At 40.7% G+C, this 144,179-nt stretch overlaps 2 protein-coding genes across 6 annotated transcripts; both read left to right on the top strand.

The window, feature by feature from the left end:
* The first annotated feature begins 2,984 nt into the window (after nucleotides 1-2,984).
* Nucleotides 2,985-63,361, top strand: LOC145791857 (protein MAINTENANCE OF MERISTEMS-like). Its single transcript, XM_082872312.1, has 5 exons — nucleotides 2,985-3,212; nucleotides 4,801-5,457; nucleotides 5,586-5,747; nucleotides 5,841-6,264; nucleotides 63,267-63,361. Exons 1-5 carry the CDS (start codon nucleotides 2,985-2,987, stop codon nucleotides 63,359-63,361), a joined length of 1,566 nt encoding a protein of 521 aa, XP_082728438.1.
* A 3,152-nt stretch (nucleotides 63,362-66,513) lies between these two features.
* Nucleotides 66,514-76,613, top strand: LOC114282054 (putative plastidic glucose transporter 2). 5 transcript variants are annotated; one of them, XM_028224686.2, is made up of 15 exons: nucleotides 66,514-67,065; nucleotides 67,687-67,795; nucleotides 68,748-68,859; nucleotides 68,995-69,062; nucleotides 69,219-69,351; nucleotides 69,628-69,727; nucleotides 69,869-69,981; nucleotides 70,126-70,219; nucleotides 71,049-71,202; nucleotides 71,373-71,516; nucleotides 71,793-71,866; nucleotides 74,415-74,503; nucleotides 75,207-75,321; nucleotides 75,849-76,033; nucleotides 76,263-76,613. In XM_028224686.2, the coding sequence occupies exons 2-14, from the start codon at nucleotides 67,720-67,722 to the stop codon at nucleotides 76,029-76,031; spliced, it is 1,455 nt and encodes a 484-aa protein (XP_028080487.1). In that variant the 5' UTR covers nucleotides 66,514-67,065; nucleotides 67,687-67,719; the 3' UTR covers nucleotides 76,032-76,033; nucleotides 76,263-76,613. The 5 variants fall into 5 exon arrangements, with proteins under 5 accessions (XP_028080487.1, XP_028080492.1, XP_082726503.1 ...); XM_082870377.1 differs by having other exon boundaries at nucleotides 66,835-67,065; nucleotides 67,687-67,776; XM_028224687.2 differs by having other exon boundaries at nucleotides 66,856-67,065; nucleotides 67,696-67,795.
* The last annotated feature ends 67,566 nt before the right edge of the window (nucleotides 76,614-144,179 follow it).

A 144,179-nucleotide genomic window follows, 5' to 3' on the forward strand; every position in this document is an offset into this window, starting at 1 on the left:
CTTGAAACCAAAAAGAAATGAGGCTTAGAAATGGAACAAGATAAAGGGTCAAAAGGGTAAAAGTGTAACTTACCCTTGAAGATTCGAGATTTTGTTGCTTCTTGGGTTGATTTGCAGCTTCTTTAGCCTTCAAGAATCCTCCCTTGCTGCTGGAAATGAGATGGTGGTGGTAGAGCTTGGTGGTGTAGAAGGAATGAAGGTTAAGAAGTTAGGGTTTTTTGGAGAATTGAGAAGGATGACAATGGAGTTTAGGGTTTGTGCTTGGAGAGGAATTTTTCTAACCCTCAAGAAGAAGACCCTCAGCTGGCTATATGGTCAAGAAAGGGGTGTAAAAGGGGGGTGAATTGGAGAGCATAACTCTCTCCCAAAATATCCCCCGGATACAGAAAATATCTGGGGGATATTGCCCCACAGCTGGAAAGGGTACAGTGAGGAGAACACGGCCGGCCTCTCACTTTGGCTGGAGGTGGCCGGCCGGCCACACCCCCTAGCCGGCCGGCTAGGGGTCAAAAGGGTCAACAAGCTTTTCTGGCTGGCCAGATATTGGGGAGGTAGCCCTATGTGTGTACAACACAACCATGTAATTGAAGTTCCAAGAAAGTGGGCCCAAGGGGTTCAACAATGGCTCGGAAAGAGGGGGTCAAAAGGGTCAAGTTGACTTACTGGCCGGCCATGAACTTTTAGGGGCCTCTCAGGTGTGTACATCACAGATATGTGGTTCAAAGTTCAAGAAAAAAGGTCCAAGGGGTTCAACATTAGCCCGGAAGAAAGGGGTCAAAAGGGTCAGGTGACCTTAATGGCCGGCCACCAACTTTTAGTGGCCTCCCAGATGTGTAGATCACAGATATGTGGTTGAAAGTTGGCAACACTACCCCTAAGGTATTCAACATTAGCCCGGAAGTTGCAAAAACGGGCGCCGGGAGGCTCCGGAGGAGAGATAACTGGTTGCTGCAACAATTGCTGGTCTCCCATCCTTCAGTGACCTTCCTTGTGATAAAACAGAGGTACCTGCCAAAAATGAACGAAAACCGTTGCAAAACGAACGTTCCGGGGCCAAAACACGCAGTTCGGGGTCCCGAAAATGGGCTGTTAAGCACCGAAAATGGTATTCGACCTCGAAGTGGGTTTCTCAGCCCCCAGTGTCCCTCAAAAGGGAGAAAATAAGATGTATGCCAAAAAACAGAGCAATAGGAGATGGTTAAGCGGTCCCGAACCGAGGCACACGGCCTGACGGCTCCGAAAACCGGGAACCGGACTCCGAAATGGGCAAAATGGCCTACGGCCACCAAATGTAGCCTACGGACATTGAGAAATGGTCTACGAGACCTCTCCCTCCCTTCAGGAAAAGAAACAGAGAAAACCGAGTCTAGTTCGTAAACCGAGACAAGGCACAGAAAAGGGTTCGGAAGTCCGGAGGCAGGGCTTACGGCCGCGACTCTGAAACTTCTGAACGAGCACATTATGCAACATCATCAAGCGCTCAAACAGTAACGTCTGAGTCTTAAGGCCGGTCAAAAATGGGGTGTCTACAGTTGCCCCTCTTTGACAGAACTCGGAAGTCACAAGTGACGGGAGTGAATGTCAAAGCCCCGAGACGACCTATTTTTGACAAGGCCGAAGACTCAGACAAACATACAAGATAGACAGAGATGTGCCCGCAGGCATGCCCGCAGGCAGGGGGCAAAATGCAAATGATATGAAAGAAGCCGAAGGTAGCCCAATGATTATGCAAATGCAGCAAGCTGTAATGAAGCAAGTATTCGCAAATAGATGCAACAGTTTTAAGCAAGAATGCAAAGCAACAACTACATTTCATGCAGTTAAGAATGCGGAGGATTATTCAATCTCCGCCATGTTTCACACGGAGAAGATACGATACCTGCGCGATTCGTCTGGTCGCGCCAGTCTCAATTGAACCGTACATACAATATCGTGCCTGCAAAAGAGAGAAATTGCAACAAGTACAATATGCTAACAACAAATATTTAACGCGATTCCGAAAGTTTCGACACACGCGGCGTCGGTGAGTGTATGCATCGCAATGCAAGAGTGGAACATGCGCGACAACGCATGCTCAAACACAGAGGTATACAAATAACAAGAAATGTACATGACAATGTGAGTATGCCCATGAGAATGCAAGATATGTGTATGAAAGTACAAAATGAGTATGAATCAGGGTGTTCATTCGTCGTGAAACAACGAGTACGGAAACGCGTGTTTCGGCGAAGGTAACTCGACCACGGCCTCCGATCTGCTTCTTTGAAAGGTTACAACTCATTCAAAAAGGATACACTTTGATTTTGATGAATGATGATGAGACATATGTCAGAACTTGAGACCGAAGTCCCGACGGAGCAATTTCGCGACCGGAAGTGTACTTTTCTTGAACTTTTTCAGGTCCCGGGAACTCCGATCTTCCTCAAAATTTGCAGAGAGCTAGGTGAGCATGTGGGGAGCATGGCCGGCCACTTATCTTCCCAAGGGGGGGTGTCCAACCGGTTTCCACAAAAGCTAATGGCTGGCCGGCCATTTCTGCAAAAAGCAGATGGCTGGCCAGCTAGAAATAGGGGCCGGCCGGCCATGCCCTTTTCCCGGGGTCATTTTGGTCTTTTTGCCTCCTTTTTGATGCTCTTTCAAACCAAGGCTTGAGGCCTATAAATGGCAGCCGAACCTCACTTCATTTCTCGCCTCTTTCAACACTTTTCTCTCCAGTTTTGAGTTTTACGCGCGTTTTCCAACGCCTCGCGCAAATTGTTTTCGTAATAACACTTAGTTTTAAACACTTTGGAGCGATTAAATTCCGGCTTCGGAGCTTCTTTTTGCATTTTCACCACTTGAGGTAAGTTCATCTTAATATTTAGAATATTTTCTCGGGAGTTGACTTTTGTTGACTTTTTGTTTCCCGAGAGTTGACTTTTGTTGACTTTTTCCAATTTTGCTCATTTTGCTCATTTTTGCTCCCCTTTTGCAGATTCCTGAAAATGGTGGGTACTTCTTCTCATGGTGGAGGTTTTTCAGGTGCCGGTGATGACTTCGATCCCATGACCTTACCCCCGAGGACTCGCCCTTTCATTCCCGGGAGGTACCGTCCGGCAGCGCACGTCCTCCCTCGTGCCGTTTTCCGTCATTTTACCAGTTTTGACGAGAGAGCACCCACGGATCTGCTTCTCAGAGAGCCGGAGCAGCATCTCTCTCATGAGGCTCGAGAGGTATTTACCTCATCTTCTGTATTTTACATTTCGCACCCTTGCCATGCTAGCTTGTGACATAGTACTTTCCTTACATCTTGAACATGTAGTTCCCACACTTGAATTTCTGAACACTCGGCTCATTGATTAATTGCGAACACACAGCTCTCATTAGAATACACGGTTCAAACACTGATTTGTTGAACACATAGCCCGAATTCGAAAGTGAACACACAGCCCACACTTTAAATTTTCTGAACACGCAGCCCAGATAGATAGTGAACACGCAGCCCACAATAGTTGGAAGTTGAACACGCAGCCCAAACTTCAAAATTTCTGAACACGCAGCCTAGGTAGATAGTGAACGCGCGGCCCACAATTATACTGAAAGTTGAACACGCAGCCCAAAATTCAAATTCTCTGAACACGCAGCCCAGATAGATAGTGAACACGCAGCCCACAATTTAACTGAAAGTTGAACACGCAGCCCAAAATTCAAATCATCTGAACACGCAGCCCAGGTAGATAGTGAACACGCAGCCCACAATTAAACTGAAAGTTGAACACGCAGCCCAAAATTCAAATTTTCTGAACACGCAGCCCAGGTAGATAGTGAACACGCAGCCCACAATTTAACTGAAAGTTGAACACGCAGCCCAAAATTCAAATCATCTGAACACGCAGCCCAAGTAGATAGTGAACACGCAGCCCACAATTAAACTGAAAGTTGAACACGCAGCCCAAAATTCAAATCATCTGAACACGCAGCCCAGGTAGATAGTGAACACGCAGCCCACAATTATACTGAAAGTTGAACACGCAGCCCAAATTCCAAATTTTCTGAACACGCAGCCCAGGTAGATAGTGAACGCGCAGCCCACAATTTAACTGAAAGTTGAACACGCAGCCCAAAATTCAAATCATCTGAACACGCAGCCCAGGTAGATAGTGAACACGCAGCCCACAATTAAACTGAAAGTTGAACACGCAGCCCAAAATTCAAATCATCTGAACACGCAGCCCAGGTAGATAGTGAACACGCAGCCCACAATTATACTGAAAGTTGAACACGCAGCCCAAAATTCAAATCATCTGAACACGCAGCCCAGGTAGATAGTGAACACGCAGCCCACAATTATACTGAAAGTTGAACACGCAGCCCAAATTCCAAATTTTCTGAACACGCAGACCAGGTAGATAGTGAACACGCAGCCCACAAATTAACTGAAAGTTGAACACGCAGCCCAAAATTCAAATTTTCTGAACACGCAGCCCAGGTAGATAGTGAACACGCAGCCCACAATTATACTGAAAGTTGAACACGCAGCCCAAATTCCAAATTTTCTGAACACGCAGCCCGGGTAGATAGTGAACACGCAGCCCACAAGTTAACTGAAAGTTGAACACGCAGCCCAAAATTCAAATTTTCTGAACACGCAGCCCAGGTAGATAGTATTTGCACGTAGCTTATTTCACTTCATCGGTACACAGCCCATTTCATCTCTTTGGCACACAGCCCATTCATTTCATTGGCACACAGCCCATTCATTTCATTGGCACACAGCCCATTTCATCTCATTATTGACACATGTATTCATTCTGAATGTAGGGTGGTTCCCGCAGTGTGCGAGGGTATGGCTCCACCATGGCACGGGATTGGTATGCTGAGCTGCCGGAGGGCGTCCGGGATTTGATAGATGCGGCAGGGTTCGGGCCCTTTTGCGTCGGGTTGTCACGCTGTCCTGCCAGGAGGACATTGATGGCAGCTTTGGTAGAGAGATGGTGGGACACCACCAATTCCTTTCATTTCTCTGCTACCGGGGACATGACCATGACCCCTTTTGACTTTGCTGTATTGACCGGCCTTGATGTCGGAGGTTGGCCCATCCCCTATGATGAGGATATGGGCGAGTGGGAGGCTGCCTGGATGTATCTACTGGGGGCTCGCCCACCTGTTGACAGGGTCTCTGGGAGAGTCCGATATACTTGGTTCTCTTCCCATTTTCGGCGGGCAGAGATGGTGCCCGAGACTCCCGAGGAGACGGAGCAGTACGCCCGTGGTTTCCTTATGTTCCTCTTCGGGACTACCCTGTTCGCCGACAGAGGGAACACCATTGGGCTATACCTGCTGAGCGCTCTAGTCGACCTATCACAGGTCCAGAGATATGATTGGGGTGGCGCTGGCCTGGCTACCCTTTATTTTTATATGAGCGCGACCTCCCGTGGGCGGGGCGACTTACTTGGAGGCTATTGGAGAGCCTGGGAGGTACTTTCTGTCCCCTTTGATTTACATTTCTGCTCTTCAATACTTGTACATTGCACACACAGCGCACTTTTACATTCTGCATTTTGCTCTCAGCATTTTGTACTTACATTCTGCACTGCTTTTCTCAGCTATGGGCTTATGTATACTTCCCATCGTTAGCCCCAGAGCTGGAGGTGGTGGGGATTCCCGTGACCCCATATTCATTGATATTTGAGGGCCCGCACCGGGCGAGGCCTCGAGAGACCCTGGTTCGCCTGCGGCAGTACTTCGACACCGTGCGACATTCAGAGGTACTTCAGAACTTTCAGTTCTTTTCATTTTCATCTTTGACTTGCTCTGTACATTCTCGTTTTCTGATTGGTTTATACATTTATCATCCGCAGATTACTTGGCAGCCTTGGGCACCTCTGGGTGATGATCTCCTACTTCAGTATACCGGAGCGTCAGGCATCTCCCGGTATAGGGTCCTGCTCGAAGGGCCAGTTGGCAGAGTCTGGTTCCTGGGGGAGCGCTTTCTGCGCCAGGTACGGGGGTATCTTTCTCAGGATGTTCCCGCGGTACCTCCAGCTAGTATGCGGACTGCTGACAGGCTCTCTTACTCAGAGGTAGTCGGCGCCATGCTGGGCAGCGATGCTTTGCTATATGTTGCGGAGGGGGACTACGCCACCTATCGTCACATATATTTGATGCCTCCATTGACCGAAGCTCGTATTCCGATGATGAGACCTGCCGGTATGTCATCCTCGGATCAGGCTCAGGCTCGAGCTACAGACATCCCTCCTTCTAGCAGGGCTGGCACATCTAGAGGTGGGAGTAGACCGTTTCCTCCGACCCCGTCGATTCATCCTCATCTGGGATGGCCAGACATGCCTACTGAGTTGATGGCGTGGCAGTATGGGACTAGCTCTCCGATTCCGATTCCACTAGAGCCTCCGATGCCCAGCGATCGATACGCCATTGATCCGGACTCACCGCCGGTATGCTCCACTTTTGTCATCATTCAGATGTTTAGACACTCTTCTGTTTACTGATGATTATGAGCTCATTTTTGCAGCCATCGCGAGGGTACATAGAGGAGGTGGTTGGGCTGGTGGCCACACTCGAGGGCATGGTCCTGCGCAGGGAGGCACAGTTGTCCGTCGCAGGCATTCAGGTACCCTTCAGTTTTCTGGCATTTATCATACTTCTGATGACATGCTGATTTCCACTGCATCGATTGACTACTTGTGTAGAACACATTTGCCACACACCTCACTTGTACACTGTATTTACATGCACCCACTTCATGTAGCTTTTGCTTGTATCTGCGTCTGATGTACATATTTGGACTGATGTATTTGAATTGAACTCTTTGTTTTCAGATGCCTTCATGGTCCGGTCAGCCGCAGACTAGGCCACCTGGGCCTCATTGGGGAGCTGGGCCATCCGAGCCTTTTCAGGGGGCGGGGTCATCTCGGCCTTCCCGAGGAGTCGGGCCATCTAGGCCTTATCGAGGAGCTCGAGGAGGGCCTGTCCGCAGACGCAGGGCTCATGTTGTGGAGGTGGAGCCTGATGAGGAGGAGGAGGAGGAGGAGGAGGCTACCGACCGTCAGTTCGAGACATCTGTTGAGGAGGGAGGCTCCGGTTTTGGCTCGGGGAACAGAGGCGAGGCTGAGGAGGATCCTGAGGATGACAGCTCCGACTCTGATGGTGGTGTGGAGGTTGTCCCACAAAAGAGGACCAGGCGTGCTTCTCGTTCCTGTTCCCGAGGATTTTGATGCTGCTATTTCCTGCTTTATTTTTCTTTTTGCTAGTAGTTTGTAGCACTTTGCACATCGTTAGGCAGTTTCATTTTTTGTAAAACTTGTACCTTTGTTTATTGTAAAGCGTGATGAAATGAAATAGCTTTTGAAAAGGTATTTGTATTTTAAACTTTTAGCATCATATCGCATCAATTTATTTCGCATGAGAATGAAATTGAATAGTAATGCGCATTGTGTAATCACCAAGTCAGGTAGTGAACCGACGTAACAAACTAAACAAACTCAACTTACTAAGATATAACAGGACCTTAGAAAGTTTTACAACTCGATAAGCAAAATGCAACACTGTAAATAAAACAAGACTGTAACAAAGATTGCTTAAACAGAGAGCAATGACCCAAAAACACGAAACACGTCCGCTCGACAAACAACTCGATAAGCAAAAACAACAACTCGATAAACAAGACTCAACAACAACAAAGTGTATTTTTGACGATCTGGGCATCGGAACGCGTCTGAAATGAAGGCCTTCGACTCTCCCGTTGCATGGAAATGCTTGGAGTTCTCCTTCGAAGAGTAAAACAGGGCCGAGGAGACACACTGCAGCATTGCCAGCCATCCCTGGGAGCTGGCCGGCCATTTTTGCAAAAAGTGAATGGCTGGCCAGCCATTTCTGCAGAAAGTAAATAGCTGGCCAGCCAGAAAAAGTAGCTGGCCGGCCATTCAGTCCTGTAGCCACCAGGCTTTTGACACGTGTTCCCGTGAATAGTGTTTTTCCTTCTATAAAAGCCTCAACTTCGGGAACATTCATTTCATCTTAGTTTTAGCCAAAGATGGAGGCGTTTCTCGCAGAAAATGTCACATCTTGGATTTCTTCTTTAGATGGCTCGGAAAAGCTAAATTTCCGGGGTTTCGGCTTGAATGCACTATTCACGTTGAGCCGTACTCCGCTACAACTTCCTTTTCTCCATGCTGTGGCAAGGTTCTGGAATCCAGTGACGCATGTTTTTAGCTTTGGCGGTCAAGAGATGTGTCCCACTTTCGAAGATTTTCAGGTTTTAATGGAGTCCGAGTGCTCTGAAGTGATCTTGCCTCAGCTCCGTTTTGGTCACGCCCAGGCTTTAGGGCGGATGTGTGGGCTTACAGCGCGCGACGCTCGATCTCTGATTTGCAGTGGGGAACTGGACATCCTCGGCTTGATCCACCGTTTTTCCGACGCTGGTGACCGCAGCAACCATTATTGGCAGGGTTTCCGGCAACACGCCCTCTGCTTATGCCTGTTGTCTCACTTTCTGCTTTCCTCGGGCTTCGGCGGGGCTAGCATTCGCCTGATTGAAGTCGCCCAAGGTTTGAGAGAAGGAAAGAGCTGTATTGCCATGACCTTGGCCGAGACATTGATGGGTTTAGATGCTTTCCATTGCCGGGAAACAACCAGATTTGCTGGGAGTCCACTATTACTGCAGGTAATGTTTCCCACCCAACCTTACATATATATTTGCTCACGTCACTCGGCTCTCAGGCTCGGTTTTTCTCACAAAACCCTTGTCTTACTTTTCTCTCATCGTACATCTCTCTATTCTTTAATCTCTCATTTTCCATCCCTCCCCTAGGTATGGTTAATGGATAAGTTGCAGGTTGTGGACTCTTGCCCGGCTTATTCAGCTCGAGGCTACTTCTTTCGGCAGAGCCTTGTCAATGCTCTTGACGAAAGGTGGTGGTTCGATTGGATGTGCAATTTGTCCGCAGACGGCATTGCTTGGCGTTGTCCTTGGCTCAACCTCCCGGCAATGAGCTATAGTATGTCTCGGCAGATTGGGATCCAACTGATTGGTCTAACCCACTGCGTATTCTATTTTCCGTTCCGGTTCCTGCGTCAGTTTGGCCATGATCAGACCTGTCCACCGGAGGGGATTGAGTACCCAGCCGCTTTCCCGATCCGGGGTGCACAGCTTGCCCGATATGCCACGGCATGGAGGACTAGAGAGCTTCTGGCCCCTGCTTCGACTTTCAGTTGCACTTTGTCCGATGAGTGCTTGGATTGGCTTAATGAGGAGGCACAGGTTGGGCCTAGCTTGGCAACAGATGCTCCGTCCAGCTCCAGGAGGGGACGCGGAGATACTTGATTCAATTATGCCTCAAATTTATTGCTTATTTAGCATTTTCAAGTTTTCTTTATGAATGTACTAAGATAAGCAACCTCGATTGCAATGCAAGAGCAGGAGAACTCTATTTTGAAATCAATGAAATTGAAAGTTATGGTACTGAAAATTTTTCGCTTTTGGTCCAAAAATGGTCTTAGTCGTAAAAAGATTGATTTGAACAAAGTCAACTTTCATTAAAACTTTTCAAAACTATTTTTGATGTGGATCAGAATTGGACACACCGGAAATCTGTCACTGAGATGCACAACCCCAGATTCCTGCAACTGGAAAGTTGCCCCTAGTCTGAAGAACAATGCGGCACTTCACAGCAACGGAAAGTTGCCCCTAGTCTGAGTAACTTTGCACCGTCGTGGCAACGGAAAGTTGCCCCTAGTTTGAACAGCACTGTACCGGAGATCACGATAAATGCTGATGGATAAAGATGACTGAGATGGTCGAAATGGACAGAGTTGATCGGGGAAAAAGGTTTATGACTGAACTTCAAGGTGAAGTTGCCTACGTATCCCAAAGATGGGAATCAAGCCTTACGTAGTTCAGGCTAAGGTTCACTCGAGTATTTTCACTCTCCTTTTGCGCTCTAACTTTTGCCAAGGTCGCCCTTTGCGGGTTTTCAACCTTGCGAGCTCAGTTTTTATATTTTCTAATTTTTTGTGCTCTGAATTCTGCCTAGGTCGCCCTTTCGGGTTTTCGGCCTAGCGAGCCTCTCAAGGATAGTATTTCTTCAACTTGTCCATATTGATCGGTTGTGAGAACTCCAAGCCATCTAGATCCATCAGAACCACAGCTCCACCTGACCAGATAGCTTTGATGATGTAAGGACCAGTCCAATTGGGTTTGAACTTGCCCCTTGGGTCGTGGATGGGAGCTCGGTTGTCTTTGAGTACCAAATCTCCTTCTTTCAGATTCCTAGACTTAACCTTCTTGTTGAAAGCCCGGGCAATTCTGCGTTGATAGCCTTGGATGTGGTACAGTGCTTTCAGTCTTCTTTCATCAAAGAGCATGAGTTCTTCGAATCTGCTTTGCTGCCAATCTGTTTCGGCTATCTGGCATTCAGCCAATACTCGTAATGATGGGACCTCAATCTCAATGGGTAGAACAGCCTCCATTCCATAGACCAACGAATATGGAGTTGCTCCAGTAGAAGTTCTGATTGAAGTCCTGTAGCCCCACAAAGCAAATGGCAGCTTGTCTGGCCAATCTCGATAGGTTTCCACCATCTTCTGTAGTATATGCTTGATATTCTTGTTGGCGGCCTCAACCGCTCCGTTGGTCTGTGGCCTGTATGTAGATGACTTATGAAAAGCCACATTGTATTTCTCCAACAAGTCTATCACTTCTTTCTTGAAGTGGGAACCATTATCTGAAATTATTTCGTTTGGCACCCCGTAGCGACAGATGATGTTGTTCCTGATGAACTTTGCGACATGCGCCGCCTTCAACACTGCGTATGATTGGGCCTCGACCCACTTTGTAAAATAATCTATCGCTACTAGGATAAACTCATGCCCGTTTGACCCCTTCGGGGTAACAGCTCCGATCACATCAATTCCCCAGACTGAAAAAGGCCATGGCGAAGTCATGTTGTACAGCTTTGACGGCGGGATGTTCATGCGATTTGCATGGATTTGACATTTGTGGCATCGCCGAACAAAACCAATGCAATCCTCCTCCATGGTTGACCAGTAGTAGCCCTGTCTGAGGATCTTTCTGGCCAGCATTACTCCATTCATGTGTGCACCGCACTCCCCCCCATGGATGGCTTCCATCAGGCGTTTTGACTCTTCAGCTTCTACACAGAGCTTATGCATTCCCAGATGACCCCTTTTGTACAGTTTTCCTCCGCAGATATTGAACTGAGCAGCCATTCTTCTGACAGCCCTCTTATCTTTGGCATTTGCCCCTAGTGGATATGTCTCCTTTTCCAAGAAGTTCCAGATGTCGTAATACCAGGGGTTGCCATCTTGAACCTCATCTATGGCGGAAATCGACTCGTATGCTGGTGTAAACTTTTGATCAATAATGACTGGACGCATCCGGACTCCGGACGGGATGTCTATCATAGAAGATAGAGTTGCTAATGAATCTGCAAACCTGTTGTTTTCTCTTACGAGGTGGGTGAAATTTAGCTTCTCAAACCGAGGAATTAACAAATCCAAGGTTTGGTGGTAGGTTATCATCCTTTCCTCCTTAACCTTCCAATCTCCTTTTGCTTGAGACACAACAAGGTTCGAGTCCCCAATGACGTCCAACCGTTTTGCCCCTAGTTCCAGGGCTGCTTCCAGGCCAGCAATATATGCCTCATACTCTGCTTCATTGTTGGAAACCTTGAACCGGAGCTTGAATGCTAAAGGGATACGGGAATCATCAGGCGCTATCAGCAACACCCCTATCCCATACCCATACTGGTTTGACGCTCCGTCAAAATACATTGTCCAAGTTTCATTTTCGACGTGCAGAATGGCTTCATCTGGGAATAGATACTCAACCGCTTCATCCCCCTCAACCGGGTGGTCGGCAAGGAACTCCGCTACCGCTCTGCCTTTTATTGACTTGCGCGTTACATACTTCAAATCAAATTCGGAGAGCAACAGCAACCAACGAGCTAGCCTACCCGTAAGTGCTGGTTTCTCGAAGAGATATTTGATGGGATCCAAACGCGAAACCAACATTACAGAGTGGGCTAACAGGTAGTGCCGCAGCTTCCTGGTTGCCCATACCAAGGCCAAACAGGCCTTCTCCAGCGGTGTATAGCGGGTCTCGTAATCCAACATCTTTTTGCTCAGATAGTATATGGCCCTTTCCACTTTGTCTTCTGACTCCTGCGCGAGCATGCAGCCCATGGTAGTCTCAGTTACCGAAAGGTACAGTATCAACGGTCTCCCTGGTTCTGGCGGTGACAACACAGGTGGGTTCTGTAGATATTCTTTGATCTGCTCAAAAGCTGCTTGACATCGGCCATCCCATTGGAATTTCTTTCCTTTCTTCAGGAGACCAAAAAGTGGTTCACAAGTCAAGGTTAATTTAGAAATAAACCGTCTTATGAATTGCACTTTACCCAGAAAGCCTCGCACCTCCTTTTCAGTCCTTGGTGGTGGCATTTCTAAGATGGCCTTGATTTTGGAAGGGTCGACCTCGATGCCCCTTTGTGTGATCAGAAACCCTAACATCTTCCCTGCTGTAACACCAAACGTGCATTTCTGGGGATTCAGTCGCAGCCGAAACTCTTTGATCCTTTGAAAGAATTTTTGTAAGGCGGTGTAGTGGCCCTCTCTATCTTTGGACTTGACAATCATGTCGTCCACATACACCTCGACCTCCTTATGGATCATATCATGCAATATTGTAGTCGCTGCCCGTTGATACGTAGCTCCAGCATTTTTCAACCCGAATGGCATCACTCTATAACAATATGTCCCCCACGGGGTAGTGAACGCAGTCTTCTCCCGGTCTTCGGGTGCCATCACTATCTGATTATAGCCTGAGAAACCATCCATAAACGAAAGCAGGGCGTGTCCTGCCGTGAAATCCACCAATTCGTCGATGTGCGGCAAGGGGAAGTCGTCCTTCGGACTGGCCCTGTTCAAATCTCTGAAGTCTACACAGACCCGAATCCTGCCGTCCTTCTTTGGCACCGGAACTATGTTGGCCAACCAAGTTGGATATTCAGATACTAGCAGGAATCCTGCGTCAATTTGCTTGGTGACCTCTTCCTTAATCTTGAGGGCCCAGTCCGGGCGAATCCTTCTGAGCTTCTGTTTGACAGGGCGGGCCTCTGGATCAAGAGGGATCCGGTGCTGTACAATCTCAGGATCGATTCCAGGCATGTCTTCATAGGACCACGCAAAAACATCTTTGAAATCTTTTAATAAAGCGACTAAGCGCTCGCGCTCCTCTGAAGACAACGTGGACCCGATCTGGACCAGCCGCGGGTCCTTCTCAGTACCAACATTCACAGTAGTGATTTCATCCATTAAAGGTTTAACAAATCTTTCCTGCTCTTGCTCAATTAATCGTTGCAAAACTGGGGGAATTTCTTCCTCGCTGTTTTCATCAAAATTTTGAAAATCCTGATTTAAGCAATAAATCAAAGGCACAGAAAAATACTCAGAAAACACATCCGTATCATTCTCATTAAATACTTCCAAGCCGTCAGATTCCTCTGTTACAACAGACTCAAAAGAAAATGAAAAAGACGACCTAGACAGGACTGTGGTATCTGGGTTATCACCCCCAAGAATACCGGACTCAGACTCAGTCGAGCTGGAATCTGATTCTGACGCAAAAGATTCGGTAGAATCAGATTCCGGCTCACTACCTGACCCGGAACTGCTAGATAAAAAGCCTTCTTCATACTGCCAGATGAGAGAAGGTGCGATAGATGCATCCAAGATCGGCGCTGGAAAGCCCGCAGCTATTTCATCTCCAATCACAGAAACCGAAGAGTTATCCCCCAAGCACTCTTGGCCGATCGGAGGATCTGATAGTAGACTCGCCAGTGCTACCCCCATTTCCAGCTCTGTACTCTCAGGATCCACTGTTTCACATTGCTCAACCTCAGTTGGTGGGTCTGTCTGCGCTTCGGCAACGTCATCCCCAGATAATTGTATGTCGAAGAAGATTTCAAAACCAGGTACGCGCTTCCCCTCCGCGTTTTGCCATGGCTCCGGGAAGCCGCAGAATGGAAAATCTTCCCCCTCCCGGACGAAACGTCCGTTTAGGGTACCCCAGATGGGCCTGTGTATTAAGTCAAATGGCTTCCCAGCCCTCTTTGCCTTGGCTCTTCCGGCCATTTCTTTTCCTTTCCTCAACCAGTCCTCTTTGGTGGGCAGATAACCCAGTCCAAAGGTGTGAGGGTTGTGTGGCACTTCGGCCAACACTGAGACGCCTTTCCGGCCACTTCTCCCTAATCCCATCCCAGGGGTATGTTTTAGCTTGTTCATGAGGTAGATGGATTGTGCGCTGACATACATGCCCTCATTCGCAGCCATGACATTCTGCACCACTTGAGCCTCGGCCAAAGTGAACCCTGACAAAAACACATCCTCCGTGCCGTGCTCGATCTCCAAGACAGGTGTAGACACTTCCGGCGGCGGATGGATTGATGAATTCCCAAAAACGATCGCTACCCCTTTCCTGTGAGGGTATTTCAGCATTTGATGTAGGGTGGAAGAGACTGCTTTGACCTGGTGCAACCACGGTCGCCCCAATAGTAAGTTAAAGGTTGCGGGAACGTCCAGGATATGAAATTCGATGCTGTGTTGTCCTGGACCAACCTTAGTTTGAATTTTAACAGTCCCCATCACGTCTCTGCTGGTATTGTCATATGCCCTGATCACTTGGGTGGTTGGGATGAAGTCCGCGGGTTTTAACCCGATTGCATATGCCGTTCTGGTTGGGCAGACATTAATCGCAGACCCGGTATCAACAAGTACCACCGGTATCCACTTATCTCTACATTCCACAGAGATGTAGAGAGGCTTGTTATGATTTGTGCCTTCAGGCGGTAGCTCCTTGTCCGAAAAAGTTAATGCCGGGGAACCTCCTCCCGGAAAAACCAGCCCAACCAGCTGTTCAGGCGTGGTGTCTATGGAAATTTTCGACTTGTCCATGGCAGATAGGACAGCTTCTCTGTGCACTCGTGATGCCATTAGCAGTCTCCAGATGGAGATGTCTGCTTGTATCTTTTTTAACTGTTTCAGCACAGCTTCATCCTCAATCTGCTTCTCCTTCTGTCTCTCCGCTTCTCTGTCTTTCCCGGATACCTCGGGTTGGTCCAGGTGTGGGGGTTTGAAGTACCGCCCACTTCTTGTCATATGGTCCACTTCATCAAGATACCAAGTATCATCTGGCTGGCCATTTCCCCAGTCTTCATCGGTGTGGGCAAGACACAAATCGTCATCTTCCCACCACATTCCGCTGGCAGCCAACAGACATCTGTCCGGCTCCAGTCTACTCGCACTCTCAGTGCTCCCTGTCCAAATACTCGCAGCATTGTCTGTCTTTGTGCACACAGCACTTTCGGTCCCCTCAGGGCCCTTCGCCTTTCTGGCTCTCTCAGCTTCCTCAAACTTTCCTTGTTCCAACTGCGTCAGTACAGTTGTTTGTTCAACAGTTCCCACATCCGTAACGCCCATGTCCTGAGCGGAATTCTTAACACCGGCGCTTTCCGGCGATACAACTTGATTTTCGGCCGTTCCGGCCACAAGTGATGTTTCTGCCCCTGCCGGGCTCTGTTCTGGTTGGGCTTCCCCCACTGCATCCGGTTGATCTTCAAGCCATCCAGTGGCCTCCTCTGATCCCTCATAATCATTCCAGTTAATGGATGCATCCTCCAGCTCCTGATCATCGAGAAATTGCAAGTTAGCAAAGTCCTCTTCTACGGTTGTCGACTCATCTGCCCATAACCCAGATCCATCCCCTCGGATCATGCACAGTTCTCCTGTCTCGGGAAATTCTACACTTAGCCCACTTCGGCTCGTTGATAGGATGTACCTGCTCGGATCATAAGCTCCCTCAGCAAAATTCTGCCCAGTCCCAGATTTAACAGACTCATTCTCTCCTAAAATCTGCCCTGCCTTGTCTTCGACGGTCACCACCACCGGCTCCGGTTGGGTTTTGGAGACGTCCACCATGCACAAAAGGTCAGTGCAAGTGGGGAGGAGCACCTCCGGCTTAGGTAGGTGGGTGGGCGTAATATAGATGCTAGGATCGTAAGACACGACCCCAGTCTGGATGAAATTAATTCTGTTGGGAGGGGGAGGTTGGTTATGTGGTGGAAGAGGGTTAGTTGTGACATTAGGTTTATCAGGAGGCGCAATTACCTGTTTGTCAATAAGATCTTGGACCTCATGACGTAATCTGTAACAACGGTCGGTATCATGACCGTGTTGTTGGTGGTATGCGCAGTACTTTGACGGGTCATAAGAGGGGGGGAGTGGATTTGGTAATGGCTTTGGTTCCAGGGGTTTCAAATGATTTTTCCTGATCAATATTCCCAGAACCTTGGACAGGGGCATGTATAGTTGGGTGAAGGTTCTTTGGCCCCGAGGTTGGAATCGGTTGTTTTGTGAGTTGCTTCCGGACGCGTCGGAGAATGGTGTGGCAGTCATGGGCCTTGGAGGGGGAGGGGGAGTGGTGGTGACCATGCCAACTTCCGAGGTTCTTGTATTAGCAGCGCCGCTCGGGCCTGCATTGTTGTTACGGTTAAAGGTCCTCCTCGGTTGTTCTCTGTCCTGGTCAAACAGGCCTTGCCTCATAGCATCTTCTATTTGCACCCCCATATCATGTAAATCTGCGAAAGTAGGGAAGGGGACCACAATCATTCTTTGTATTAACTTGGGGTGGAGATTGCGCACAATCATCCGGATTTGATCTCTGTCAGTGGGCCTTAAAGTCATCGTCGACGCCTTTGCCCTCCATCGGATCACAAAGTCCGAGAAAGATTCCTTAGGCTCTTGCCTTGTTGTTTCAAGATCACGGGTTGTGATCTCGATCTGAGTGTTATACGAATATTGTGTGACAAAGGCCTCAGCCATCTTGTCCCAATTCTTCTTCACCTCATCCGATAATCTTGCGTACCAATGGGAGGCCACACCCGACAGGGTTCGGCCGAATAGTGAGAGCTTCTGTTGTCGTGTTAGGCCCATTGGCCGCAAGACATCCGCAAACAGTCGGATATGGACCATGGGGTCACCAGTCCCGTCAAAACGGTCTATTTGTGGCATTTTGAACCTATCGGGGAGTGTTACGGCCTCCTCGGTATATCCATCTCCGATATCCGGCATAGCCTTAGCCCCTTGGGATTTTTTGAAAAGCTTCTCCAGTTTGCTCAATTTCAGAGCTGTTTGATCAACCTCGACCTCGGATGGAGAGTCCGGGTGATTGGATGTGTGGACCTTGGACAGTTGTGGTGGAATCGGGGGCGGGACAGGCCCCGTTGGAAGACTCGTGTCCTCTTGCAGAATTTGGACAGCCGGTACGGTATTCTGGGTGTTAGGAGGGACGTCCTGAATAACAGGAGCCTTCTCAGGTAATGGGGCTCCTGCTGGAGGAGGAATCTGGTGTGAAGCAGATGCTGTACTCTGTTGTTGCAGTCTAGTAATCAGTTCGGCCTGCTGAGTCATAATTTCAGCTTGCTGCTTAGCGAGTTCATCTCGGCGGACGGCATCTTGTTGCATAGCCCGCATGGTTTCCTGCATCTGGCGTATCATATCCTCAACCCCTGTCGGTGTCGTCATATTGTTTCGATTTGTCTGAACTACCGGTAGATCTGTCTCAATGGGGACCTCAATCCAACTATCCACTGATGGGGCATACCACTGTTCTGGTGCTCTCTGTTCAGATGCACTGCGCTTTCTCTGTTTCCTTCTTGTAACAGGGGGTAGAGAATGGAACACTGGCTGTCCGTCGATTAGATCCTCAGATCGGTGGAGTCGACGACCTCGTGTCCAAGGTGCTTGGGGAATGCCTGTTGGGTTGGAAGCAATCGTGCTAAAACTGACCTAGCAAAAGATAAATAAAGCGAAAAGGAAATATATAAACAGATAAACGGACAGCACAACAGCTTAAAATAAAATGCAAGACACACAGTCGGGCACACAGTCAAAAAGCTGAATAACATACTGTCCTCAAACACTGGTTATTATCCCTGTATCACTGTCCCCTAACACAGAATCTGATATCCGCAGATAACTAATCCTCAAATACTGGCTGATGCCCGCAGGCCTAATACCGTCAATACTGAACTGATGCCCGCAGGCTTGATACTCAAACTTGTATACTGATCTGATGCCCGCAGGCCTGATACTGTCAATACTGAACTGATGCCCGCAGGCTTGATACTCAAACTCATATGCTGATACATGCATTCCTGTAGAGACGCACTCTAAAGCACATAACAGATAAGTGAGAGCCAAAACACCCCTATGTTGGGGTAGGGTTTCCCTGTCCTATTTTGTCAGGAGCTAGGGTTTCACTATGCACACAGCGGTTTCAAACAACCTATAAACGGGTAAGCAACCTGTCCTAATTTAGAATGGTCACTATGGATCTGAATATGCACTAGGTCGAATGGTCAAAAAGGGTGCCCCGGTAAAACCGGGGTTTGTGTTCCCATACTGGCAGAGCCCACAACCGGTCAGCCTTATGGTCATGCCTTGACAAGACAAGCCTCTGGCAAACCGTTCAGGAATAGCAGATGGCAAACACGGTGTCCTAGGCGCACCAATGCAAATGCAATGCAAAGAAACACACAAGTGTAGTAAAAAATAGATATCATGAGTTCGAGTCAAGTTCTCTAAATCCCCAGCAGAGTCGCCAGAAACTGTAACAAGCCCGCGGGGGACCTCGCTACAGCTCGGACTCTCAATGTGGTCACGGTTCCTAATCTGAACCAAAGAGTCCAAATCTGGCAAATCGTTTTGAGAAAACTGATTTTTGAAAAAGTAGTGCCAAACATGGACTGCTTTGCCAGATACAGAGTCGCCACCTAAATATTTTATTTTGGGAAATTTAGGAAACCCTGACTCGGTGCCAAAAGGCCACGTGTCCGTCATCACCAAAGTTGCCTCGGCTCGGGAACTTGGGTACGATTGGGGAAGGTCACTTCGTGAGCACCCCCGCTCGCCCGGTCATAGACCGGCCTCTACTAACCATGATATCAATTTTTGAAAACATTGTGAGTTCTTATTCCGGTTATTAGCCTAGGTTACTATGTGATGCTCACAGCATATAAGTATAGACCGGGTCGCCCGAATTGGAACAAAACATTTTATGTTTGTTTTTGAAAATGGTTTGCTAACCGCAGGTAGGTTTGAAACATTTTGATGATTCATTCCAATTCAGATAACTCAACCTTCACCCACAGGCATTCAGGCAGGTATATCAGATAAGCACATAGCCTCATGGTAAGCATGTTATTCATGGCAGCATTCACACGCATGCAAGGATGCTAAAGCATAAAGCTTACCGAGTACTCCAAGCCAAAATAGAAACTCATTAGAAATCATGCATGATCCTAATTATACAGAAATTCCTAATGCAACACATGCAAAATGCATTATAGCAGGCTCAGCTATTCTAAAATGGCATATGAAATGCTACAGCTAACATGTATTCAATTTGGAATTGAAAGTACAATGCAGTTAGTATGATGCGCCGAGCCCGGTGCATGCAATACAGATGAATGAATGCAAACATGCTGTCATACTGTATGCTAATTTAAATATGCCCTAATCTAACCATCGTAAGCGGATAAATAAAAGGGAGAAAGACGTGGGGTTGGAAGACATACATCACACTCACGCACACTTATTACAGTTGTGCCCTCACTCGGAGGGTCCGAATAAATAATACAGTCCCGAATAAAAGAATATTACAGTCCAAAATATTACAAAATCCTAATTAATTAAAGAATTAATTAAGAAAGCAAATAAAACTGGCGTGCAGGCCAGGGACTGCCTTGCTTCTGATGGATGATGCATGTCCGGATTGTCTTGCGCGGAAATCCACCGGAATGCCCCAATTAGCCTCTGTTTACATCTGTTCTTGAAATGCGTGCCAAGCCCCAAAAAGTTACTGATTCCTGGTTTTGCTGTAACAGAGAGCAGGAAAGGGGCATAGCAATGTATTTGCACAGATATATGCATGTCTCGATCCCCGTGCCACCAATCACGCATACCGAGGCATGATGGCCGATGAGTCGAAATGCACAACTCAATATAGGATGAATGCACATGAAACTACAGCTAAAACCTAACTCCATCATGGATAATCCGGAGTGTCGGTGACTGGGGAATTGAGACACATTCCGTCACTCGGAGTACGAAATGTACCTCGTTTCCCGTGCCCGGGCTAACTCCTATTCCGAACATGATGCAATATGCATGATATGCATGAAATGCAACTAAGATATAATCCTAACATACACAATGCTATGGAATGACATGCCTCGAAGTGCGTGCACACGGGCACGCAAACTGAGAAAATGGCAGAATGATATGAAGATGAGGTGCCTCGAAGTGTGTGCGTACGGACACGCAAACTGAGGCGATGGCAGAAACGATGCGAATGAGGTGCCTCGAAGTGCGTGCACACGGGCACGCAAACCGAGGTGATGGCAAATGCAATGAAAATGAGATGCCTCGAAGTACGTGCACACGGGCACGCAAATCGAGGCGATGATAGATGCAGTAAAAATGAGATGCCTCGAAGTGCGTGCACACGGGCACGCAAACCGAGGCGATAATAAATGCAGTGAAAATGAGATGCCTCGAAGTGCGTGCACACGGGCACGCAAACCGAGACGATAATAAATGCAGTGAAAATGAGATGCCTCGAAGTGCGTGCACACGGGCACGCAAACAGAGGCGATAATAAATGCAGTGAAAATGAGATGCCTCAAAATGCGTGCACCCGGGCACGCAAACCGAGGCGATGCTAAAATGACATGGAAATGACAAATGGGCTTATACCAACATGAGTGAGCCTCAGCCACACTCACATCGGATGCCGTCGGATAAAAATGGAGTGCCTCGAAATGCGTGCACCCGGGCACGCAAACCGAGGCGATGCTAAAATGACATAGAAATGACAAATGGGCTTATACGAACATGAGTGAGCCTCAGCCACACTCACATCGGAGGCCATCGGATAAAAATGAAGTGCCTCAAAATGCGTGCACCCGGGCACGCAAACCGAGGCGATGCTAAAATGACATGGAAATGACAAATGGGCTTATACCAACATGAGTGAGCCTCAGCCACACTCACATCGGAGGCCATCGGATAAAAATGGAGTGCCTCGAAATGCGTGCACCCGGGCACGCAAACCGAGGCGATGCTAAAATGACATGGAAATGACAAATGGGCTTATACCAACATGAGTGAGCCTCAGCCACACTCACATCGGAGGCCATCGGATAAAAATGGAGTGCCTCGAAATGCGTGCACCCGGGCACGCAAACCGAGGCGATGATGGAATGCGATGAAACATGGCAGAAATGATATGCAAGCATGCTAATGGAATTTCAGCAACAAAATATGGGGAAAACAGTCCCGAAATGAAGCGAAATGATATGAAATGCAAGGAAATGTCCCGAAATGCAACATCAGGCACCCGAAATGGCCTATAGCCATGCTAAATATGCACAACATGGACATGCAATGCAAAGACAGAAGCTAGACAGCCCCAAGATAAGCACTTTTCCAGTTATAAACATGGCCAAACAGCAAATATAGGTATGGCAAAAATAGCATACAAGAATAGGGGCCAAAATAGGGGTAATGAAGCAAGTGGTATAAGCTAAACCCAAACTGAAAAATTTTCCTTCTACAACACTGAAGATGGACCAAAAATATGAACATTTACAGTATATGGCAGCCTCAAAATCAGTATACAAATATGCTAAAAATGGGATGCAAAACAAGGCCCAAAAGGTGCTATAATATGAAGTATATAAAATAATCACCAAACAGAAAAAAAGTGTGAATGAAACATGAAGTATAGGCCAAAACAAGGCCACTTTCAGTTCAGACCAAGGTCCAAAAACAGAAGCCAAGAGGGCTATCAACTCATGCAAAAATGGGGCCAAATAAGGGATTGAACTACAAGTGACACATGGAGACACCAAACAATGTTGAGCCCTTCTCTAATGTTGAAGAGGGGCTCAAAATAAGCCCTATGTCAGTTTACAATATGCTCGAAAATAAATTGCTCATGGGTCAAAAATAGCATGCAAAACTATGACATACAAGATGGTCAATGAAGCAAGTGTATTATGGAGGGCTCAAACGGGGTTGAGCCCTTAATGAGAAGTGAAGATGAGCTCAAAATATGGCCCTTTTCAGTTAGGGCCGAAGCTTGAAACCAAAAATAAATGAGGCTTAGAAATGGAACAAGATAAAGGGTCAAAAGGGTAAAAGTGTAACTTACCCTTGAAGATTCGAGATTTTGTTGCTTCTTGGGTTGATTTGCAGCTTCTTTAGCCTTCAAGAATCCTCCCTTGCTGCTGGAAATGAGATGGTGGTGGTAGAGCTTGGTGGTGTAGAAGGAATGAAGGTTAAGAAGTTAGGGTTTTTTTGGAGAATTGAGAAGGATGACAATGGAGTTTAGGGTTTGTGCTTGGAGAGGAATTTTTCTAACCCTCAAGAAGAAGACCCTCAGCTGGCTATATGGTCAAGAAAGGGGTGTAAAAGGGGGGTGAATTGGAGAGCATAACTCTCTCCCAAAATATCCCCCGGATACAGAAAATATCTGGGGGATATTGCCCCACAGCTGGAAAGGGTACAGTGAGGAGAACACGGCCGGCCTCTCACTTTGGCTGGAGGTGGCCGGCCGGCCACACCCCCTAGCTGGCCGGCTAGGGGTCAAAAGGGTCAACAAGCTTTTCTGGCCGGCCAGATATTGGGGAGGTAGCCCTATGTGTGTACAACACAACCATGTAATTGAAGTTCCAAGAAAGTGGGCCCAAGGGGTTCAACAATGGCTCGGAAAGAGGGGGTCAAAAGGGTCAAGTTGACTTACTGGCCGGCCATGAACTTTTAGGGGCCTCTCAGGTGTGTACATCACAGATATGTGGTTCAAAGTTCAAGAAAAAAGGTCCAAGGGGTTCAACATTAGCCCGGAAGAAAGGGGTCAAAAGGGTCAGGTGACCTTAATGGCCGGCCACCAACTTTTAGTGGCCTCCCAGATGTGTAGATCACAGATATGTGGTTGAAAGTTGGCAACACTACCCCTAAGGTATTCAACATTAGCCCGAAAGTTGCAAAAACGGGCGCCGGGAGGCTCCGGAGGAGAGATAACTGGTTGCTGCAACAATTGCTGGTCTCCCACCCTTCAGTGACCTTCCTTGTGATAAAACAGAGGTACCTGCCAAAAATGAACGAAAACCGTTGCAAAACGAACGTTCCGGGGCCAAAACACGCAGTTCGGGGTCCCGAAAATGGGCTGTTAAGCACCGAAAATGGTATTCGACCTCGAAGTGGGTTTCTCAGCCCCCAGTGTCCCTCAAAAGGGAGAAAATAAGATGTATGCCAAAAAACAGAGCAATAGGAGATGGTTAAGCGGTCCCGAACCGAGGCACACGACCTGACGGCTCCGAAAACCGGGAACCGGACTCCGAAATGGGCAAAATGGCCTACGGCCACCAAATGTAGCCTACGGACATTGAGAAATGGTCTACGAGACCTCTCCCTCCCTTCAGGAAAAGAAACAGAGAAAACCGAGTCTGGTTCGCAAACCGAGACAAGGCACAGAAAAGGGTTCGGAAGTCCGGAGGCAGGGCTTACGGCCGCGACTCTGAAACTTCTGAACGAGCACATTATGCAACATCATCAAGCGCTCAAACAGTAACGTCTGAGTCTTAAGGCCGGTCAAAAATGGGGTGTCTACAGTAGGCAACTTCATTGTGAAGTCCAGCCGTAAAACACTTCGAATTCGACTATGTCCATGTAATGGTTTTGACCATCATTGACTTCTTTGCATCCGAGAATTTGGTTGTGTTCGTTACTTTGAGTACTGACTACAATGCGCTGTGGTGCCATTCAAACAAGGGGCAACTTTCCATTGCCATTCAATGCGCTGCGGTGCCGTCCAAACAAGGGCAACTTTCCGTTGCCATGCGGTGTCCTCCAAGCAAGGGGTAATTTTCCTTCAGATCTGAGGTTGTGCATCTCAAGAGTAGGTTCCGTGGTCATTGAGCAGTGGTTGTTTGCGAAAATAGTTTTTGAGAATTTTTACTGAGGTTGACTAATTCTCTCGAAAATTATTCCATTTTTCTAAAACTGAACCATTTTTTTGGACCTAAAGCAGGAAAATTTTCAGTGCTCACAGCTTGACTTGCATGATTTTAAATCAGAAAATCGAACAAGCATGTTAATCTAACTCTCATATTGGTCAAAGTTGTTTTAGTAGAAAGCCAAAAACAAAAATGATCAAAATGATGAACTAGGGGTACAGTTGAGTCAAGCTTCCTGCCTTTCCCCCATTTTCAACATACTTGCCAAGAAGGGCACTCTACCTGCTAGAAGATGGCACAACAGAAACTAACAGCAAAATGTTGAAAGTTCTCTCATCCTCCAAGAAGTGAGGTATCAAGCTAAGTGCGAAGCATGAACTGGAATGGAGCAAGATATTCCATTCCCTTATCTGGACAAATCTAATCACGTCCAAACTCCCCAGTAGATCATCGTCAACCAATGTTAATTGCAGATCTGCTGCACATCCAGCCGCATCACAACCCCTCTGTGGGGGAAGTTCACTGTTGTGAGCAGAAGAAGAAGAATCTAGCTGAGTGCTAGGGGCAAGAGCCCGCAACTTCCTGTTTATCCATCGACCACCCAGGGGAGGGATTAAAAATGAGAGATTGAAGAATAGAGAGATGTGCGTTGAGAGAAAAAATGAGGAAAAGGGCTTTTTCAGAAAAACAGAGCCTGAGGGCCGAGTGATGTGAGAATCACAAATGAGAAAGGGTGGGAAACAATACCCAGAGAAACAGGCTCCCTGTGCGCGTCTGAGTGTCGTGTCTTTTTGTTTTACATCGATTCTTGTCTTGAGTCGTTTTTTTTGAGTTTCTGTATTTGTGTTTAGGTTGTTTACCTTTTGTTTTCTGTTGTTGAGTCGTAGTGCGCTGTGTTCAGTCGTAGGCTCAATACCCGGTCGAGAACTCATTTATCAATTTCAAAATAAAATCGTTTTGCGCTCCGAGTGCCGTGTCGTTCTCTAGATCTGTACAAAACAAGATTCGTTCTTTCATAAAACCGCAGGGTTCAACCCAGGTCATGTCAGAACAGTAAAACTAGGACCTATTTGAAGCTATATGGGTTCCAGACTACAAAGCAAAAGAAAAGAGGAAATGTCGGGTATCTGAGTTTGTTTCAACTTCAGTAAGTTCTGAGACTACATTCCGTATGTACCTCTTCGGGTCTTGCCATTGCTCTGAAGTACGAGTATGCCTCTACCTCAAGCTCAAGATCAGGTCTGCTTCAAGCCATAATGGCGATCAAAAGTGCTCTCCCTGAGTACCATTCCCTGCCAGAGGCATCTTGGCTGTGTTCGCAATGAGTTCCTAAGAGACCAACTGCGAAGGTGGAAACTAGAGTTCGAATGGCTGATGCCTAGAACGTAAAGGTTCGGGATTTCTGGGACTAAAGTCTGGTTTAAATACCCAGAGGCGTGTCCTTGGCTTGAATCTGTATGGAAGCCCCATAGGTTGAGATAGCATGTATGCACCTCAATTCTGGATACTGAACCAACCTAGTCTGTCACCCCGTTAGAGAATAGGGAAAGTTGTGAATATGATCAGGAAGAAAGACAACATCCAAAGTGTTCTATGTGAAGAACCCTTGTCAATATTTCAGAGCCTTTGTACTGTAAGATTGAAGGTAAGTGTTCGAAGAGCACAAGGGGAGATCTCTGTCGGAGAAGAGCGGTTGACCGCCACTCACCTCATGAGGTGCTTTCTAAAGCGCCGCTACGCTTGTTTATTGCGTTCATTAAACATCATGCATTGTATTGCATTGTACCTATCAAGTTTCTTTCTCATTCATGCATGATATTGTATGTACGGTTCATTCAAAGAAGTTCTGTTTGAGATCCTTTATTTAGTGTATCAATCACATTTCATTCAGTTAGTGTATCAATCACACTTCATTTCTTTAGTGTATCAATCACACCTCATTCACCCTTAGTGTATTTATCACACTTTCTTCATTCATTTAGTGTATCAATCACACTTCATTCATTTCGTGTATCAATCACACTTCTTTCATTTTGTGTATCTATCACATACATTCTCGTTTTGTGTATCAATCACACTTCAATTCATTCACTTAGTGTATCAATCACACTTCATTCACTTTCACTTTTGTGTATTTATCACACATATTCTCATTTTGTGTATCTACCATGCACATATTCACTTTAGCGTATCTATCACATACATTCTTGTTTAGTGTATCAATCACACTTCATTCATTTAGTGTATCAATCACACTTCATTCATTTAGTATATCAATCATACTCTGTTCACATAGTGCATCTATCACACTTTGTGTTCATTTTCAGTATATCAATCATACTTTGTTCACTAAGTGCATTTATCACACTTTGTGTTCATTTAGTGTATCTATCACACTCGTTCACTAAGTGCATCTATCACACTTCGTGTTCACATTTAGTATATCAATCATACTCTGTTCACATAGTGCATCTATCACACTTTGTGTTCACATTCAATCATACTCTGTTCACTAAGTGCATCTATCACACTTTGTGTTCATTTAGTGTATCCATCACACTCGTTCACTAAGTGCATCTATCACACTTCGTGTTCACATTTAGTATATCAATCATACTCTGTTCACATAGTGCATCTATCACACTTTGTGTTCACATTCAGTATATCAATCATACTCTGTTCACTAAGTGCATCTATCACACTTTGTGTTCATTTAGTGTATCCATCACACTCGTTCACCAAGTGCATCTATCACACTTCGTGTTCACATTTAGTATATCAATCATACTCTGTTCACATAGTGCATCTATCACACTTTGTGTTCATTTTCAGTATATCTATCATACTTTGTTCACTAAGTGCATCTATCACACTTCGTGTTCACATTTAGTGTATCAATCACACTTCATTTATTTAGTATATCAATCATACTCTGTTCACATAGTGCATCTATCACACTTTGTGTTCACCTTTAGTGTATCCATCACACTCGTTCGCATAGTACATCTATCACACTTTGTGTTATCCTTTTGTGTATCCATCACACTTGTTCACTAAGTGCATCTATCACACTTCGTGTTCACCTTTTGTGTATCCATCACACTTGTTCACTAAGTGCATCTATCACACTTTGTGTTCACCTTTTGTGTATCCATCACACTTGTTCACTAAGTGCATCTATCACACTTTGTGTTAACCTTTTGTGTATCCATCACACTTTGTTCACTAAGTGCATCTATCACACTTCGTGTTCACCTTTTGTGTATTCATCACACTTGTTCACTAAGTGCATCTATCACACTTTGTGTTCACCTTTTGTGTATCCATCACACTTGTTCACTAAGTGCATCTATCACACTTTATGTTCGCTTTTTGGTGTATCAACCACACTCTGTTCACTTAGTGCATCTATCACACTTTGTGTTCGCTTTTAGTGTATCCATCACACCCGTTCACATAGTGCATCTATCACACTTTGTGTTCGCTTTTAGTGTATCTATCATACTCTGTTCACATAGTGCATCTATCACACTTTGTGTTCACTTTTAGTGTATCAATCACACTTTGTTCACATAGTGCATCTATCACACTTTGTGTTCACCTTCAGTGTATCAATCACACTCTGTTCACTTAGAGCATCTATCACACTTTGCGTATATCCATCATGCTTTACTTCACATAGTGCATTTATCACACTTTGTATTCACTTTGTGTATCTATCACACTTTGCTTCACTTAGTGTATCAATCACACTTTATTCATATAGTGTATCCAGCACACTCTCTTCACTTTTGTGTATCTATCACACATACTCGCTAAGATTGCATCATAACTGCATGAAATGTAGTTTGATTTGCCTTCCCGCTTAAAACTGTCGCATTTATTATGAATATTTCCTTCGTTACAGCTTTATTTACATTATCCTTACTGCATGAAATGTAGTTAGATTTGTATATGCTTGCTGCTTTGCATAATCATGAGTTACGTTCGGCTTTGTGCATATCATTTTACATCTTGCCCCCTGCCTGCGGGTATGCCTGCGGGCACATCTTTGTTATCTTGCCTGTTTGTCTAAGTTTTCGGCCTTGTCAAAAATGGGTCGTCTCTAGGCTTTGACATTCACTCCCGTCACTTCTTGACTTTCGAGTTCTGTCAAAGAGGGGCAACTGTAGACACCCCATTTTCGACCGACCTTAAGAATCAGACGTCACCAATTGAGCGCTTGGTGATGTTGCATATTGTGCTCGTTCTGAGGTTGCGGAGTCTCGGCTGCGAGCCTTACCTCCAGACTTCGGGGCTCTTTTGTGCTTTGCCTCGATTTGTGAACCTGGTCCTGTTTTCTTTGTTTTCTTTTCCTGAAGGGAGAGAGAGGTCTCGTAGATCATCTCTCAGTGGCCGTAGGCTACGTTTCGTGGTTGTAGGCCATTTTTCCAGTTTGGAGCCCGATTTCCAATTTTTCGGAGCCGTCAGCCGTGTGCCTCAGTTCGAGACCGCTTAACCACCTCCGTTTGCTCCGGTTTTTGGCATACACCTTATTTCCTCCCTTTTGAGGGACACTGTGGTCTGAAAGACCAACTTCGTGGTCGAACGCCACTTCTGGTGCCTAACAGCCTGTTTTCGGGGCCCCGAACTGCGAGTTTCGGCCCCTGAACCTCCGTTTTGCATCCATCTTGGTTCATTTTTGGTGGAGACCTTATTTTCACTATTAGAAAGGTTGTAGGAGAGTGGGAGGCCAGCAATTTTTCTGAAAAGCCAGCTTTTTTTTGGTCAAAAGTGATTCAACATGAATCCGGGAAGGAGGAAAACATCTGTGCGGCTTCACCGAAACGGGCTTAACTCTTTGCACAGGAGGAATTAAGATATAAGGCCACCACCGTTGGAAATCTTACTTCTGGGGCTTCATTTTTCACTCAAGAATATCCTAAGGACAAGTTCGGGTGGGGGAGATATGGTTGGTTGAAGTCCGTTTGGACTGAATCTGCACGGCTTCACGAAAACTGGCATAACGTTTTGCACAAGAGGAATTTTGATGCAAGGTTTGCGGCATTGGAAAGCTAACTTCTGGGGCTTCATCCTAGTGGGTGGCCGGCCACTTTGAGCCATTTGACCTGGTCGGCCGGCCACTTGCCTGGTCGGTTGACCACTTTGGCCCTTTTGAGTTGGCCGGCCATTCTTGCCCCTGTGAGTATATTCCAGCTGTGCCAGCTATTTTCCACTGGATCTACTGTCCGAGATTTTGCCTCTTGTTTTGGTCCATTCAAATTGGTTTTTCCCCCCCTTTTTGATTTCAAAATAAGCTTAGCCCCTCTCCCTCTATATAACACACACTTCACCTCCATTGTTAAGGGTTAGAAGCTTTTGGGCTGGAATTATACATACATCTCCATATATCTCTCTCTTTTGGTGCTAAAAGTCCATATTTCTTGCATATTTGCACTACAACCCATAACACAACACCTCCACTACTCATTCCAGCACCTTGGAGGCCATTTGCAAAGGTTAAACGCTCAGAAATTTAGACCAAAAGCTACTGGAAAGCTTCTCTTCAAGGGTGAGTCCCTATTTCCCCTTTTCTTGCCTTATTTTGCATGATTGGTTAGCCTTATTTTCAAGTATTTTTGGGCTCAGACCTGAACTTTAAATAGTCATATTTTGAGCTCCTCTTCATGTTTGATCAAGGGTCTTTCTCTGTTTGAGGTCTCCTCCTCCCGCTTTGTGTTTAAACTCTCTTTTAGGCCTATTTTTGCATGATATTTTAGGCTTATTTGTGAGCTGTTTTGGACTTAGTCATAAACTGTGAAATGTCTTGTTTTGATCCCCTCTTCAACTTTGCTGAAGGGATCTCCTCTGTTTGAGATCAACTGCTACCACTTGCCTCTTTATCCCTCTTTTAAGCCTTTTTCTTGCATGTTGTTTTAGCCTCACTTGTATTTATTTTCGAGACTTGATGTAAACTGTAAAGTACTTCATTTTGAGCCCCCTTTCGACTTTGTTGAAGGGCTCTTCACTGTTCAGGGCCAGATGTTGTCCCTTGTCTCTATTCTCTCTTTTAGGGCCATTTTTGCATGATAGATTAGCCCTATTTGTGTTCATTTTTTAGATTTGTTATAAACTGGAAAAAGGCTTTTCTTGACATCATATTCATGTTTTATTAAGGGAATTTTCTTATTTGAGGTCTCATGCTTCCTTTTATGCTTGATTGTCCCTTGTTTTGAGCCTTACAACTAAGCTCTTGTTGCATGCTTTGTTTGGCCTTCTAGCCACCGAAATCCCGATTTTTAGTGGCTAGAACACTGTTTTGAGCCTCCAAATCAGAGGGGGGTGACCCCCTCTCTCCTTGACTTGTTTGGTGGTCATTTTGGCCTTCCAAAGAGACCCTATCTTGCATGCTTTAAAGCCATTTTCCAGGGTCAATTTGGTGAGTTTTAGGACTATCATATTTGATTTTCATGGTTTTTTATGCCATGCTAAATGTCTACCTTGCATGTGCTTAATAACTCCTTGCATGGCCCTCCAAAGTAACTCATTATTTTTGCATACCATGGTTGCATATCAGTGGTTATTTAGGCCTATTTTCATATGATTTATTCACTGATTTTTTCTGGTTTGGTGAGATTACATTTGCTTCATATGCTTTCCATGTAAACCATGATTGCTAGTCCAGATTGCATGCTATTTTGTCCACCATGCTAGCATCTTTTGGCCATGCTTTGAACTGGAAATGTTCATGTTTTGGGACTGCCTTGGCTCTGTCTTCATGCTTCATGATCAAATAATGCATGCTTTGTATAGCTATAAGTCATTCCATGTGCCTAGTTTCGAGTTTCGTGTTTCATCTCATGCATCGGGTGCCATTTTTCCATGTTTTGGGGCTGTTTAGCATCATATTTCAGTGCTGAAATTTGTGAGTTTGCATGCCATCTTGCATCCCTTGCCATGCCTTGTTAGAGTTACATGTTATGCCTTAGGTTCGGTCCTCGGTTTGCGTGCATGCGTGCACGCATTTCGAGAGTCTCATTTTCACCTAATGGCTACTGATGTGAGTGTGGCTGAGGTCCACTCATGTTAGTGTAAGTCCATTATGCATGGTGTATGCCATTTCATTTCATAGCATTGTGTATGCTAGGTTGTATGTTAGAGCATTGTGTATGCGTCGTTACATCGTGCATTGTGTATGCCATTTCATAGCATTGCGTATGCTAGGTTGCATGTTAGGATTGCATTCATGCATGTCATGCATATTGCATTGTGCTTGGGATAGGAGTTAGCCCAAGCACGGGAAACGAGGGACGTTTCGTATCCCGAGTGACAGAACGTGTCTCAATTCCTGGTCGCCGACACTCCGGATTATCCATGATGGAGTCTAGGCCTTGTTGTGTCCATATGTGCATTCATTTTATATTGAGTCATGCAATTCGACTTCTCGGCCATCATGCATCGAGATGCGTGATTGGTGGCACGAGGATCGAGGACTACACTCCCTGAAGGGTAGTCATGCATACGTATGTGAAAATACTTTGCCATGCCCCTTTGTTGCACCCTGTTGCAGCAAATCAGAAATCGGCAACCTTCCGGAGCCTGGCATGCATCCCAAGAATAATTGTAAACAGAGGCAAACCGGGGCATCGCAAGGGATTCTCCGCACAAGGCAACCCGAGTATGCATCATTCATCATTTGGAACAGAGCTGAGGCGGTCCATGGATTTGCGTGCCAATTTACTGTTTTTCTAAATTAATTTGTTAATTAATTAGGGTTCTGTATTTATTCGGGACTGTATTATTTATTCATTTGGGACTGTATTATTTATTCGGACCCTCTGCGCGAGGGCAATGTTGTAATAAGTGTGCGTGTGTGTGATGTATGTCTTCCAACCCCACGTCTTTCTCCCTTTTTATTTATCAGCTTATGATGGTTAGATTAGGGCATGTTTCGATTAGCATACAGTATGATAGCATGTTTGCATTCATTCATCTATCTTGCATGCACCGGGCTCGGCGCATCATACTAACTGCATTTGTATCTCAATTCCAAGTTGAATACATGTTAGTTGTAGCATTTCACATGCCATCTTTAGAATAGCCGAGCCTATTTTAGTTGCATTTTGCATGTGTTGCATTAGGCATTTCTGTATAGTTAGGATCATGCATGGATTTCTAACATAGCTTTTGTTTTGGCTTAGAGTACTTGGTAAGTGTTTATGCTTTAGCATCCTTGCATGTGTGTGAGTGACTGCCATGATAGCATGCTTACCATAAGGCTATATGCTTATGTGATATAACTGCCTGAATGCCTGTGGGTGAAGGTTGGATTATTTGAATTGGAATAAATGCATTGACTGTGAGTTTTAAGCCCACTAGATAGTGGCAAAATCATGTTTTTCTAAGCCCACCCGAGGGTGGCAAATCCACGTCTTAGCCTACTTGCGGGTAGCACCATCAAACCACTTTAAAAAATAAACATGAAATGTTTTGTTCCAATTCAGACGACCCAGTCTATACTTGTATGCTGTGCGCATCACATAGTAAATCTAGGCTAATAACCGGAATAAGAACGCTTAAAGTTTTCAAAACTAGATATCATGGTTAGTAGAGGTCGATCTTTGATCGGGTGAGCGGGGGTGCTCACGAAGTGACCTTCCCCAATCGTACCCAAGTTGCCGAGCCCAGACAACTTTGGTGATGACGGACACGTGGCCTTAGGCAACGAGTCAGGGTTTCCTAAATTTCTCAAAAATAAAATATTTAGGTGGCGACTCTATATCTGGCAAAGCAGTCCATGTTTGGCACTTCTTTCAAAAAAACTATTTTCTCAAAATGATTTGCTGGATTTGGACTCTTTGGTTCAGATTAAGAACCGTGACAATTTGAGTCCGAACTGTAGTGAACCCCAAATGAACGGAATGGGAACCATCCTCCCAGGGCGTTCGGGGACGTTTACAATAGTCCTGCTAACAAAAGGCCTCGCTTAGAAGAGTCGGACGCGGTTGTTCCTTTCATTGTTCAGCCAAAGATCAGAGACACGTCGATTTCCTCTGACGCATCCATTATTACCGACCCAACGGTAGCTTTGAGCCTGGCGGCTTTAGTCTCCCTACCAGCTGATAAGGCATCCTTTCATGCCGTGCTGGATTTGGTGGCCGTAGCCTTATCTGCGCAGTCGGCCATTTTGGTAGGTGAACTTGACTTGTTTTGATTTTGGTTGCCTATAGCATCTAACGATCCCAACTCGTTTTGCAGACGGTCGGCAGGATCGTCGACTTGGGCCGTCGCCTACACGATGCCCTTGAAAGGATTGACCGTTTGCAGTTAGAAGTGGGCGATCAAAAGAGCAGGGCCGAGTTTGAGATGATGAGAGCTGCAATGGAGACTGCGCGAGCCGAAGCCGAATTAGAAAGGGCTCGGACTGCTAATCATCTCCGTTCTGATGCCGAAGATAGGGTGAACGCGAGCAAAGAATCACTTAGGCTAGCTAAGGAGGCGCTTAACAAGGTGGAGACTAAGTTAGCAGAGTTGAAGGTGGCCAAGGAAAAGGCAGAATCTGAGGATTCTGCCGCATTCGAAGCAGGAAAAGGCGCCGTCTTCGAGGAATATGTAGATGAAGTCCCCAAGTTTGAGAATCGGAGATTCAAACATAGGTGGCTTAAGGCCCTTGATGCCGCTGGGGTTACATTGGCCTTGCCAATTCCTCATGAGCAGGTGGACGTTGAGCCACTTGAGTCTGACCTAGAGGATTGATCTGGGAGTCATTCGAATTTTATGAAATGCTTTTCCTTTGGATGTATGTTTTTGTTTAAGTACTTTTGTTGATTCCGAGTAGTTTTCATGTATAAATTGGTTACTGACTGCGCTCAATTTATTAATGAAAATTACCTTGTCGTTTCACTACTATTTATGCGCTGTTTGTGATGTTATGTTGGTGAAGAATTTTTGCCTTTCACTACTTTAGATAAAATGATTACTCTATTGAGCTTTCTACGATTAAATATCTTGGCAATATTGACTTATCATTCGTATGCCAAATAGTTCGTGGGTATTACACTGGTGAACCGATTAATGGGCCAGCTGGGGCACTTAATCCGAATAGATTGATTAATTTGCCCTTGCCCCAGGCGGTGCATGATCATTCGGGCGCCAGATGAGACGAACTCAGAAGTTTTGAAGTCGATTCATGGGCCGGCTGGATCACTTAAGCCGAATATATTCGATCACTTAAGCCGAATATATTGATAAATCTATCTACCCTTGCCCCAGGCGGTGCATGATCACTCAGGAGTTTTGAAGTCGATTCATGGACCGGTTGGATCACTTAAGCCGAATATATTCGATTACTTAAGCCGAATATATTAATAAATCTATCTGCCCTTGCCCCAGGCGGTGCATGATCACTCAGGAGTTTTGAAGTCGATTCATGGGCCGACTGGAGCACTTGAGCCGAATATAGTGATAAATCTATCTGCCTTTGCCCCAGGCGGGTCGATCCAGTCAGCGCCAGGCGATTGAGGTTTTCACAATTAATGAGATTGCCTCGAGGGTGCTGCTTCTATAAAGAATAAATTATTAAAGGTACAACTTTTATGAGCACAGTAAGCAACTGACTCCAGCTTTTGAAGGTATCGTGTGAATGTCGAACAGACACTTCTTTAACAGCAGAGGGGAAGCGAGGACGCTAGCTGAGCTGGGTGGAGACATGAATCGAGGTGGTGACCTTTCGCGCATAGGGAGTAGGAGTTCCAGGGATCGAGAGAGGCGTTAGTCTCCTCGACGTCGAAGCAGGTCGCCCAGGCGGGACAAGCAGTCGCAGAGCAGATCTCCTCAACCTCGAGTCGAGAAGGGATCTGACTCGAATTCGTGCCCATTAAGCTTTGCGGTATTTGTGGAGAATAGACCCATGACAGAGGCGGACTTGATCGTTCGAGACCCAAATGTGGCGGTCGAGTTTGCTTGACAAATTTTTCCTCCTGAGGTTCAGCAATCGATGGTAGGTTGACGAGACTACGAAATATTTCGTGAAGGCATTCATGGGGCGGTGAAGGGGCTTTACACTGCCTATGAAATCAGCGTGCGGTTGCGCGCTGCCCGCCGAGAAATGGAGAAGAAGGAGGAACGTATTCGAAGTTTGGAGGCTCGCGCGGAGGCGGCTGAGTGCAAGTTAAGGAAGACCAAGGCGGCTCAGGCACAACCCGTCGGGCAGGGAAACCCAATCGTGGAAGAAAGGGTTACCAGTCGGCTCATCAGTACTGCGCTCGTCGATCGTGAGATGGCGAGTATGTTCGCAATGGAGACGGCGAAGGGGGGGCCTATGAAAAAGGTTTTCATGAAGGCCGAAAAGTTAGAATCGAAAAGACCAAGGAGAAACTTGCCGAAGAAGTTTGCCGATTTGAAAATCGTGGATTTAGGCACGGTTGGATCAAGGCATCTCAAGCCGCGGAAGCTCTTCGAGCGTCGGGCATTGATTCGGCATTGCCACTCTACTACAGTAAACATTTCCGTTTTCCGCTTTTGAAGTCGAGAAGAGTGAAGATGAGGGTGACGCCGTATAAATATACCTATTGTAAGGTTGAAACGTAGATCATGTTCAAAACTATGTAATTTATTGTTTGTTTGATTGAATAGAAACGTTCTATTATAAATATTTCGTTGTAGTTTGTATTCAGCATGTACGTGTTTCGTTTTATTGTATACATGTTTGAATGAATGTATAAACGTTGATCGGTCCGAGTATCTGTTAAGTGTCCAGTGATACGCTGGTTTATTCCTGAATGAGGCCATTGTAACTTGAGGAAGCCGAAAACCAGAGAGTAGAGTGGCTACAGCAAATTTGACTCAGCTCGAGGCCTAGATTTTTGGCCAGTGCCGAATGGATAACTAGGCCGTGGCGAATGTCAACCGACGTTTGTCTTATGGAGTTTAGCGTTAATGAAATCACCTCGGGATTGGGGCCTTGAGATCGCTGCCAGTATTGAAAATAAAAGGAGTGGGTGCTTCGCGCAGATAAACAATCACTTATTATATGAGGTGAGATAAGTGGGGATGTTAGTTAGAGAGGCTCGGAGTTCAGCCGAGCTTGGTGTTGCAATGGAGCGCGGCAGAGGACCCATCCGTATGGGAGGTAGGGCGTCCAAAAGTTGGCATGAGTTTTCAAGTCGTCGAAGAAGATCACCCCGAAAGGAAAGGCAACGACCGTTGGGTTTATCCTTCTTTGTCCTGGATCTTTGCCTTGACATTGTCAATGGTATCAGGGGAAGTTTGGCAATATGCAAGTCATGGGCTTAGGCACAGTTGGCTCAAGGCATTGCAAACCGTGGAGGACTTCTGGGTGACGAGAGTTGATTTGGCGCTGCCGCTTTACCAATGCGTCTTTTCCCCTTTTTAGCTTTTGAGGTTAAAAATGGGTATTGTAATGCTCAAATGCGGGTTGCGTTTATGTAACAACTGTTTGATCAAATAAAAAGTTTTATTTTAAACATTTGCGTCTTATTCTGAATTTTTTATATGCTTAGTTAAGCACCTTATTTCGGATGTTGGCGTGTTATGTTTTGTTCGTGCCGAAGGGTACTCCGAATACGGAGACTTAATCGGCCCTAAGGTGTCATGCACCAAAAGGGGCTCCGAATCCGAAGACTTAATGTGGCCAATCGTGATATCCACGAAGGGTGCTCCGAATTCGAAGTCTTAATCGGCCCTAAGGTGTCATGCACCAAAGGGGGCTCCGAATCTGGAGACTTAATGTGGCCAATCGTGATATCCACGAAGGGCGCTCCGAATTCGAAGTCTTAATCAGCCCTAAGGTTTCATGCACCGAAGGGGGCTTTGAATCCGGAGACTTAATGTGGCCAATCGTGATATCCATGAAGGGCCCTCCGAATCCGAAGTCTTAATCGGCCCTAAGGTGTCATGTACCAAAGGGGGCTCCGAATCCGAAGACTTAATCGGCCATAAGGTGTCACCTACCAAAAAAGACTCCAAATCCGGAGACTTAATGTGGCCAATCGTGATATCCACGAAGGGTGCTCCGAATCCGGAGTCTTAATCGGCCCTAAGGTGTCATGCACCAAAGGGGGCTCTGAATCCGGAGACATAATGTGGCCAATCGTGATATCCACGAAGGGCGCTCCGAATCCGAAGTCTTAATCGGCCCTAAGGTGTCATGTACCAAAGGGGGCTCCGAATCCGGAGACTTAATCGGCCCTAAGGTGTCATGCACCAAAAGGGGCTCCGAATCCGGAGACTTAATGTGGCCAATTGTGATAACCATGACGGGCGCTTCGAATCCAGAGTCTTAATCGGCCCTAAAGTGTCATGCACCAAAGGGGGCTCCGAATCCAGAGACTTAATGTGGCCAATCGTGATATCCACGAAGGGCGCTCCGAATCTGGAGTCTTAATCGGCCGTAAGGTGTCATGTATCGAAGGGGGCTCCGAATCCGGAGACTTAATGTGGCCAATCGTGATATCCATGAAGGGCGCTCCGAATTTGGAGTCTTAATCGGTCCTAAGGTGTCATGCACCAAAGGGGGCTCCGAATCTGGAGACTTAATCGGCCCTAAGGTGTCATGCACCAAAGGGGGCTCCGAATCCGAAGTCTTAAACGGCCCTAAGGTGTCATGCACCAAAGGGGCTCCAAATCGGGAGACTTAATTGGCCCTAAGGTGTCATGCACCAAAAGGGGCTCCGAATCCGGAGACTTAATGTGGCCAATCGTGATATCCACGAAGGGCGCTCCGAATCCGGAGTCGTAATCGGCCCTAAGGTGTCATGCACCAAAGGCGGCTCCGAATCCGGAGACTTAATGTAGCCAATCGTGATATCCACGAAGGGCGCTCCGAATCCAGAGTCTTAATCGGCCCTAAGGTGTCATGCACCAAAGGGGGCTCCGAATCCGGAGACTTAATTGGCCCTAAGGTGTCATGCACCAAAAGGGGCTCCGAATCCGGAGACTTAATGTGGCCAATCGTGATATCCATGAAGGGCACTCCGAATCCGGAGTCTTAATCGGCCTTAAGGTGTCATGCACCAAAAGGGGCTCTAAATCCGTAGACTTAATGTGGCCAGTCGTGATATCCACGAAGGGCGCTCCGAATCCAGAGCCTTAATCGGCCCTAAGGTGTCATGCACCAAAGGGGGCTCCAAATCCGGAGAGTTAATTGGCCCTAAGGTGTCATGCACCAAAGGAGGCTTCGAATCCGGAGACTTAATCGGCCCTAAGGTGTCATGAACCAAAGGGGGCTCCGAATCCGGAGACTTGATGTGGTGAATCGTGATATCCACGAAGGGCGCTATGAATCCAGAGTCTTAATCGGCCCTAAGGTGTCATGCACCAAAGGGGGCTCCGAATCCGAAGACTTAATGTGGCCAATCGTGATATCCACGAAGGGCACTCCGAATCCGGAGTCTTAATCGGTCCTAAGGTGTCATGCACCAAAGGGCGCTCCGAATCCGAAGTCTTAATTGGCCCTAAGGTGTCATGCACTAAAAGGGGCTCCGAATCCGGAGACTTAATCGGCCTTAATGTGTCATGCACCAAAGGGGGCTCCGAATCCGGAGACTTAATGTGGCCAATCGTGATATCCACGAAGGGCGCTCCGAATCCGGAGTCTTAATCGGCCCTAAGGTGTCATGCACCAAAGGGGGCTCCGAATCCAGAGACTTAATCAGCCTTATGGTGTTATACACCAAATGGGGCTCTGAATTCGGAGATTTAATCGGCCCTAAGGTGTCATGCACCAAAGGGGGCTCAAAATTCGGAGACTTAACGTGGCCAATTGTGATATCCACGAGGGGCGCTTCGAATCCGAAGTCCTAATCGGCCCTAAGGTGTCATGCACCAAAGGGGGCTCCAAATCCGAGGACTTAATGTGGCCAAACGTGATATCCACGAAGGGCGCTCTGAATCTGGAGTCTTAATCGACCCTAAGGTGTCATGCACCAAAGGGGGCTCCGAATCCAGAGACTTAATCAACCCTAAGGTGTTATGCACCAAAGGGGGCTCCGAATCGTGAGACTTAATCGGCCCTAAGGTGTCATTCACCAAAAGGGGCTTTGAATCCGAAGACTTAATGTGGCCAATCGTGATATCCACGAAGGACGCTCTGAATTCGGGGTCTTAATCGGTTCTAAGGTGTCATGCACCAAAGGGGGCTCTGAATCTGGATACTTAATGTGGCCAATCGCGATATCCGCGAAGGGCGCTCCGAATCTGGAGTCTTAATCGGCCCTAAGGTGTCATGCACCAAAGGGGGCTCCGAATCCGGAGACTTAATCGGCCCTAAGGTGTCATGCACCAAAGGGGGCTCTGAATCCGGACACTTAATCGGCCCTAAGGTGTCATGCACTAAAGGGGGCTCCGAATCCGAAGACTTAATGTGGCTAATCGTGATATCCACGAAGGGCGCTCCGAATCCGGAGTCTTAATCGGCCCTAAGGTGTCATGCACCAAATGAGGCTCCTAATCCGGAGACCTAATATGGTCAATCATGATATCCACGAAGGGCGCTCCGAATCCGAACTCTTAATCGGCCCTAAGGTGTCATGCACCAAAGGGGGCTCCGAATCCGGAGACTTAATCGGCCATAAGGTGTCACGCACCAAAAAGGGCTCCGAATCCGAAGACTTAATGTGGCCAATTGTGATATCCACGAAGGGTGCTCCGAATCCGGAGTCTTAATCGGCCCTAAGGTGTCATGCACCAAAGGGGGACTCCGAATCTAGAGACTTAATCGGCCCTAAGGTGTCATGCACCAAAGGGGGCTCCGAATCTGGAGACTTAATCGGCCCTAAGGTGTCATGCACCAAAGGGGGCTCCAAATGCGGAGACTTAACTTGGGCGATCGTGATATCCACGAGGGGCGCTCCGAATCCGGAGTCCTAATCGGCCCTAAGGGGTCATGCACCAAAGGGGGCTCCTAATCCGGAGACTTAATGTGGCCAATCGTGATATCCACGAAGGGCACTCCGAATCTGGAGTCTTAATCCGCCCTAAGGTGTCATGCACCAAAGGGGGCTCCGAATCCAGAGACTTAATCGGCCCTAAGGTGTTATGCACGAAAGGGGGCTCCGAATCCTGAGACTTAATCGGCCCAAAGGTGTCATGCACCAAAAGGGGCTCCGAATCTGGAGACTTAATGTGGTCAATCGCGATATCCACGAAGGGCGCTCTGAATTCGGAGTCTTAATCGGCCCTAAGTTGTCATGCACCAAAGAGGGCTCTGAATTCGGAGACTTAATGTGGCCAATCGTGATATCTGCGAAGGGCGCTCTGAATCTGGAGTCTTAATCAGCCCTGAGGTGTCATGCACCAAAGGGGGCTCCGAATCCGGAGACTGAATCGGCCCTAAAGTGTCATGCACCAAAGGGGGCTCCGAATCCGGACACTTAATCGGCCAAGGTGTCATGCACCAAAGGGGGCTTCGAATCCGAAGACTTAATGTGGCCAATCGTGATATCCACGAAGGGCACTCCGAATCCGGAGTCTTAATCGGCCCTAAGGTGTCATGCACCAAAGGCGGCTCCTAATCCGGAGACCTAATGTGGCCAATCGTGATATCCACGAAGGGTGCTCCAAATCCGGAGTCTTAATCGGCCCTAAAGTGTCATGCACCAAAGGGGGCTCCGAATCCGGAGACTTAATCGGCCCTAAGGTGTCGTGCACCAAAGGGGGCTCCGAATCTAGAGACTTAATGTGGCCAATCGTGATATGCACGAAGGGCGCTCCGAATCCGGAGTCTTAATCGGCCCTAAGGTGTCATGCACCAAAGGGGGCTCCGAATCAGAAGACTTAATGTGGCCAATCGTGATATCCACGAAGGGCGCTCCGAATCTAGAGTCTTAATCGGCCCTAAGGTGTCATGCACCAAAGGGGGCTCCAAATCCGGAGGCTTAATCGGCCCTAAGGTATCATGCACCAAAGGGGGGCTTTGAGAAATGAATTGAGCGACGAAGAAAATTGGTTAGCATTGCAGAAGTGATATATATACAAGTATCAAAGCCCACAGATCGGGTCAGTGATAGGATTTTCATAAAATCTCTGCTTGTGCCCATTGCGGGGAGCCACAGATTTCTTCAATGCCATGGGCTGTCGGGAAGCGCACAAGCTGATGATAAGTGGTTGGAACGACCTTCATAATATGTAACCAGGTTCACCCCATGATGACATTATACGGCGAAGGGAGCTTTACGACCAGGAATTCTACTTCGATCGTTCTGGAGCCCGCTCAAACAGGTAGTATGATTTTCCCTAACGGGTACTTAGGATTTGTATTAAAGCCGAACAATAGGTGAGGCGCCGGAGACAGATCTAACTCGTTGAAGCCGAGTTTGATGAAAGTTTTGTAATACATAACCTCTGAAGTACTCCCTAGGTCTATGAGAATGCATTCAATGGTGAACCGATTTACGCGTAATTTGATGACCAACGAATCGATGTGGGAGGCTGTTGTGCCGCTAAGATCGGAGTCATTGAAAGTAATTTTCGGAGCTTCTTTGGGCCATTCGGTCAAAATACGTTGTTTTTGGGGGATTGGATGCGGTTGAATTGTGTGCACGGTTGGGGATGCAGGCAGGCTGTAGATTATATGGATCACGCCAAATGGAGGTGAGTCCTGCCTCAAGGCTATTGCCTTAATTGGCTTTTCCTTTCTCACGTACTATTGCAGTCGGCCGTCTTGTACCAGTTCTTCCAGGTGATCCTTTAATGCGTAACAACTCTCGATTTCGTGGCCGTGATCTTTGTGATACTCGCACCGCCTATCCCTTCTTCGCATGTCGGGTGGCCCCACCATATTTGACGGCCATTTGAAGAATGAAAGGTGTTGGACTTTGGTCATTATTGTAGTGATTGGTTCTGACAACTCTATGTACTTCTTGTCGGCATGCCTCGAGCGCCTGCTGTCGACTTGCAGTTGTTCATTCGTCCGGTGGGAGCATTGATCGCTTGATCGGCAAGAGTCCCGCCTTTTGTCTCGTTTAGCGCGTTGCCGTGGCTCAGGGCTCGGAGGTGGCACGGAACTTATTGGTTGAGCAATTTCAAGGGGGGCTGTTTTGTTGGACATTTGTCCGGCTTTTATTCTCAAGGCATCATCTTCCACTTTGTAATACTCTGTAACTTTCTTCATCAACGGCCAGACTGTTTTGGAGGGTCTTCTGGTCAGGGAACTACGAAGTGCACTGTCAGGATGTAGTCCCATTGTGAAGGCGGTGATGGCCATAGAGTTGTTGCAAGCGTCGTCGACGAGGTTGAAGCACTCCCAATAGCGCGCCGAATACGCTTTGAGCGTTTCTCCTGACTGGATCTGCATAGCCCAGAGAGAGTCGGCCTATTTTGGCTATACCTCGTTGGTGATGAACTTGGCCCTGAAGGATTTCTGTAATTGATGGAAGCTTTTGATCGAAGCTGGCTCCAGCTTGTAATACCACCCGACAGCTAATGGCCCTAGGCTGCTGGGGAATATTCGGCACATGAGGGTTTCGTTGTCTGCATGCAATGTCATGGCCTGCTTGTAGTGACGGATATGATCAGTGGGGTCTGATTTTTCGTCGTAAAGAGTGAATGATGGAGCTTTGACCTTCTTGGGCAGGGCCGCCCTTGCAATCCGTCGGACAAAAGGATCGTGCTGGTCCTCTTCGTCTGAACTACTTCTTCTGCGCTTGTTCTTTGTATGTAGACTCTTTTCGGAGGAGCTGGAAGTTTCGGATCGTCCCTTCTTGTTGAGCTCCGTGGGTAATGAGTTGAAGTCGCTATCGGTATCCTTTGGTTGGGCTTGAAGTTGTTGTCCACCTGCCCTCGGAGGTCGTTCGGGATCTTGGCGCACGGCTTCTTTGGATTTTGCTACTTCTAGGGCCAAATTTTGACAGAGACGTTCATTTTCAGCGATCATGTTCTCCAGCCTTTATTCATTCTGCTTTGCTTGTTCCATGATCACTTGCGTTGTCTCTTGCGCTGAAGTCGTTGGTGAGTCGAAGTTCAAGGCGCGTCTTGTAGCGATGGTTTCCTTTCCGAGCATATTTGCTGGAGTGAGGTCGTGTCTCTGTGCGGTCTTGTCAGTGGCTATCGGAGGATCTTCAGTCACGCCTGCCATGGATGTATTTGAGTATTCCCATAGACGGCGCCAATTGTGGAGAAGTAGTTTGGAAATACTCTTCAGATCTTGGGAGACGCTAGTGATCCTCAGCTAGTCACCTGAAAAGATACAAACACTCCGGTCGGGGGTGCGGGAATTAGCACTCCGACGGACAAGTCAGTTCAGACACTCAGGATAGCTTGTTTACTAAGTTAAGTGAAGTGATTCTTACATACCTTTCTTAATCCATTGTTTCTGTATTTATACCTGTTCCTTTTGATCCTCGGAGCCAGGGCTTACTTTTTAATCATTGTCCTTTCTCTTATTCGGCTCTAAGGATCTACACTTATTCGGCACATATATTATATTTGCTTTCCCATTCTCGTAGGATACAACAGATTAATATCAGTCTTCTAAGGTACGCACCTTCTGATTTGCCATTATTCGGCTCCCACATGGTACAACCCATAGAACACATCACAGAACGTCTTCCGACTAGAGTAATCGATTCCGGATACCGATTAAACACATATCACCATAATGAAGTTGCTAACGAGATCTCGTAATTATTTGTATGTCATGGACCACATTTTCATGCCGTCCCCCATGACTTGGGACTATCTATGGATGCCATAATAGATTTCAAACTTTGGATGTTCGTTCACGTAAACAGATATCATTTCAGAAATCATAGCTTATCACATTTCATTTGGAACATAATTCGTATCAACATATCTTTACATAAATGTTACTCACAGTGGTTCTAGTAAGCGGTTAATCAGTCCTCGAGTCTTAACCTACCACCACAAAATACATAACACAAGCACATCTTATCATTACACATTTAAGTGGCCATTAAGGCTTAGCTTTCATTACATTGGTCCTTATTCTTTCTTACCACATTGTCTAACACACACACACTTGCAATTCCTTGACTTAGTACATTCATTCCTTAGTGTGTTTTTAATCCATAACCTCATTAATATGGCTTAATTAAGGCTTAGGAATGCCTAAGATGCAATGAGGATGCCAAAACATACCTTGGAACACTTGGTAAAATTTTCTGAAAATAAGGTCCCCGCTCGAGCGGACATGCAAAATGAGTGGGGCCGCTCGAGCGTGACTTCCCCCGCTTGAGCGACCTGCAAACTTGAAAAAAGTACTGGTTGGTCGAAATCCACGCTCGAGCTACAACTCCCACGCTTGAGCGTATCGACAACATGCAAAGGGTTCGCTCGAGCGGAGAGCTCATATCTGAAAAAAAAAAAAATACTGAGAGCTCGCATTCTCCGCTTGAGCGCAGGTTTCCTCACTATAGCGGACTGTAAAATTCTGGGTTTTTCAAAACAGGGTTTGAGCTTCAAAATGTGATTTTAATGGCTATACTCATGCAAAGCTTGATCAAAACACTTGGAAGGCCTTTCTAAAACACAATTACATGATCACTCTCAAACACTTAGCTCAAAACTCATGGATTTAGCAAATTTGAACTCCAAAGCTCATGCATGGAAGATTTTCGAACTCCTTTCTTTTGTTTTACAAAACATGCAATGAAAACCATAGGCTCATGAAATTTTGAAACATGAAACATGATAATTTCTTGAAGATGATGAGTAAAACTTACATGCATGCAAAGATTTCAAGAGCAAAACCCAAGACATGAATGAACAAGGTATAATCCTCCAAAAACATGTATACAAGCCATTAGCTTGCTCAAAAACCCAACTTCACTTCAAATTCTAGGAATAGATTCACCAATTTCTAAGTACAAGATGCATGAAAAGTTGTCTACAAAAGAATAGGCTCTAGACTCTTACCTAGCTTCTTGATTTCGAGCAATGAGAGATGGTCCTCCTAATTTCCTTCTTCTTCTTCAACCTCAAGAGTTCACTCTCTCACTCTCACAAGGGACCAAAGAGGCAACCTACCACACCCCCTCACTCAGCTGAATATACACAACACACACCTCACTTTGAGTACCATACACGTGCACACACATGCGCACTTCCAACACACACACACACTGGGTTTTAATCCCCTGCACTCAACACCACAAAATGCCTCAACACATAATACACTCAATCACATCTTGGATCATTAATAGGATTAGATTAGGTACCAATCATGCATTATTTAAATCAAACATAAGTAACCTTAATTTATTCAGGTTAGCGCGAAATTCAATTAATCCAAATTAGTTCCCATCAAGGTTCAATTTAATCACATGTGATTTTTACCGAATCGAATCAATTCTTAATAAAATTTGCCATGGTGTTCTAAAATTTCCAAATAACACGTTGATGTAATCAATTTCGATTTCGGATGTCGATAAGGCTTTCGATTTACATCTTAAAGCGGAATCCAAACAGATATTTCTACACGCAACAGATAGGAGGCCAAAATCATGTAAAATTCCATAATAATCCCATAATTTATTTTATCCACTTAATTAACATCCTTGATTACTGACTAATGGCTAATTGCGAGTCGGGGTTATTACAGGCCAGTTGTGAAAAATTTGGCCATTTTGAGTGGATTGGCCAACCAAGTGTCCCTACTAGTGGTCGGCCGACCAGAAGAAGTGTACAGCCCCTTTAGTGGCCTACCGACCACTTGTGTCAAAAATCCAGATCTTTTTGCTAACTGTGCCAGTTGTCTCCACAGATGCATGCACTGCACCAGCTGTCTCCATACTGATATTTCTGACTAAGTAACTTGTTTTTCTATATATAGGTGACCACCCCTCTCGAAATTAGTTTAGAAAAAATTCCAAGGACTCCAAAACTTGCATATCACACTCTTTCTCTATCTTGTAACCTACACACTCTCTCTCTCTACATTTCCTAAACAAAAAATTTAGCTTTTCTTGCTGAGATTCTTGAGCTCAAATCTTAGCTATTGAGAGTGAGAACTTGTGAGTTTGTTAATAAAAAGAGTTACCTTGCTTCAAAAGGTATAACTTTTATTATCTTTACACTACTTCTCTTCCATCTTTACTTGCTATTTTTGGAATATTTTTCAACTATTTTTATGGGCTGGAACTTGTGGTTTAAGGCTACTAAAGATAGAAGGGTTAATCACTATTCTTTGTACCTTATCTCTTAAGCCTTTTCTTTTGTGTTTCCCATCTCTTCCTCAACTTTTTTCCAACTTTTTACCACTGATTTTCAGAGTTTTTTAGAGGCTAAAAATGTGGTTTTGAAGTCTCAAAAATGGAGGGGTTAGCTACCCCTCTTTTGGCTTGTTTGCAAGCTTAATTGCTCCATTATTTTAGCTTATTCTTTTAGTTGTTCTTACCTAAATTTCAGTACTGTTTTAGCATATTTTAGGACTATTTTTTGGTGTTTAGTTCATTTATGCTTTACATAGTTGGCTTGTAGTGTAATAGTCCTCATAGGTTTGGTGTTTTATGCCTTAGACATCAACCTATTTGAGTTGATAGCATTTATTTCTTACTTTCTATATTTGTGTTCACATGTAATCACCTCTGCAACCTCCATTCTTTCTTGGCTTTTTCTTTGCTTTGAGAGTCGTTTTAACCGATTGTTGTTTAAGCTTGAGCTAAAGATCCTTGTGCTTAATGGTTTAATCTCTTCGGAGGTTCATTACCAAAGGCATGACATCTCTTTCATGTCCAAAACAACCCTTTGTTTAACACTTCTCTCCATTAGTCGACTTATTAATGCTCATTCTTGGACTAAAATGACTAATGAATGGAAATGTAATTAAAAGAGGCAATAAAACTTGGACTAAAATGGAACAAGATAATAAAATTTGTTTGGGATTCAATCGGACGTTAATTGAACCCATTGAGTCTTGAAGCATTTTATACTCTTTAGTGATGTAAATGGCTTAAGATTCACGGTCAACCACTTGCCTTGATCAATTCCATAATAGGGAGGAGGTTTTGTTGGTCTTTCATTATCATTTATTAAAATTGTATCCCTTGATTCATAAGCCATCATGCAATGAGTTTGTATCAATTGACAACTTGCGAATCGAGCCTATCTCTCATTTGACCTGTTTGAGGATAAGGAGAGGCATGGTGGACAAACATCTCCTGAAGATACTCTGTTTATGCTCTGTTTCTTGTTTGTTGCAGCAGGGCAGTACCAAACATTAGTGGCTGGCCGGCCACTTTACTGTATGGTCGTCCACTTCTTCTGGCCGGCTGGCCATTTTTTTCAGCCAGGCAGTATTATGTTTCCTGTAGAACCGAGCAGAAGCTGAGGCAAAATAGTCCAATTTTTTTGGCTGCAAAACAGAAGCACTTTGATAGCCAAACAGAGGGCCTTTTCGGGTGGGATATTCGTATTCATGCATGAGCTATTCCTCACTCCTTGGGGCTCGTTACAATTATATTTAATAGTAGTTTGTTGTACCTGAAGTAGTGAATTTGTAATAATTATTTCTTAGTTCAAATTCTCATTTGTAATAATTAACAGGTATAGTTAATTTATTTCATTTGGTTTGTAATAGTTAGATAATTAACTTAATTAGCTAGGACATTTTTTCGGACCTTTCTGCGCAAGGGCAAATATGTAGTAACGTGTGGGTATGTCTTCCAACCCCCATTTCTTTCTCCCTTTTATTTACTTGCTTATGATGGATAATATATTACATCATGTTTCATTTAGCATTTTCTATGATTTGCATTTATTTGTCTTGCATGCATAGAGTTCGGCTCATCATTCTAACAAGCATTGTCGTTTATTACTTCTTTGAAAATGTGCTCAAAACCACATGCTATTAAATTGATTCACATGCCATATTAGTAGCCAAGTCGATTTAAATTGCATATCGCATGTGTTGCATTAGTCATGTTGCATTAGTTAAGATCATACATTTTTTCTAACTCTTTGGTTTCTTTTAGCTTGTCTTGCAATACGAGGTGAGCACTTACTGCTTTAGCATATCGCATGCGTGTGATTGTTGCCATGTCAAGCATGATTACCATGAGGCTAAGTGCTTAATTGATATACCTCTTGAATGCCTGTAGATGAAAGCTAATTGCTTGAATTGGAATAATTTGAGTACTGTACATATAAGGGTAGACATCCCATTTTTTACCGACCTTAAGACCCAGACGTCATCGATTGAGCGTTCGGTGATAGTGCGTGTTGTGCTCGTTTTGAGCTCCGGAGTTTTGGCTGAGAGCCTTGCCTCCGGGTCTCCGAACTCTTTGTGATTTGGCTCGGTTTGCGGACCAAAGCCTTGTTTCCCTTCCCGGAGGGAGGGAGAGGTCTTGTAGACCATCTCTCTGTGGTCGTAGACTACTTTTCGTGGTCGTAGGCCACTTTTCCCATTTGGAGACTAGTTTCTGGTTTTTGGAGCCTTCGGCCGTGGGCCTTGTCTCGGGACCGCATAACGTTTTCTGTTTGGCTTGGTTTTTGAACCACACCTTGCTTTCTCTCCCTAGAGGGACACTATGGTCCGAGAGACCACTTTTGTGGTTGTGTACCACTTTTGGTGCTCGACAGCTAGTTTTCGAGGCTCCTGGCTGCGTGCTTTGCCTCCCAAACTCTTGTTTTGTATCCATGTTGGTTTGTTTTTAGTACAAACCTTGTTTTCCTTGCTTGGAAGGTGGTACGAGGATGGGAGACCAGTTTTTCCCCTTTGGAGACCACTTTCCTTCCCGCCAGCCGATTTTCTGGTCGGGAAACTGATTTTCTTGGTCTTTCGGCCACCTTTTCTGGTCTCCCCCTCACCATTGGCTTGCTTTCAGTGTGGAGACCACCAATTCCCCCTGCCGACCACTTTTTTTTTTTTTTTTTTTTTTTTTTTTTTTTTTTTTCTGGGAGACCACTTGAAGTGGTCGGCCGACCACTGCAAGTAGCAGACTGATCACTTTAAGTGGTCGGCACCTCTCCCCCTATTTTGGCAGACTGTGTGGATGCCAGCTGTGCCAGCTAGAGGGCACAGTATCCTCCATACACGTCTATGGAGGGATTGCATCCAAGTTTTAGCTTCTCTATGAAGCTTTAACTTTGGTTTTTCTATAAGAGAGGGGCCCTCTCTCCATGGCAAGGGTTCTGATTTTAGGTGGAGAGCATAGGCTTACATTCTTTCTATATTCCTCTATTTCTCTCTATATATTGGTGCATTGAGTCACATTTGTGCACATAACCTCCTAGCCAAACACTCCTACCTTGTTGCTGAGTTGATGGAGGGTTTTGTGGGATCTCAAAAGTTGGTTTTGGCTCAAGAAATCTGCTGGTTTTGCAGTGCTTCAAGGGTAACCCTTTTTTCCTCCTTTTAAGCTCTATTTTGATCACTCTTTTAGCCATATTTGCATGCTTCTCTTGGCTTAACATTAAACTACAAAAAGCTTTGTTTTTCAGTCCTTAACATGTTTGTTTGAGGTATTGTTGGAATTAGGGGTAGTCTACCCCCTCTTATGCCTTGTTTTGTCTTATTTTGAGCTTTCTTTTAAAGCCTTTGGGACCACCTTGCTTTGGTCTTCTCACCACTAAGTGGTGTTTTAAGGTCCCAAAGAGGAGAGGGTTATCCCCTCTCCTTATGTCTTCAATACTTGCTTTGATTTGCCTCATGTGTGAGCATGTTTCTTAAGCTTATGTTGGCCATATCTTAGCTTGTATTTGGGCTTATTTTGCTGAGGCATATCACTATTTTTGCTTGGTCTTGTCACTCCTTGCATGCCTAATACACTTGTAGTGTAAATCCTCTTCGCTAGCCTTATATGCTTGATGTTGTAGCCTATTATTCTAGCATGTCTTGGCTTCACTCCAGCACTTTTTTGGCTTTGATTTAACATGCTTGAGATCTAATTTAAGTGATTTTGGTCATGCATGTTTGGTTTTGTATAGCTATGGTGTATTTGGCTTTGCTAGCCTTGCACTTTGAGCCCCCTAGCATGTCATACTTGAGCTATTTGCATGATATGGAATCATTTGGTAGGTAATTTCAGACCATAAAATTCTGCCATGCTCTCATGATTATCACTCTTTCATTGTGTTTAAGAGTTGTGCCCGTATGCCTTGTTTGCGAGCTAATTATGGGGGCTATCTTTCTTGCCATCTTTGCTGCAAGTTTAGCTTGTTTTTGCTACCATTTTAACCTACCTTAGGTCCGTTTTGAGTGCTTTAGGTCATTTGAGCATTGCTTGGTATGGTTGTAGTGTAAAGCCCTTGACTAGCTTTGTATTTCGGGTCTCTTGGCATGCTTTATTTGAGCTATTTGCATGATATGACATCACTTGGCAGATGATTTCAGTGCTTGTACCTATGCCATACTCTCATATTCATCACTTCTTCATTTTGTTTGAGAGTTGACCTTTATGCCTTGTTGATGAGCCATTGCATGAGCACAAGTTCTTTGCCTTTTTGTGCCTAAGTTTTGGTGTGAAATGGCCTCTGTTTGGGCATGGCTGAGGTCTGTTCATTTTAGTCTAAGTCCATTAAGCATGATTGATTGCATGTTGTTTGCATGCTATGTTGTCCGTTGCATTGTGTATGCCTTATCCTTTGCATTGTGTATGCTTAGGTCACATTACATTGAGTATACGATCATTGCATTGTGCATGCTAATTGGTACCCGCATTGTGTATGCCATGACATGTTATTTGTTGCATTGTGTTTAGAATAGGAGTTAGTCCAAACACGGGAAACGAGGGGCGTTTCATACTCGAAGTGATGAAACGTGCCTCGATTCTCGGTCGCCGACGCTCTTGACTATACATGATGGAGTTTTAGGCTTTATGTATTCATGTGTGCATTCATTTCATATTGAGTTGTACAACTTGGGCTCCTCGGCCATCATGCATCGAGATGCGTGGTTGGTGGCCCGAGGGTCGAGAACCATACTCCCTTGAGCTTACGTAATGATAAGGAGGGTGGTTGTGCATACATGTGTTGCAAATACTTTGCCATGCCCCTTTCTTGCTCTCTGTTGCAGCAAACCAGAAACCAGTAGCAAAAACTGGTCGGCCGACCAGATAAAGTGGCTGGCCGACCACTTTTCCTGGTTTTCAACATAAAAAGTGGTCGGCATGTGGTCTCCAATGCCAACAACTGGTCGGCATCCCTCCTACAGATTCCCATGATGGAGTTTCAGCTTTCTGGAGCTTTTTGCAGTGTTCTGAGACCAGTTGCAAACAGAGGCAAATCGGGGTATCGCAATGGATTTTTGCATGAGGAGACCGGGCACGCATCCTTCGTCATCCATGGCAGATTGGAGGCAGCCTATTCCATATAGTTTACATGTTTATTCAATTGCTAATTTAGTTAATTTGTTAATTAGTTAAAGTTATGTAATAATTAGCTGTAGCTTGTTATTCATTCTGTTGTGTAATAACTAGTTTAATTAGATAAGCTTAGATTAGCTAGTTGGTTCTATATTATTCATTCGGACCCTCCGTTGAAAGGGCACAACTGTTGTAAATAAGTGTGCGTGTGTGTGATGTATGTCTTCCAACCCCCATGTCTTTCTCTCTTTTATTTACCAGCTTACGATGGTTAGTTTTAGGGCATGTTTCAATTAGCATCCTTATGCTCGCATGTTTGCATCCGTTCATCTGTCTTGCATGCACCGGGCTCGGCACATCATACTAACTACATTGTATTTCAATTCCTGTTTGAATACATATATCAAATTGCATTTCACATGACATTTTAGAATAGCCGAGCCTATCTTAGTTGCATTTTGTATGTGTTGCATTAGGCATTCTTGACATAGCTAGGATCATGCATTGATTTCTAACATAGCTTTTGTTTTGGCTTGGAGTACTCGATAAGTGTTTATGCTTTAGCATCCTTGCATGTGTGTGAGTGACTGCCATGATAGCATGCTTGCCATGAGGCTAATTGCTTATGTGATATAACTGCCTGAGTGCCTGTGGGTGAATGTTGGATTACTTGAATTGGAACAATTCATTGATTGCGAGTTTTAAGCCCACTTGAGAGTGGCAAATTACCATGTTTTCTAAAGCCCACTTGAGGGTGGCAAAATCCATATTTTAGGCTACTTGCGAGTAGCAAACCGCTTTCAAAAACAAACATGAGATGTTTTGTTCTAATTTAGGCGATCCAGTCTATACTTGTATGCTGTGCGCGTCACATAGTAATTCTAGGTTAATAACTGGAATAAGAGCACATGTGTTTTCAAAAACAAGATATCATGATTAGTAAAGGCGGATCTTTGATTAGGCGAGCGGGGGTGCTCATTGCACGACCTTCCCCTCTCGTACCCAAGTTCTCAAGCCGAGGCAACTTTGGTGATGACGGACACGTGGCCTTAGGCACGAGTCAGGGTTTCCTAAATTTCTCAAAAATAAAATATTTAGGTGGCGACTCTGTATTTGGCAAAGCAGTCTATGTTTGGCATTTCTTTCTAAAAATCAATTTTTCAAAACGATTTGCCGAATTTGGACTCTTTGGTGATTTATCAATCTCGCATTGCACTTTGCAAGATCAGATTAAGAACCGTGATATTTGAGTCTGAACTGTAGCGAGCCCAATGAACAAAATGGGATTTTCCTAGGACGTTCGGGCGCGTCTACAATAAGATCACTTTTTCAAGTGGTACATATACAAATAATTTTCAAACAAATATAAATAAAAAATGTTCCAAATTTTGCAAATTAGTCTATACTTATGTGCAACACACAGTAAAATAGCCTCATAATCGGAACAAGAGCATATAATGTAAATAAGAATCACATCATGATTAGTAGAGATAGATCTTTGATCGGGCAAGTGGGGTGTTCAATTCATGACCTTCTCCTCTCGTACCTAAGTTCCCGAGTCGAGACAGTTTGGTAATGACAGATAAGTCACCTTTGGAATGAGTCTCAGGTTTTCTAAATTTCCCAAAAATATTTAGGTGGCAACTCTGAAATCTGGCAAAGTAGTCCATTTTTGGCATTTTGATTCAAAATCGATTTTTCAAAAGAATTGTCAGATTTGGACTCATTTGTGTTTATCTATTTTACATTGCACTTGTGAAATTAGATTCAGAACCATGGGAGTCTGAACGGTAGGAGTAATCGCATCCGAAAGGAGCACGAAAAGAAAGCTACACATCGTCAAAAAACTAGTTCGATAAAAAAGAAGGAGCAAAAATAAAAACATGAAATCCTTCAATGGCAAGATTGCCTTGATTTGCTAGAATGTCCGCACACTTGTTGGCTTCCCGATAGATATGATCAACCATCATGATCTCGAGCTCCCTCATGAGGTATCTGCAATCATATATGAGATTACTGAAATGGTGACATGTAGAAGGTTCTTGCAAAATTAGGTTAATCAGTGCTTCGACATTCGACTCAACACAAATTCCCAATAAACCTAAGTCCGCTGCCAACTTCAAACCATCTTTAAGAGCCCAAAATTCTACCTCCATAGCCGAGGCTATGCCTATGTTACGAGCAAAACCTGTAACCCAACGGCCCATCTAATCTCGAATAATCCTACCTCCACTAGCTAAACCAGGAAAACCCTTAGCTCCACCATCAATGTTGAGCTTGAAAGTCCTGTGGAGAGGGGGTTTCCATCCTATAGAGAGATTGTTAGAGTCTTTAATGAGCTTGCCTCTATCGGTAATGTGTTGCCATGCTAAAGTTTTGGCTAATGCTAAAGAAGCCCTAAAAGGGGTCGGGTTGGTTTGAAAGCAAATAGAATTTTGGTTCAACCAAATGGCCCAACACGCAACAGGAAATAAGACAGCCTAACTGAGAGTGGATGAGTGGGAAATATGAGATTGATAGTTCGACCTGAATTAGGAATGAAGATCAAATGAGAAGGAGGGGATGATTTCAGAGGGAATGCCTGTCACACCTCAAACCTGGGTATGACCGGCCGTGGCCCATAGGGCCTTAGCCCAAGGCACACGTAAGCTTAAACACGAATCCATAATCACATTGAACAACTATACAAAAGTCCAGTAATAAATAACCAAACTCAATCTAGTGACAAGCTACAAGTATGAATGACAAAACCAACCGTAATCAATACCATCCAAAGTTATGGGATATAAACAGCTTACATATCAAAATAATCCTAAATGAACCTCAATAAAAAAAAAAAAAAATATGCATAAACTTGACATAACAATCTAAAACAAAATAAATGAATGTCCTAGAGGTCCATGCAATTGAGTCCTCGTTACGCCATGAGTCCACTCTAAGTCCTTCTAACACCTAGAAATGATAACCAACTAAGTCAGTTGATAGCTCAATGAGTAGTAACATGGATAGTAAATACAGTTTTGAAGATAGGGTTCGATTCCAAAATAAGATATATATATCATATAAACTAGATTGAATACAGTTTGGTAAAGACAATTTGTTTAAAAAACAAGGTTCCATAGTTCAACAGTTAAAATACTCATGTCTCTCAAGAACATGATAAATGACATTTTTCACTTAAAACAGATTATAATGTGAACACCAATAATTTTCTGGGTACCAAGAAATAACAAATAACATGCCACACAGTTCTCAAGGCTATAAGCTCCGTTGGATCTAATACCGAAGTAAGAGTCATCCTCAGGGTGGCAACCTGGGCCTTTTCTCTAAGACGATCCGATTGAAGGTCACCTAGCCTAACCTAGGTCTTTTCCTTACAATCATTGAGCACTAGAGTCATCACGGCCCAACTCAGATCTGTTCCTTAGTTGCTAGAGTCACCACACACAGTGGAATAATTTTCCTGGACTAAAATATACAGATGGTCCCAATAATCAATACACATCAGTTTCGCAAAACATGGTAGTTCACCATTATAAACATGAGACCAAAACAAATAGTTTATAGTATGCCAAGTTCACACATGTTTCAGAAATAATTTGATTCCATTAATAATATAATAATTTATCAAAACAGTTTAGTCTTGAAACAACAATTTAATTTTCCAACAGTTCAGGGTAGTGTATCTCCCGAGTGAGACGTATTGAGAATTGCATAATTCTCTTACATCCTTTCTGCATTGTAGTGTAGTTCGGTGTATGCTAGCTTAAAACTGTCCCATGTATGCTTCGTTACAGCTTTCTTTGCATGGTCATAAGTTATGCTCGGCTTCGTGCATTGTCTTGCATTTTGCCCCTGCCTTCGGGCGCATATCTTGTTTGTCTTGCATGTTTGTCTAAGTCTTCGGCCTTGTCAAAAATGGGTCGTCTCTGGGCTTTGACATTCACTCCCGTCATTGTTATGACTTTCGAGTTCTGTCAAAGAGAGGCAACTGTAGACACCCCATTTTTGACCGTCCTCAAGACTTGGACGTCACCGTTTGAACACTCGGTGATTATCCATGTTTGTGTTCGTTTGGAGTTCCCGAAGGCCTCGGCTTGCGTGCCTTGCCTCAGGATCTCCGAACTCGACCGTTTAGTGTCTGGTTTTGCACCAAACACTTGTGTTTTGCCTTGGAAGGGCAGGGTAGGGCTTGTGAACCATCCCCACCCATCACCGGCAGTGGCTAGAGGCCACCGGCTGGTTTTTGCTGCCACCGGCAATGTATATTGCCGGCCGACACTATTTGTTGCCGGTCAGCACTTTTTAGTACCGGCCGGCACTCTTTTTGGCCAATATGGCATTTTTGGCCGGTCGATTACTGTGCATCTGCTTTTGCAGATATTTTAAGACAGCTGTCTTGCTTTTGCTCCCCTCCATACACGTGTATGGAGGGATCTCCCTCTTATGAAGCTTGTCTTGTAAGCTTTACAAGACAAGGAGTGCCATATAGAGAGAGAGAGGTCTCTTGGCTGGAGAGGTTAGACATTTTGAGATATTTTGAGAGCTTAGACAGCCATTGTTAGGGTTTGAGATCTAGAGTTAGGGTTTGTTACACCTTATCTCTCTCTTTTTCCCTCTTGTGTGTGTTTTAGTGTGTTTAGTCCATACTATTGCACACAAACACATAGTGTTTCACCTTCCTTTGGCTCTTGAGATTCTAAGGGACTGGTTTTGAAGTTTTTGTGTTGGATTCAAGCTAAGGAAGGCCATTGGAGCACCATTTGTGAAGGGATCATCAAGGGTAAGAAACTTACACCTTTATTCCCCATTTTTGCATTGATTTTCTACCTATCTTAGAGCTATTTTTGTGCTTATTGTATAACATAAAAAAGTTCTGTTTTAGGACCCTCTTTATTGTTTATTAAGAGTGTTTTGTTGTTTGAGGGTGGTTGACCCCCCTTAGGCCTTGAAAGGCCTCATTTTGAGCCATTTTGTGCTAGCTCCGGGATTTTGGTGTTGGGGTCTCTTCACCACTGAAATCTTGAGGGATTTAAGTGGTGAAGATGATGCCTTGAAGTCCCAAGAAGGAGAGGGCCACCCCCTCTCCTTGTTGTCCTTGAAAAGGGCATGTTTTGGCCTCTTGAGAGAGCACTATGCTTGAGTGTGTGTTGAGCATGTTTAGGCTGTTTTTCATGCTTATATATCCATAATATAACATGATTTTAAGTTGGTTTTGGTACTCCATGCATGCTTAGCATAGTTGCCTTGTAATGCCTTGTTATGCCTTAACATGTCTTAGGTTGTTAGCCTTTGTTGGAGCATGTTTTAGGCTTGGTCTTGTGAAGATTTTGTGCATGTTTTGCCATGTTCTAGGTCTGTCCTAGGTTGTTTGGGTTGAACTTTGCATGCATCACGTAGCCCCTTTGCATTCGGGCTTGTTGGCCTCAAGTATGTGGATGTGTAGCATGCGTTGCTTGTATTGTTTTGGTGATTTGGGGCCACCCTATAAGCTATTTCAGTCCCATTTTCATGCTTGCTTGATTGCCTTGCATGCCCCTTTGATGCTTTGGAAGCATGTGTTGCATGCTCCTTGTTTTGACCATTTGTGCATGCCTTTGTTTTGAGCCATTTAGATGCCATCTAAGTGGTCTTTTGGGCCTTATGTTATGTGCTAAAACTCTGTTTTTAGTCATTTAGTCCATGCCATGTTTGGTCTTACTAAGTGTAGTTCAATGCCCCATTGGTTTGCTTTGAACACTTGGACTATTTGTTGCATGTTTGGCTTGATTTTGTTGCTTGGTTTGGCACCATCCTAACATGCAATTTTAGAGCTCATGTTGCATGCTAATTAGTCCATGTTCCCCCTTTTCAAATGTGTTTGAGGGTTGTTCAACTTGTGCCCAAGTGTTGGCCTTTCAACATGTGTATGTGTGCATGTGTATTTGGCCCCTCATTTTAGCATTATGGCTATTGTTTTAGGCCTATTTAGAGTTGCCTAATTCATGTTTAAGTCCATCTTTGCACCCATTTGCATTGCCATATGTATGCTTGTATGCTTGCATAAGTTAGTTGCCATGCCATGTTACATCCTTAGCTTGTATGCTTAGGTTGCATTGCATTTTGCATGCATTCCTTGCCCCTTGATTTGGTGATAGGGATTAGGACTTTGGTTTGATTTGGTTTGCATTTCATTTGCAATCAAAGTTGCATACTTGGTTCTTTGGGCCATCATGCATGGAAATGCGTGATTGGTGGTCCGAGAATCGAGGCACATGCCCCTTTGAGTCATTATCATGATAAGGGACATGGTTGGTGCATATATGCCTTGAATTGTGCTGTCATGCTTTGCCTTGCCCTCTGTTGCTGTCATTTGCAGATTCTGCAGGAACACTCTGCCGACCGGCAGTGTAAAGTGCCGACCGGCAACAATTCCTCTGCCGATAGCTTCATTTTGTGCCGATGGCCACACACCACTGCCGGTGGTAATTCCACTCAGCCGGTGGCACTCCCCAGTGTCCAGGGATGCAGTCCTGAGGTTTTGACAGCCTCTAGAGGAGTGAAGGAAGGAAAACAGAGGCAGCCTATGCATGGCGGCGCGTTTCCCGAGGCGATTTATCTGTTTTCTTAGATTAATTTAATTTGTTAATTAAATTAATTAATTTGTAATATTTAATTAGCTTGCGTAGTTAATTAATTTGTAATATTTATTTGGTCCCTCCGAGTAAGGGCAAATATGTAATAAGCGTGCGTGAGTGTGTGTATGTCTTCCAACCTCACGTCTTTCTTCCCTTTTATTTACCTGCTTACGATGGTAGATTAGGGCACGCTTAATTTAGCATACCTTATGCTATGCATGTGTGCATCCATTTGTATTGCATGCATTAGGCTCGGTACATCACGCTAACTGCATTTATACTTCAATTCAAAAATTGACTATGTGATAGTTGATTGCATTTCATATGCCATGCTTAGGTTAGCCGAGCTTGCCTAGATTGCATTTTTGCATGTGATGCATTAGCCATTTTTAACATGAACTAGGACATGCATGTTTGCTAACTAGTTTACTGTTTTGGCACGGAGTACGATGTAAGTATTTATGCTTTAGCATCCTGCATGCGTGTAAGTGTTGCCATGATAGTATGTTTGCCATGCGGCTAAATGCTTATATGATAAACTGTTTGAAATGCCTGTGGGTGAAGGTTGGATTGTTTGAGTTGGAAAAACTCATTGAAATCCGTGTTTTAGCCTACTTGCGAGTAGCAAAATTTAAAGCATTTTCAAAACAAACGGATATGCAATGTTTCTTTCCAAATTAGGCAATCTAGTCTATACTTGTTTGCTGCGCGCATAACATAGTAATTCTAGGCTAATAATTGGAATAAGAACGCATAACGTTTTCAAAATCGGATATCATGGTTAGTAGAGGCTGGTCTTCGGACCGGGCGAAAGGGGGTGCTCATAGCTGACCTTCCCCGATCGTACCCAAGCTCCCGAGCCGAGACAACTCTGGTGATGACGGACATGTGGCCTTCGGCACCGAGTCAGGGTTTCCTATATTTCCCCATTTTAAAAATATTTAGGTGGCGACTCTGTATCTGACAAAGCAGTCCATGTTTGGCACTACTTTTTCAAAAATCTATTTCTCAAAACGATTTGCCAGATTTGGACTCTTTGGTTCAGATTAAGAACCGCGACAACAAAAATCGCGAGTCCGAACTGTAGCAGCGAGGTCCCTCCCCCGCGGACTTGTTACAAGTGAGAATTAAGGTTATTGTGGATTAATTTATTCATGAGGTATTTAATTTGAGTATATAATTTATTACTGGAGACCTTGAGCTGATCTGAAATTGAGGGCCTTACTGATGTGAGAAATCACAATTGATGATGAGAATAAGCTTAATTTGATATTTAGAGTCTTTTGGGAGTTTGATTACAAATCTGATTCGGATGGATATATTTAAATATAATTAATTGGACTCTAATGGAAGTCAAATTAGGTTAATTAAATTATGTGGGACTTGCGATTAATCATGACTTTATAGTATTGATATGGAATTGCATGTTTAAGGATGTGAATTATAAGGATTTGAAGTTGTATCTGTCGGTTATAAGAAAATCTGTTGAAATTACGACGTTTGGACTGAAAATTGAAAGCCTTAGAGGCGCGATAAACCGGAACCGACCACATATTTGTGATCAGCATGATTTTTAGAGCCATTTGGGAAGTTTAATTGAAAATTGATGTCGTTTGATTCGTAAGGGTGCGTTTGGCTCTCCCTAATTGTGACAAGTTTATATATAGATATAGTTATATATATATAATGATATACGAGTTGAACTCATCACTTTTGAGCCCAAAAATATCTGAGGGAGATGGGGAGAGAGAGAGAGAGAGTTCTAGAGAGAACTCAATGAGAAGAAGGGAGAAAGTGTAAGAATGAAAGAGGAAATCAAAGATTTAGCTTGAATTCACCATGATTATGCAAGAACAAGTGGTGTTAAAGGCTTAAGGTAAGATTTCCCCTCTCAATACTTGAAGTTCATAAGCTAAAGAATGAGTTTCATGGGTTATATATGATTATATGTATGTGTTTTGTTTTATCAAGCAAGAAGATGTTGAATCTTTGTGCACAGCATGAATTTATATTCACAACTTGATTTCTTGTAGGAGTTTTATTGCTCTTATAGAGGCTAAAGAGGATTTCACCATGTAAGTGAGCTTGGAACTCCTAACCATGTATACTTTATGATTTTGTGTTTTGATTCTCAACCTTGTTCTTGTAAATGGGAAATTGACTGTTGTTTTGGAGTTATGATTTTTGATGGAAGCTAAGGATATGAAATTTAATATGTGTTAAAGAGTTTTGGGCTTTGATTTACATGAAATTGAAGTTTAATTTTGAAAATGAGGGGTTCCAAGTCAAGAAGCCATTTTTGGACTGATTAGTGTCCCCCACAAAGTTACATTCTGAAATAAAAGCATGTGCTCCCGCACATGCCCTGGATTTCCCGTACGTGCGGATTTGGTCCCACACGTGCGGCACTCCCCTGTTTCTGCTCAATTTTAAATAAGCATATCTCTCTCATCCGGACTCCGTTTTAAGTGATTCATGAGCCTAAATTCAAGCCCCGGAAGTCTAGTTTCCAATGGTGGTGGTCTCACATCCAAATTCTAAGTACACAAATAAATATGCTCAAATTAGTGAATGCTATTCACTTTCTGTCTGCCGATTTCATGCTAATTCTTCATTTAACCCAGTTTCCTTTCGTTTCCTCTTATTTTTCTAGACACGAATTATGATCTATTGAGGACTAATGAGTTTAGAACCAACATAACTAATTGATTAAAGAGCAAAGAAAGGGATAGGTTATATTCATATGTTGTGTTACGTAATTGTGGTTGTAGGTCAAGACGAGGACATCGTCCAACTGCTATCAGAAACCCATCACTGTGAGTAATAGTATAGTAAAGATATGTTTCTCATTATCTATCTTGATTTATGTATAACATGATTCTTTAAATGTTACATTTTATCTAAATGCACAAGGTTCCATGAAATGTGAAATAAGTTATGAACAAGGAATGCGAATTATTTATAATATGATATGGTGGGCCTAAGGTTGTTTTGCTTATTCATTTCATTTATGCTATGGCATGATTGTTTGGTCTTTAAGACCTATTGATTTTTGGTATGGAACAAAGTGCTATACGGAACTAAGTGCTACACGGAACTAAGTGCTACAGTAGGAGTCGCCTCTAAAATTCGTGCAAGTCACCTCTTGAGTCCATACATACATGAATTGGGGCCAAGGAGAGGTGGAGACATGTCGATGTTCCATCTACTCCATTATTAGATACAGTGATACAGTATGATACATTTGGACCTAAGGTCGTTTTGATTTATGATTGAGCCCAACGCCGTTTTGATATATGTGTACCTGAGGTCGTTCAGAACACATGATTTGAATACAAATGTTTTTACATCGCTATATGACTCATGTTACGAAATGTTATTTTATATGAATGAATGAATGTCCTACTTTGAAAGATGATTTTGAACATTTGTATAAGTGGGTGTACCACGCAAAATGTTTTGTAAAGGTTGCAGATATGTATCCCATTTACAAAATCATGGATTTTGATATGATAAATGTTTGTTTTAACATGATTTAAGATACATTTCAGATTTGTGACATATGTTTCTTAATGTTAAGGACATCATTCATTAACCTCTTTACTTTAATATTACTCATTGGGCGTTAGCTCACCATTTTATTTTATATATATGTAGGTGAGCCATCAGGGATCAACACTAGAGTTGTATCGAGGTTTGTCTCTCTGTCAAGCCACCCAGGAAGTGTCTTCGTGTAGAGACGTAGTATAATTTGCCCAACTTAGTTTTGTTCAGGCTATGATGGCTTTTGTGGCGCATTAGGTGCATATGTAATTTTGGGTTGTGAACTTTTGCTTATACCTATATGTCTTGGACTGTATATACATGAACTGCGTATGTGATATTTGTATATATGATATAATGTTTAAGATCCTGGCATTTAAGCACTGCTCAATGGACGTTCTGTTATTATTTTTGGTATCTACTTCCGCTTAAGGCCCTGTATTTGAATAAATATTTTTTTGAAATTTTGGTTTGAGGCCTAAGTACAGGCCAGTCATGGACCAAACTTTTAGGGGTGGATTTTGGTCGTGACAATAATAAACTAAGTACCCCACATTAAAGCGTACTAACACAGCTCAACCCCGCTCACTGTTACTCTTAAATAATACTTAAGTTCATATTCTTCAAGGTCTAAAATTACCCAAGACATGGGTTCTGATCGAAACTTAACTAAAAGTAACTTTAAGATAAAACAGTGTTTTAAACAAATTTTCCTAATCTATTCGCTAACTTTGAAAATTAAAAACCTACTCCATGCTGTTCAAAAAATTCCAAAATGCTTCAGATAACAACTAATATATCCTAAGTTTCAAACCCAACTGGTTTTACTTGATTTGCTTATCAAAATAATTATTTACAATTAATTACACCCAAATAGGTTGTTTTCTGCAGCACTTTAAAGAAATTGACGGTTCTCTTAGTATACACGAGCAAGGCCAAAAATTTAAGAAACTAGACTCGTAATTGGTTCTAATGATGTTGATTTGATAATTTTAGGATTTATACTCAAAGAGAAAGACACTTTCGAAATTACTGTTTAACACTAGTTTTTTGGACAGATTTGAACGCACCAGTTAATATAGATTTTGACTCCAAAAAATTATGAGAAAATTCTGGTATGCAATTCAATATGTAATTAATCTATTATAAAAATTTCAATTCAAAATTCATCCGTTTGATATGATTCCTTGATTTTTAAAATTTATGACTCTGTGTAGAATTTTTGAACTAAGAATTACACCCATTCTTTATACATGAATTTAACTCCTCAGATTTCTTAACAGGATATCTATATACAAAATACATAAACCTACAACATTTCCATCAATGAACTAAATAATAATAGAGTAAGGATAAAGAACAAAGAAAGAAAAGAAGAAAACCAAGGAGGGCTAACCTTTGATGATCACACACAACATAACACACCCAATTCCTTCCTTAGTTGCAACCTTTTGTTTCTCTTCTCTCTCATGGCGGCTGCTGGTAGGGAAATTGTTAGAAGAGCTAGGGTTTTGTTTTTATATATATATATAATTAACAACCCCTATTATTATTATTATTATTATTATTATTATTATTATTATTATTATTATCATCTTTTAAAATTGTGAACATCCATAACAAATTTATTTTAGGTTTAAAATTAATTAAAAGACCCTCCAAATATTTAATTTGCACTTAAAAGATTCACAATAAAATATTTGAGGTTTGTAAAATTATTATTACTTAATTATTTATTTGATTTGTATATTCAGGTTCTCACATTGCCAATACAAGACCAACAGTGAGTAGTAGAGTATCATTCCATAAGGACGTGGTCGATGGTTTCGGGAAAGCATTTACAGACTAGGCAGAGGTTATCCTCAACAATCTGCCTCTGGGACAGCTGGGTTTTAGTGTTAAGCTTTTGATGAAGAATACGCTAAACAAGTGGAGGAAACATGGGTTAGCACGAATAGCCCACACCTAACTCCAATTGGGAATGTAAGGAGAGCTTTGAAAATCCTTAGGCAGGAGGTAAACAGAATTAATTTTGAAATTTCCATCGGTGAAATGCTTCCAGACACGGATATCATCACCAGAATTGAACCAAGATGGAGAGGTGCTTCTAATACTAGCAAGGATTTTGGGGGGAATGATGAAGGAGATAAAGGAAAAGTCCCAATCGTTATCCACCTAACAGTCACACATACGTAGTGAAGAATCATTAGGGGTCAAAGGACCTTCAATACAGCCTCGTAAATGACCACACTTAGCCTAATCATCTACCCAAAAATATATAGTTCTACCATTTTTAAGAAGCATTTTCAACCATTTTTCAAGGATGTCAATACTCTTAAGCATATTCCTCCATATTGGAGATGCTTTATTACAAGATCTCACCGTTTCTCTATACTTTGACTTAAGAGTTTTTGCCCACAGAGAAGTACTCCCACTCGACAATCTCCAATTTAACTTAGCCATTGAGACTTTATTGACCAAATACGTTTGTCTAATGCCTAGCCTACCAACGTTTTTAGGTTTGGTAACCGTGTCCTATGCCACACCATGAATTTTCCTATGCTCCGAGGAAGATCTCCACAAGAATCCTTATTGAGTTTATCAATGGTATTAGCCACCGACTTGGGGATGAAATTACACTGCATAACGTGAGTAGGAATGGCCGCATTCACCGCTTTAATCAGAGTAGCACAGCCAGCAAAGGATAACATCTTGCGCTTCCACCCAACAAGTTTACCTTGAATCTTATCAACTAAACATTGGAACGACTCTTTACTAGGCCTGGAATGGTGGATAGGGTAACCTAAATACTTCCCTAAATTCCTAGTGAAGGGGATCCTTAAAATAAATGTAAGAAGTTGTTGCTTGTTATCTTGAACATTCAAGGAGAAAAGAACTTTGCATTTACCAAAACTAATTTTTTGACCAAATAACGAGCAAAACTCCTGAAGGATGAGAGAGATACAATGGCAATTGGCCTTGGAGGCCTCTCCAAACAGAATGAGATCATCCGCAAAAAATAGATGAGACAAAAGGGGACCATTTCTCGAAACACGGATAGGAGTCCAGTTATTATTGTCATAAGCTTCGGAGATCATAGAGGATAGATACTCTAAGCAAAGAATAAAGATGTAGAGAGAGATATGATCCCCTTGTCTGATTGCCTTAGAAGGGGTAAACTCCTCAATTTTTTCCCCATTGAACAACACAGTTAGAAAGCTAGAAGTCACAAAAGACATGATGAGGTCAACCTAAACAAGTGGAAAATTAAAGGACCTAAGCACAATAAGAATGAAAACTCGATTGTAACCTATTATAAGCTTTATCCAAATCAAGCTTGATCAACATGTTACCTTTCCTGCCTTTTTTCTCATTAAAACTATGCACTACCTTTTGCACAATAACAACATTATCCACTCTACTTCTGCCTGGGATAAAACTAGATTGTAGTGAGCTGATGAGATCATCTAGAAAGGGCCTAAGCCTAGCAACAAGAATTTTTGTAATGAGTTTGTAAATAGTGTTGCAAAGACCAATAAGACAAAACCGAGTGATCACTTCAGGATTGAGGACCTTAGGAATAAGACAAATCAAAGTCTTATTTATTTAGGATACTTATGTGTAGGTCCTAATAAGTGGACTTATTGTCTAATAGGTCTTATGGGAAAAATTTGTTATAAAAAAATGTCACTAATTGTAAGTTTTAGTAACAATTTATAAAAATCATGACAAAAAAAGTCACTAATTGTCAATTTTTAGCGACATATATAAAAAATTGTCACAAAAAAATTATTTTTAGTTACAATTTTACCAAGACTTATTTTTTCAATAGGACTTGATGAGAATTAAATTTAACTATTAAGACTTATTGGTAGTTTACCCTTTGGGATCAATATGACCAGATTCAAAAGCATCAGACACCACTTTAACAACTGAGGGGGCAAGAGGAGTCCAAAACTTGTGGAAAAAAATGAGGTGGAGACCATCAGGTCTGGGAGCTTTCCAAGGTTTGAAGAACCATAACGACCTCTTGATTTCGGCTAGAGAAGGTGTAGCCGCAATAGTAGTGTGATACACCGAATCAATGGAAGATAGCAACTGGAAAGTCGATTCGACACGATGAGACTAAATGAGGGAGTCGGTGAACAAATCCTCGAAATTGGTAAGAATATTAGCCTTAATTACTAATTTAGATTATAGAGATAATAAGGTTAATTAATTGAGATTAATAACTTATTATAATTATTAATATCATTATATATTTTAAATACAATATATGTTGAAATAGTCAATTTCGGTTTAATTCAGTGCATAAGGTGTTTGAATCAATATCTAATCGAAAATTGAAAAAAATCAAATTAACAAATGTACAATCTTATTTTTTTTTTTTAAAATAAACAAAATATAACTATTTCGATCCAATTCAATTAATTTTTTAATTGATTTTTTTGATTTATCTTACCTCCCTGATTGAAGGTATAATTAATTGTATAAATTACAGACCTACGAACGAGGAGTATGTGCAAATAAAAAAACACGAAAATTTAAGTTATGTTTGGTTTTAATTTTTTAGCTAAAAAATCATAAAAGATAAAATTGATTACATAAATTAATAAAATAAAATATCATATCTAAATGATAATCATTATATTTTTTCTCTCATAAAAATTAAAAAATTCAAAAACAAAAATTAAATGAGACTAAAAAAATCAAACTAAAATAATAAAAAAATTAAAAATTTAATTTATTTTACCTCTTCCTAAACGAAGCGTTAGACGGAAGAAACACCTGGCGCTTTCTATGATCTTAAGTAGGTCGGTAAGATATGCTTCCCCACAACATACCTACCAACACTTCTTACAATCGGACACCTGTCTAAAACCAAGTAGCTTGCATTTATTAATGAGACACTAGTTTGACCATAATACCCTCTATTTCCCCCAAAATAACCAACCAAACCACTCTTTTTGAATGACGTGTGGTACACTACAAGAGTCTTTTGCCTCAGACTCCACTTCCTAGGACGACCACTAAGGTCACCTGGAATCTCAAAGAAAGCTCATTTATTTATTTTTTATAAAAAAAAGTTATTTATTTTTTATAAAAAAAAAGTTATTAATTTTATTTTTAATAAGAAAGCTCATTTATTTATTTTTTAATTTTATTTTTTATAAAAATAAAAAAAAGTTTATTAATTTTATTTTTTATAACAAAGCTCATTTATTTATTTTTTATAAAAAAAATTAAGTTGGCTTGTCCTGTCTCTCTCTCTCCACGTGTAAAGAAAGGACAGCTTGTCTTTCACTGAAGTGAAGATACCACAAGTTACACCCTAGGCGCATAATAGCACCGATCCCTTCATTCTTGTACCTATGTGTATGTGTATGTATGTATATATAGATATTTACGAAAGAATTCATAGTTTCAGGAAAGCTTAGCGAGGTTTCATCTGGTTCGGAGTCTGAGCAGGGGAGGACTTGACTGTAAGAGAGCGATTTCGCTTGTAATCTCTGTAATTTGCGATCTTGATCGTCGATCGTTGGATGATCTAAGGTAATGAGCTTCGAATCGTTACATACAAGCTCAATTTCTCTGTAAATTTCATTGAATTGAGCTGTTTTGTGTTTGTTAATCTTGATTTCTTTTAGGTGAATATAGCTCAGCTAGCATATTTATTTGTATATAATTAAGCATATATATGTGTTTTTTGTGCATGTATATATTTATGTATTTATATGCTTGCATGAACGTGTTAACGGAGTTGTGTTTATGAGATCTAGGATTTTGCCTTGTATAGCTGAATTTTGTGAGGCCAGGGCAAAATTGAGATTCAATTGACTAGTTTCTCTGAATAAACTGTTTGGTTTCTGAGAAAGCAGAGGAGAAACAAATTCAAGATGTATTGAAATACAATTTAGTGTCTATAACTTCCCAGGAAAAGAAAGCTGAAAAACTTTCCTCAGCTAACGCAAACTGTTGTGTGAAGGATTCATAAGGCTTGTGTGTGGAACTTTTGTTATTTTTTGTCTTTTGGACATGACCGATGATGGATCATGAAAGAATCAATGCTTCAACATATTTTATGTTCATACACTTCCTTAGCAACCAAACGGGTGATTGATCATGCGCAATGAATAGACTTTTATGAAATTTTGATTGGTCTGCACTTTTTAGGTGATCTAGTGTGGGGGTTGATCGAGTTGTGGCATGTGGATACGTCTTCGCGATTCCTCCAAGCGAATGCCAAGGGATTATGATAACACGGTAGATAAAGAAAATTCGGGTAACCCTATTCATTACCGAGGCAATTGAATGTTGTCCTGTGCCATACGTTATTTTATCTACTCATATTTTTGCAAGCTTATTATTTGTGGAGCTGAGAGGCTTAGTAAATTACTATACTTTAACATGGGCGTAGACAAGGCCTTGTTTCTTCTGATTGGAAAAATATTTTTGGAGTTTCAATATAATATTGGAGTTCGATTAGATTTTGCACTTCTAAAAGCAAACATTTATTGTTTGTTTCTCTGTTTCTGTTTGTGTGTGTCATTGAAATGTATAATAGAAAGAATAATTGAAAAGAAATTAAAGAAAGACGTACTTTGAGTCGTTTTATGTTGTACCGTATGTTACCTAGAATGCGGATCGTTTTGGTTCGAGGAATGGGTATAGGAATGTGCTACTCCCCATGCTTTAAAATGTGATTCGATAAATGTGATTCGATAAGAGTAGACTTCTTAATTTGACATCTAATATATTATAGTGTATTTTTCTTCATATTAGTCGTTCGACAACATAGTTCTATAATCATTATCAGCCATTGTTATACATTTTGTCAATCCAAATCTCCACCCCATCTATATTTTAGTTTATTATATTTGACTTTTTCCCTTTTAAGGAGAACTTTTAATTAAAAACATAATAAAAATTATGGGATTGCTTTAGATTGCTAAATTCACTATTTTGGAATGAAAGTATACCATGTTTCAAACATAAGTTCCAAAACGAAAGTCGCTAGGGTGTAAGTGTTTTCTAGTAACACTGGTTGTACCTCAAATAAATTCGAAATAGAGTGTTATTACAATGACTGTAGTTTATGCACTATTTACATTTAACTATGCACTTGCTTGTAATTTTTAAGTTTATTGAGTGCTTTGTTTTCTGGGGCATAATTTTATGAACGATTTTGAGCAGTATGGTATGGTACCTGGACTGAATTATTGTTTGTCTTTTAGCCCTTTTACAGAACAGTATGGGGCAAGAGACCATGAATCCCTCTTGGAAGCTCTCTCTTCCGCATGTGCTCGTGGCAACTACAGCTTCATTCTTATTTGGCTACCATCTTGGGTTTGCTCTCGATCTTGGACTTTCTTCTTTTGCAGTTTCTTATTGTCTTTTCTTTCTTTCTTTATCCTTTTCACCCGACTGATAAGCAAGAATTAAAAAATTTTGATTGTGGCATTTTCTCTTTTGTCTAAACAGCGTAGTTAATGAACCACTTGAAAGCATTTCAATTGATCTTGGTTTCAGTGGGAATACCTTGGCAGAAGGTAGCATACAAACTGGACGTTTCATGTTGTTTCTTTTTTGTTTTTTTCGCCTGAACTAATTTTTTTATGTGCATATGAAAATAAAAGAAACTAATATACTTTCTGTTTCTGCATTTGGTTTCTGGTGTTTTGGTTGTCTTGTTATGCCAAATGAAGGTCTAGTGGTCAGTACATGTCTGGCTGGTGCCTTCATTGGATGTCTACTCAGTGGTTGGATTGCTGACGGGGTTGGGCGCCGAAGAGCTTTTCAGTTGTGTGCTTTGCCTATGATTATTGGTGCTTCTATTAGGTAATATGTCTGCACATATAGTTAATGCTTTGCCTTGTATGATGTTTGCATGGACTCTTTTAAGTTTGTGAAGTACCCTTGTTGGACATTCGACACTTGAGTAAGGATATGGGATAAGTGTCCAATATGCCTCGTTGGACATGCACCCAACAAGTATTCATAGTAGTGAAGTTTGGAAAATACTATGCTTACCAATTATTGGTATTGTTTGCATCATCCCTTTTCTCTAGTTTTCTCCATTTTTAGTTTGGAAAATACTAATTCATGCACTTTCAGTGCAATGACAAAAAGTTTGGAAGGTATGCTTCTTGGGAGGTTTTTGGTTGGGACTGGATTGGGTGTGGGCCCCGCTGTTGCATCTCTCTATATCACAGAGGTAAAACAACCATATTTTGTTGCATTTATAGCGCAAAATGTATAGGTGTCTAATTTATTTGTTTGTATTTTTTGGTAACTTAGAGATCCATATTCTAGGAGTGCTTCTGTCTTATCTGGTTTTACTTGTATGTATGAACAGGTTTCTCCTTCTTTTGTTCGGGGTACTTATGGAAGCTTCATTCAGATTGCAACATGTCTTGGACTAATCGGAGCTCTGTTCATTGGAATCCCTGCCAAGAGTATTGCTGGTTGGTAAGCAAAAAGGAATGAATGCTACAGTATTTTTAACTTTATCAGGGACTAAACTGGTTGAACCTTTTTATTGTTATTTTTTATTAATTTATTTATGTCTAGGAAGAAGTGGTTGGTAAAAAATTTATTATACTTTCTGCTCAGGTGGCGTTTATGTTTTTGGGTGTCTGCAATTCCAGCTGCAATACTTGCTCTTGCCATGGCATTCTGTGCGGAGAGTCCACATTGGCTACATAAGGTTTGCTGGCATTTGTATCTGTTATTTTCCTGAGATTGATTTTTAGATTATTTTTTGTGTGTTATCACTAGCTATTGTCTTAAATGGCTGAAGTGCTTACGAAGATCATATTTTTTGATGTATAAAAGAGAGATTTGAAATGAATGGAAGTTATTGTTGATATTACTCAAGGAAGCAGATACCCTACTTATTCTTATAATTGCTATTGTTTTCTTCCCTTTGCACAATCTGCTTGCAATTGGTCTTTGCTGTCCTTTATCAACTATTTTCAATATTCTCCATGAGTTAACTCTCTCTCTCTCTCTCTCTAGTAATCCTCGTGATGTTAAGCAAATGACTAAAATAAATTTTGAGTTTTGCATATATTTGAAGCATCATTTTCTCGGAGTTCAAGTTGACTTCAATTTGTAAGCATGTTGTCATTTATATCATTGTATTCTAGGTGGTTTTTTTCTTGCTACCTTTCAGTATATATTCTTGAACTTGAGAAGAATATTTTTCAATCTGTTAACTTCTGAATAAACACCTCTCTGTCTCTCTGTCTCTCGCAAAATGGTATATGCTGCCCATTGCTTGGCAATGGAAACTTTTCTTGATTAATAGAAAGTCGCAATTTATTTTATACATTATTTTTATCCTCATTTGATTTTCCTTCCATCAAAAACACCTTATTTCCTATGTTCCTTCTTGTTAAAAAATTCTGATGGTTCAACTTGATGTGGTGTAAGATCAAATTTTACAACAAATTGATTAAATTAACCAATTGCTGTTGCATTATGTACTTATGCTATGTGGAAAGTAAATGCTGAGTTTCTTATTTGTGTAATAGCAAGGTAGAATTGCTGATGCGGAAGCTGAATTTGAGAAGCTTTTAGGAGGATCACATGTCAAATCTGCAATGGCAGAATTGTCTAAGTTTGACCGAGGGGATGAGACTGATACTATAAAGTTCTCAGAATTGCTTTACGGTCGCCACTTCAGAGGTAGATGCAATGTTTTCTGATAACACCCTTTTGGGATTTCTGAGCGATTCATTACATTCTTGTCTTTCTACTGTTGAGGTTCACATAATGATGCAACCACCACTTTTGCTCTCTCTCTCTCTCTCTCTCTCTCTTCGAAATGCGTTGGTATTCACTCCTTCCTTTTGCAGTTGTTTTTATTGGGTCAGCCCTGTTTGCTTTACAACAGCTATCAGGAATAAATGCTGTTTTTTATTTCTCTTCAACTGTGTTTAGAAGTGCGGGAGTATCTTCAAACCTTGCAAACATCTTCATAGGAATTGCAAATTTATCAGGTACATTTCATTTCTTAGTAGAGTAACTTTTCTTACTTGTGGATGACCTATCATATAAAGTGGGTCTTGTTTCAATTTCAAAAATTTTATTATTGCATTACACATCAGTTAGTAAGAAAAGTTTGTAAGATTTGTTAGTTTGTATAACATTTTTCTTCTCAGTGGCCTACTCCTTCTCTCTCTCTCTCTCTATATATATATATATATATATCCAGCCACTTGTGTATATAAGGGTATTGACACTGTTATTTGACCAAAAAATATAATGTTCTTCAGGTTCTATTATTGCATTGATTTTGATGGATAAGCTAGGGAGGAAGGTCCTCCTTATGTGGAGTTTCTCTGGCATGGTACAGTATCACATTTTATTTTCTAATAAACTTGCTTATGTACTATTGCAATTGTGATTAATAAAATTCAACATTATATCATACAACTGAACAGAGGAAGAGAAAGCATGATGGACTTAATATGTGCATACGTAGAACTCCCTTTGTATATCTTTGGAGCACAAGTTGGTTACTGTCCATAAAAAAAAGTTAAAAAAATAAAATAAAAACTAAAGTTGTGAAGTTTTGCAGATTCTGATTGAGTAAAAATACAGGAGTATTATACTCAAGGCAATAAATGATAAGTGTATAAAGAAAAAATATCTGTTAGCCTATGTATAGGAACTATTTTTTACCATTCTCATCCTTCTCCCCATTCACAGAAGCAGCGCCTCCCCCCTTTTCCTTGCAACCATTGTTGCAGCCCACATGCATAAAAAATGCAATGAATATGCTGATATTATACACACACACACACACACACATATATTTTAGCAGAACTGGGTTTGTAATAGATCTGAGAATAAGAGGTCATGTACCTCATAACATATCTTATTGTTCAAGTGTACACAAGTGGTTTGTTGTTTTCATGCAAGAAGCATAAAAACTATTACTTCACCAACTGGCACTTTTTTTTCATTGTTCCATGTTGGTTGTGGCGGGTGAGGGAGGGAAGGGGCTTGTGATGGGAGGGAGGAAGCATGGCAGCAGTTGAGGAAGGGATGTTTATGGGCAAATGTAACTCTTGACTATATTTCTGTCTCATTTGTAGATAAGTTGCTATACATGGTCTTAGTAAATTATTTTTTTTCTCCATTAAAAGGAATTAACTGTGATAAATTTGCCACTTATGTGACGAACGAAATGGCCTTTGATAGAGTCAAGTAGAAGAAGGATTTATGTAGCCGACCCCATTTGATGGAACTTAGGCTTGGCTTGTTGTGGTTTGGTTTGGTAAATTTATCATTTATTGCCTTAAATATAATATAATCCCTAAAAATAACTAGTTTTTGTTTAGGAGTTGTTTCCTTGAAATAGTTTGGCCTTCCATTTTCATATGCATTCTTGAAATTTGACAAGGGTAAAGAACACTCCTACAAGTAGAGACACCAAAATGATGTAGGACAGCTGTGGTTGATTACAGCCTGGTGTATATGTCTGAAAGATTGGTAAAAATTTTGCATGCGTTAGGATTTCTAGGGGTTTTGCAAGAGAATAAGGTTCTAGGGTAGTATTTAGGATAATCAAAAAAGAACATAGAGTGTATTGTCAGTGTTGTGTACAAACAGAGAGCAGTAGCATTGTAGATTTTGGGTTCTTTTGATGTGCCATAGTCGTATATAATCTAAGGAGGGATAAATAAAGGCTTATTCTTTGAGAATTTAAGGATAAATAAAGGTTGACTAAATCTGGTTAAGGGCTGTAAAAGGCTTAAAATTGCTGAAAATTAAGAAGAAGATGGTAGAGATTTTAGGCTCCACAAATAATAAATAAATTTCCATTCATAATTAAAATAGTTCTCTATATAGATTTCTAATCACTCCTAACCTGTCAATACTTGAACCCCTAATTTGGAAGCTGAAGCTTTTAATTCTAAACCCTGTTTGATCAAACTAAAAGTCATATATAAAGGCCCATTACAACTTGAAAAAGTCATATATAAAGGCCCATTACAACTTGACTTGTATTAGGACTTGTGGAAATCCCTACAACCCATCTCTAGAAAATCCCAAAATTACAAAAAAAAAAAAAAAAGAAAAAAAGAAAAAAAGAAAAGAAACCCTGATCTGTGAAACATTAAAAGTACATATGAACTGACCTTTTTTACACCCAACCTGAATAATTATGGGCTCCATGATTAGAGCCTCTACCATACCCTGACTGAAACTTGGCCTATGTTTTATGGACTCTTCTAAATTCATGAAGTGCCTGTGGCGGACACTTGATACTTGAGTAAGGGTATGAGATATCTGTATGACATGCTTAGTTGGATAAGTATATCTAAGTAGTTGAGTTCACTATAACTATGCATGACACTCCCGTTTATGCATAACATGCTCTATGTTAGACTGTAACACACTCTACCCTAATATAATATATATATATATATATATATACATAAAAAATGAAATCTAACCATGTCTTGGTGTCCTTGGACATGATAATTAGATAAATTTGACACCTAGGCACATACCTTTACGAGACATCCATACCAGAGTTGTGCAACATAGAACTTGGCTAATATGCACGTGTCTTATAAATAATACACGTGTCTCCAACTGCATCAATTATATAGTGCAATTTCCAATTTCAACTGTGTCTTCAAGGATTGTGATCCTCTCCATTAAATGTTTGTAATGAAGAGGCTCCATTACATCATCCAATGGTAAATATAATGATCTTTCCTTATTTTAAAATAATTATAAATTTGCATTTCTATTTCATATAGTGCTGTGCTTTCTGTTATGAGCTTATCATAGTTGCCATATAACACTTGCCTCATTCAACTATTTTATTTTTCAAGAAAATGAATGGATTTCTGATTTATTTCTACATTTAATCTACTCAGGTGATATCAATGGCCCTGCAAGTCACTGCTGCGGGTCTTCCTGTATCAGCTTCTGGAGCTTTGTACCTCTCTGTTGGTGGCATGCTGCTGTGAGTTCTGTTTTGACTTGCACTTCTAATAAGATGCACATGTATTGTTCATCCAACAAAAAAAAAAAAAAAAAAAAAAGAAAAGAAGTGTGTGCATCTGAATGATGTATGCAAATTAGGCTCCGAATGCTGTGAATTATTTGTGACCAAAATCACATTTCAGATGATTGAACAATAATGTTCATAATATTTCAGCTTAAGCTGACAGGAGAAAGTAGCTTAAGCTGAAATATCATTGAAGATTATTCTTGAATCATCGGAAATGTGTTTTTGGTCATAATACGAGACTAGATAGTAAAAATATGAGATATATTTATATAGCACATTGTCTTAATCCTTGGGATTGATTTAGAGTCTGTTTTTGGATTTGAAAGATTATGTTCAGACCCCTAATATAAATAGCATGTCAGCTGAATTGGACTCTTTTGCTTTTGATTAAAATTGGGTTAGTCTCCAGATATTTGCTAGAAAGACCCCCCCCCCCCCCCCCCCCCCCCAAAAAAAAAAAAAAAAAAAAAGAAAGAAAAAAGAAAGAAGAAAAGAAAAAAAGAAAAAGGAAACATTGCGAGTGTTGCATTTTAGCAGCCACCTTGAGTGGTCATGATAGGTTGTTTCTGCATTTATGTAATTTGCAATAGCAGCCAAGGGTGAAAGAGTGCATGTATAGACTGTCTTGATTGAGAATATTGAACTTCTTCTGCAGGTTTGTCTTCACATTTGCTTTGGGAGCTGGTCCAGTTCCTGGTCTCCTCCTATCAGAGATCTTCCCCAGCCGAATTAGGGCCAAAGCTATGGCATTTTGTATGTCTGTACACTGGGTAATATACTTTTACCTTCTTATTTGTGTAAATTACACTAATCTTCCTTGAGGATTATAGAAAATATATTAGGCCCCATGAGTTTGGCATAACTACATTGAGTTCTCTAAAGATTTTAATTTACGTAACAGTTAGTCCTCTTTTCATCAATAATTCATTAGTTATATGAATGGAAAAATGATAATCATCTATTTTATATTGAAATGTATATTTTACCTCGTTTATTCATATGTCTACACACCATCTATATTAATTTTGGTCCACTTAGCTTTATTGAAAGGGAGATCGATGTGATTATACTAAACTTGTGAGGCTTATTGTATTTTATCTAAACCTCAATGGTGAATATAGATCTCTTGATAACGAAGTGTGGGACTTGTAGAAAGTGGACTTATAAAGTCTTTACTTGTTAGAATGATTCATATTTGACCTACTGTTGAATTCATTAGGAATAAAATTGAGATATCAAGGGAAGGGAATTTCATCTCTTTTGCTTATTTTAACTGTTTGGCTGGGATTCTTTTCAGGTGTTTAATTTCTTTGTGGGCTTGCTGTTCTTGCGCTTGCTTGAGCAACTTGGGCCACAGGTCTTGTACACTATTTTTGGTACCTTCTGCTTGATGGCAGTGATTTTCGTGAAGAGGAATGTGATGGAAACGAAAGGAAAATCACTCCAAGAAATTGAGATAGCTCTTCTTCCGCAAGATTAGAGGTATTTTTCTTTCTTGTCAAAATAGTTTCCAATAGAAGTTTGTGTCAAGCGAAGAAATAGATTTTTTTTTTTAAATTTTATTTGCTGATGTTGCGAATGTATGTGCTTGCTGCAGTTGAATATGACGTCAAAAATAGTCTCCAATAGAAGTTTGTGTTGAGCAAAGTAATAGATATATTTTTTTTAATTTTTTTTTTGCTGATGTTGCGAATGCATGTGCTTGCTGCAGTTGAATATGTTGTCAAAAATGGTTGGAGTTCTTTAGAAGATTGAAGCATTGAATGCCCTCGTGGATTTGGCAGATCATCTTGGTTTGCATGAAGACTGAAGTTCCGATATAGATTCAACGGAAAGCTTCAGTGCCCAAGGGGTTGCTTTAATCAAGTTCTAGTAGATAGAAATTTAGCAGGCAGGTTTTGACTTGCTGAGGCCAATGTACCCCTATATGAGCTTTTAATAATTCAGCGTCTTGCATGCAAGATTTATCCCCTAAAGCTGTTTATTTACAGGAAATACGAATGATGGATTCGAGTTCTGTTTTTATAAATGTTTATATATTGCAGCTTGCAAATAGGCATGATGGATTTGAGTTCATATATCTTAAATAACTCTTGTATAAAAAAGATATACTAGTTTTTAGATCTTCAATTTGTGTAGTGACCATAAAACAAAAGAGATTTATTTTTGTTTTTTGTTTTTTTCCTCGACACATTCATTATTCAAATACAATTGAAGGTTCTATTGAGGAAATGAGAGGAACCATTTTCTTGAGAAAACTGAACTAATCTGAAACAATTCTCTTGACAAAACCAAACTAATCCGTTTTTTTCTTTTTATTCCAATCCAAACGGAGTGTAAGAGTAAATATAAATTAATTTAATAACAAAAAGGAATTTAGTAGTTTTTTATAAACTTGGAGTGGAGGAGGAGGGAGTGAATCATTGACTCTGTTCTCCATTCTGGTCAGTTTGCTGACAAAAACATAACTATTCTTGTAGATTATGAAACAATGTTGCAGTGCCTAAGATACACGTTATATTCATACAGATTTATATAGGTGAACTGGCTTTGTCAGGCATTGGACACTTTTCGAACACCAAAAGCACCAGAAAAACTACATTATGCGTCAAAAAGTAGTTCACATACTCCGTACTGGCCGCAAAAAGCCCTAAGCAACACAACCTCCACAACACCATTGTCCGGATTGAACCGGATTAGGATAAAATCAGAATCAATCTGTTATCTAAGATTCTTGAAAAATTGAAACTAATCCAATCTATTTAAATCATGAACCAATCTAAACCAATCCATTTAAATACGGATTGGATCAGTTTAAGACTACGGATTCACATAATTAAATAACAAAAAAAAAATATATATATATATATAACACTTTAATTTCATAAAAATATAAACACAGCGCTATATTAGTTCCACAATAACAACATGTTTTTCTATAATAGTGACATACTGTTCTAGAATTTAAACAACCATAAGAAACCTTGTTTCATTATAAGTATTTAGACCATTACAAATTAAAACTAAAAACTAACAAACAAAAGTAATAAAACAAGATATTATACGGTTTTAAGTTTGAGTTTAGATTTTATATAGAATAAGAGAAGATACTATGGGGGAGGATGTATAATAAAAATATAGACTATTTGCATACGGTTCCAATCCGGAACCGTGAGGTTCAATCCGGAATCAATCCGTAATCAATCCGTGGACTACGAATTTTTAATTCTTCAATCCAGAACCGAATCGTAAATTCAAAAAATCAATCCAAACCTATCGAGTTAGACTGGACTGGATCGAATTACGAATTTCATGGATTCTTTCCTCAGCCCTAATAACACTCAATACCCCTGCTGTTAAAAGGAAAGAAAAAGATGTGTTACACAATAATGCAAGGACAAGACTACAAAGATCAAATAAGACACTAAATATTACATTTTATTTTTGACCGCCCCCTCACAAGGAGGGGCCAGTCAAAAATGCGGTCAATCATTTCGTATCGTGGTATCTGGATTCTATTTGATGAATGTGACAGGCAAGTTTAGATTGTTGACTCACGAAGAGCAAGTAATATTATAGCAGAAAGCTAGAGCTTATGATAGTTTCGGTTCTATAATTATATATACCCATCATCACCATGCATAAAATTTTTGAACTCATCAAATCTTATATGTAAGTCAATGTTTGACATGTAGTGTTGTTGACAATTATAAAGCTTATGTTAAGTGCTTCTATTCTAAATTACAAAAATAAGAAACTTTTTAAGTAACGAGTGTGTGACCTGAGATTGTTTAGATTATCATCATTAACCAAATCCCATATTGAAAACCCAAACACAACGAGATATCACTACAAAAAAAACTAAGGTTCTAGGAATTAAAATTTAGAGATAAAATTATTTTTTAGGGACCAAATAATTTTGTTAGGAAAAGTATCGTTATTATATTTTTAGCAACAAAAATTGGACATTAGTGATGAATTATTATCTTTTTGGGGCCAATTTTTTTGTCTCAAAAAATAAACCATTTTCAGACCAAATTATTTTGTCTTTAAAAGTATTTATTAGTGACATTTTCAAAATTTAGTCGCTAAAAGTCTTATTTTTGATTTTTCGGAACGACTTTTTAGCGACTATCCTCATGACAATGAAAATTGGTTCTTAAATGTCTTTTGCAATAAAATTTCACTTTTAGAGATCAAAATATTTAATTTCTAAAACTCTTATATGTTGTTGTGTGACATGGATAGGCCCATAAGGCTTACAGCCCACAGCAAACAACCCCAAACCCATTGCTTGGGACCCATAGCATAACCCGGCTGGCAAAGCCCAGGACAGCTGGAGGCCATCTGGGCATGGAGGGCCAATGACATTCGGGCATATGGCAGGTGAAACACAGGCCACATCAGCAGACAAAGATCTGCAGAGTTATTGCCACAACACATCACCATTAATGCAGCCCATCACAGCATTTATTACAACAACACCTCATCGTCGGAATAGAGCCCCCTCACCCTGAACAAGGTAAGCTACGGCATAGGCTTTCGGCGGAGGGGGGCACATTGCAAGGGACAGTGAAATGATTACCAAAGGATATAAGTAAGAATCGAAGACAAGAGGAAGGTTAAGCTTTTCTATCTCTCTCTCTCTCTTTCTATATTTCCTTCTTCTTTTACTGATTTGCTCGCCGGAGGATTCACTGGGGGACTACCCTGTTCCCCTTTGGACTTGCTTGCAGGTCATCTGGTGAAATCATCCGCCTGGATCGGAACTTGAAGAGCTTGGACCAGCCCGACCCATCCACCCAGGACGAACTGCATCATCAGTTGGCGCCGTCTGTGGGAACTTGTGGTTTATTCGTGCGCTAGTTGTGTTCACTATCGCCGGAGCCCCCCTTTCTCCCCGTTACCTTTCCCTCTCACCCGTCCAGGTGTATGGTCACGACTAGATCCATGGCTTCTCACCATAATACCGCCGATCACCAAATAGACCCTCCCCCATCCAAACAACCCACCACAGTACATCATCGAACTTACCAACAGCATTAACCGCATGGCCGAGCAAAACCAGGCCCTGATCAGTGCTTTACTCCAAAGAAACCTCCCCGCTCCACCTCCAGATATTCCACCCAACCAAGAAAGAACCCCGGTCCACACTGCTCCACAACCCCCTCCGCTCAACCCAGAAGGTTTACAACCTCTTCCTCCTCCACATATGAGCCTACCACCTCCACCCTACGCCCGTCAGTCGTGGCACTAGCCCCTAAGGGGGAAGCCAGCAGCGTTCAGCCTCCATTGACCGACCATGGCGACAACATTCCCCTCTGGGACGCTGAACTCCAAGCTATGAAGCTCCAACTACAAGGGGTCATGCAGAACATTCAGCACAAGCCCTCAGTCACCGCCAACTCGCCTTTTGTTGCCTCCATCTAGGACAAACCATTGCCCGCCAAGTTCAAAATGCCCACCATTGACTCTTTCGATGGCACGACGGACCCAGTCGACCATCTGGAAACCTACCGCACCCTCATGATCCTCCATGCTTTCCCTGACGAGATCATGTGCCGAGCTTTCCCCGTGACACTGAAGGGATTAGCTCGGTTGTAGTTTAGCCAGTTACCGGCGGACTCCGTCTCCACCTTTCAACACCTCAGTGACTCTTTCCTGAGCCATTTTATCGGAGCCCAGCGTCAGAGACGCCCAGCCACCCAACTCCTTAACATTCGTCAGACCGAGGGGGAGTCGCTCCGCAGCTTCGTCACCCGCTTCAACACCGAAGCCCTTCAAGTAGCGGAGAACGATGACAAGGTCGTCCTCACGGCTTTTATGGCCGGCCTACGGTCATCGGATTTTCTTTTCTCCCTCTCCAAAAACCCTCAAACCACCATGGCAGCCTTACTATCCAAAGCCCAGAAGTACATGAATGCTGAAGATTCCCTGGCCGCTCGGCAGGAGCCAATCACTAAAAATCTGACCCCCAGAGACAAGAGGAAAGACTCAGAACTCAGGACCGCCCAGTATAATAGCCAAAAACCCCACTATAATGACCGACCCCACCGAGCCGACCGGTCGGCTCCGACCCGACCGCCCGGTCGGTTCGAGTGGTACACACCACTCAACTCTCCCATGGAACACGTTCTCAATCAGATCCAGCGGGACTACCCCCTCAAGTGGCCCCTGCCTTCACGAAACCCTTCCAATCGGAAAGATCAGTCCAAATATTGTCGTTTCCACCAAGACCATAGCCATACCACCGACGAGTGTATTAACCTCAAAGATCAGATCGAGACCTTCATACGTCAGGGCCGCCTCAGCCGATTCACAGACACCCGCCCTCAGTAGAGGCAAAGAACCGACCTTCCCAAGAACAATCGCCGGCATACACCACCCCGGAACCAAGCCCCACCTAACCAAGGCCATGATCGCCCACCGCCACAGCCTCGACCTCCGGGCAATCCCCCTCCACCAGTCGGAGAAATCAGAGTCATTTCAGGCGGCCTTTCTTGCGGGGGACCATCCCGCTTGGGTCAGAAGGCAGAGCTCAGAAAAATAAGGCAGGGCTCAGACAAAGCAGTGGCGACGGTGGACCGACCTTCCAAACAGTCAAAACAGTGGATCGAACCCATCACCTTCACGGACACCGACTGTACAGGAGTCCGTTACCCACATGATGACCCTGTAGACACCCCATTTTTGACCGTCCTCAAGACTTGGACGTCACCGTTTGAACACCCGGTGATCATCCATGTTTGTGTTCGTTTGGAGTTCCCGGAGGTCTCGGCTACGCGCCTTGCCTCAGGATCTCCGAACTCGATTGTTTAGTGTCTGGTTTTGCACCAAACACTTGTGTTTTTCCTTGGAGGGGCAGGGAATGCCTTGTGAGGCATCCCCACACATCACCGGCCATGGCTAGAGGCCACCGGCTGGTGTTTTGTTGCCATCGGCAATGTGTACTGCCGGTCAGCACTATTTGTTGTCGATCGGCAGTCCATTTTGTCAAAATGGCAATTTTGAGCAGCCGACTACTGTTCATCTACTTTTTGTAGATATTTTGTGCCAGCTGTGATAGCTGGCACCCACCCTGCTTCCCTCCATACACGTGTATGGAGGGATTTCCCTCTAAGAAGCTTGTTTGGAAAGCTTTGCAAAGGAGGACTTCTATAAGAGGAGGGCTCTTCTCCTTGTTCTAGGGTTAGACATTTTAGAGATAAAAAATACAGAGGAGAGCTCTGGTTTTAGGGTTAGGGTTTGATACACATTCTCTCTCTCTCTTTTTCTCTCTTGTGTGTGTTTAGGTGCATTTGTGTCTTACTATTGCACACAAACACATAGTATTACACCTTCCCTTGGCTATTGAGGTTCTAAGGGACTGTTTTCAGAGTTTTAGGGTGGTTTTGAGCTTGAAGAACCAGCTGGTCCACCATTTTTGAAAGAGGTCTACAAGGGTAAGAAGTTTGTCCCTTTATTCCCCATTTTTGCATTGTATTTTGCCTATCTTAGAATTGTTTTTGTGCTTAGTGTATAATACAAAAAAGTTCTGTTTTTAGGCCCTCTAAATAGTTTGTTTAGAGTGTTTTGTGGTTTGGAGGAGTTTGACCCCTCTTAGGCCTTGAAAGGCCCCATTTTTTGCTATTTTGAGTGAGCTCCGGGACCTTGGTGTTTGGGCCTCCTCACCACTGAAATCTTGAGGGATTTCAGAGGTGAGGATGGTGCCTTGAGGTCCTAGGGAGGAGAGGGCCACCCCCTCTCCTTGTTGTCCTTGAAAAGGACCATTTTTGGCCTCTTGAGGGAGCACCTAGCTAAGCTTCATGTTGACCATGCCTTAGTTGTTTTTTGTGCTTAATATGTCATAATATGCCTCTGTTTTTACTTGGTTTTGGTACACCATGCATGCTTAGCATACCTACCTTGTAATGCCATGTTTAGGTCTTAATATGCCTTAGGTTGTAAACCTTTGTTCAAGCATGTTTTAGGTCTAGTTTTGTGAAGCTTTTGTGCTTATTTTGCCATGTTTAAGGTCTTTCCATAGTTGTTTGGGTCGGCCATGGCATGCATTATATGCCCCCTTTGCATTTTGGCTTGTTGGCCTCAAGTGTGTGAGTATGTAGCATGCACTACTTGCTTTATTCTAATGATTTGGCATCATTTATAGCATAATTTCAGTCCCTTTGACATGCTTGTATGCTTGCTTTGGACACCTCTTTGAAGCTTTGGAAGCTTGTCTTGCATGCTCCATGTTTTGGTCATTGTGCATGCTTTTGATTTTGAGCCATTTAAATGCCATCTAGGTGTCCCTTGGGTGTTGTTTAGGTTTGCACTAGACCTATTTTAAGTCCTCTTAGCCTTGTGAGGCTTGGTTGATTTAGTCTTGGCTTAAGCCTCTTGGCTTGCCTTGGGTTTTTGGCTTTGTTTGCATGCCTTGTTTGTCTTGTTTAATTGGCTTAGCACCTTTTGTAACATGATTTTCAATGCTTACCTTGCATGCCATTAGTCCATGTTATGCCTCTTTCAAGTGTGCTTGAGAGTTGCCTTTTATGCTTAAGTGTTGGTCCTTGTGTGCATGCATATTTGCATGTCATTTAGCCCTCATTTCATAGCATTATGGCCATTGTTTTGGGCCTATTTAGAGTTGCCCAAATCATGTTTAAGTCCATCTCTTTGTTTGTTGCATGTACTTCTTGTATGTTGTAGCATATTGGTGAGTTGTAGCATAATTGAACTTGCATGATCAAATAAAGTCACATGTTTGTTTACATGCTTAAACACCCACATTGTGCCTTGCATACTTGTTGGTTGTACTACCTCATGCCTTGCATGCTTGTTTGCTTGTTTGCATAGTTTGTGTACCTAGTGTACATCACTTGCTTGCATGCTCATGTTGCACGCTAGCTCGCATGATTAGGATTGCATTGCATTGGCATGCATGCTCTACCTCTTGACCAAGCCATGATGGAGGTCGAGTCCCTTTGGTTTGTTGTTTTGCATTACACTTGACATCAAAATGTGCACACTTGGTCTCTTGGGCCATCACGCATGGAAATGCGCGATTGATGGTCCGAGAACCAAGGAGCATGTTCCTTTGAGTCATTACCATGATAAGGGACATGATTGGTGCATACATTGCTTGAATTGTATCGCCATGCTCTGCCTTGCCCTCTGTTGCTGTCAATTGCAGGTTCTGCAGGAACTCTCTGCCGACCGGCAGTGCTAAGTGCCGACCGGCAATCCTCCCTCTGCCGATGGCTTCACAAATGGCCGGTGACCACATACCACTGCCGGTGGTAATCCTACTCAGCCGGTGATGTCTCCCAATGTCCAGGGAAGCAGTCCTGAGATTTGGAAGTCTCCAGAGGAGTATATCAAGGAAAACAGAGGCAGCCTAGGCATGGCAGTGCACTTCCGAGCAGGACCAAGCATGCATTGCATCGAGCTCTCTTCCCGAGGTGGTTTACTGTTTTTCCTAGCTTAGTTAGTTTGTTAACTAATTAGGTAATTTGTAATAATTAATTAGCTCACGAGTTAGTTAATTTGTAATATTCATTTGGTCCCCCTGAGCGAGGGCAAATCTGTAATAAGTGTGGGTGCGTGTGTGTGCATGTTTTCCAATCCCCACTTCTTTCTTCCCTTTTTACTTACCTGCTTTGATGGTTAGTAATAGGACATGTTTAATTTAGCATACCTTATGCTATGCATGCGTGCATCCATACATTTGTCTTGCATGCACCGGGCTCGGTACATCATGCTAACTGCATTCGTACTTTAATTCCAAATTGAATACGTGCATCAATTGACTGCATTTCACATGCCATGTTTAGGTTAGCCGAGCCTACTCTAATTGCATCCTGCATGTGTTGCATTAGTCAATCTGACATGAACTAGGATCACGCATGTTTGCTAACTAGTTATTGTTTTGGCACGGAGTACATTGTAAGTATTTATGCTTTAGCATATCGCATGCGTGTGAGTGCTATCATGACAGTGTGATTACTATAAGGCTAGATGCTTATGTGATAAACTGTTTGAATGCCTGTGGGTAAAGGTTGGATTGTCTGAGTTGGAATGATTCATTGAAATCCGTGCTTTAGCCTACTTGCGAGTAGCAAATTCCAAAACATTTTTCCAAAACAATTGGATATGCAATGCTTATTCCCAAATTAGGCAATCTAGTCTATACTTGTGTGCCGTGCGCATAACATAGCAATTCTAGGCTAATAACTGGAATAAGAACACATAACATTCTCAGAAACGGATATCACGGTTAGTAGAGGCCGATCTTCGGATCGGGCGAGAGGGGTTGCTCATAGTTGACCTTCCCCAATCGTACCCAAGCTCCCGAGCCGAGGCAACTTTGGCAATGACGGACACGTGGCCTTCGGCACCGAGTCAGGGTTTCCTAAATTTCCCCATTAAAAAATATTTAGGTGGCGACTCTGTATCTGGAAAAGCAGTCCATGTTTGGAACTTCTTTCAAAAATTCGTTTCTCAAAACGATTTGCCGGATTTGGACTCTTTGGTTCAGATTAGGAACCGTGACAAATCGAGAGTCCGAACTGTAGTAAGCCCACAGATGAACAGAACGGGACTCACCCTCCCGGGGCATTCGGGCGCGTCTACAGACCCCCTTGTCATTTCTGCCATCCTCTCCAACTACAAGGTCAGACGAGTTCTCATAGACCACGGCAGCTCTTCAGACATCATCTTCCTCAATTGCTTCCGCCAGCTCAAGATTAGGGAAGAAAGCCTGTCTCCTCTCCAAACCCCTCTGGTCGGTTTCACCGGCGATCGTGTGACCTCCATCGGCTCCATCGATCTACCTATAACCATTGGCGAACACCCGAGGTAGACCACTAAGTTGCTCACCTTCCTTGTGGTCGACTGCCCCTCTGCTTACAACATCATCCTTGGCCGCACAGCCCTAAACGCCTTCCAAGCCATCACATCCACCTATTACCTTGCCATCAAATTTCCTACCGATCTCGGCGTCGAAACTGTCAAAGGAGAACAGACCATGGCCAGGGAGTGTTATGTCGCCTCACTCAAAGAAGTCAAGCTGAAAGAGGCCATGATCATCGAAGGGCTTGACGTCCGAGACGAGGACGAGCTGGTCAGAGGAGAACTTGTGGAGGAACTTGTTGAAGTTAACATTGATCCCACCAACCCAATCAAAACTGCCAAAATCGGCAGCCAACTACCTTCCCAAGCCAAGGCCGACCTTACCGCTCTCCTGACCGAGCACAGAGATGTATTCGCTTGGACCCATTCAGACATGCCAGGCATTGACCCCTCCTTCATAACCCATCGCCTCAGCATCGAACCCTACTTTCGACCCTACCGCCAGAAGCAACGCATTTTCCATCCGGAGCGCAACACTCTTATAGCCGCAGAAGTTGACAAGCTCTTCGAGGCCCAATTCATCAAAAATGTGGACTGCCCTAGATGGTTGTCCAACGTGGTCCTCGTCCGCAAACACAATGGCAAATGGCGACTCTGTGTCGATTACTCTGACCTGAACCGAGCTTGCCCCAAAGACAGCTACCCCCTTCCCCGCATAGATCTGCTGGTCGACGCCACGGCCGGTCATCAAATGCTCAGCTTCATGGATGCCTTCTCTGGGTACAACCAAATCCTGATGCACACATCTGATCGGGAACACACATCATTCATTACCGACCGAGGTACCTACCACTATTGTGTAATGCCGTTCGGGTTGAAAAATGCTGGGGCCACCTATCAACGGCTGGTTAATACCGTTTTCCATCACCAAATAGGCCGGAATATGGAAGTCTACGTCGACGACATGCTAGTCAAAAGCAAATATTCCTCCGATCACCTCACTGACTTACGAGAGACCTTCGCCACCTTGCGCAAGTACCAGATGAAGCTCAACCTCGAGAAGTGCGCATTCGGCGTAGGATCTGGAAAGTTTTGGGGTTTTATGGTCAGTCAGCGCGGCATTGAAGCTAACCCTGAGAAGATCAAGGCCTTGGTTGAGATGCAGTCACCTAGGACGGTCAAAGAAGTTTAAAGACTCACCGGCCGAGTGGCGGCTCTCAACCGCTTCATTTCTCGCGCAACAGATAAGTGCCTACCATTCTTCAAAGTTCTTCGGCAGACTTTTGAATGGACAGCTGAATCCGAAGAGGCCTTCTAACAGTTAAAGCAATGCATGGCCAATCCTCCCCTTCTTTCACAGGCCATCACGGGCGAGCCCCTCTTCCTCTACTTAGCAGTGTCGAGCACCGCAGTCAGTGCAGCTTTCCTCAGAGAAGATGGCTCAATCCAACGGCCGGTCTATTACATCAGTCGGGCTCTCAGGGGAGCGGAGCAGAACTACCCCTTATTAGAAAAACTGTCCTTGGCCTTGGTCATTGCCTCCAGACGACTCTGCCCATACTTCCAAGCCCACTTCATAGTGGTCCTCACCGACCAGCCCCTGAAAAAGGTCATGCAGCAACCAGAACTCTCAGGTAGACTAATGCAGTGGTCAGTAGAACTCAGCCAGTTCGACATCTCCTACCGCCCTCGGATAGCAATCAAGGGGCAAGCTGTAACTGACTTCATCCTGGAGTTCACCAATCCGGCCCCGACCACTACCCCTCCACTCCCACCAACTCCAACAGAGCCAGAAGATCCTCATTCTTGGACTCTCAATGTCGACGGTTCGTCTCGCAGAGAAGGAAGTGGGGCCGGCCTCATCCTCACCTCTCTCGAGGGCGGCTATTTCAAATGCGCCCTCCGTTTCTTGTTTGAAGCAAGCAACAATGAGGCCGAGTATGAGGCACTGATAGCAGGACTCCGCCTTGCCATGGACATTGGTGTCAGCCACCTCCGAGTATTCAGCGACTCCCAGCTCGTCGTCGGTCAGATGACGGGGGACTTCGACGCCAAGGAAGACACAATGCGAGCTTACAGGGATATGGCACTCCCCCTTGTTCGCCTCTTCAATACCTTCCACATCAGGCACACACCTCAGGCGGAAAACTCCAAAGCAGATGAGATGGCTCAGCTGGCCTCTGCTGACCATCCTAATCTCAGCCATGATGTCCGTCTCGAATACCTATACCACCCGGCCATTTCACCTGATCTGCAAGCTGTACAGTTCATCCAAAACGAACCCATCCCTTGGGCATCCGACATTCTCCTATTCTTGACCACAGGGGCACTCCCAGATGACCAACAGCAGGCAGCCAAAGTCCGATCCCGAGCATCCAATTACATCATTGTCGATGGTATATTGTACAAGCGCGGTTTTTCCCGGCCATATCTACGGTGCCTCAATCCATCTCAAGCAACTTATGTAATGCAGGAGATCCATGAGGGAATTTGTGGTAATCATTCAGGCGGCAGGTCCCTTGCCCAGAAGATACTCCGTACTGGGTATTTTTGGCCAACTCTTAATCAGGGTGCAACCGATTTCGTGCTCAAATGCGATAAATGTCAACGTTTCGCCAACATTCCCCATGCTCCTCCTACAGAGTTAATCACACTCTGCAGCCCTTATCCGTTTGCCAAATGGGGGATCGACTTGGTTGGTCCACTTCCCACCGGTCGAGGCCAGACCAAGTTCGCGATTGTCGCCATTGATTACTTCACCAAGTGGGTCGAGGCCGAACCCCTTGCCACAATCACCGAGCGGAACACCGCCAGGTTCATCTGGCAATCGATCGTTTGCCGATTTGGCATCCCTCAAGCCATCATCTCCGACAACGGCAAACAATTCGATAACGCAAAGTACAGAAAATTTTGTGCAGATCTCCAGATTCAACCATGCTTCTTTTCTCTCGGTCATCCCCAAGCAAATGGCCAAGTCGAGGTCACCAACCGTTCTCTTCTGAAAATTATCAAAACTAAGCTCGAAGCTGCTAAAGGCCTTTACGTTGAGGAACTACCAAATGTACTCTGGGCTTACCGAACCACTGTTTGCACTCCCACTGGGGAAACCCCTTTTCGTTTAACATATGGCGCTGAGGCGGTTATTCCGGTAGAAGTCGGTCTGCCCACCCCCAGGGTTTTACATCCAGATCTCGCCTCAACCGAAGAGCTCCATCGAACAGACCTGGACCTCATCGAAGAGCTCAGAGAGACTGCTGCTGTCAGATTGGCTTTGTACCAGCAGAAAATGAGAACACACTACAACCGCAGAGTTCGACCACGAGAGTTCTCTGTAGGGGACCTTGTCTTGAGAGAAGTGACTCTTGCCACAAAGAATCCAACCGAGGGCAAACTGGCAGCCAAATGGGAGGGACCCTACGTTGTGAAAGCCCGACCACGACCAGGCACTTATCGACTTCAAGACATGGAAGGCCGAGACCTCCCCCATCCCTGGAATGCAGAACATTTGAAGCGTTACTATCAATGAGTTCATACTTTTGTATTGTCAACATTGTTGTATTTTCCTCTTTAATACATAATGCAAATTTCGACCGAAGTTCTCAGCTTTTATAATTCAACTGTCTGTATGTCGCTCCCATGACACTTTCACTTGCAGCACTCAAAGCCTCGTCCAGACCGAGCACTCAAAGCCTCAGCCAGACTGAGCGCCCAAAGCCTCAGCCAGACCGAGCACTCAAGGCCTCGGCCAGACTGAGTACTTCAAAGCCTCAACCAGACTGAGCACTTCAAAGCCTCAGCCAGACTGAGCACTTCAAAGCCTCAGCCAGAACTGAGCACTCCATGCTGAGATCATCCTATCCACGAAATTTCGTAAAGCAGGACCACGTTTTTAACACTCAGTCATATTTTGAAACTTATTCACAATTCCAGGACCACGTTTTTACTTAGTTAGATTCCAAAGGTGTTCTCACGTATTTCATTTACTACTCAGATTATCTCCCACCCCACCCAGCTTGTTTCTCCAATCTCTTCTCTACAAGTTTACAATTAACCGTTTAGTTACGATTTGCAACCTACTTTTCTGTCCTCATCCATGGATTCTTCATCCGTACTTATTAAACTGGAAGTACTAACCCCATTCGAATATTATGTTCTACAATTTCATAATCCAATTTTTCAATAAACCACTATCATCCTTTCAATTTTCATACAAATCCAATCTCACTCTGCAGGGAGGAACTTTTAACTTAACTTTGCACGAAATTTTTATTGCACAATTTTTATGACCAGTTTTTACGACAAGACTTCATTCATTTTAGACAATACAGGCAAACAGTCAACTGACAACATAAACGAAATTTTATTCATTTACAATGTGTACACAAGTTCATTACAATAAGAAAAAAAAAAAAAAAACAAACACAGAGAGGGAGCTCTTCATTTCCCTTGGTTATTCCTCATCGCTGGATACAAGCTCTTCTTCTTCAATGCCCTCGTCCAAGGGGGTCTGGGCCACATCATCTTCACCAATCGTTACACTACTCAGGTCCAAGTCTGGGAACAGCTCTTCAGCTCTGCGTTTGAACATCTTCCAACTATTGTCCCAAAACTCAGCCATTTCGTGCTTGTAGAAGTCTGACTGCTGGAAGCTCTCAATAACTTCTGCCTCCGTCCTACCTCCAGCAGTCGTCCTTGATGGGCCCACCCCCCCAGATTCTTGCCCAGCTAGATTCCTGGCGACTGCGGCATCTACTGCCATCTGAAATTCGGGAGACCCTTTGTATTGCTCCACTGCTGCGATGCACATATCGGGGTAGGCCACCCTCTCAGAAGCCACCTTCGCCCTCTCTTCGTCCAGCTCTCTCTGCAGGGCCCCCCTTTCAACAGCCGCCGTTGCCTTTTCCTCTTCTATTCCCTTCTTCAGACTCTCCATCTCCGCCATCGCCTTCGCCTTCTCTGCTTCCAGCTCCCTCACGAGCCGCCCATTCTCCTCCTCTGCTTGAGCGCGCTCATCCTCCAACTCCTTCAACAGATCTCCAATTCTGGCATCTGCCTCATCATTTTGCCTGACCAGCTCTTCATTGCTGCTCATGGCCTCTTCATGCCGCTCGACCGCAATGGCGCAGGCTCTTTCAAACTCCTCTAACTTTTTCTGTTCGCCAGCCAGTTGGAACTCGAGCGACACGACCTTACGGCGTGTGTCCTCCAGCTCCAACTTGACTGCTTGCAGCTCAGCATGGGCAGTCTTCTAGTCGGCACTCTCCTTCTTCAACTTGGCCAACTGGGCCTTGGCCTCTTCAACTTTTAGCTTGGCAGCCCCTGCTTTCCTTAGAAGGGCCCCTGCCAAAGTGGTTACCTCCATTTGGGCGGAGCATAACCCCCTCAGCAGGTCAGCCTCATTGAATCCGGATGCCGAGCGCAGGGCTGTCTCCTCCACAATCTTCACCAAGCGGTCTGCCCCCACCCTGGCTGGGCCTTCTTCTCCTTCCAACCTTCCAGCTACCGCGCGAGCGTGATAGATTGCCGTGGCCAGACGGACCCCTCCTTCCTGGGGTGCAGGGCCCCTTTGGGTCTGCTCCCTCCCGCTCGGCTTAGCCCCAGTCAACCCAACTCCTACTTGCATTGTTGGGGCAGTCTCCACAACCTCCAGTGTTGGGGTGACCCCCACCACCTCTGGGGTATCCTTGGCCACAGGGGCCTCCACCTCAGCTGGGGCCACCTTAGCCCTCTTGGCCCCAGACTCATCTGCAGCTCCCTCTGGGGCACTCCTCTTCTTTTTCTTCTTCTTCTTCAGAGCCTCCCCCTCCTTTCTGGCCTGTTCTTTTACAGGATCTACTAGGGGCAGTCGTGGCTCAAAACTGCTTAAGTCCTTCCCCTCCAGCGGCCTTGGGCGCGGTCGGATCCTCTCCCACGCGATCGGTTGAGGCGGTCGGTCTCCTCGCGCTTCCTTCAACTTCGTGGCTTTGGCAAGTATGGCCTGATCCTCTGCTTCCTGAACTTCTCTTCTCGCCCCTAATTCTGCTCGGTCGAGGTCCCCACCCCTCGGCTGCTGTCCCAAACTTGCCTTAAACAATACAGACGGCTGAACAAGCTCGTCCCATTTGGCCTTCTCTCTCCCCCTCCACTCCTTCACCCTCTTCACCCTCTCTTTCGCCGCTGCCCCCAGTCTTGGCTCCATCGACCTAATGGGCACCTTCCAGATGGTGCGCACTCCCAGTCCCCCATTGGCAGACACGTAGAACCACCGTGGCCGCCACCCCTTGATCGATGTCGGTAGCCCCGCCACCAATCCCCTCCCCATCACTGCCTGTAGGGTGACCCACGTCTCTTGCTGCCCCGAAGCCTTATAACAGGAAAAGAACTCGTCTACCGCCATGGCTTCCCCTCCATTCGCCTTGGGCCACGCGCTAGCACAGGCCAGCAGAATCTTCCATGCATTGGGCTTCAATTGCCCCGATGCTACCTCTAGACGGTTCAGTACGTCAACCACCACTTGGGGCAGTAGCAACCTCAGCCCACCTTTTAGCGCCTCCTCGTAAAGGGAAAACTCCCCTGGCCTGGCATCAGACGGCCTTCCCTTGATGTTGGCAGCAATAACTCCACCTCTGTCGGAATTTGGTATTTTTCCCTGATAGCCTCCAAATTCGCCGCAGTAATTGTGGATTTGTCAGCCTTAGTGTGCCACTGATCCGGCTCTACCTGGCTTATTGGCCTTGGAGCCACTATCAGGGCTGACGCCTGTGATTGTCCCACCGGTTCCCCCACCCCCACCATTCGTGTCTCCCTCCTATATCGCGCTGCTAGCTCCTCTGCATCATCGTCTCCCCGGGGGTCCACCCTCACATTCACCACTTCTTCTTGTGCCATTTCTAGGGTTTGCTTACGAATCACTTCTGACGCAGGAGCAAGGAAGTTGAGAAAATGTTGCACAGGTGTGTCGTGTGCAATGAAGGAATTAACATTTGGGTATTTTGAGTTTTTGTAAAAAGGTAGGTGAAACGAATTATACCAAAAACCCACGGTTTACCCGTATTCCATGGATCCAAATTAATTTCCACCCGTTTAAAAACCTTTCAAATCAACCACCAAAATTGCCTTTTCAAAACCCCCCATCGTGACCTATCGTTTCATTTCTGCTCCAACGCTTCACTTCCCTCACGATATTGCCACGTGTATGGCCACGATGCACTGTCCCCTACCCTTACCCTGTCCTTTCTATTTCACATCATCACATGGCACACCCCCCATTTTTTTGAGCCCCGCGCCGTCCTGGTCGGCACGCCCCACGCTCGGCCCCCCCGCTCGGCCACCCTTGCGGTCGGCATGCCTCACAGTCGACCCCTCCCGCTCGGCCATCCTCACGGTCATCTCCTCCCACTCGGCCACCCTTGCGGTCGGCACGCCTCACGGTTGACCCCTCCCGCTCGGCCACCCTTGCGGTCGGCATGCCTCACGGTCGGCACGCCTAACGGTCGGCCTCTCCACTCGGTTCGCACTTCTCTTCCTTATTACTATTTCCCTTCGTTGGACTAAAGCTGCACTCGGAAATGGGGGACTACCGACATGGATAGGCCCATAAGGCTTACAGCCCACAGCAAACAACCCCAAACCCATCGGTTGGGACCCATAGCATAACCTGGCTGGCAAAGCCCAGGACAGCTGGAGGCCATCTGGGCATGGAGGGCCAATGACATTCGGGCACATGGCAGGTGAAACACAGGCCACATCAGCAGACAAAGATCTGCAGAGTTATTGCCACAACACATCACCATTAATGCAGCCCATCACAGCATTTATTACGACAACACCTCCCCGTCGGAATAGAGCCCCCTCACCCTGAACAAGGTAAGCTACGGCACAGGCTTTCGGCGGAGGGGGGCACGTCGCAAGGGACAGTGAAATGATTACCAAAGGATATAAGCAAGAATCGAAGACAAGAGGAAGGTTAAGCTTTTCTATCTCTCTATCTATATATATATATATTTCCTTCTTCCTCTACTGATTTGCTCGCCGGAGGGTTCACTGGGGGACTATCCCGTTCCCCTTTGGACTTGCTTGTAGGTCATCTGGTGGAATCATCCGCCTGGATCGGAACTTGAAGAGCTTGGACCAGCCCGACCTATCCACCCAGGACGAACTGCATCATCATTGTGTATTTCTACCAAATCCCATGTTGGAAACACACACACAAAATGATCTATTTCTACCAATTCCCATGTTGAAAACATACACAGCGTTCTATTTCTTCATGGACGTTCCTATACACTTTATAACCTCTATCTACTATGAATTGCACTCTATGAAGCACATTTTAAAATAAGTGTCGTAGAAGTGTTAAACATGTAAGGGACATTGACAAGGCGGGAACACGTGTCCGACATGTCACATGATGTGTCCATTTAAATTTTTTTATCACTTCGCATGGCAGGAATACAGCAGGACACGCTTTGAGATCCAATGAGGTCTTATTTTAATTTTTCAAAGCTAAAACTGTAGAGCATATTATAATATTTGGAAAAACGAATATTGAATTAATATATGTATATATATATATATATATAGAACTCTTATCAAACTATCAATAACGCAACAAAGATCTAACAACAGTTGTAAAGTTGGGGAGCTGACTTCTAATCATCTTTGAAACCTAACGCAATACAAATCTAGTCTCTAGATGATTTTAATTTAGTGTGTTTTTTTTATTGTTGAATAAATGTTGGTTTTTGTTTGTTTTAGTTGTTTATATATATAATATTCATACACATAGCCAATAAATATATATATATTTTTTTGGTATTACCACCATGTCCGTGCTCGTGTTTCGATTCTTTTAAAATTATCGTGTCTCATGTCCATATCTGCACTCTAATCTGAAGTCCAATAGTATCTTGCAGCCAAGTGAACAATTGTTGGTGATAATTACAAATAAAACACCAGAAAATACAAATAATAAAAATTATAATAATTATTGTAAGGGCTGAGGCACGGGAAATTCGCTCTCTTTAAGAAGATTCAAGTCCTCTGCGGTTAGGCAAAGCCTCATACCGGTGCAGCAGAAAAAATCTTGACTTGTCCCCCCCAGGATACAACAGCCCGACTAAGTCGTATGGTTCACCAATACTGCACAATTGGTTAAACCCAAAACTTTATCACATACACCCTTTTTTATTTGCCTGATAATCTCACACAAAACATAATAAAGCAACCAAAACTTCTTCTCACCTCCAAGATAAGAAGTTAGATCAATTTATAGAAGATGAAACTTGTTAGACAAGTGGCTTGGAGAAGAAGACACTTAGTGGATAAGAATAGGAAAGGAAATTGGTGAGCAATTTCCTTGGAAGACTTGAGAAGAAGACTTGAAAGACTTGGAAGACTTGTCTTGGAAACTTGGTGGGCAAGTTTCCTTGGAGGAAAAGAAAGGATTAATAAGTTATTTGGAGCCCAATCAAATAATATAATCTATAACACATTATAATATTAAAATATCTACTAACATTCCCCCACTTATTTTAATATTATAGGTAACAAAAACTGAGATTATTAGGCAAATAAGGACATTATGCATCATGGTAGGTGTGTTCTGCATTGAACCTCCATTAGTGAAACAATAATATCTACTCCAGAGCCAATAGTATGCTCAGCATTGAACTATGATTGCTTAAGGGAAATAAATAATTATTGCACACACATAATATTCTAGGTGTTCACATAAGCTTTAAAAGCTAGCATATTACGGTCTTGTGCGATCCCAAAATTCATGAGTGTGTTTGAGAATTAGCCCAAATCTCATAGGTGGCGGCTCCACTACCACACTCACATAGGTGAATTCTGTCAAGGGTGCTCCTGTAACTATTACACCCCACTCAATAAGAGTTACAGAAATTCATTAAGAGTTTTTTAATAACTCAACCTCTACAACGTTACAGGATAAATGCACTTACATCAAAAGGATGGGTGAAAAGTAATTTAGTGCATTTTTCATGGCCATCATATGATTGTTTTTCTCATTGAACCCAGTTACAGGATCTCTGGTCCCTGGATTGAGTGTCCTCATACATGGTTCCTGCTATATTTAATGGGCTTCAACCCCATCCCCCTCGATGTATTCCAGACTCTATCTCTTGCTAAGGCCTTAGTTAATGGATCTGCAAGATTATCGCCAGATTTAATATAATCCACATTTATGATGCCATTATTCATATAAGATCTCACAGTACTGTGTTTTCTTTTGATAGGTCTGGATTTACCGTTATAATAACGGTTATTAACTTGACCAATTGCTGCGGTGCTATCACAATGAATCAATATAGGTGGAATCGGTTTTTCCCAACAAGAGATTTCATTTAACAAATCTCTCAACCAATTTGCTTCTTCACTAGCTGTAGCTAAAGCAATAAGCTCAGCCTCCATTGTTGAATTAGCAATAATGGTTTACTTTTTCGATTTCCAACTTATAGCACCACCTTCCAATGTAAATAAGTAACCAGTGGTTGATAATGAATCACCTGATAAGGTATTCCAATCGGTATCACTGTAACCTTCAAGTACTGCATGATACTTATTATAAAACAAGCCATATTTTATAGTACTAGATAAATATTTCATAATCTGCTCAATGGCTAGCCAGCGATCACTGCCAGGCTTGCTAGTAAATCTGGTAAGTACTCCAACTGTATAGGCAATGTCAGGTCTAGTACAGTCAATCGCATAACGCAAGCTACCAATTATACTAGCATATTCCTTTTGATTAATTACATCCTCATCATTTTCAATAGGAAATAAACGCACATGAGGATCGAAAGGAGTAAGAACATGCTTGCACTTATAAAAATTATATTTTCTCAAAATTTTCTCAACATAATGCGATTGATCAAGAAATATACCATCACAAGTATTGGTAATTTTCATTCCCAAAATATAATTAGCCTCACCAAGATCTTTCATATCAAAATGGCTACTTAGCATATTTTTAGTTTCCACGATGATATGCAAATTAGAGCCAAATATAAGTAAATCATCCACATAGAGGCTAATAATGACATGTGAATTTTCTTCAGATTTATAGTAGATGCATTTATCACATTCATTCGTTTTATAGCCATTCTCAATCATGTAGGAATCAAATTTCTCATGCCACTATTTAGGGGCCTGTTTTAAGCCACATAGGGATTTAACTAGCTTGCACACTTTGCTTTTTTGACCGGGTTCCACAAAACCCTCAAGTTGATCTATATAGATTTCTTCACCCAGGTCTCTATTTAAAAAGGCTGTTTTAACATTCATTTGATGAATTTTTAAATCATGAATTGCAGCTACTGCAATTAATAATCTAATGGATGTAACTCTAGTAACCGGAGAAAATGTATCAAAAAAGTCAAGATCTGTTTGTTGTTTAAAACTTTTTACAACAAGCCTTGCTTTATATTTATTAATAGTTCCATCCGGTTTAAGTTTTTTTTCTCAAAACTCATTCACAACCAATAGTTTTACAACCTGGTGGTAAATTTACTAATACCCAAGTTTTATTGGATAATAATGATTCCATCTCATCATTTACAGCCTTGTTCCAAAAACAGAGTCAGGAGATGCCAAAGCTTCTTGTAAAGTTAATGGAGTTTCCTCCACATTAAAAACATGATAATCAGGGCCAAAATCTTTTTCTAATCTGGCTCTTTTACTCCTTCTAGGTTCAAAAACTACAGTATCTTGGTTTTGTAAAAGAGGAGTAGAGGAATCGGTTTCAGATAAAATATTTTCTTGATAATTTTGACTCCCACCATTTTTAGATTTAAAAGGAAATTTTTCTTCATGAAAAATTGCATCACCTGATTCAAAAATTATTTTGTTTTCTATATCAAAAAATCTATAGACTGTACTATTTGTTGCATATCTAAGAAAAGCACAAGTAACAGCTTTCACACCTAATTTAGGTCTTTTAGGGTCCACAAGTCTAACACAAGCTTGACAACCCCAAACCCTTAAATATCTCAAATTTGGTTTATGCCCTTTCCACAACTCAAAAGGTGTAACTTTTGTTTTTTTTATGTGGCACTCTATTCAAAACATAACATGCAGTTAAAATTGTTTCTCCTCACAAATTTGAAGAAGCACCTGCTTCAATTAGCATAGCATTTGTTAAATCAGTTAAAGTTCTATTTTTCCTTTCTGTTACACCATTAGATGCAGGTGAATATGGTGGAGTAGTTTCATGGATTATTCCCAAAGACTGAGCAAACGAGTTGAATCCAAAAGATTCATATTCCCGGCCTCTATCATTTCTATATCTTTTAATCTTTTTACTGAATTGATTTTCAACTTCAAGAAGGAATTCTTTAAATTTTTCAAAAGCATCACTTTTATTTTTCAACAAGTATACATAAGTGTATTTTGAAAAATCATCAATAAAAGTGACAAAATATCTATTTCCACCACGTGTTAAAATTCCTTCAAATTCACATAAATCAGTGTGAATTAATTCTAACTATTCAGTATTTCTCACCATACTTTTATGAGGCCTTTTAGTTATTTTTGCTTGACTGCAAACTTCACATTTCCCAAACTTATTTGTTAGTCTGGAAATTAATCCTAAACTACTCATAACTCCCACATATCGGCTATTAATATGACATAAACGAGCATGCCAAAAATTCATAGAAGACAACATGTAAACAGAAACATGTGCTTTCTTATTCTCAACACTTAATTTAAACATTCCATCACAGGCATACCCTTTCCCCACAAATATGCCTTTTTTGGTGATTACATATTGGTTAGATTCAATAGTCTGCTTGAAACCAGCTTTGTTGAGCAAATAGCTCGACATCAAATTTTTCCTCATGGATGGTGTGTACAACATATTTTTTAAAACAAGCACACGTCCAGAGGTAAAATTTAGCTCAACATCTCCACACCCGAGCACCTTGGTTAAACAGGAATCACCATGCGTAACAGTCATTTCCTCATTAAAATGAGTGAAATCTTTGAACCAATCTTTATCATAGCAGACATGCCTATTGGCACCAGAGTCTGCCTACCACCCTTCCACAGATTGAACCATAAAAATATCTGTAATCATAACCATAAATGGTTCCTTGGTAACATTAGCCTGTGGTCGAGACTGTTGTTTCCGAAATTTACAAATTCGAGCAATATGCCCACTTTTGCCACACACAAAACATGTCACATTTGTCAGATCTTGTGAATGGGGTTCCTAGTTCCATTTCTTTTGCCTTGGGTAATTTTTATTTTGTGGCCTTCTAGTATTTTTCCAGATTTTCGTAATTGACTTTAAGTGACTATTTTTATAAAATCTACCTTTAGGTAAAGTATTTCCAGAAGTTAAATTTACCTTTGCAATGGAATGCTCTTGTATCATAAGCACATCTTGTCCTCGTGCTTCCTCCTTTACCCGAATCCGTGTGATTAAAGGCTCCAAGGACGTCTCTTTTTGCTTGCGACGCATTGACTTCTTGAACTCTTTCCAAGATGATGGTAGTTTGTCAACAATACCTGCTACAACAAGATTGTCTCCAATTTTGATGCTTTCGGATCTAACTTCAGCCATTAGCATCTAAAAATCTTGAACTTGCTTCACCACTGATTTTTCATCTATCATCTGATAGCTAAAAAAACGGCTTGCAACATATTTTTTGGCGCCTGCCTCTTCAGTGTCATATTTATTCTGCAAGGCTTTCCAAATTTTCTTGGCAGTGGTGTAAGTAGTATCATAATAATCATAAAATTGATCTGAAAGACAATTCAAAAGATAATACCGACATTTATACTCATCTGTGTTGTATTTCTCGATTTTTTCAAGATGAGCTGCATACTCCTCATCGGTCATCTCTTCAGTGGGGACTTTGTTCGGATTTTTCTCGGTCAGGATATAGGCTACCTTGAGGAGACTGAGGTAGAAAAGCACCTTGCCTTTCCATCTCTTGAAATGGGCTCCCTTGAACCGGAAGGGCTTGTTAAGATCGTTGGTATTCTTGTTGGGCTTTTCTAGTACTGGCTCTATGAATTTTTGCTATTTGAATCTCCTTAAAATTGTTGATGATAATTACAAATAAAACACCAGAAAATACAAATAATAAAAATCACAATAACTATTGTAAGGGCTGAGGCGCGGGAAATTCGCTCTCTTTAAGAAGATTCAAGTCCTCTGCGGTTAGGCAAAGCCTCACACCGGTGCAACAGAAAAAACCTTGACTTGTCCCCCCAGGATACAACAGCCCGACTAAGTCGTATGGTTCACCAATACTGCACAATTGGTTGAACCCAAAACTTTATTACATACACCCTTTTTTATTTGCCTGATAATCTCACACAAAACATAATAAAGCAACCAAAACTTCTTCTCACCTCCAAGATAAGAAGTTAGATCAATTTATAGAAGATGAAGCTTGTTAGACAAGTGGCTTGGAGAAGAAGACACTTAGTGGATAAGAATAGGAAAGGAAATTGGTGAGCAATTTCCTTGGAAGACTTGAGAAGAAGACTTGAAAGACTTGGAAGACTTGTCTTGGAAATTTGGTGGGCAAGTTACCTTGGAGGAAAAGAAAGGATTAACAAGTTATTTGGAGCCCAATCAAATAATATAATCTATAACACATTATAATATTAAAATATCTGCTAACATTCAATCAGTGTGTTTGGTTTTAGTTTTCTAGAAATTGAGTTTTTTATTTTTCGTATTTTTTTTGTTTTAAATGAATATTTTTAAAATTTTGAGCAATGTTTTTACTTTTTAGATGCACCTTACTTAGATATATCTAAATGATAAAATATTTGTGAAAAAATATTTTAAAAAATTAATAAATACACAAAAATACGAAAAATATACTGAATTTTTATATTTTTGGTATTTAATGAATTTTTTTAAAGATTTTTTTTTTACAAATATTATGGTTTTTAAGTGTATTTATGTTAGGTGTGTCTAAAAATTAAAAAAAAAATACTAAAAATATTAAAAAAATTCATTGAAAACCAAAAAAGTATATATGAAAAATAAAAAGATGATTTTTTTGAAAAGTATTTTCTGAAAACCAAACCAAGAATAGCATCTTACTATAGAAATGGAATTTAAAAAGAAAAAAAGAGTTCAATGCATCTTCAACCAAAAAAAAAACCGAAAAACTTTGAAGCAGAAGATCACTTAAATGTAGCAGTGATGTAAGCTATTAAAGCATGCAAGTACTCACACAAACGAGCAGCTGGAGCTTCTCTGCCTTTTCTTCTTTGCTATTTCCTTCCTCCTTGGTGGTTGAAGAACAACCTTGATTGCAGTGTCAAAAATGGCTTTCACATTCTAATAAACAACCACAAGACTTGTTAGAATTCAGTTGAGGTTAATTATTGTTGGTGAAAATACTAGAAAAAATTATATTTTATTGATAAATGATGCAATGATAAAAAATTGTAAAGAAAATAAGATACAAATAGATCAGGCTGAGGCACCGATATCTTGTTTTTTTTAAGGAGATCAAGACCACTGTGGTAGGAAGAACCCAAATACCGATACAGCAGTTACAAAACTATGACTTGTCCCCTCCAGGATACAACAGCCCGACCACTTGTCGTATGATTCAGGCCAACTCTGCACAAGATGGTGAACCCAAAGCTCCACCAAGAAAAACACCATTCTTTGCTAGTAATCTCTCTTGTATAGAAAATAGTTAGTGTGTTGGTGTAGAAAAGAGTAGATGAGAGGAACTATTTATAGGCCACTAGGACCTTACAAATTACACCAAAAAATAATGACCATTAAACAAGAGAAAATGGAGAGACTCCAAATAATAGAGAGAAAATGGAGAGACTCCAAATAATAACTCACCATCAAATTCATGAATTCTAATTACCCTCCATTCATGAACAAGATAAGATTCATGAATCAAACAAAAGAAGATTCATGAACAAAAATATATAAATAAATAAATAAAAGATATTAAAATGGTCATGAACAAAAAATATATAAGCCTTGTTCTCATAGAAAGCGGCTTCACTTTCATGCTTACCAAGGATGTCCCCCTTAAATTACCTTGCTGATCAATTTTATGATTACTATGACACCACTTACACTTCCGCAAAGAAAATTTGGAAAGCTTTACAGACTAAGTATGATACTGAAGAGACAGGAGCAAAAAAGTATGCAGCTAGCCGCTTTTTTCGTTTCCAAATGGTAGATGGAAAATCTGTTGTGGAGCAGGCATAAGATTTCCAAATGATAGTTGTAGAAGTAAGATTTGAAGGCATCAAGATTGGTGACAACTTGGTAGTTGCAGGACTTGTTGACAAGCTACCGCCATCTTGGAGAGAATTCCAAAAGAGCATGCGCCACAAACAAAAGGAGACTTCCTTAGAGGCGTTGATCACTCGCATCCGAGTGAAAGAAGAGGCTAGAGGCCAAGATGCATTAATAACACAAGCGGGTAATGACAATTCTACCACAAGGGTAAACTTTGTTTCAGCAAATAATAACTTACCCGAAGGTCACAATTCCAAGAATGCTTATTTGAAGCCTTATAAAAAGAATATGAAGAATTATGGTAAACCTCACAATAAATGGATTAATCCAAATAAGAACCAAGGTCCATCATCTCCACAAAATTTTACATGCTTTGTCTGTGGCAAAAGTGGACATATTGCTCGAACTTGCAAATTCCGAAAACGTGCACCTGTCCCAAAGGCTGACGTTATCGAGGAGCCATTTGTGGCGATGATTACATACATTTGCATGGTTAATTATGTGGACGGTTGGTGGGTAGATTCTGGTGCTAATAGACATGTTTGTTATGATCAAGCTTGGTTCAAGGCGTATACTCCCTTTGATGATGAGAAAACAATTATGCTTGGTGACTCTAGTCAAACCAAGATACTTGGGAGTGGTGAGGTTGACCTTAAGTTCACCTCTGGACGTGTGCTTACTTTAAAAGATGTGCTTTATACACCATCCATGAGGAAGAATTTGATGTCAAGTTATTTGTTAAATAAGGTTGGTTTTAAGCAAACTATGGAATCTGATCAATATGTGATTACCAAAAAGGGTGTTTTTGTGGGTAAGGGTTATGCTTGTGATGGGATGTTCAAATTGAATGTTGAGATTAATAAACCATCTACCAATTCGGTTTACATGTTGTCTTCTATTAATTTTTGGCATGCTCGCTTGTGTCATATTAACAGCAAATATGTGGGAATTATGAGTAGTTTAGGATTAATTCCTAAAGTGAGAAATTTTTTTGAGAAATATGAAGTTTGTAGTAAAGCAAAAATTACCAAGAGGCCTCATAAAAGTGTTGAAAAAAATACCGAATTGCTAGAATTATTTCATACTGATTTGTGTGAGTTTGAAGGAATTTTAACTCGGGGTGGTAACCAATATTTTATCACTTTTATTGATGATTTTTTAAAATACACAAACGTATATTTATTAAAAAATAAAAGTGATGCTTTTGAGAAATTTAAAGAATTCATTCTTGAAGTGGAAAATCAATTCGGTAAAAAGATTAAAAGAATTAGAAGTGATAGAGGCCGAGAGTATGAATATCTTGGATTCAACTTTTTTGTTCAGTTTTTGGGAATTATTCATGAGACTACTCCACCATATTCACCTTCATCCAATGGCGTAGCTGAAAGAAAAAATAGAACGTTAATTGACTTGATGAATGCTATGCTTATTGATTCAGGTGCTCCCTCAAATCTTTGGGGCGAGGCTATTTTGACAGCTTGCCATGTGATAAATAGAGTGCCATACAAAAAGCCTAAAATTGTACCTTATGAGTTGTGGTGGGGGCATAATCCAAATCTAGGTTATTTGAGGGTTAGGGATTGTTTAGCTTTTGTGAGGCTTGCAGATCCTAAACGACCTAAATTGGGTGAACGAGCTACCACCTGTGCCTTTCTTGGGTATGCGCTGCATAGTACAGTCTATAGATTTTGTGATATGGAAAATAATATTATTTTTGAATCAGGTGATGCTATTTTTCATGAAAATAGATTTTCTTTTAAATCTAGAAATAGTGGGGGTCAAATAATTTCTGAAAATATTTTATCAATGCCTAGCTCTTCTACTTCATCTCAAGTTTTTCAAGAACAAGAAAATTCTCAAATCCAACCAAAGAGGAGTAAACGAGCCACAGTTGAAAAAGATTTTGGCCTTGACTATTATCTTTACAATGTCAATGTAGAAGAAATTCCTCTTACAGTGCAAGAAACTTTATCATCACCTGATGCTACTTTTTGGAGAGAGGCTGTAAATGATGAGATAGATTCACTACTTTCAAATAAAATATGGAAGCTAGTGGATTTACCTCCAGGTTGTAAAACTATTGGGTGTAAATGGGCCCTTCATAAAAAACTTAAACCGGGTGGAACTATAGATAAATATAAAGCGAGGGTTGTCGCTAAAGGTTTTAAGCAACGAGTTGATCTTGATTTCTTTCATACTTTTTCTCCGGTTACTAGAGTTACATCCATTAGATTGTTGATAGCAATGGCTGCAATTCATGATTTAAAAATTCATCAAATGGATGTAAAAACAACATTTTTAAATGGAGATCTAGATGAGGAGATTTACATGGACCAATCCGAAGGCTTTGTGGAGCCTGGCCAAGAAAGCAAGGTGTGTAAGCTAACTAAATCCCTTTATGGTTTAAAACAAGCTCTTAAATAGTGGCATGAGAAATTTGATTCCTGCATGCTTAAGAATGGCTATAAGACTAATGAATGTGATAAGTGCATATATTATAAAACTTGTGAGAATGCACATGTGATTATTAGCCTATATGTGGATGATCTACTTATCTTTGGCTCTAATTTGCATATTATAAATGAGACTAAAAATATGCTTAATAGGCACTTTGATATGAAAGATCTTGGTGAAACCAATTTTATTTTGGGAATTAAAATTACCAAGATTAATGATGGTATTTTTCTTGATCAGTCGCATTATGTTGAGAAAATTTTAAAGAAATATAATTTTCTAGACTGTAAACATGTTGCTACTCCTTTTGAGGCAAACATACATTTATCTGTTGTAACAACTGAAAAAGAAGTGATTAATCAAAAGGAATATGCTAGCATGATTGGTAGTTTGTGATATGATACTGACTGTACTAGACCTGACATTGCATATGCTGTTGGAGTACTTAGCAGGTTTACTAGCAAACCAAGTCGACATCATTGGTAAGCCATGGAAAAAATTATGAGATATTTATCTGGGACCAAAAATTATGGTTTGTTTTATAACAAGTATCCTGCGGTACTTGAGGGATATAGTGATGCCGATTGGAACACTTTGTCAGGTGATTCTCTCTTTACCTCGGGTTTTATTTTTGCCTTGGGTGGCGGTGCTATATGTTGGAAGTCTAAAAAACAGACTATAATTGCTAATTCTACAATGGAAGCTGAGCTTATAGCGTTAGCTTCAGCATGTGAGGAAGCGAATTGGTTGAGAGATTTGTTACAAGAAATCTCTTTTTGGGAAAAACCAATTTGTCCTGTGTTAATTCGTTGTGATAGCACTGTTACTATTGGTAGAGTGAACAATCATTTTTATAATGGTAAATCTAGACCTATTCGAAGGAAACATAGTAATGTGAGATCCTATTTGAGTAATGGCATCATAATTGTGAATTATGTAAAATCTTGTGATAATCTTGCAGATCCATTAACCAAGGCCTTGGCGAGAGATAAGGTCTGGAATACATCGAGGGGGATGGGTTTAAAGCCTATAAAATCGTAAACAATGTATGAGGACACCCAACCTAGGGACCAGAGATCCTGTAACTAAGTTCAATGGGAAGAACGAATCATATGGTGGTTGTAAAAATGCACTCTTTAATATTTTGTTATCCATCCCTATGATGTAAGTGCATTTGTCCTGTAATGTTGGAGGGTTGAGTTTTTATACTCTTTATGAAATTCTGTAGCTCTTGTTGAGTGGGGTGTGTAAATTACAGGGACATCCTTGACAGATTTCACCTATGTGAGCATGAAAGTTGGGCCGCTTGGTAATTTTTGCTTTACTGCAAACTTCACATTTCTCAAAATTTTTTGTCACTTTAGGAATTAATCCTAAACTACTCATGATTCCCACATATTTACTGTTAATATGACACAAGCGAGCATGCCAAAAATTAATAGAAGACAACATGTAAACTGAATTGGTAGATGGTTTATTAATCTCAACATTCAATTTGAACATCCCATCACACGCATAACCCTTACCCACAAAAACACCCTTCTTGGTAATCACATATTGATCAGATTCCATAGTTTGCTTAAAACTAGCCTTATTTAACAAATAACTTGACATCAAATTCTTCCTCATGGACGGTGTATAAAGCACATCTTTTAAAGTAACCACATGTCCAGAGGTGAACTTAAGGTCAACTTCACCACTCCCAAGTATTTTGGTTTGACTAGAGTCACCAAGCATAATTGTTTTTTGATCAATTTTATTGCCTTGTTGACTCTAGTGTCAAGGATGTTCTTGTAAAATTGATCAGATTTCACCTATGTGAGCATGAAAGTGGGGCCGCTTTCTATGAGAACAAGGCTTATTCTCAAATATGCTCATGAAAACTGGGATTAGCACAAGGCCGTAATGTGCTAGCTATTAAAGCTCATGTCAACACCTAGATTATTATGTGTGAGCAGTAATTTTTTATTTCCCCTAAGCAGTCATAGTTCAAGTCTGAGACCATTACTGACTCTGGAATAGAGGTTGCTGTTTCACTAATGAAGGTTCAATGCAGAGCACACCTTCATGATGCATACTAGTCTATCTTTGTTTGGTAATCTCTCTTGTCCTTGTTGATAATAAAATGAGTGGGGGATTGTTGGACTATTTTAATATCATTTATTTATTTATTTATATATATATTTTGTTCATGAATGTCATCTTGTTTATGAGTGGAGATTATTTAGAATTCATGAACTTGGTGGAGAATAAATATTTGGAGTCTCTCCGTTTTCTCTAGCTTAATGATCATCTTTATTTTTGGTGTAATTTGTAAGGTCCTAGTGGCCTATAAATAGTCCCTATCATCTACTCTTTTCTACACTAATACACCAACTATTTTCTATACAAGAGAGATTACTAGCAAAGAAGGGTGTTTTTTCTTGGTGGAGCTTTGGGTTCACCATCTTGTGTAGAGTTGGCTTGAACCATACGACAATACGACAAGTGGTCGGGCTGTTGTATCCTGGAGGGGACAAGTCATAGTTTTGTGACTGCTGCATCGGTATTTGGATTCTTCCTACCACAATGGGCTTGACCTCCATAAAATTGTTGGTGAAAATACCAGAAAAAATTATATTTTATTGATAAATGATAATCATTTATCATTTGTCCTCTCCAGGATACAACAGCCCGACCACTTGTCGTATGGTTCAAGCCAACTCTGCACAAGATGGTGAACCCAAAGCTCTACCAAGAAAAAATACCCTTCTTTGCTAGTAATCTCTCTTGTATAGAAAATAGTTGGTGTATTAGTGTAGAAAAGAATAGATGAGATGGACTATTTATAAGCTACTAGGACCTTACAAATTATACCAAAAATAAAGATGATCATTAAACTAGAGAAAATGGAGAGACTCCAAATATTTATTCTCCACCAAGTTTATGAATTCTAATTAATCTCCACTCATGAACAAGATGAGATTCATAAACAAAATATATATATAAATAAATAAATAAATGATATTAAAATGGTCCAACAATTATTATTACTACTAAAGTTTATTTGTATTAACAATAACTACAAAATCCCTGTCCCTTGTCTCAGTACACTCCAACCACATGATGATTGTTAAAAAACCATTTTTTTCATCAATTTTACTTAATGAAAATGAACAAATGATTTATATTGAAAACAAATCAAAATTTAGAGTTTAAATTAACGAAATTAAAAATTCAGAGTTTATTTTATTGTAAGGGTCAAAGTTTGAGTTTTTTTTTTTTTTTTGTAATTTTTTCCCTAAACTTAAATAGTGAAAGTATAATTACAATAAAGGATTATTTGGGATGTCATAAAAAAAAAATCAATTTTTGATTAAGGCCTCGTTTAGGAACAAACTTTTTTAGTAACTTTTTGACTTTTTGGCTAATATGTTATGTAAAAAAAAACTAGTATGTTTGGGATGACTTTTTGACTTTTTACAAAAAGATGTACAAAAAGTAGAGAGAAAATGAAATCTTTGACTTTTTGGTATGAGTTATTGGCTTTTTGATTTTTTTTAGTAACTTTTTGACTAAAAAAGTCACTTGCCAAACGAGGCCTAAATCAAAAAGTCAAAAAATATTAAAATTATATCATCAATAAAAAGAAAAATTAAATATCACAACAACTTTTTCATTCATAAAAAAAGTCACCTTAGGCAATTACGTATAAATGAAAAATGCTAAAAATACTAATTAGTATACCAACTAACATATAAATTAAGACATAAGAGCATCTCCAACCTATATGCAAATTTTGGTAACCCCCCTTTTTATCCCCTGCAATTCTTATATGATTATGATGATGCTGATGCATATGGTATCAAATGACATCTAAGTACCCACTTGTCCCTCAATACCATATATTATGACTTTGACTTAAGGTCAATTTAATCGATGTTTGTTTGCCTTCCTGCTGTGTTATGGTGTTCATTGTTTAGTCTATGAATTTGAACTTTATGCCCAAAGTAGCTTGGGTAGGTTCAGCAATGGAAGAAATTATGTGCTACATCACTGTTGCAATAAGCATTGTCTGGTTTAGTCCATGCCGAATTACATCTATGGGTGCAATTTTTAGAGAATTTTGTCACTGTCTTTCTATGAAGTATCGACTTCATTATAGCTGCAAGATTTTATTGTGAAGGTAGCAGGCATGTGAAAGTTGAGGATGGAATATAACTCTCTGTCATATTTACGAAATCATCTGGATGAAAGTTAATAGCTGCATTAGGTGCTTTTGGCAAGTGTTGGTATCTTTTTTGTCCCTAGTATTTTTGCCTCCTGTTTTAGTATAAACACACAGGGAAACTTGAATTATTTGAATATGTTCTATCAGGTTTGAGCAGTTTATCTATAGAGCTTACAACATGTGAAGCTGCATAGAAATTTTGATAAACCTAAAGGCTAAAGTAGTTCTGTTTGAAGACGATTTATGGAATTCATTTTGTAGTAGTTTTACTTGTCAATACTAACATTCAACCTTCATTTCATTTTGCTTTGTTTGCTCTCTCTTAGCGTCTAACTTGATGAGCAATGAGACTTTTTTTTCTCTTGTTTTTGGTGTTGATAGGTATGATTATTCGAACAAGCATGATGTGGAGGCTGACGCAAGTTTCATGGATGAAAATCCTTTTGGATTAGATAGGTATGTGTTCTGTTGATTGCATATAATGATCATTTCCTGTGTTATTACATTCCATTGTGAATTGCAGAATAATGTTTTGAGTGTGCGATGTTTTTGTAATGAGAAATGTTAGAGATCATGAAAATTTTGTCATGAAAATGATCATGAAAATTTTGTGACCCTTAGATTACCTTGATTAGTGTGTGGTGCTTTATTGTAAGTGTAATCCAAAGGTCACAAATCTTTCATGACTATTTTCATGAAAGACTTTTCATGATACCTAGCATTGTTGTTTTGTAATATGTTAATATTTATATATTGTGGCATTGCTTGTGTATGAAATTGAGCTGTATGACAAAATAGATTAATGGCACATTACCTCCCTAATGTTTGGAATTATACACACAAAATACTGTCGTGCATAAATTGTTTCCCTCCCAAACTTGCCTTTTTAATGACAAAAATGCCTCATCTAGATAAGCCCTTATGCTTCTTTGAATCATTGACAAGGGTAATTTGGCAAAAAGACCACAATAGTTATGAGTATTTGCGAAATTGTGAATACATAGAATAAGGTTATATTCTTGTATTTTTTTGGTTTCCAATACCATGGGTATGCTGACCCCACTGATGGAAGGGTGGATGTCTCTGATGGTGGTTAATACTAAGAATTGTGTATGCCTGTATGTTAGTTATGCTTGAAATGTGCAGAAATCTTAGAAGCATGACACAGACACGGACACGTAAATTTTTAAAAAATGCAGGACATGACACGTCGGGGACACGTGTAAAACATATAATTTATATATTTATTATATGTCATATTTTTAAATATTTAATATCAAATATTTAATTTTGTCAAATTTAGCAATATTAGGTATGCTATTTTAGTAAAATGAATTAAAATTTTATTTATTTATTTAAAAAAATGGTTCTCAGTGTGTGCTTAATGTGTCCTTAGGGTGTTCTGAACGTGTCCTAAGTGTCTCAGCGTGTTTGACTCTATACGGCGTGTCCGGTACGTATTTGAAGCGTGTTTGGTGCGTGTCCGTGTTCGACACGTGTCGGACACCTGTACGTCACTTCTGAAGCAGTGTTTGTGCTTCATAGGCGAAATCCAAAAACATTTTATAATACACAAACCATTACCACACAAACTTTTTATTCGTCAAAATATAATACCTATGTTATATGAACTTGGGTATGGGTGTCTGGTGTTGCTGCATATCTATCTAGAAGTTAGACTCATCAAATTTGAAATTTAAAAGTACACAGACTCGGCAAAAAAAGAGTCATATTTTTATATTTTATTCTATTATGTGGATAAAATGGTACTTCACGTAACATACGGCATCAAAAAGGTGTTTTATAAATTACATAACAAATTATACATGTAAGATAGTGTTAAATACAAATATATGAGAAGTGTCCAATTGAAAGTATCGGACACATATCCCACACCTTTGTTTGAGTGTCGGGTATCCGACACAGGTATTTGATTTATTTTGAAAAGTCAATGTAACAAAGCCCAAATACTCTAGACCATTCATGCACTAGAACTTATCATAGTCATCAAGTTTGTCTCTAAGCATTAACATATAAGAAGTGTTTTAAGATGGACTCATGTTAACATCAAAAGATTATACTCAAAAAATATATTATTTACAAATTTCCTCTCTTTCCATACTCCAAAAATATGACCATGTTGTAGTGTGACATTGAGCATAAGCTTGACTAGAAAAAAACATCCACTTTAATCCTCCAACAATCACTACAACAAAAATCACCTTTGGCGACTAAATTTTTAGTCGCCAAAAGTCCCTCTTTAGTCGCCAAAAGTGGATTTTTCAGATTCAGCGACTAAATTTTTTAGTCGCCCAAGTACTTAGTCGGCTGAGGTATTGGCGACTAAACAAGTTTTAGTCGGCAAAAACAGGTGTTTCAGCAACGAAAGTGATGGTCGCCAATAGTGAATTACACTTTCGGAAATTATACATTCAGCGACTAATATTTTAGTCGCTGATAGCCATGAATCGCCGACCAAAGTGATTAGTCGCCCAAAGCAACACTTTTGGCGACGACTAATTTTAGTCGCCAAAGGTATTCCGTGAAAAAAAAAAAAACCTTATTTCTTTGCCTTTTCTGAGTTTCGAACCACTGACCCTTTCACATTCTAAACCTTTAACCAAACACTTCCTCCACTATGCCACTATAACATCACATGAATGTATATGCAATACATATTATTTATATAGTATATTAATCGGTATTAATACAAAACTAATTATATAAATATAATTATTTTTATTCAATATAAATTATGTAAAAAATAAATTATTTATTAAAAAAAAATTTAGGCCACTTTTGGCGACTAAATCAATTATTTAGTCGCCAATTCTATGATTTTTGGGCTACTAATTAATTTGTTGTCGCTAAAAAAATATGTTTAAATTAAAAATAGCACTTTTGGCCAGTAAATCTGTTTTTGGTCGCCAAAAACGTCCCGGTTTGGCTACTAAATTGAAATTTAGTCACCAATTCACTGTTTTTAGCTACTAATTTTTTTTTGTAGCCAAAAACCTTCATTTTCAGCGACTAATCTTTTTTTGGTCGGCAAAAGACCTATAATCGGCGACTAAAATGGTTTTTAGTCGCCAAAACCATCACTTTTGGCTACTAAATTATTTTAGTCGCCAAAAACCGTCGCTTTTGGCTACCAAACAACCTTTAGTCGGTAAAACTGCTACATTCGGCGACCAACAAACAGTTTAGTCGCTAAAACCCTGGTATTCGGCGACTAATTCATTTTAGTCGGCAAAAGGCTTCATTTTTGGCGACTACATCCAGTTTAGTCGCCATTTGGTCAACTTTCAGCGACGAAATTCTGAATTTTAGTCGCCATTTGTGCTTTTTCTTGTAGTGAATCTATAGCCTTTCCAAGGTGAGGCGAGTCACTCTAAAAAGCTAAATATTTGAAACAGAACGACATAAAAAGAATTGAGTTTCCCAATGAATTTATGTCGTTTAGGAACCATAAAATCTGTACTTGTGTAGTGGCGTCAATAGGAAAAAATAATATGACATAAGAAACATTGAAGAGGAACTAGTACACTAGTCATTTGTATAATTATTAATTTATGACTTCTCAAGGAATGTCAAGTTGCAGTAAAATTCATTAGTATCAATGAGGTACCAAAGTTAATTACTTTCTATAACATTCACAACCTTGTACCCATCGTGTAGTCTGTTACCTAGCCATGGGGTGCCAAGTTACATCGCAACTAAGGTGGTGATGGCGTCATTAGCTAAAAACGTATCAAGCCAAATCATAAACCAAGTCATCATAGCTTATCGACCCTAGTGGCTCATCTCGTTTTCAATATTTTGGTTCCTTAGACCCCTTTGTATACATCAGCCCATGTGGCTGTTTAACATTACAATCCCTAGGACTACAAAGCATTCTGGTAATTTTGAATTTTATTAGACAAACATTAATTTATTTTAATCCAGTTCTTGACCCCAAATAAGTCTAAAAGTCACTAAACCATACTAGTAATATTTCCATAATTTATATGAAAAAAGTTCTCTTCTTTCTAAAACATTTTGAAGTAATTAATTAAATAGAACACAAGAGTGAGTCTTCGTGTAGTGTACTCACCTTTATCATGATATAGTATACTCACCTTCAAAATTAAAAAAAGGTGCAAGCCATGATTATATTAGCTTCCACATGTAGTAGCAGCATAGAACATAGAATTAGGGAGATAATATCAAGAAAGGATGCAGCACTTGCATGGTTGACCCAAGTATGGAATGAGAGGAGAGTTGAAACCAAGCTAAAAACCTTGTCAAACCTCCTTTAAGACACCCGAAGAAATAGACTATTCAAATCAAAACTACAAAACTCACGATACCAACCTACTTGAAACATTCATATTAGTTCAAACTTCACGACACCCAACCTTAATAAGCTTCAAATTTTCACTATGGTATCCAACCAAGGTTCAAGTCTCACCCCTCACTTATCTAATTTTTATTCTTTCTAAATAGAAAAATGAGGGGCACATGACATAAATAAAAGGTTTGAATACTAAGTCCAGTCTTCACTTAGTATAGATAAATTCACCTTTCATACCACAAGAAACCAAAATACATAATTTTTATAAAATCATCTAATTAGACACCATCACAATAATTTGTAAATTTTTCTATAAAAAAAAAAAACACCACTTGGACATCCATATATCATTTTTCAGGTCATTTCCAACATATAAATTTCATAGCATCAAAATCCTCAAATTAGCTTTGTGTTTAAATCCTAGATTTGTGAGAATTAAATTAATTTTAATTCAGAAAGAAGAATACCTCTTGCCATGATGTTCAAGCCTTTGAATCTTTACTCTTGAATGATCAAGTCTTGAATGTATAAAGAAGCCCACTCATAGAACACTTTTACAGAACCATATGAGAAAAGTGAAAGGGATAGGGTTTCAAGCCTATTCTATGCACAAAACAACGTCTGTGTTTGATGGCTATCACAGACATATATAGGCTTGGACCCATATCCAAGTGTAACTCTTTATAACTTCCCACCATCAGGGAAGTTATAAAGTTCCATGAAACCACCATATGGGATATTAAACAGACATCAGTTACCCATTAACCATTAAACTAATTAATTAGCCATTAAACCAATTAATTAGTCATTAAACCAATTAAATATATATAATAAATATATATAATATAAATAAATAAAAAATAAAACAAACATGTGGTATATGGGCCACTTTATGGATATTCTTACAAGATTTACCTAAACTAACCATCAAATGAATTGTTTGTCCATGTGCAAAAACATCCATAGGAACTACTAGGAAGGATAGAACTCAAACAAAGAAAGTTTATACATGTTAGACTAAACTAAACATGCAAGTCACTAAACTGAATGTCACACCCAGTTTTTCTTTCTAAACACTGTGGATTATCTATCACTAAGTACGGTTATTAGGATTACTTAACCCAATTAAGTTAATTTTTTTTGATTAATCGCATTGAGTCAACTTTATGCCAATTGGCAAGTCATTATTAAATTATGAAATTCTGGTTACTTGGAAATCACATTTATTTAAATTCAAAACATAAATTCATTGTAACAAATCCAAATTTGGTAGAAATCTCTCATTTTTTTTATTTATGACCATGAAAAGTGGTTTGAATGAGGTTGGAAGTGGGTCTCGGGTCCAACGAATGATAGAACCCAAGAAACCTACATTAGACTTGGCCAATTTGAAAAAAATGTGATTTTTGGGACTAGTCAACCCTGAAAACATTTAAATAATGATAAAAATAGTTTATGGATAGAGTTGAATAAAATTTTAAGTTTCCCCCCTTCAATTTTCTTTGTCGAATTGAGTCAAATTGTTTGACAATTACTTGGAATAAAATCTTAAAACATTGGGAGTATCTAGAATCCAATTACAAAGTTTCAATTCTCATAATTAGGCTTCAAAGTCATGAATGAGCTCACAACCCTAATGCTTTGTTTGGTTGAGTAATTTGGGGAGGGATTTGGAAAGGGAAAGGGAAAGGGAAAGGGAAAGGGAAAGGGAAAATGTGTGTGAAATTAAGTGAAATGTAGGTATATTTTATTCACATTTCACCAAACTTTTCTCTTTTCCTTTCCAAATTCCTCTTCAAATCCTTCAACCAAACACAACGTAAGTATGCAATACATATGATAAATATACATAACTAGGATGCTGACTAACTAAATTTTACAAGTTCCAAGAATATTAGTTAGATTACATGCCAAACCCTGCAATAAATACAAAACTCAAAGGGGCATAAATATAAATGCGCATAATTCTATATTAGTCCACAAAAACAATCACATGGCAACGTCACCAACTCTAAGTTGCAGGAGGAAATGTACCTGAAATTGTAGGGGTGAGTGAAGACGACTCACTAAATAATCATCCTAGACATTTAAAAAGAAAATTACATATGATAAAGGTGATACCATATTATATAATAGCTTAAAACATCGAAGTCACGAATTGCCTTAAAGACTTGGAAATTCAATGTAAAGCCGATACTACCCACAAATCTATGAAGCAATCCCTCAATAATCTAGTCAAATCCTGTCGACTCTAACTAGACCACGGTTATACCTTTAACCTAGGCAACTCTTCGAGTCCCTAATCTCATATTTTCTTAGACCACATGACTGCAGGGAACCTACCCCACATAGGTTAACGGGCTCTCATCGATGGAATGATGCACACAACTTTACTCCAATGCACGCAACTAAACAAATGGCCAAACGGGTCCTTAATCAAACATTCAATCCAAACTAAATCATCAACTCAGATCTCAACAATTCCTAAGTAAACTTGGAGAATTTCATAACCGTTTTCAAACCTCAACCTTTCAAGTTTCTCAACTCAACTGTTAAAAAATTACACATCTCATTTTCCTTTTTATAACACTTAGTTACAAATATCAACATTTAATTCAATGAAAATACTTTGTTTTCTCAAAAGCTTCATTTAACCCCATGATTATCCCTTTTGTGTTTTTCTCTCTTCTCTCTTTCTTGTCTCTCTTCTTTTTTCCTAACCATGCTACATCAACTTGGTTGTAGAGCTCAAGCTACGATCCCTTTTCTCTCCTTCCCTACCCCTTCCATCAGATGGCAACATCGTAGATCTAGAAAAAAAAAATCAAAATTGAAACTCCAGAGAGAGCAAGAGATAGTTTCATCATCTTTGTTGTTGCACCCTTCAGACCAGCGACAACAATCACCACATCGCCTGCTTCGTCTTCATGTCATCTTTATCGTTGTGACTTATTGCAACGACTTTAGCCCCATCATCGATGGCCACAATGTGGGAAGCTTATTGTTGACTCCAGTTGGAGCTCGCTGTCCTTGCTAGCTTTATTTGTATTGTCGATGTCTTCACTGCTACAGTTGTCATCGTTCGTTGTGAACTACTACAACCATAGGTTGCATAACCTTCGTTTGACTCAGAATCCTGACCCAAATCACCAACAACCCACATCACATTACACCTAAGCCCAAGAAGGTTTAGCCCAACCCAAGTTTAGTTAGCCTTTTTTCATAAACCCGAACTTAAACCAAGCCTAGGCACGGGCCAAAATAGCCTAACCACCTTTCATCCAAACATACTAGGCCAACGACTCCCGTTCTAACTTTAAAAAAAAGAGAGCCAAGAAAAAAAAGATGTAACAACCTTGACTTATGATTAGCCGATTAACCATGACTAATCATGCCTAATGACTAATTAAGAGGAAATTTTAAATTAATTGCATGTGCATTGCATTATTTGTGTTTATATCTGTCGGCGGTAGGAATATCTGTTTGTGTTTCTGTTTTGTTCTGCGAATTGAAGTTATCGGCATCCGATCACGAAATTGACTTGGTATATGTGTTAGTTGGAATTTTTAAAATTTTACGGTAGGTTTAATTAAAATTCAATTCATAAAGAATTAATTAAAATAAATAAGACTCATTTGTTTAATTTAAGCCAAGTCTATTTAAGTCTTCTTAATTAAGCCTATATAAGGCTTCTTTGTACCACCATTCATCTTTTTCTTTATCACATCTTTGAACCTACACAACAAACTAACGTGAGAGAGAGAGAAGAGGGAAAAGTTGAGATTAAGCAAAGAATTGCTAGCATTTGGGAGAAACCTTAGACATTTGACCTTTAAGCTCAAAGAATTAGCATTCTAGAGCATAATTGAACATCTAAGGTCACGCACCACAAGATATCTGATTTGCTTACTCCGTTTGTTTGTTTTGGAGCCAACTGTGAGTAATAATTTAGTAAAGCTATGTTCAACTTTACTTATTTTCTATATATGGAATAAGATCTGTTCTATGAAATGTTATGTCTGTACTATGAATGATTGTCCAATTTTAACAAGTATTCGTGGCAACAATTCTGTGGTACGAGTATGTTATTTGTTTTCGGTCTGGAGGTTCCTTTATGGAACTGACAAATTATCTGTACCCGGCTAAAAGTTCCTTTATGGAACTGACAAGTTATCTGTTCCTAGTCCGGAGGTTCCTTTAAGGAACTGACAAGTTATTTGTACCCGGCCGGAGGTTCTTTTATGGAACTGACAAGTATAACCTTTGATGCTTTGTATGTGATCTGTAGCGCTAACAAACGTAAAATTAAGTATGAACTCAGATTTTTGTATATGATTTGAACAAGAATACGAACATGAATCTGTCTTTGATATGAACTCTGATTTCTGAATTGGTTTTGGCACATCATTCATTTAATCCTTTACTTTGTTATGATTCACTAGGCTGTCGCTCACCATTTATTATTATGTATGTAGGTGAACAGGTGCACGACCAGGCTTAAGGGGATGCTTGAGGAGTTTTGTGTTTGTCAGCCATTCTTTTGTGCCTCCCGAGGAGGTTTCAGATTAAGTCAAGTCTTGTGGCCACGTTATATGAATGTTTTAGACTTTGTTTCTTTTGGGTTACGATCAAAATTCTGTTTATCTGTACGTGGGGTAACGAGTAACTACTGCATCTTTATGATGTCACATGTATGGTTTTAAGTTTAAAATTATATGTCCTATGTATGTCTGCATAGCTCGATGGACTATGTATGTTTAATATATATATTTGCTTCCGCAGCACCTTATTACGAGATATTTTGTTCAGAAACCTTTAGTAATCTAAGGGTTATTGGCCGGTTACGACGCTAAACCTATAGGGGCGGGCTTGGGATGTAACAAAAGGGGTTTCCTTTAACCATAATAACCAATTCATATTTCGAAGTTTGAAAGCCCAACAAGATATGCTGGAATGAATGATTCAGATCAAAGCTACTTTGGACAAATTGTTGACCCATGTTTTAGGAGATATTTGAGAAATTTCTTAAAGTGGTTGGGAAGATTATGTGGAAATCATTGACACGCCACCAACAAATTCTTCAATTAAGTTAGACATGGCTGATTTAATCGGTGGTGAAGATGTTTTATGTGTCAAATTCTAGTGGACCTCGTTCATCAACTCGACGACTAAGTTCAATTGGCGTAGAAAGAAAATAGGACAAAAGACAATTTTAGTCCCTAAAGTATGCGTTTTACATTTTGGTTCCTTAAGTTCAATTTTGTCATTTTGGTTCTCAAAATTGTCAATTTAAGTCAATTTGGTCATAGGTCTAACGTCCATCTACATTTTTTTTTTAATGACCAGGTGTTCAGGCTAGTTTAATCCCGGGACCCATGAAAAACGCCCCATCCACGTGGATCAGGCAAAGGTGTTTGTTCACTTTTAATAATAGTATAGATAAATACATAAGCCTAGTTTAAAAACAGACTAGTATTTGACATGTTTGCGAAAGTGAATATTTTGGTTGATTTTTTTATAAAAGTATATGTAAAAAAAAATAAAAAAAAGGGATGTGATGTGTTTTGACTTTTTTTTGTTATTTTAATGAAAAAGCCTACATGTCAAATTTGGTTATTGATTTTTGACTTCATAATCAAACTAGATCTCCTAAAGAAGACAACAAACATAGAAAAATAGATTAAACCCAACACCTGCACACAAGAAGACAACAAACACCATGGTGACTCGTCCACCCAGGGACACTCCGACGATCAAGTTAGCAAACTTATCTCTCAAAGATATCGCCACAAAATAACACTGGTTCAGAACATACCTTAGATCCACGTGGGTGCCGTTTTTATATAATGATCAGTGTCCAACTTCCTCTAGAAGTTTTACTTCATTGAACTCCATCTAAGTATATCACTTATCCAAGACTCCATTTATTTAGATTAGGATCAACTCTCTTAAGAGTCTAATCTTACCCAAATAAGTAGTCTTATATCATCTAGGACTCTTTTCCTCTATTTGAATATTTCAGATTCTGATATGATCGCATCATACCTTGGTATCCCTTGATTCCCCACGTGGCACCTCAGCTAACAACTTAGGTCATGTGAACAACCCTAAAAATATGTCCCCACAACTGTCCCCTAGGTTCTATTACCTCAGTCATACTAAGGTGATGGAACTTACATTGTCCGACCTCCCAATATGTCGGCTAAACAACATGCTAGAGGATTCTCTTTTGATTGAGATCATGACTTATCGACTTTATGAAACAAGGTGTTACATGTGTCCACTCATCAAAAACCAAGAACTAAAATGTTCTTTCTCATCCAAGTCCAATATCTCAACTGAGATCGTGACTCGCTAGTTCAATAACATCAAGATTCGAAATCTGCCATCTCAAAACAAACTCAGCTATCATACCAACATCATGATGTGTCACTTCCTCATTGGTTCCCAATACATCCCACAACTGACATACGCCGCCTCATCTAACGTCACTTGACATGAACTATCACATGTTGTCACGACCCAAACTCGTCCCTATAGGTTTAGCATCGTAATCGGCTAGTAATCCTGGGATTACTGAAGGCCTCTGAGACAGATTAACATAATATTAGGGGCTAGCAGAAGCAGATAACAAATATACAATATCCATTGAGCTGTGCAGACTTCTTTGAGACAGAAAATTTTAAACTTTATATAAATACATTTACATATCATATATATATATATATATAGGCTAGATAAAAAAGGACTTAGCCCTAAATACAGAATAAACAAAAACACTTGTTAAACCAAAACAAGAAAACAAAACTTGAACTTTATGCATATAACCATAACCACTTGACATATCCGGAATCTTCACTGCAGGTGCATAGGTTGGCTGACAAAACAAAGTCCGGGCAGAAGCTCTACGCTTGGTCACGCGCCTGATCACCTATATACATAAAGAATACAGTGAGCTGGAGCCCAGTGAATAATAACAGAGTAAAGAGTTTTAATGAATGATGTCCATAACAGATTCAGAAATCAATGTTTATATCAGAAGCATATTCATATTCATATTCTTGTTCATAAATCAGTATTTATAATAGAAATGGAATCAGAATTAGATTCATAATTAGAATTTACAGTTAATCATACGTGGTACATCCATTAGCACTAATAGAAACAGTTGACCCATAAAGGGACGGCCATGAAGGCATACAGTTGACTCACGTGCACGGAGACGGTACAGTTGGCTCATGAGACGTATAGTTGGCCCATAATTGGGACATAACAGAATAGAATAGATGTCATCTGAAGCTATTGATGCCATGAGTACATTTTAGAAACATTGGACAACCATTCATTCATACAAAAAATAATATTTCAAAAAACAGATCATCTTATATCATTCAGAAAATACTTACAAATTGAGCATAGCTTTACAAAGTTATTACTTACAGTTGGCTCCAATAGCAGATAGACAGAGCAGATGAAGCAGACAAACAGAGCAGATCATCAGATAGCCTACGACGCGTGACCTACACAAACACATAACATATACACATTGAAACACAATATCACTTCTTCATCAAACTTGACTTCTATTGTCTTTGTTTGTCTAATTAATCTGAAGTTCTACTACGCGTATTCTTTCTTTATTCAAATGAATCGGGTTCTCATTTCACATATTCTTTTATTACTAAGTCCTTTTCCAATAGACCGATTTCTTACTTGGATTCTTTATCAATTGCTATTAAATCAATAATTTATTCTTTAACCAACTAATTTATGTTGATTGGTAGCTTATTAATCTTTATTGAGTCATAAATCATGTCTAGAATGCTTGAGAAGAGATGAGAATAAAAATATGAACTAAATGCAATTTTTCAAAATATGCTAAAAATAGTTGTTCGCTTGAGCAAACCTTTAGTTGCTCGAGCAGTTTGTAAAAGGCTGCATAAGTACTAGAAGCCTTCAACATGCGCTCGAGCAGCAATTATTCTGCTTGAGCAGTCTGTAAAATTCCAGAATTTCGAATTTCTCAAAAATGGCTTCCAAATGCATTTTCAATCTTTAAACCCATACTAATCTTGATCAAAACTTTGAAAATACTTTAGAAAACATAAACATTTATTTATTTATAAATTATTTGCTCAAAATCTTGAAATACAATATTTAAATCAAAACCCATGAACTCATGATTCAAAACTTCCTTTTCAACATCAAATCACAATAAAATTACATGTAATTTATAGAGCTTAGTTTAACTATAACTTTCAAAATCAAACTCAAAATAATTAATTTCTAATTTAATTTCATAAACTTGATCTTAGTTTCAATTCTTCATTTTCTTGTCAATTTTCCTAGCAAACATTGCATATATGTAATTCAAATAAAACTAACTAATTTACTATATTCCAAAATTTATTTAAATTAAATAAAACTCTTAAATTACATTACATGCATGGATTAGGGATTAAAAGCAAACCAATTTTTAGATTTCAAAACAAAAATCAAAACCTCATTTAACTCAATGACTAAACCCTTTTTATGAACTTAATGCTTTCACAACTTTTTCTTTCTCTTTTTCATAGTATAAAATTGAATGACTGAAATTCCTTTGAAATTCATGATGCATGTAAATATAAAACTCAAATACTTCGTAGTGTTCAAAATCAAACTCAATTTGATGATATTGTGAGATCAATTTCCATATTAGTTAACCTAACTTTTTTTTCTTCATATCAAATCCAAATTCAAACTCTCTTCTCTTTGTTCTTCAAAACATAATCTTGAATGATCAAATTCTTAAAAAATCATTGATGCATGTAAAGATGAAGTCCAAGTTCATGAAAATTAACACAACTTAAACTCAATTAGTAAATTTCCTAAATCAATTTCTTAATTCTTGAACTTAATTTCTTTCTCTTTTCATTATATTCAAATTTATATACAATGGGATTCTATTTCTTCTTGATTTGAGATGTAGGAGAGGATTTACTACAAGATCGGAGTTAGAAATCTTACCTAGAGCTGTTGAATGATTGAATCTCTTCACAAATTCTTGAGTCTCCTTTCTTTTCTTTATTTTTTTTTCTAACTTTTCCTTTGTTTTTCTTCTCCATTTCCAGTAATTAGGAGTTAACTTGAACACACTCTCTCTCTCTCTCTCTCTCTCTCTCTCTCTCTCTCTCCCGAATAGTTTCTTTTTCCTCTCTTTAGAGTTCTTGAACTCAATAACACACTATTCCCTTCAATGCACCACATTACATACATTACTCTCATCCCCTCTTATCCTCATTACATGTGCACACACCCATTCTTGTAGGACTTCCAGCACAACACTTAACATGCACACACACACACAGATTTCTCAACACACACACAAAAGCTTCTGCACACCCACACCCAAATTCATCCTCAAATTCTAAATCATTCTACAATTTAATTTATAGTTAAGATTAATTTAATTTAATTAAATAACACTTATTCTTAATAAATCTTGATTAACACATAATTAAATTAATCATAACTAATCACAAATCTCACATTATTTAATTAATCTAATTTGACTTCCATTAGAGCCTAATTAATTATATTTAAATTTATCAGTCTGAATTAGATTTTTAACCAAACTCCCAAAAGGCTCTAAACTTCAAATTAAATTTATTTCCATCATTAATCTTGGTTCCTCAAATCTATAGCGATTCTGGTTTAGACCCGACCCATCTTGTATACTGGACTCGGGTTTCATGATTCTGTATTATTGTTCTTGAGTTTTTCCCCTTATTTCTCATTGAAATTGAGTATTGGAGTGCCTTGGTTATGTTTGGAACATGTTGGTTGCTAGTTGGTTCAAATTGTTGTTGTCCAGATTTTGGCCTCGTCGCTCGAGCGAAGCTTCTTGCGCTTAAGTGGGCTTTGTGAGCTCCCAGTACTTTTGCATGCCTACAAAGATACTGGGAGGGTAGTGTTCTTCGCTCGAATGAGACTTCTTGTGCTCGAGCGACGGTCTTCTGTCTGTAAAACTTCTTAGAGTGTGCATTCTGCACTCGAGCGGAACAACTTATTGTGTCTGGTCGCTTGAGCGACAACTCTTGCGCTCGACTGAGCTATGCGTATATCAATTTGTAGCAACACCTTTTTACATCACTTTTTCATATCTTTTTCTCTCAAAACCCAAGATTGACCCCCTTTCTCTCTAAAACCCAACTTCTCTCTACAAATACACTTAGATCCAAGGATCTCTCTACCCTACTCTCTTTGATAAAAAGGTAGAGCACTCTGAGGGCTCTCTTTTGATCCGAATAAAGCTTGGTTTCGGTGTCTTTGAAGTTCCTCCACTTCTTTCTTGGTCTTCTAAGCTTGAGGTAGGGACTTTCTATACTCTTCTATGATTTTTTAACTTAATTATTTGTTATTGTGTAAATAATGTTGGGATTTGAACGATTTTAGACTAACCTAGGGTTTTGGTTTATAATCAAAAGAGGGGTTTTTAAATGAAGGTATTGAAAATGATTATGGGTGTAGATATGAGGACATGTCTTGTTAAATTTACTGATTGTGGTACATGGATTAGATTTTGGAAGAAAATGAAGTTTTGCCCTAAAATGCTTTAAATAATTATTTTGTATAAATAATGGAATTGGTATTGGGAAGGTGAAATTACATAGACGTTTATGTAAATGATGGAGTTGGATACGTGTTATTTCTCACCTATGGAAATTTAGATAATTTATTTGTCTTGAATATTGTATATCTGTTTAGAAATATCTATTTTGGGCTATTGGTGGATGATAGCTATGATTGTTGTAGAAATTGCATGAGGATTAGTTGAATTGAGACTAGTTTTTTATCCGTTGTCATTTAATATGACTGCGTTTTAATACATTGTAAATGTATGATTGGCGGGAGGAGAAATGGGATGTACTTTGTGTTTGAGAGAAGAAAGGGGATAGACTCTATTGAATTTAAGTTGTTCTGTGTGTCCAGAGTGAAAGTCTTGAAAACCATATGTATACATAGGTGCCGATTCCTGTGAACGTAATTTCTGTAAAATGACAAATTGAAGTGTTTGTGTAATGGTTAGGTTGGTTAAAGAACCACTGAGTTGTAGTCTTAGTTGGGTTGTCTGGATAACAATGGACATGACTCATGAATTGAGGTAAAATAAATTGACATGAAATGAATTGAGATATAAAACTTGGCATATTATGATCTTGTAAATTATGAATGATTTTATCATAAGCATTGTATATGCATATCTTACTTATATCTTTCTTTGTTAAGATTCATATATTGTGTTAGGCTTTGGCTCACGCTACTTGGGAAAAACCATTTTCAGGTGTTGGAGATATGCCTCTGCCAAAACAGTAGTTTGGGGAAATTTGGAGCAAGAGCTTCTTTTTTATTGTATTCATCTTTGTATAGCCAAGGGCTTAATTGTATTGAGTTAGACTCATTTTGTGGTAACAAAGCAGTGACTTGGAAAGATGTAAGCCTTTAGGGCAGATGAATACTTGTTTAGCGTTCATTATGTTTTGCCATGTGTAACACATGCTGTAGGTTTAAGATGAACGATTTATGAATGTATATCGCATGTGTCACATTTTGTATATTAACTCAGATAAATGAAAGTTCCTTGTTTCAACTTTATTTCTGCTTATGAGATGAATTTATCATATTTATTTTGGAGCGTTACAAAATCATTTATGCCTTCGATTTCAGATCAAACTCAAAATCTCCGTTAATAAATTACATATTCAAAATGGACCCTCATAAGTAAATTTAATTCATAATAATCTTAATTCCCAATTTGTATAACTTAATTAACTCTAATTCAGACCCAATTAATCAAATCCCAATTTTACGAAACTGAATCGAACATTTAATTAAACTCTCGTATGGTCCGATACTCGAAATTAAAATAATTCAATTCACCAATTATAATCTCTTGAGCCATTTAGGCTTTCAATTTCTACATCCAAAATAAATTCTCAATAGAATCATATACCAATTAGTCTCCATAATTTTCATAAATCCCAAATTAAATTAGAATAATAGGCAATTAATATTTAAATTTCCTTAATTAATTAAATGCTAATTATTATACGTGGTGGGGTCGTCACACATGTCTTTCAAGAAATTTAAATCATTATACTTTGCCACCTCTTCTAATTCCAACAAAACTCTCCACTTTCCTACTTCAACTTTATCTGTGCCCCTAGACTTTTTGCCTCTGCAAACGATCATCGTTGTTCTTGAAGCTTTCATTGCTCTGAATACTCCATTTCCCAAGGTGCAAACTTTACTAGCTGAACCAGATTAGCAACCAAGTACTTCATCAGCTGCTCTATGCATCAACCCACCATCTCAACAGCAACGTAAATACCGACATAGCAACAATCTTGCCGCCAGAACTAGGTGTCATGACCCGAACCCGCCCCTATGGGTTAAGGACATAATCGGTCAGTAATCACGAGATTACCTACGGCCTCAAACCAAACCAGACATAACTCATCAGAGTAAAGGGGCCAAACGGTAGCAAAATCAAAACTTTGTCCATGGAGCTGTGCTTACATGGCACATTATAACAATCCATACGTATACATGTTAATAACTCACATCAGAATATGTAATAACACAAAGTTCTGTACATACAGGATCATTAAGTCTAAGTCGGTCGAACCCAAAGTTTATATACAAAAGTAATCCAATGTTTTTGCCAATATAACAAAACCATATCAAAAGAGCAAAAGAGGCGAAGACAAGTCTCGTGCGTGAGACCTTTGGGCTGACTCTTCAAAACCTTGACTGTTTTACACAAACTTCACTGAGGCTGGGTTTGGACCTTCCTTGGCTCACCTACAGACACATGAATGAGCGTGAGCGAAAGCCCAGTGAATAATATCAAGTAAAGAAGATACACGAGCAGTATTTACAACGACATGCACCAAACGGCCTTGGGCCCAATTCATATTTCTATCTAGTATATATATATATATAGGTCAAGTAACTGCGGTTCCAAACACATCAGATGGCCTCGGGCCCAATCTATTCATGTCAAACGGCCTTTGGCCCATTTATCTTTCATTCATGTTAAACGGCCTACAGCCGATCCATTCTTTGATTCATGTCAGACTGGCCTTTGGCCCATTCACTTTTTCATTCATGTCAGACTGGCCTTTAGCTCGTTCATTCTTTCATTCATGTCAGACTGGCCTCTGGCCTAACCATTCTTTCATTCATGTCAGACTGGCCTTTGGCCCATTCATTCTTTCATTCATGTCAGACTGGCCTCTGGCCCAACCATTCTTTCATCCGTGTCAGATTGGCCTTTGGCCCAGTCATTCTTTCATTCATGTCAGACTGGCCTCTAGCCCAACCATTCTTTCATTTATGTCAGACTGGCCTTTGGCCCAACCATTCTTTCATCCATGTCAGATTGGCCTTTGGCCCAGTCATTCTTTCATTCATGTCAGACTGGCCTTTGGCCCATTCATTTGGCATAGTAAACATTTGTCTACACATTACATAACACATATGGGTCACAATCAATTCAGTCCGTTCTTAACTCATACATCCCTCTTAGGCTTCTCTCTTATTCTTTTAATTCATTCATAATGCTCAATGCATGCCTAAGAGTACTTTGGAGTGAAAGAGAACGGAAAATGAAACACATAACACATTTACAAAATTTCAAAAACAGGGGTCCTCGCTCGAGTGTGGACTTTCCCGCTCGAGCGGACCCATTAGGTCTTCAAAAGTACTGGTTGCCTTGTTTTTACGCTTGAGCATGAATTAGGACGCTCGAGTTGAAAGTCTCACTACATGGCTCCCCGCTCGAGTGTGAATCTCCCCGCTCGAGCGGACATCCATGTCTGCAAAACTTCTAGGAGCTTGTATTTCCCGCTCAAGCGGTGCTTTCCCCGCTCGAGCGAACATGCCAAATTCTGGAAAATCCAGAATTGTTCTTGAGGCTCAAACATGATATTCAAAGGCTCCAAAGCTCGAATTAAGGTACCAAAATAGGGAAACACAATATATATCATGAGTACACAAACAATATGAGACCAATTGCTCAAAATCATGGCCCAATCTTCCAAATTAATCAACATTTCTTTAGTATAATCAAGGCTCATGCATTTAACCCTCATATAAGCTCCATATCTTCCACAATCAAACATGCATGCAAATTTTTGACCTCATTTCTACTTCAAATCATGCAAATGACACTTATTATTATGGAACCCATGAAAATTATGCATGCATGTGAAGATTGGTGCCCAATTCTCCATGTTCAACATTATTCATGCTAGCTTATGCAAATTTCAAGCTCAAACATACAATTCATGACAATCTCCTACATGCATGTGCATATTGACTCCCAATTCATCAAAACTAACTCAATTCATGTTATTGATCACCATTCAACTATGAATTCACAAAGTTACAAACTAAAATCTATGAATTTACTCACCTAGGAGCTTCAAACACCCAAATTCTAGCCAATTCTTGAGTTTAATTTTCAAGATTTCCAAGCCTCTTGCTCAATCTCCAATTGTTTCCCTCTCTCTCTCTCTCTCTAGCCGACCCTCACTCTCTTTCTTTAGAGCAATTTTTAGCTTTGAGCTCAAATAAAATGAATATAAGCATAATAGAGCTCTTTTTATAGTCTCTCGCTAATCACTTTTGATTAGAGTTAAATAATAAAGCTTAATTAATCGTTCTGAATCTAATTATTTTGATCCAAATCAATTTTTAATTAAATTTCACCGTAGGCTCTAAAAATTACGCTAATTACAAAGGCGCAGTCAATTTCAGTTTCTGTGGCCGATAAGGCCTTAAATTTTCAGTTTATAACAGTAAGTTGAGCATATATTCCTACGGTGAACAGATAGAAATTCAAACCACATATATTCATATAAGTGGCACACAAAATCATATCAAACACATAATTAAGATTAATTAGCATAATATGGAACAAGGTTATCACAGTCTTCCCCCTTTTAGGAAGTTTGGTCCTCCAAACTTATTTTACCTTCGTGGGGAAACAAATGTGGATAGCATAGTTGCATTTCATCCTCTTTTTCCCATGTGGCATCCGTCCCATAGTGTTCTTTCCACTCCACTTTCACCATTGGGATGGACTTGGTTCTCAATTGTTTCACTTGCAGGTCAATGATTCGTTCCGGCCATTCGGCGTACTCCATATTTTCATCAAGAGCTACTTGGTGATAATCAATCACATGAAACGGATCTCGAAGATAACCCCTCAACATTGATACATGAAACACATTATGGATTTGTTCGAATCCCGGTGGCAAAGCGACTCGATAAGCAACTAGACCAAGTCTCTCCAGAATTTAAAACGGCCCAATGTAACGGGGCGACAACTTACACTTCTTTCCAAACCTGACTTGGCCTTTCATCGGAGGCACACGGATAAATACATGGTCACCAACCTCATACTCAAGAGGTCTCCTTTGAACATCCGCATAATTCTTTTGTCGGTCCTGAGCTGTTTTGAGCCTTTGCTGAATGGTTTTGATCTTCTCGGAAGTGTCTTGCACGATTTCAGGCCCAAGTAAAGCTCTATCCCCGACTTCTGTCCAAAAAATTGGTGATCTACACCTTCTACCATATAAAGCCTTGTATGGTGCCATACCGATGCTGGAGTGGAAGCTGTTATTGTATGCAAACTCTGCTAGTGGTAAATAGTTTTCCCAACTCCCCTGAAAATCCAAGGCACACATCCTTAGCATATCCTCCAAAGTTTGTATTGTCCGTTCTGATTGTCCATCTGTCTATGGGTGGAATGCGGTACTAAACCTCAATTCCGTCCCCATAGCCCTTTGTAAACTTTTCCACAATCTGAACATAAATTTCGGGTCTCTATCCGAGATAATAGATACTGGAACTCCGTGTAAACGAACAATCTCATCAACATACATAGTAGCCAGTCTATAAGCATCAAATGTAGTTCTAACAGTTAGAAAATGTGCAGATTTAGTCAATCTATCAACTACAACCCAAATAGAATCCATACCTCGAGGAGTCCGAGGTAGGCCAACAACAAAATCCATAGTCACATGTTCCCACTTCCATTCAGGAATAGGGAGATGTTGAAGTAGACTGCCTGGTTTCTGATGTTCAGCTTTAACTTGCCAACATTGAAGGCACTTGGACACATATTCTGCAATTTCTTTCTTCATTTTAGGCCACCAATAGCTTTGTTTCAAATCCCGATACATTTTATTGTTACCCGGATGCATAGCAAACACCGATTTATGGGCTTCATCTAAAACCCTTTTCTTTAGTTCTGAAATATCTGGGACACACATTCGGTTTTGAAATCTCAACACTTCATTTTCAATGCTAAACTTTGCTTTCGGACTTGTCTCAATTTCATCAATCACCTTCTTGAGGAATTCATCCTCTTTCTGTTTCTGTTTGATCTTATTAATGATTGCCAGTTCGGCTGAAATAGCGACTATCAATCCACCCTGTTCACACAATACCACTTCAATTTCAGACTTCTCAAAATCTTGCAAGATCTCTTTCTGTTCAGTAAGCAAACAAGCCAAATTCCCCATTGATTTTCTATTTAAGGCATCAGCAACTGTATTAGCTTTCTTGGGGTGATACTGAATTTCAAGATCATAATCCTTTATCAATTCAAGCCATCTCCTTTGTCGCATGTTCAACTCCTTCTGCGTAAAGAAGTATTTTAGACTTTTATGATCCGTGTAGCCTTCACACTTTGCCCTATACAAATAATGCAACCAGATTTTTAGAGCAAACACAACTGTGGCCAATTCTAAGTCATGTGTTGGGTAGTTTTTCTCATGTGGCCTCAACTTCCGAGAGGCATAAGCAATGACCTTTCCATTCTGCATTAATACATAACCCAAACCTTTATAAGATGCATCACTAAAAATCACAAAATTTTCCGTACCTGTGGGCAGTGTCAATACTGGTGCAGTGGTTAGTTTCATTTTTAGTTCATGAAAGGCAGATTCTCTTTCGTCATTCCATTCAAATGGTTGTCCCTTGCGTGTCAGCTAGGCAAGAGTTACAACTATTTTTTAGAAATCCTTCACAAATCTCCTGTAGTATCTGGCTAAGCCCATGAAACTGCGGACTTCTGTCACATTAGTCGGTGTAGGCCAATTCACAATTGCCTCTATCTTCTGTGGGTCCACTGAAATCCCCTCTTTGTTGATCACATGTCCTAAAAATATGACTTCATCCAACCAGAATTCACATTTTTTTAGATTGGCAAATAATTTCTTTTCTCTAAGTGTTTGCAGGACAGTTCTCAAATGATGTTCATGTTCAAGTCTATTCTTGGAGTATATCAAAATGTCATCAATAAAAACCACAACAAATTCATCAAGGTAGGTCTTAAAGATTCAGTTCATTAAGTCCATAAACGCTGCCGGAGCATTAGTTACCCCAAATGGCATAACGAGAAATTCATAATGGCCATTCCTTGTTCGAAACACAGTTTTCTCGACATTTTCTGCTTTCACTTTCAGCTGATGATACCCGGATCTCAAATCAATTTTGGAAAACACTTGTGATCCCTGCAACTGGTTAAACAGGTCATCAATACGAGGTAGGGGATATTTATTCTTTATTGTTACCTTGTTCAATTCTCGATAGTCGATACACAAATGCAAGGTTCTATCTTTCTTTTTCACAAACAACACTGGTGCACCCCATGGTGAAGTGCTAGGTCGGATAAACCCTTTGTCAAGTAGGTCTTGCAACTGTTCTTTTAATTCTTTCATTTCTGCAGTAGCCATTCTATAGGGAGTTCTAGAATAGGCTGAGTGCCTGGTACAGTTTCAATAGTAAACTCTATTTCCCTGCCCACCAATTCCCTTGGTAATCCATTTGGAAACACATCTGGAAATTCTCTAACAATAGGGATACTGTTCAATTCAACATTCACAGATTGTTTAAACAACTGTAGACACCCCATTTTTGACCGACCTTAAGACTCAGACATCACCGATTGAGCACTCGGTGACGTTGCATATCGTGCTCGTTCAGAAGTCTCAGAGTCGCGGCCGTGAGCCCTGCCTCCGGATTTCTGAACCCTCTTCTGTGCCTTGTCTCGGTTTGCGAACCAGACTCGATTTTCTCTGTTTCTTTTCCCGAGGGGAGGGAGAGGTCCCGTAGACCATCTCTCAGTGGCCGTGGGCTACATTTTGTGGCCGCAGGCCATTTTGCCCATTTCGGAGTCCGGTTTTCGATTTTTCGGGACCGTTGGCCGTGTGCCTCGGTTCGGGACCGCCTAACCATCTCCGTTTGTTCTGAATTTTGGTATACATCTTATTTTCTCCCTTTCAAGGGACACTGGGGTCTGAGAAACCCACTTCGTGGCCGAACGCCACTTTCGGTGCTTGGCAGCCCATTTTCGGGACCCCGGACTGCGTGTTTTGGCCCCCGAGCATTCGTTTTGCATCGGTTTTCGTTCATTTTTGGCAGGTGCCTCTGTTTCATCACCAGGAAGGTCACTGGAGGGTGGGAGGCCAGCAATTATCTTGGCAACCAGTTATATTCCATTTTCGCCCTCCGACACCCGTTTTTCGCACTTCCGAGCCAATGTTGAACACCTTGGGGCCACTTTCTTCAACCCCAAACCACATATTTGTGTTGTACACACATGGGAGGACCCTAAAAGTTTATGGCCGGCCAAAAATTCCATTTGACCCTTTTGAACCCCTCCTAAAAATGGCCTATTCTCTCTCCTGTTTTACAATTTCCAAATTCGAACCACAGGGTTGTGATGAGGGGACCTGGGAGGCCACCTTTTTGTGGTGGCCGGCCACTAAAGCAACTTGGCCTTTTTGACCCTTGGCCGGCCGGCTAGGGGAGGTGGCCGGCCGGCCACCTGCAAGTCCAAAAACCAGCCAGCCATTTTCCTTGTGCCTGGTACTTTACAGTTGTATAGCTTTTTCTCCCAGAAAATATCTGTATCCGGGGGATATTTTTTGGGGGAAAGCCTTGGTCCTTTTCCCCCACCCTTTCCTTCCATGCTCCCCCTCCTTTTGGTCCATATAACCAGCTGCAAACATTGGTATTGGGGGTTAGAAAAATTGCTTCAAGGATATACATACATATCTCCATCCATCTCTCTCATTTTCCTTAAAAAAACTCCTAAGTTCTACCTCATTTCTTCATCACCACCAAGCACCACCACCATCACTCCATTCCAGCAGCAAGGGGAGGAATTCCAGCAGCTTAGAGTCATCAAAGTTGGTCCAAGAAGCAACAAAAGTATTGGTCTTCAAGGGTAAGTCCACTTTCCCTCTTTTCTAGCTCATTTTTGCACCATTTCTTAGCCATATATACTTTTTGCTTTGAGCTCCGGCCATAACTGAAAGTGGCCTTATTTTGAGCTCTTTTTCACTTTTTCTTAAGGGCTCAACCCTGTTTGAGCCCCCCATCTTGCACTTGCTTCAATATCTTCCTTGAATGCTATTTTTTTGCATGCTTTGGCAGCCCATTATGCTTCCATTTTTGGGCGTTTTACGGTACTAGAAAAAGTCTTATTTTTACCTTCTTAACATGTTTTATTAAGGGTCTTTTCTTGTTTGATGAATGATTTGTATACCTCATGTTATAGCCACCTTTTGAGCCTCATTTTGCATTGCATTTCTAGCATGTTTGTATATTGTTTTGGGTTTTTTACAGTTCTGTAAATATGCATATTTTTGGTCCCTCTTCAATGTTGTAGAAGGGAATTTTTCAGTTTGGGCTTTGCATATACCACTTGCCTCTTTGGCCACCTTTTGGCCCTTTTTCTTGCATAAGAGCTTAGCCATATCTATGTTTGTTTTTAGGGTTTTTACAGTTCTGTAAAGTGGCTTATTTTTTGCCCCTATTCAATGTTGTTGAAGGACCCTAACCTATTTGGAGTCAGCAGCTGTGAGTTGCTTCATAATCTCATGTTTAGGGCCATTTTTGCATGCCATTGTTGCCCTATCTTTGCTTACTGTTTGGCCATGATTTGTACTGTAAAAATGCTTATTTTGAGGCTGCCTTGCTTCTGTCTTTTCATCTCGTGTACCAATTATGCATGCTTTGTATAGCTGTAGTTCATTCTATGCGCCTAATTTGCATTTCGGGAGAGATTCCATGCATCGGGTGTGTTTTCGCCTCATTTCGGGGCTGTTTTCCCCCACATTTCATTGCTGAAAATCCATTAGCATGTTTGCATATGCCATTTCCATGCCATTGCATTGCATATGCCATTGCCTCGATTTGCGTGCCCGTGTGCACGCATTTTGAGGCACTTCATTTTCATCTATCGGCCTCTTATGTGAGTGTGGCTGAGGCTCTCTCATGTTAGTATAAGTCCATGTTGCATTCTATATGCCATTTTAGCCCTATTGCATTGCGTATGCCATTGTCTTGGTTTGCGTGCCCGTGTGCACGCATTTCGAGGCACTTCATTTTCATCTATCGGCCTCTTATGTGAGTGTGGCTGAGGCTCTCTCATCTTAGTATAAGTCCATGTTGCATTCTATATGCCATTTCCATGCCATTGCATTGCATATGCCATTGCCTCGATTTGCGTGCCCGTGTGCACGCATTTCGAGGTACTTCATTTTCATCTATCGGCCTCTTATGTGAGTGTGGCTGAGGCTCTCTCATGTTAGTATAAGTCCATGTTGCATTCTATATGCCATTTTAGCCCTATTGCATTGCGTATGCCATTGCCTTGGTTTGCGTGCCCGTGTGCACGCATTTCGAGGCACTTCATTTTTCATCTATCGGCCTCTTATGTGAGTGTGGCTGAGACTCTCTCATGTTAGTATAAGTCCATGTTGCATTCTATATGCCATTTCCATGCCATCGCATTGCATATGCCATTGCCTTGATTTGCGTGCCCGTGTGCACGCATTTCGAGACATCTCATTTTCATAGCATTGTGCATACTAGGCTGTATCTTAGTTGTATTCATGCATGTCACGCATATTACATCGTGTTCGGGATAGGAGTTAGCCCAGGCACGGGAAACGAGGTACGTTTCGTACTTCGAGTGACGGAACGTGTCTCAATTCCCAGTCACCGACACTCCGGATTATCCATGATGGAGTTAGGTTTTGTTGTGTTTATACGTGCATTCATTCTATATTGAGTTGCACATTTTGACCCCTCTGCCATCATGCATCGATATGCGTGATTGGTGGCACGAGGATCGAGGCATGCATATATCTGTGAAAATACATTGCTATGCTCCTTTCCTGCTCTCTGTTGTAGCAAATGAAGAATCAGCAAACTTCCGGAGTTTGGCGCGCTTTCCAAGAAAAATCACAAAACAGAGGCTAATTGGGGCATCCCAGTGGATTTCCGCGCAAGGCAGCCCAAACATACAACATTCATCAGAAGCAAGGCAGTCCCTGGCTTGCACGCCAGTTTTATAGTTTTCTTATTTAATTTGTTAATTAATTAGGAATTTGTATATTATTTGGACTGTAATATTTGGACTTTAATGTTCTTTTATTCGGGACTGTATATTTATTCGGATCCTCTGCGCGAGGGCATAACTGTAATAAGTGTGCGTGTGTGTGTTGTATGTCTTCCAACCCCACGTCTTTCTCCCTTTTATTTACCCGCTTTTGATGGTTAGATTAGGGCATATTTCAATTAGCATACAGTATAATAGCATGTTTGCATTCATTCATCTGTATTGCATGCACCGGGCTCGGCGCATCATACTAACTGCATTGTACTTTCAATTCCAAATTGAATACATGTTAGTTGCAGCATTTCATATGCCATGTTTAGAATAGCCGAGCCTGCTATAGTTGCATTTTTGCATGTGTTGCATTAGGCATTTCTGTATATTTAGGATCATGCATGATTTCTAATAAACTTCCTTTTTTAGCTTGGAGTACTCGGTGAGTTTTATGCTTTAGCATCCTTGCATGCGTGTGAGTGACTGCCATGAATAGCATGCTTACCATGAGGCTAAATGTTTATGTGATATAACTGCCTGAATGCCTGTGGGTGAAGGTTGGGTTACTTGGATTGGAATAAATCATCAACTGTTAGTTTTAAGCCCACTAGATAGTGGCAAAACCATTGTTTTCTAAGCCCACCTGCGGGTGGCAAAATCTGCATTTTAAGCCTACTTGCAAGTAGCAAACCATCTTTCAAATAAACAAGCATGAAATGTTTTGTTCCAATTCGGGCGACCCAGTCTATACTTATATGCTGTGTGCATCACATAGTAACCTAGGCTAATAACCGGAATAAGAACACATAATGTTTTCAAAAATAGATATCATGGTTAGTAGAGGCCGATCTTTGATCGGGCGAGCGGGGGTGCTCACGAAGTGACCTTCCCCAATCGTACCCAAGTTCCCGAGCCGAGGCAACTTTGGTGATGACGGACACGTGGCCTTTGGCACCGAGTCAGGGTTTCCTAAATTTCCCATTAAAAAAAAAACATTTAGGTGGCGACTCTGTATCTGGCAAAGCAGTCCATGTTTGGCACTTCTTTTCAAAAATCTGTTTCTCAAAACGATTTGCCGGATTTGGACTCTTTGGTTCAGACTTAGAACCGTGACAATTTGAGAGTCCTGAGCTATAGTAACCCCAATATGAACGGAACGGGAGCTCGTTCATCCCGGGGCGTTCGGGGACGTCTACAACAACACATAATACAAATAACCCTGGCACCCTTTCCTGATCAGTTTACACGTCTTCATTGCAGATATTAAATAAGGTGGAGGTATTACCCCATTACCCACAAACACAATTTCTTTATGCTCTGGTGGTTTAAATACAACCCGTTTTGTCACACAATCAATGGTGGCACAATATTTGGTTAACCAATCCATGCCCAAAATTACATCGAAATGTCTAAAGTTCAAGGGCAACAAATCTACATATAGAATAGCATCCTCAATACGCATGTCACAAAATCAGTATATAGATTCACACAATATAGATTCCCCAGATGGAGCAGATACACATAGCAGATATGGCAATAATTCTAGAGGTCTACTCAGTCTAGATGTAAATGCACATGTTACGAAAGAGTGTGTTGATCCGGAGTCAATTAACACAAAAGCATCCTGATTACATATAGAGATAGTACCTGAGACAACTACGTTAGCATTCCGCGTATCGCCCAGAACAAGCACAAAAACTCTCCCTTGTCTCACGGTATCCCTGGCGGTAGTAGCTCTCATAGTATTTTCTGACTTCGGGATTGATGCAATTGAGCTAGCAGCTATCTTCCCGCTGTTTTGATTACAATCTCTGGCCATATGTCCTTGTTTACCACATTTGAAACAAGCTCCTGACACACGGTAACAAACCCCACGATGCCTTTTGCTACAAATATTACACATTGGGGATGTATCTCGGGAAGAATTCGAAGTACTCGAGGAGCCCGTATTCTGCTTCTTCAAAAATTTCTTCTTTGAAAAGAAGCCTTGTCTCTTATTACCTTTCCAGTCTGTTATTGATTTAGCCTGTCTAGCTATGTTAGCTTCTGATATTATGGCCCGGTCTAGCACCCCAATATAGGTTTCCAGCTCCAAGACATTCACCCTTTATAAAATGTCGCTTCGAAGCCCACCTTCAAAATGCCTCACTTTCTTATAATCGGTATCGATTACATGTGGGGCAAACCTGGCCAATTCGGTGAATTTGGCCTCATACTCAGCCACTGTCATGTTGTCTTGTTTTAGTTCCATGAACTCTGATACTTTCCTGTCCCGGACACACTGAGGGAAGTACTTATCATAGAAAATTTCCAGAAATTTGGTCCAGTCAACATCTTTATGATTCTCACGCATTAATATCCACCATCTTCTTGTCTCATCTTCTAGCATAAAGGTGGCTAGAAGTACTTTCTGTGTCTCCGAACAAGGGAACACTTCAAATAGCTTTTCGATGCCGAGGACCCATGCTTCGGCTTTCAACGGATCTAATCCACCATGGAACTGCGGCGGTTTCATTTTCTTAAACTCTTTGGTGAAAGCTATTATTCAGTCATCATTTTGTAAGTCTGGCACAGGTGGTGCCGGAGGAGGAGGTGGAGGATGTGGTTGCTTTCACTGTTGTTGCCACTGTTGTTGTTGCCTCAATGTTTCTGCCATTTCCTAGATTAATCTTTCCATTCTATCCATTCTGGCAGTAGAAGACTCCTCTATCTCATCACCTCTTGTTCTCACCATCTAATTAAACTTGCATTATGCTTTATACAAAAGATTCACAGGTATGCATATACTAAAGAGCATACATATACAAATAATTTGCAACGCAAGCAAGTCACAAACTTATAACACATAATCATTCACATTGAAACATTTAAGCGTATTCTCGATGCTTTCAGATTTCTACTTATCACATGAATGCATTCTAGATCTTTTCTAGACACTTATTGCTCTTTTGGACAAGTGTGTAAGTTATTAACTCGTGCTCTGATACCACTCTGTCATGACCCGAACCCCCTATGGGTTAAGGACATAATCGACCAGTAATCACGAGATTACTTACGGCCTCAAACCAAACCAGACATAACTCATCAGAGTAAAGGGGCCAAACAGAAGCAAAATCAAAACTTTGTCCATGGAGCTGTGCTTACATGGTACATCATAACAATCCATACGTATACATGTTAATAACTCACATCAGAATATGTAATAACACAAAGTTCTGTACATACAGGATCATCAAGTCTAAGACGGTCGAACCTAAATTTTATATACAAAAGTAATCCAATGTTTTTGCCAATATAACAAAACCATATCAAAAAGAGCAAAAGAGGCGAAGGCAAGTCTCGTGCGTGAGACCTTTGGGCTGACTCTTCAAAACCTTGACTATTTTACACAAACTTCACTGAGGTTGGGTTTGGATCTTCCTTGGCTCACCTATAGACACATGAATGAGCATGAGCGAAAGCTCAGTGAATAATATCAAGTAAAGAAGATACACGAGCAGTATTTAGAACGACATGCACCAAACGGCCTTGGGCCCAATTCATATTTCTATCCAGTATATATACATATATATATATATATATATAGGTCATGTAATTGCGGTTCCAAACACATCAGACGGCCTCGGACCCAATCTATTCATGTCAAACGGCCTTTGGCCCATTTATCTTTCATTCATGTTAAACGGCCTACAGCCGATCCATTCTTTGATTCATGTCAGACTGGCCTTTGGCCCATTCACTTTTTCATTCATGTCAGACTGGCTTTTAGCTCATTCATTCTTTCATTCATGTCAGACTGGCCTCTGGCCTAACCATTCTTTCATTCATGTCAGACTGGCCTTTGGCCCATTCATTCTTTCATTCATGTCAGACTGGCCTCTGGCCCAACCATTCTTTCATTCATGTCAGACTGGCCTTTGGCCCATTCATTCTTTCATTCATGTCAGACTGGCCTCTAGCCCAACCATTCTTTCATTCATGTCAGACTGACCTCTGGCCCAACCATTCTTTCATTCATGTCAGATTGGCCTTTGGCCCATTCATTCTTTCATTCATGTCAGACTGACATTTGGCCCATTCATTTGGCATAGCAAACATTTGTCCACCATTTAAATTAACGAACTTATAAGACTTACATAGAAGTAAGCAATTGGACAAATAACATACTTCAGATATCTTTATTAAGATATTACTCACAGTGATCTGCTGGGGGATTCACCCTGGAGCTCGACCCTACACATTACATAACACATATGGGTCACAATCAATTCAGTCCGTTCTTAACTCATACATCCCTCTTAGGCTTCTCTCTTATTTTTTTAATTCATTCATAATGCTCAATGCATGCCTAAGAGTACTTAGGAGTGAAAGAGAATGAAAAATGAAATACATAACACATTTACAAAATTTCAGAAATAGGGGTTCGCGCTCGAGCATGGACTTTTCCGCTCGAGCGGACCCATTAGGTCTGCAAAAGTACTAGTTGCCTCGTTTTTATGCTCGAGCGTGAATTAGGATGCTCGACCTGAAAGTCTCATTACATGGCTCCCCGCTCGAGCGTGAATCTCCCTGCTCGAGCGGATATCCATGTCTGCAAAACTTCTGGGAGCTTGTATTTCCTGCTCGAGCGGCGTTTTCCTCGCTCGAGCGGACATGCCAAATTCTGGAAAATCCAGAATTATTCTTGAGACTTAAACTTGATATTCAAAGGCTCCAAAGCTTGAATTAAGGTACCAAAGTAGGGAAACACAATATATATCATGAGTACACAAACAATATGAGACCAATTGCTCAAAATCATGGCCCAATCTTCAAAATTAATCAACATTTCTTTAGTATAATCAAGGCTCATGCATTCAACCCTCATATAAGCTCCATATCTTCCATAATCAAACATGTATGCAAATTTTTGACTCCATTTCTACTTCAAATCATGCAAATGACACTTATTATTATGGAACCCATGAAAATTATGCATGCATGTGAAGATTGGTGCCCAATTCTCCATGTTCAACATTATTCATGCTAGCTTATGCAAATTTCAAGCTCAAACATACAATTCATGGCAATTTCCTACATGCATGTGCATATTGACTCCCAATTCATCAAAACTAACTTAATTCATGTTCTTGATCACCATTTAACTTTGAATTCACAAAGTTACAAACTAAAATCTATGAATTTACTCACCTAGGAGCTTCAAACACCCAAATTCTAGCCAATTCTTGAGTTTAATCTTTAAGATTTCCAAGCCTTTTGCTTAATTTCCAATTGTTTCCCTCTCTCTCTCTCTCTAGCTGACCCTCACTCTCTTTCCTTAGAGCAATTTTCAACTTTGAGCTCAAATAAAATGAATATAAGCATAATAGAGCTCCTTTTATAGTCTCTCACTAATCACTTTTGATTAGAGTCAAATAATAAAGCTTAATTAATCGTTCTGAATCTAATTATTTTGATCCAAATCACTTTTCAATTAAATTTCACCGTAGGCTCTAAAAATTACGCTAATTACAAAGGCGTAGTCAATTTCGGTTTCTTTGGCCGATAAGGCCTTAAATTTTCAGTTTATAACAGTAAGTTGAACAGATATTCCTACGATGAACAGATAGAAATTCAAAACCACATATATTCATATAAATGGCACACAAAATCATATCAAACACATAATTAAGATTAATTAGCATAATACGGAACTGGATTATCACACTAGGAGTAAGAAACACCGAGGTCCTAAGCTCCCAGCCTACGACCTTGACAATCCTCCAATTGCCCTATCTGCTACATACCAACAAGTAACCACTGCCGCAACCAATGACAACTTGTCTTGCCATAACCATTGGAGGAGGACTCATTAGTGACTCGTCCATCGATCTTTCTTGGAATCTTAGTTGGTTATTGATCAAATGACTCATTAGTGACGTTTCCTAAATTGGTAACCTTAGAAGTATCATGTATTTATTTGTTAATATATTCCCCAATGTTCCTAATTTTTGGGGCTTCACAGCCCTAAATTAGAAGCACACAAAGTCGGTTTAAAATATAAATTGTCTCTTATAGTTTTGGAAATAACAAGCACTTTTTTGTCAATTTTTTTATTTAATAAAATTAATAAAAAAATAAAATTTATAACTGCTTATTATCACAATTGTTAATTGAAATATATTTTTAAAATCATTAAAAATTATTAATTGACTCAATAGTTTATTAATAAAATAGATAATTTGTTACACAATTAGGAATTTAAAGATGCATGAGGTAATTTATAAAATTACAAACAACAATTTATATTTTAAATAAATTTTAAAAAGTACATTTATATATCATGGTTTCTTTTCTGCCCTTAACCGCATAATATTAAGGTTAGGTCCATTTGATATCACTTTTAAGCTTTAAGATTTTATTATTATAACCTTTTAGATTAGGGTAAATACCAAATCAAGGATGCTTTTTAAAAATAATTACGGATTCACAATAAATCTTACAAATTTTAATGATTAAAGTCATAATCTTTTTCGTGAATCTATAATTCTTTTGAGAAAGTATCACTCACTTGTAATTTTCCCTTTAGATTTTTAATTTAAAAGAATTTATACATATTTGGTGTAACTTTTCACAAGTTTGTGAAAGAAGTTAAACATATTTGATTAATAATTGTGACACTCCTTTATTGTACAAATATCTAAAACATTTTTTAAAGTTAATAATTACTACAAAAAAGATAGAATTTTTTTTTTAATGCATTTGAAGATTTTAAATAAGTTAAAAAAACTATAAATTGTAATTTAATAAAATCTTACTCTTTTTACCAAATAAACTGAAAAGGTCAAATAAAATTGCAATCAAACATCCTTAATTAATTTTTGTTAAATCGAATAATCTAAATAAGTTGATTTGTATGGAGTAAAGTTAGTTTCACTAACTAGTGTACCAACTAACACACTAACTAAATACAATATTAAGTGAAATCTATGTTAAGTAATCAAACCCACATGTACTATGTTTTAGAACATCTTCAACCTACATGTCAAATCCTACATGACACACCAACAATCAAATTTGACCTTGATTTTTTACTCACCCCATATGTCAAACATGACATGGATTTGGCAAAGGTTGAGTTTGACATGCTCCTTAACACATGCCAAATATTTAATTATAGCACTTTTTTAGAAATAAAATAATGTTTTAATTCATCTTTCAATAATAAAATAATAAAATTTGGCTAAGAATCGAAATTTAGAAAAACATGGAAAATGACATTATTATATGATAGAAATCGATAAATGTGAAACAATAAGAAGGCCAGTGCGACTATTCAATACAACTCGTGGATAGCAATCCAACCATGTGTTTCTATCATAGTGTACTATAGAGAATATAGATTTGCACACTCACTATTTTTGCTCCAGTGTTATCTGCTTCTTGTATTTCCTTGAATTGTTGCTGGCTGCAAGCATCATCAAGTTTATCATCAGTAAATCTTAAATATGAATATATATATATATATATATTCAAATGACATAAAGTAAGGGTTAATTACATTATTGGTCCTAAAATTAAAATATGAGTGCTCTGTCAATTTGGCCCCAAATGCTGCGTAAAATACCTTTCTTACATCTGGGACCAAATCGACACGATTTAAACATTTTAATACATGGAAAACCAATACAATTTCAAACATTACAAACTGAAATTCGACGAGGTTCATACCTTGAGTATGAAAATGTATTTATGGATTATGAAAATGAACAAGTAGTACCTGTAAAAAATGAATGGTGCAATTGGCCACTTTCGAGAAGAGGGATTGATAGTGTTAGACATTTTGATTTGTTGTTCGCCACTTGTCTTCAATCTTTTCCTTTCCCTTTAAGAAAGAGCAAATAATAGATATTTGATTGAAGGGAAAATTACATTTGTGGTGTAGACATTTTGTCCCTTGTGTGATTTGGGTCTACTCAATTTTGACACTTGATTTAAAATTTTGTGTCATTTTGATCAAATTGCTAATGTCGTTTGTGTTTGTGACAAAAATATTGTAATGTGAATTGCTTGAGTTTAACTAAGTTCTGTAAATTTATAAATTTACTCAAAAAGATATGACACATGCCACGTATATGCATATTTTTTGATAAAAAGGGGTAAAAGTGTAATCAAATGGACCAAATTCGAATAAAAGTTCAAAATTGAGGGTGCAAATCGAGGCAATTGAAAATTTAGGAAAAACAAATAACACAACCAGAAAAGTACAAGGACTACTGTCACAATATATCCAAAAAAAATTCAGAGTATTCCTTGGTGATGGAATTCAGTTGTTAGAAAACATATCTACGAAATCAACTGGTAGGAAGCAACAACCTTGTTCCATATTATACTTATAATTCATTAGTTATACATATGTTTATGTGTTAGATGTGATTTTGAATGTTAATTATGTGTTTATAATGATTTTTGGATGCCTATCTGTTGATTGTAGAAAAATCTATTACAATTTCTGCTATAATCTGAAATTGAGGGTCGTAGAGGCATCAGAAACCAAAATTGGTTAATCCGTTGTGATAGACGTAATTTTTAGAGCCTATTGTGAAGTTTAATTAAAAATTGATTTAGATCAAATTAATTAGATTAAATTGATTAGAATTAAGTGGGATCAATTAGCCTTAATCAAACTTAATTAATCTAAGCTAATTACCTTATATGTGTGTGTGTGTGTGTGTATTAATTAGTGTGATTAACACACTTTTGAGTTCAATTTTCTAGAATATACAATATAGAGAGAGAGGGAGCTCAATCTTGAAGAATTGACTTGGAGGTTGAAGAATTTGGAAGCTAGGCTCAAAAAATTACTAAATCTAACCTCATTGAAGATCATATGTAAGAGTTTGAACCTTAAATTGTAAATTAAACTCATTTAATTGTGAATTCAAGAAGACGTATGTAATTAAGTGTAAGAATTGAACTAAGTTTGTTGAATTTGAGATCAATTCATACATGCATTGAGAAGTCTCATACTTTTGAACATGATTCATGTTGTTTATGTTTGAATTCGAAGCTATATTGTACATGCATGAATGGTTCTCAAAGCTTTGAAGCTCAATTACATGTGTTTGAAGTCTTGGATAAGAATTTGAAATAAATTAGATCTTGTATGATGAATCATGAGGTTTTAAGCCTTAATTTTGCAAATTGACTTTTCTAACCATGCTAGTGGTTGTATAGTAGAAGTTTGGAGCTTGGCATACAAGTTTATACCCTTCGGGCATGTGCTTTGAAGCTCAAACAATGCTATGGAAATTTCAGAATTCAAACGCATCGCTTGAGTGATAAAGTTACCGTTCACGCGCACTTTGAGTACATCTAGTAATTTTTTAGACTTGGATGGTTGGCTCGAGCGACCGAGTTACCGCTTGAGTGACCACCTTTGATTTTGAAAGTTGGCTCAAGCAAATATTGACCCTAGATCAAAACTTTTGCAGATCTAGTGATCTGTTCGAGCGACCAATGTTGCGCTCGAGTGAAGTTCTCTGTTTTAGAAAGTTTTGAAAAGCCATATCCTATTCCAAATTCAGTTCTCATTCTTTTCTGAGAACTCTTAGGCATACATTGAGCATTCTAAATGAATTAAAAGGTTAGAAATAAACCTAAAAGAATTAATCAAGTTAAGGAACAAATTGAATATCATTATGCTTTGATTTGTGTATGTTTATGAATTGTGTAGGATCAACCACAATGACTAGTCAATAACTGGACCACTATGAGTAATATGTTAGTAAAGATATTTTCGTTTATACTCTATTTTTTGATTGTTCTTATGTGGTAAAATTTTAATCTGTAATTTTACAAATGTGAATGAGTTTCTATTTGTCTGATTAATAGGATATCTGAACATCTGATTAATGTGATATGAAACTGAATAGTGGACCCAAGCTCATTCTGAATATCTATTGAATCTGAATATCTGTTATGAATGATTGAATGACCATTATATAACTGTAAATGATTAGACCTAAGGTCATTTTGTTATTTGTTGGACTTGAGGTCGTTATGCTAACTGTTGGACCCAAGGTCATTTTGTTAACAAATGAATGAATCTATCAT

This window comes from Camellia sinensis, chromosome 5, assembly GCF_055761805.1.
Source record: "Camellia sinensis isolate YWXY chromosome 5, ASM5576180v1, whole genome shotgun sequence".
Taxonomy (NCBI): Eukaryota; Viridiplantae; Streptophyta; class Magnoliopsida; order Ericales; family Theaceae; genus Camellia; species Camellia sinensis.

What these genes read in the sequence shown, in the direction of transcription:
- LOC145791857 (XM_082872312.1), top strand. Translation starts at nt 2,985, where the DNA reads ATGGTGGGTACTTCTTCTCATGGTGGAGGTTTTTCAGGTGCCGGTGAT. An exon ending in TCTCTCATGAGGCTCGAGAG is followed by an intron (nt 3,213 to 4,800) that starts GTATTTACCTCA and finishes TTCTGAATGTAG; the next exon opens with GGTGGTTCCCGCAGTGTGCG. An exon ending in CAGGGCTGGCACATCTAGAG is followed by an intron (nt 6,265 to 63,266) that starts GTGGGAGTAGAC and finishes TTGTATATTCAG; the next exon opens with GTTCTCACATTGCCAATACA.
- LOC114282054 (XM_028224686.2), top strand. Translation starts at nt 67,720, where the DNA reads ATGTGGATACGTCTTCGCGATTCCTCCAAGCGAATGCCAAGGGATTAT. An exon ending in ATTATTGGTGCTTCTATTAG is followed by an intron (nt 69,352 to 69,627) that starts GTAATATGTCTG and finishes ATGCACTTTCAG; the next exon opens with TGCAATGACAAAAAGTTTGG. An exon ending in TTTGTATGTCTGTACACTGG is followed by an intron (nt 75,322 to 75,848) that starts GTAATATACTTT and finishes GATTCTTTTCAG; the next exon opens with GTGTTTAATTTCTTTGTGGG.